This window comes from Aegilops tauschii, chromosome 7 (genome assembly GCF_002575655.3).
Source record: "Aegilops tauschii subsp. strangulata cultivar AL8/78 chromosome 7, Aet v6.0, whole genome shotgun sequence".
NCBI lineage: Eukaryota > Viridiplantae > Streptophyta > Magnoliopsida > Poales > Poaceae > Aegilops > Aegilops tauschii.
The window spans coordinates 268007298-268151476 of record NC_053041.3 but is presented as its reverse complement, the minus strand read 5'-3'; positions in this window follow the sequence as shown (position 1 = coordinate 268151476).

The following is a 144179-nucleotide window of genomic DNA, read 5'->3' as shown; positions in this document are numbered from 1 at the left end:
GAGACATATGCCCCCGTTGCTAGACTTGAGTCCATTCGCATCTTACTTGCTTATGCTAATCACCATGATATCACCTTGTACCAAATGGACATTAAAAGTGCTTTTCTAAATGGTGAAATTGAGGAGGAAGTTTATGTTGAGCAACCTCCCGGCTTTGTCAATCCTAAGAAACCTAATCATGTTTACAAACTTCACAAATCTCTTTATGGTCTTAAACAAGCTCCTAGAGCATGGTATAAATGCTTGACCAAGTTCCTTATTGAAAAAGGCTTTGAAATTGGAAAAATAGATTCTACTCTTTTTACTAAAAGGGTTAATGGAGAACTATTTGTGTGCCAAATTTATGTTGGATATTATATTTGTTTTGACTAACCCTTATTTTAGTGAGAAGTTTGGAAAGCTAATGTCGGAGAAGTTTGAGATGTCTATGATGAGTGAACTCAAATTCTTTCTTGGTTTGCAAATCAAGCAAACTAAGGAAGGTACCTTTGTTTCTCAAACAAAGTACACCAAGGACTTACTCAAGAAGTTCAATATGCAAGAATGCAAAGGTATGAATACACCCATGCCTACTAGTGGACATCTTAACTTGACTAAGGATGGTGAACCGGTTGATCAAAAAGTTTACTGCTCTATGATCGGTTCATTGTTATATCTATGTGCCTCTCGTCCCGATATTATGCTAAGTGTGTGCATGTGTGCATGATATCAAGCGGCCCCCAAATAATGTCATTGCTACCTCTTGAGCACTGCGTTGGTTTTCCCTTGAAGAGGAAAGGGTGATGCAGCAAAGTAGCGTAAGTATTTCCCTCAGTTTTTGAGAACCAAGGTATCAATCCAGTAGGAGGCCACGCTCAAGTCCCTCGTACCTACACAAACAAATAAGAACCTTGCAACCAACGCGATAAAGGGGTTGTCAATCCCTTCACGGCCACTTGCAAAAGTGAGATCTGATAGAGATGATAAGATAATGTTTTTGGTATTTTTATGATAAAGATAAAAAGTAAAGATTGCAAAATAAACGGCGACAGAAATAGCTAGTTGAAGGAAGATTAATATGATGGAAAATAGACCCGGGAGCCATAGGTTTCACTAGTGGCTTCTCTCAAGATAGCATAAGTATTACGGTGGGTGAACAAATTACTGTCGAGCAATTGATAGAATTGAGCATGGTTATGAGAATATCTAGGTATGATCATGTATATAGGCATCACGTCCGTGACAAGTAGAACGACTCCTGCCTGCATCTACTACTATTACTCCACACATCGACCGCTATCCAGCATGCATCTAGAGTATTAAGTTCATAAGAACGGAGTAACGCTTTAAGCAAGATGACATGATGTAGAGGGATAAACTCATGCAATATGATATAAACCCCATTTTTTTTCCTCGATGGCAACAATACAATACGTGTCGTTTCCCCTACTGTCACTGGGGTCGAGCACCACAAGATTGAACCCAAAGCTAAGCACTTCTCCCATTGCAAGAAAGATCAATCTAGTAGGCCAAACCAAACTAATAATTCGAAGAGACTTGCAAAGATAACCAATCATACATAAAAGAATTCAGAGAAGATTCCAATATTGTTCATAGATAATCTTGATCATAAACCCACAATTCATCGGATCTCGACAAACACACCGCAAAAGAAGATTACATCGAATAGATCTCCAAGAGAATCGAGGAGAACATTGTATTGAGATCCAAAGAGAGAGAAGAAGCCATCTAGCTAATAACTATGGACCCGAAGGTCTGAGGTAAACTACTCACACATCATCGGAGAGGCTATGGTGTTGATGTAGAAGCCCTCCATGATCAATGCCCCCTCCGAAGGAGCATCGAAAAAGGCCCCAAGATGGGATCTCATGGGTACAGAAGGTTGCGGCGGTGGAAATAGGGTTTTGGCTCCTTTACTGATGGTTTGGGGGTACGTAGGTATATATAGGAGGAAGAAGTAGGTCGGTGGAGCCACGAGGGGCCCACGAGGGTGGAGGGCGCGCCCCCTGCCTCGTGGCCTCCTCGTTGATTGCTTGACGTCCACTCCAAGTCCTCTGGATCACGTTTGTTCCGAAAATCACGTTCCCGATGGTTTCATTCCGTTTGGACTCCGTTTGATATTCTTTTTCTTCGAAACACTGAAATAGGCAAAAAAACAACAATTTGGGCTGGGCCTCCGGTTAATAGGTTAGTCCCAAAAATAATATAAAAGTCTATAATAAAGCCCATTGAACATCCAAAACAGAATATATAATAGCATGGAACAATCAAAGATTATAGATACGTTGGAGACGTATCAAGCATCCCCAAGCTTAATTCCAGCTCGTCCTCGAGTAGGTAATGATAAAAACAGAATTTTTGATGTGGAATGCTTCTTAGCATAATTCTCAATATAAAAACAATAATACTTCAAACATGCTAACTAAGCAATTATGTCTTATCAAAATAACATAGCCAAAGAAAGCTTATCCCTACAAAATCATATAGTTAGGCCATGCGTCAATTTCGTCACACAAAATGTTCTCATCATGCATAACCCCGATGACAAGCCGAGCAATTGGTTCATACTTTTTAACACGCTTCAGCCTTTTCAACCCTTACGCAATACATGAGCGTAAGCCATGGATATAGCACTATGGGTGGAATAAAGTATAATGATGGGGGTTATGTGAGAAGACAAAAAGGTAGAAAATCTCACATTGACGCGGCTAATCAATAGGCTATGGAGATGCCCATCAATTGATGTCAATGAGAGGAGTAGGGATTGCCATGCAACGGATGCACTAGAGCTATAAATATATGAAAGCTCAACAAAAGAAACTAAGTGGGTGTGCATCCAACTTGCTTGCTCACGAAGACCTAGGGCATTTTGAGGAAGCCCATCATTGGAATATACAAGCCAAGTTCTATAATGAAAAATTCCCACTAGTATATGAAAATGATAACATAGGAGACTCTCTATCATGAAGATCACGGTGCTACTTTGAAGCACAAGTGTGGAAAAGGGATAGTAACATTGTCCCTTCTCTCTTTTTCTCTCATTTTTTTATTTTTCTCTTTTTTTGGGCCTTCTCTTTTTTTTCTTTGGCCTGTTTTTTTCATTTAGTCCGGAATCTCATCCCGAATTGTGGGGGAATCATAGTCTCCATCATCCTTTCCTCACATGGGACAATGCTCTAATAATGATGACCATCACACTTTTATTACTTACAACTCAACACTCAGAACAAAAATATGACTCTATGTGAATGCCTCCGGCGGTGTACCGGGATATGCAATGAATCACGAGTGACATGTATGAAAAATTACGAATGGTGGCTTTGCCACAAATACGATGTCAACTACATGATCATGCAAAGCAATATGACAATGATGGAGCGTGTCATAATAAACGGAGCGGTGGAAAGTTGCATGGCAATATATCTCGGAATGGCTATGGAAATGCCATGATAGGTAGGTATGGTGTCTGTTTTGAGGAGGATATAAGGAGGTTTATGTGTGATAGAGGGTATCATATCACGGGGTTTGGATGCACCGGTGGAGTTTGCACCAACTCTCAAGGTGAGAAAGGGCAATGCACGGTACCGTAGGGGCTAGAAAATTGTGGAAGGTTAAGAGTGCGTATAATCCATAGACTCACATTAGTCATAAAGAACTCATATACTTATTGCAAAAGTTTATTAGCCCTCGAAGCAAAGTACTACTACGCATGCCCCTAGAGGGATATATTGGTAGGAAAAGACTATCGCTCGTCCCTGACCGCCACTCATAAGGGAAGCAATAAAAGAACACCTTGTGTGTCAAAATTGTCACACAACTTTTACCATACGTGCATGCTACGGGACTTGCCAACCTTAACACAAGTATTTCTCAATTTCACAATTACTCAACTAGAACACTCTAATATTACCACCTTTATATCTCAAAACACTTATCAAGTATCAAACTTCTCATGATATTCAATGAACTCAATATGGAAGTTTTTATTATGCTCATCTTGGATGCCTATCATATTCGGATTAATTTCACAATTAAAGCAAATTACCATGCTGTTTAAGACTCTCAAAATAATATAAGTGAAGCATGGGAGATCAATAATTTCTATAAAATAAAACCACCACCATGCTCTAAAAGATATAAGTGAAGCACTAGAGCAAAAACTATATAGCTCAAAAGATATAAATGAAGCACATAGAGTATTCCAACAAATTCCGAATCATGTATGTCTCTCTCAAAAGGTGTGTACAGCATGGATGATTGTGGTAAAATAAAAAGCAAAGACTCAAATCATACAAGACGCTCCAAGCAAAACACATATCATGTGGTGAATAAAAATATAGCCCCAAGTAAAGTTACCGATAGACGAAGACGAAACAGGGGATGCCTTCCGGGGCATCCCCAAGCCTAGGCTTTTGGTTGTCCTTGAATTTTACCTTGGGGTGCCTTGGGCATCCCCAAGCTTAGGATCTCGCCAATCCTTATTCCATAATCCATCAAATCTTTACCCAAAACTTGAAAACTTCACAGCACAAAACTTAACAGAAAATCTCGTGAGCTCCGTTAGCGAAAGAAAACAAAACACCACTTCAAGGTACTGTAATGAACTCATTCTTTATTTATATTGGTGTTAAACCTACTGTATTCCAACTTCTCTATGGTTTATAAACTCTTTTACTAGCCATAGATTCATCAAAATAAGAAAACAACACACGAAAAACAGAATCTGTCAAAAACAGAACAGTCTGTAGTAATCTGTAACTAACGCAAACTTCTGGAACTCCAAAAATTCTACCAAAATAGGAAGACCTAGATATTTTTTTTATTGATCTAATTCAATTGGAATCAGTATTTTATCACGTTCTGGTGATTTTTAACAATTGTTTTCGTGAACAGAAAGTTTCTGGAATTTTCAGGAAGATCAAATAACTATCATCCTAGAAGATCCTATAGGTTTAACTTGGCACAAGCACTAATTAAAACATAAAAACACATCTAACCAGAGGCTAGATCAAAGATTTATTACTAAATATAAATAAAAATCAAGAAAATAAAATAAAATTGGGTTGCCTCCCAACAAGCGCTATCGTTTAACGCCCCTAGCTAGGCATAAAAGCAAGGATAGATCTAAGTATTGTCATCTTTGGTAGGCAATCCATAAGTGTCTCTCATAATAGATTCATAAGGTAATTTAATCTTCTTTCTAGGAAAGTGTTCCATGCCTTTCCTTAACGGAAATTGGAATCCAATATTCCCTTCCTTCATATCAATAATTGCACCAATCATTCTAAGGAAAGGTCTACCAAGAATAATTGGACATGAAAGATTGCAATCTATATCAAGAACAATAAAATCTACGCGCACATAATTCCTATTTGCAACAATAAGAACATCATTAATTCTTCCCATAGGTTTCTTGATAGTGGAATCCGCAAGATGCAAGTTTAAAGAACAATCATCAAATTCACGGAAACCTAGCAAATCACACAAAGTTTTTGGGATCGTGGAAACACTAGCACCCAAATCACACAAAGCATAGCATTCATGATCTTTAATTTTAATTTTTATTGTAGGTTCCCACTCATCATAAAGTTTTCTAGGGATAGAAACTTCCAACTCAAGTTTTTCTTCGTAAGATTGCATCAAAGCGTCAACGATATGTTTAGTAAAGGCTTTATTTTGACTATAAGCATGAGGAGAATTTAGCAAGGATTGCAACAAGGAAATACAATCTATCAAAGAGCAATTATCATAATTAAATTCCTTGAAATCCAAAATAGTGGGTTCATTGCTATCTAAAGTTTTAACCTCTTCAATCCCACTTTTACCAATTTTTGCATCAAGATCTAAAAACTCCGAATTTTTGGGACGCCTTCTAACTAAAGTTGACTCATCTACAGTCCCATCATTATCAAGATTCGTATTGAAAAACAAAGATTTAATAGGGGACACATCAATAACTTTTAGATCTTCATCTTTATTCTCATAAAAACTAGAAGAACATGCCTTCACAAAACAATCTTTCTTAGCACACATCCTTGCGGTTCTTTCTTTGCACTCATCAATGGAAATTCTCATGGCTTTGAGAGACTCATTGATATCATGCTTAGGTGGAATAGATCTAAGATTCAAAGAATCAACATCAAGAGAAATTCTATCCACGTTCCTAACCAATTCGTCAACTTTAAGCAATTTTTCTTCAAGCAAAGTATTGAAATTCTTTTGCGAATGCATAAACTCTTTAACACTAGTCTCAAAATCAGAGGGCAACTTATTAAAATTTCCAAAAGAATTGTTGTAGGAATTGCCATAATTATTAGAGGAATTACTAGGATACGGCCTAGGATTAAAGTTTCCTCTATAAGCGTTGTTACCAAAATTGTTCCTACCAACAAAATTCACATCCATAGATTCATTATTTGTCACGCCCAATATGCGACCCTATCCGAGAGGAACTCGAAGGTCCCACCAAGGATAGACCCGCATATTGAAACGCTTTTGCAAGGTGGATATCATTACATAAACATTACATAAAAGATGGGGATACATACAAGGCATACAAATGCCGCAAGAATACATCAATATACATGAGAACAACATCCGACTACGGATGAAACACAAACAGAAGCTCAAACGACATCCACCCTGCTAGCCCAGGCTGCCGACCTGGAACCTATCCCCTGATCGAAGAAGAAGCAGAAGAAGAACTCCAAAACAAGTAACATCGCTCTCACGTCATGATCATCGCAAAACCTGTACCTGCAACTGGTGTTGTAGTAATCTGTGAGCCACGAGGACTCAGCAATCCCATTACCATGGGTATCAAGACTAGCAAAGCTTAATGGGTATGGAAAGGATAAGTGGTGAGGTTGCAGCAGCGACTAAGCAAGATATGGTGGCTAACATACGCAAATAAGAGCGAGAAGAGAAGCAACGGAACGGTCGCCAACTAGTAATGATCAAGAAGTGATCCTGAACTCCTACTTACGTCAAACATAACCCAAAAACCCGTGTTCTCCTCTCGAATAACCCTGAAAAGAGACAATCACGGTTACGCACGCGGTTGGTGTATTTTTAGAAGAGTTTACTTCAAGTTTACTACAACCGGATATTAACAAATTCCCATCGGCCACATAACCGCGGGCACGGCTCTCGAAAGTTTATACCCTGCAGGGGTGTCCCAACTTAGCCCATTATAAGCTCTCACGGTCAACGAAGGATATTCCTTCTCCCGGGAAGACCCGATCAGTCTCGGAATCCCGGTTTACAAGACATTACGACAATGGTAAAACAAGACCAGCAAAGCCGCCCGATGTGCTGACAATCCCGATAGGAGCTGCACATATCTCGTTCTCAGGGCAACACCGGATGAGACATCCTACGAGTAAAACCAGACCTCGAGTTTCCACGAGGGGGCCCCGCAGTCTACTCAGTTTGGACCAACACTTAGAGAAGCACTGGCCCCGGGGGGGGGGGGTTAAAATAAAGATGACCCTCAGGATGCGCGTCTCCCAAGGGAAAAAGGCTAGGTGAGGCAAATGTAAAACCAAGGTTGGGCCTTGCTGGAGGAGTTTTATTCAAAGCGAACTGTCAAGGGGGTCCCATAAATCACCCAACCGCGTTAGGAACGCAAAATCAAGGAACATAACATCGGTATGACGGAAACTAGGGCAGCAAGAGTGGAACAAAACACCAGGCATAAGGCTGAGCCTTCCACCCTTTACCAAGTATATAGATGCATTAATTAAATAATAGAATATTATGATATCCCAACATAAACATAATCCAACATGGAGCAATCTTCATCTTCACCTGCAACTAACAACGCTATAAGAGGGGCCGAGCAAAGCGGTAACATAGCCAAACAACGGTTTGCTAGGAAGGGTGGCAAAGGTTAGAGGTTCATGGCAATTTGGGAGGCTTGAAGAGCAAGTGATAGGTAGCGCAGCATAGCGATAGAACGAAGCAACTAGCATAGCAATGATAGTAGTGAGATCCAGGGTAACGGTCATCTTGCCTGAAATCCCGCTAGGAAGAAGAACGAGTCCATGAAGAAGATGAAGCCACGAAGACGAACCAAGCGTAGACGAACGAATCCTCACGATCGTAACGAAACAGAAACTATCGAGAAGAAGCACAACTGGAAAGAAGCAAACAACAAGGTAAACACACAACACATAGCCAAACATGATGCTCCACCAAGTATGATGCATGACAAGGCTATATGATGCTACTCATGGAAAGAGATGATGCATACAAGATCAACACATCAAAGCAAGTTTAAATGAGGCCGGAAACAACATATAACAAATCCGGTAAGTCCTCATATGCAAGTTTCGAAATTGGTCCAGATCTGAATAAGCCTTATGTTCAAGTTGTTAAACAGCAAGTTAAGATGTACCAAGATGATCTACACGAAATTCTAGTCAAGTTACATATAAAAGTTCATTAGATTCGGAGCTACGGCCTAGAAGATATGAGCAAAACAAGTTAAACATGGCATTGATGCAAAATGCATTCAAACATCAAGCAAACACCTCAAAACAAGGATGCAACAAAGTAACATGAAATTACATGCAAAACTAAGCAAGTTTCATATAGAGCATGCTCAAAACGGAGCAGCAGTGCTACACATATACTCCAAACAAGATATAACAACAATCTGTCCAAAACAGCAATTAGGCATGTTGCAAGCATCAAAGCAATATGCTACAGCACCCCAACATGAAAACAAAATGCATGGACATGATGTACAGGTAAATCATTACCAAACATGAACACCGAGCTATCCCCATAAATCACTAGAACATGCTCAAAAGGACATGACAAGATTGCAAGTAATAACAGTTTCACAGACTCAGCGGAAATCACTGGACATGGCAGAAATATCATCAGGTTGCTAAGTTTAGAGCTATCAAACAACATGCTACAGGAATAGATCATAGCAAAAAAAGGCATGACATGAATCTACTAATTTCATAGAACAAAAGTACCTTACTGATCACGCGCCAAAAAGGCACAGAAGATATGATGGCACCCATGTAAACATAGCAAGTAATATGACAGATTCAGACTTGGCAGAAAAACTGAGCATGTCATAAACAAAATTATGAAGGCATCTTTGCGAGCTCAAATCACTCATCACAAAACATTTCATGGCATGAAAAGGTAACTCACAGTAAGAAGACATGTTCATGAAGCTAAGCATGGCAATAGAATAATAATAGGGTGCATGGATCACTAGCAAAACACATGGCAAAACTGAACTTAATGATAACAGGCTGACAGCAACATTATTTAACAATTTGAGAGCAAGTTTGTAATAAGCTACAGCATGCTATAAATGCAACCAAGGGCATGGATGGATACACCATAACATGTATAACAAAACACACTTACTGAACATCTCCAGATTATGCACAGAACTCATGGTGACAGCAGGTTTACATGGCATCACAATTTTACAGCTACAGACTTGGCAGAAATGACCAAGTCACAGAAATCAGCAACATCATGGAGGCTACTTTGCATGCTTGTGCTAGTCACTACATAGATCATAAAAATACAAGACAACAACCCCTATAAAGATGGCATGATGCAGTTCAAAACACATGTACAACTCATACTCATAGGATGCACCCACAAAATGAAATGAAAAAGACAAATCACCAAGTTATAACAGTTTCAGCAGATTAACATCATATATCACTCTTGCAACGATGAATAGGGCATAAAGATGATGTCAAACAAGCATGGCACAATGGAACAAAATGAAGAGCATCTCATGGTGAACATTGTGACGTATTATATGCACAAATCGGTGCACCGAGCATGAAGTTATGGCATGATCAACAGCGCAACATGAAGTAGAAATCCAGGGACTTGGAAGAAATCGACCTCGAGGGGGGGAAAAGTCAACGCGCCGGATCTCGCCGGAATCTCGCCGGAGAGGAGGGAGATGGCCGGAGACGGGCGGATCCGGGGCCGGAGAGACCTCCTCCGGCCGGATCTCGCCGGATCCGGCGCGGGAACGGCGAGGAGACGCGGGGCCGGGGCAGGAGCTCGGGGTGGCCGGCTGAGGACGACAACGGCGAGGCGCGCCAGAGGCGTGGCGACGGGACGCCGGCGGCGGGGACGGGACCCGACGGCGGGGACGGCGGGGCCGGCGAGCGACGCCGGAGCTGGTGCGGGGCGCGCGAACGGCGGCGGGGAGGCGAGCAGGAGGCGGCGGGGCACCGGACTCCGGCGACGGCGGGCCTGGGCGGCGGCGCGCGGGCTTCGCCGGCGGCAGTTCGGGCCCGTGCGGGCCCGTGATGGGCTCCGCGGGCCGGCGGCACGGAGGAGAGAGAGAAGGCCGGCGGTGGCGACGTGGCGGCTCAGGATTGGCTGCATGCGGCGGCGGACGCGTCCTGCGACGAGATGGACATGTCCGGCGGCGCGGAGGAAGGTGGAACTAGGGTTAGGGTGGTTTCATCCGTGATTTGAAGAGGGGGGTGTTTATATAGGCAGAGGGAGCTAGGAGAGTCCAAATGAAGTGTGGTTTTCGCCCACACGATCGTGATCGAACGACCGAGAGCATGGAGGGGGTTCGGATGGGCTAGTGGGCTGTGGTGGAGGGGTGCTGGGCTGCAAAGAGAGAGGGGTTTCGGGCTACGCGGTTAACCGTTGGGGCGTCAAACGACCTCCAAATGGAACGAAATTTGACGGGCGGTTTACCGGAGATATACCAAGGCCACTCGGCAAATCTCGGTCCATTCCGAGAACGTTTTTCTCCCGCTCATGAAACAAGGTCTGAGAAGGGCGACGGGCGCGTGCGAGAGTGCCGGATCGCGAAACGGACAACGGGGAAAAAGGCCGGATGCATGTTTTGAAAGACATGCAGATGAAATGCAGATGATGACATGGCAAAATGCAACACACAAGCAATGACATGGCAACACGACGAATAACTGAAAGACACCTGGCGCATCGGATCCGGGGCGTTACATTATTATTCTCAATCAAAGTAGACAAAGGCATATCATTAGGATCAAAATAAACACTCTTATTAGCAAACAATTTCATAAGTTCATCCATCTTTCCACTCAAAACATTAATTTCTTCAATCACATGAACCTTTTTATTAGTAGATCTTTAAGTGTGCCATTGAGAATATTAACCATAATATTATCTAGGAGTTTAGTAGCTTCTCCTAAAGTGATTTCCATAAAAGTGCCTCCCGCGGCCGAATCTAAAATATTTCTAGAAGCAAAATTCAATCCGGCATAAATTTTTTGTATAATCATCCACAAATTCAAACCATGAGTAGGGCAATTACGTATCATTAATTTCATCCTCTCCCAAGCTTGTGCAACATGTTCATGATCAAGTTGCTTAAAATTCATAATATCGTTTCTAAGAGAGATGATCTTAGCGGGAGGAAAATACTTAGAGATAAAAGCATCTTTGCACTTATTCCATGAATCAATACTATTTTTAGGCAAAGATGAAAACCAAGTTTTAGCACGATCTCTAAGAGAAAACGAAAATAGCTTTAATTTAACAATATCATTGTCCACATCTTTCTTCTTTTGCATATCACACAAATCAAAAAAGCTATTTAGATGGGTAGCGGCATCTTCACTAGGAAGGCCGGCGAATTGATCTTTCATGACAAGATTCAATAAAGCAGCATTAATTTCACAAGATTCAGCTTCGGTAAGCGGAGCAATCGGAGTGCTAAGAAAATCATTGTTGTTGGTATTGGCAAAGTCACACAATTTAGTATTGTCTTGAGCCATCGTGATAAGCAAGCAATCCAACACACAAGCAAACAATAAGTAAGCGAAAAAGAGGCGAACGGAAAGAGTGGGCGAATAAAATGGCAAGGGTGAAGTGGGGGAGAGGAAAACGAGAGGCAAATGGCAAATAATGTAATGCGAGGGATAAGAGTTTGTGATGGGTACTTGGTATGTCTTGACTCGTGCGTAGACTCCCCGGCAACGACGCCAGAAATCCTTCTTGCTACCTCTTGAGCACTGCGTTGGTTTTCCCTTGAAGAGGAAAGGGTGATGCAGCAAAGTAGCGTAAGTATTTCCCTCAGTTTTTGAGATCCAAGGTATCAATCCAGTATGAGGCCACGCTCAAGTCCCTCGTACCTACACAAATAAATAAGAACCTTTCAACCAACGCGATAAAGGGGTTGTCAATCCCTTCACGGCCACTTGCAAAAGTGAGATCTGATAGAGATGATAAGATAATATTTTTGGTATTTTTATGATAAAGGTAAAAAGTAAAGATTGCAAAATAAACGGTGACAGAAATAGCTAGTTGACGGAAGATTAATATGATGGAAAATAGACCCGGGGGCCATAGGTTTCACTAGTGGCTTCTCTCAAGATAGCATAAATATTACGGTGGGTGAACAAATTACTGTCGAGCAATTGATAGAATTGAGCATAGTTATGAGAATATTTAGGTATGATCATGTATATCGGCATCACGTCCGTGACAAGTAGACCGACTCCTGCCTGCATCTACTACTATTACTCCACACATCGACCGCTATCCAGCATGCATCTAGAGTATTAAGTTCATAAGAACGGAGTAACGCTTTAAGAAAGATGACATGATGTAGAGGGATAAGCTCATGCAATATGATATAAACCCCATCTTTTTATCCTCGATGGCAACAATACAATACGTGTCGTTTCCCCTACTGTCACTGGGATCGAGCACCGCAAGATTGAACCCAAAGCTAAGCACTTCTCCCATTGCAAGAAAGATCAATCTAGTAGGCCAACCAAACTGATAATTCGAAGAGACTTGCAAAGATAACCAATCATACATAAAAGAATTCGGAGAAGATTAAAATATTGTTCATAGATAATCTTGATCATAAACCCACAATTCATCGGATCTCGACAAACACACTGCAAAAGAAGATTACATCGAATAGATCTCCAAGAGAATCGAGGAGAAATTTGTATTGAGATCCAAAGAGAGAGAAGAAGCCATCTAGCTAATAACTATGGACCCGAAGGTCTGAGGTAAACTACTCAAACATCATCGGAGAGGCTATGGTGTTGATGTAGAAGCCCTCCGTGATCAATGCCCCCTCCGGCGGAGCGCCGGAAAAGGCCCCAAGATGGGATCTCAAGGGTACAGAAGGTTGCGGTGGTGGAAATAGGGTTTTGGCTCCTCTACTGATGGTTTGGGGGTACGTAGGTATATATAGGAGGAAAAGTAGGTCGGTGGAGCCACGAGGGGCCCATGAGGGTGGAGGGTGTGCCCAGGGGGGTAGGCGCGCCCCCTGCCTCGTGGCCTCCTTGTTGATTGCTTGACGTCCACTCAAAGTCCTCTGGATCACGTTTGTTCCGAAAATCACATTCCCGAAGGTTTCATTCCGTTTGGACTCCGTTTGATATTCGTTTTCTTCAAAACACTGAAATAGGCAAAAAAAGCAATTTGGGCTGGGCCTCCGGTTAATAGGTTAGTCCCAAAAACAATATAGAAGTGTATAATAAAGCCCATTAAACATCCAAAACAGAATATATAATAGCATGGAACAATCAAAAATTATAGATACATTGGAGACGTTGGAGACGTATCAGTCATCTTAAGGCTGTGAAAATGATAGTGAGATACTTAATACATACACCAAATTTTGGCATTTGGTATCCTAAGAGGTCTTCTTTTGATCTTGTTGGCTATTCCGACTCGGACTATGCCGGAGACAAGGTTGATAGAAAGTCCACTTCGGGTACTTGTCAATTTCTTGGTAGATCCCTTGTGTCTTGGTCCTCCAAGAAACAAAACTCGGTATCCTTATCCACCGCCGAAGCGGAATACATTGCCGCTGGTTCATGTTGTGCTCAATTACTTTGGATGACCCAAACTCTTAAAGATTATGGGATATATGTGAAACATGTTCCATTGCTTTGTGACAATGAAAGTGCTATTAAGATTGCTCACAATCCCGTGCAACATTATCGAACTAAGCATATTGAAGTTCGTCATCATTTCATTCGAGATCATGTTGCTAAAGGGGACACTGATCTTAAGCATGCTCGTACCGATAAGCAATTGGAGGATATATTCACCAAACGGCTTGATGAGAAAGTCTTTTTCCGTTTGAGAGGTGAATTGAACATCATTGATGCTTCAAACTTGGAGTAGGGAATCCATTTGGATACATGCAAGGCATGAATCTATAACTAATCATTGATATTTCCTTCATGATGCTATTTACATGTCTTGGATATATTTGCACCCTTGCATGTTATCTAACCCTTGTAGGTACTTGGATGAATCTAAATCTATGAGATTGCAACTCTCTCACATCTTGAGCAATCTCTACATCACCAAGTCTCTAAAATACGGCGGTTGATGACAAGGAAGCACGAAACCCTTCAACATATCCTTCGACAAATTATATGTATAAAATTTCATGATTGTCATTTTGGATACACAAGTGCTATTCCTTGCAAAACTAACCCATGTAGGTAGATGTACTCAAATTACAAGTGGTGCTCCCAAGTCTTGATGAACTACATCAACCTTGAGCAACCCACACAAGTTCAACTACATGATCAAGATCAACACCACCACCCAAGGTATGTTATTCTATCTTGGAGAAGCTTTACTCCAAGTCATGGGTCAAAGCAACTCAACAAGATGTGAATACATCAAGATGCTTAAACGAAAAATGGTAACCCCATTTTGAGCTTAAACGATGAGTATGACTTATGATCAAGTGCTCTCACTTGACTCCTTAGTCAATATACTCTAACATAGGTGACTTTGTCACTGCCCAATTCTAGATGAAGTTCTCTAGTGTTTCTTTGAGTTTTTGCATTTTGTCCTTTGCATATTTATTCCCTTGTCTTTATTATTAAAAAAAACTTCATCTAGATTTTCTTTTCTTTGTTCTGTTTTGCATTCCCTGCATCCAATTCATTGCAAATCCTTCATCTAATTCCTTGCAAATCCTTGTGAGATCTTACTTGACTAGTGAGCTGAGGTGACAAGTGTTTTCTTTGTGATGAACTCGGTCACACTGGTTTGTTGTTTTCGGTCCAACCGAACCCTTTCAGTGCAACCGAAGCACACAACTCGGTGCCACCGATTTCACTACAGGAAAGACAATTTGCCACTTGTTCCTGCATTCTTTTTGCTCCAGCTCTACTCAATGATTCTTGTCCTCTACCAGCATCACATTCGACTTGCTGCTTTGCTTTGTGACTCAAGGACCAAACCAATTTGTAACAAACATCCAGAAGAGCCCTTCTTGGAAATTGATGTCAAAGGGGGAGAGAGAGATCACATCAGCTTAATCATTTCTATAGGGGGAGAGAGAATACTCAGGGGGAGAGAGTTCTTCACAATGAGAAAGAAGTATCACATCAAAGACCCCAGATGCTTGGTGTTCAAGAGGAGAGAAGTCACATGTCTTTAAGAGGGGAAAGACATGTTCATATTTGATTGTTTGCATTTGCTCTGTTTTTTTCTTTCTTTGCTCTGATTTTCTGTTCCCTATCTTCTCCCAGTATCCCATGCAAGATTCAGGGGGAGCAAGACATCTAAGGGAAGGAAATCCTTGAATTCTTTGCATATCTTTACCTTTGGGGACATGTCTATATCCAATAGAGTACTCAGTACTCACTCTCTACATGTCATCCCAATCTTGGTACTCTTGTGGTTTCTTTTGTTTGCTCTGGCTAGTAGATGTATCTGTGTTATCTAACCTTGTTTACTCTGGTTCATTCCTTCCTAAGCCAACTCAAGACCACAAGGTAAGTATATGCATCACATTCATGTGCATGAGGATTTCTTGCTGATGTACATACTGTTTGCAAGAAGGACTCATGAGCATGAAGGTACATTTCCTATACTCACATCATTTGCTCTGATGCATATAGCCAAGATACATGTAACACATTGCTTACTCTGTCATGCTTATGCATTCACATGCTCCTATATTCCATACTTACATTTTTTCATACATGTAGGGGAAGCCTATGCATGTTACATGTCTTTCCAAAGCTTTACTTGTTATTCTCTATATCTTTATCTAAAGCTTTGATGTATGTTGTCATCAATTACCAAAAAGGGGGAGATTGAAAGCACAAGTGTTCCCTGAGTGATTTTGGTAATTAATGTCAACATATCTCTTGTTGGACTAATGTTTTCACCTAGCATATTTCAGATAAGTTCAACAATGGAGTGGCGTGGACAAGAAGATGTGGAACCCCTTCAAGATGATAAGGACAAAGGATTGGCTCAAGCTCAAAGCTGAAGACTCTGCATTTTCTATTTTAGTGATCCAAGATCACATTGAGTCCATAGGAAAGCCAATACTATTAAGAGGGGGTGAGGTGTTGCTTAATGGCTTGCTTGCTCAAATTGCTTAGTGATATGCTCCAAAAACCCTCAAATACTTTCTCACATCCAAATATGTCCCAAACCAAAAGTCAAACTCGGCCCCACCGATTTGATCTATCCGGCGCCACCGAGTTCTCTTGACATAGCCACTGCCAGAAACCCTAATAAATTCGGTCTCACCGATAGGGATCTCGGTATCACCGAGATGGGATTGCAAACTCTCTGTTGCCTATTGCAATAATCTTGGTCTCACCGAGATATGCGATCGGTCCCACCGAGTTCGCAATGCAAACTCTCTGTCTCCCTTTCGTAAGGTTTCGGTCCAACCAAGATGAGCGAATCGGTCCCACCGAGTTTGCCTGACCAACTCTCTGGTTAGTCTATTACCAAAATCGGTCCAACCGAGTTTGTGTAATCGGTCTCACCGAGATTACGTTATGCCCTAACCCTAATGACATTTGTCCCACCGAGTTGACATGTCGGTCGCACGGAAAATCCCAACGTTCACATTTTGAACTAAATCGGTCTGACCGAGTTCTCTAAATCGGTCCCACCGAGTTTGGTAAATTGTGTGTAACGGTTAGATTTTGTGTGGAGGCTATATATACCCCTCCACCCACTCTTCATTCGTGGAGAGAGCCATCAGAATATGCCTACACTTTCGACATACATTTTCTGAGAGAGAACCACCTACACTTGTGTTGAGGTCAAGATATTCCATTCCAACCACATAAATCTTGATCTCTAGCCTTCCCCAAGTTGCTTTCCACTCAAATCATCTTTCCACCAAATCCAATCCTATGAGAGAGAGTTGAGTGTTGGGGAGACTATCATTTGAAGAACAAGAGCAAGGAGTTCATCATCAACACATCATCTATTACCTCTTGGAGAGTTTGTGTCTCCTAGATTGGTTAGGTGTCACTTGGGAGCCTCCGTCAAGATTGTGGAGTTGAACCAAGGAGTTTGTAAGGGCAAGGAGATCGCCTACTTCGTGAAGATCTACCCGAGTGAGGCAAGTCCTTCGTGGGCGACGGCCATGGTGGGATAGACAAGGTTGCTTCTTCGTGGACCCTTCGTGGGTGGAGCCCTCCGTGGACTCGTGCAACCGTTACCCTTCGTGGGTTGAAGTCTCCATCAACGTGGATGTACGATAGCACCACCTATCGGAACCACGGATAAAAAATCTTCGTGTCTCCAAATTGCGTTTGCACACTCCAATCCCATCCCTTTACATTCTTGCAACTTGCATGCTTTACTTTCCGCTGCTCATATACTCTTATCATGCTTGCTTGATATGTATTGTGAATGTGTGAACTTGTGCTAAAACTCCACTTCAACTTAAAGAACTTAAAAACTGCAACTTTTATTGCTAGGAGTCTATTCACCCCCCTCTAGACACTTCTTCTCGATCCTTTCAACATTCTACAATCATGAAGGCATTTTTTATCTTTATCAGCAGGGAAAATTAGTCAATAGATTCTACAAGGAAAAGAACAACGAAAAGAGAACAAGAAGACTGTGCTTTTGGTCCCTGAGATTCATCATCGTCCTCATGGATTCGACGATCGATGCTTGAAGAAGCCATGGGGAACAAGATGCCTCTTTCCTTCAGCCCATAGGCCGCCTTGCTTCTGCCCGATTGTTGCACCTTAGGCTTGTGAATTTCCTTCTTCCACCTGATATTGAACTTGTTTGATGTGCTTCTGCCAAGGATCTTGTTCCTGATTGATGTTGGTGATGGTGAGATTTGCGTGTTTCATATATGGATAATCAGGAATATGTGTGTTTTCGTCTGGATTAACAAAGGTCTAAGAGGTTTGGTGCCCAAACCTCTTTGTTCTCTATGTTGGCGGCAAAAATTGAGATTAGCCTCATTTTCCCTCTAGATTAGTGCAGCGGGAGTCTTGCCAGGTATTACGAACAGATAACAGAGAGAGAGAGAATACGAGTTTTTTTAATGTTTTTTCTTTTGCTGGAAAAGGGACGTGGGTGGAGGTAAGTTGTGCCAAGTATTAAGGGACAGATAATAACAGAGAGATAATACGAGTTTTTTAATGGGTTTTCTTTCGCTGGAAAAGGGGCGTGGGTAGAGATAAGCTTCGCAGCCGTCGGATGGAAAATAAGTCGCTGGGAGCACGGATGGGAGCAGGGGACGGGAGCAGGCAAGCCCCGTCCCTCCTTCGGGAGCCTCGCAACGACTAGCATCACTTGTCGCGCTCTCAGTCATTTGCCACATGTCGCGCTCTGGGCGCTCCCTCCGGACTTTTTTTTCGCACGCGTTTTCGGCTATTTAAACGGATTTTTTTTGTTTTTTCGACGTTTTGGTTTTCTACCGTTCTTCCTGAGCTTTTTGACCAAGAAACAATTTCGAAAAAAATTGCACGAAAAAACGTGTTTTCTTTTTTTCCCTTTTCACGAGTCACGGGTTTTCTTGCGTGAGAGGTACGGTTTTGCTTTCGCGAGAGTCACGGTCGTGCCTCTCGGAAACGAAAAAATAACGCGTTTTCTGTTTTTTTCTTTCGCGAGTCAAGGTTTTGCTTCCGCGAGAGGCACGGTTGTGCTTTCGCGAGAGTCACAGCCGTGCCTCTCGGAAACGTAAAAAAACGCGTTTTATGTTTTTTTTTTTCGCGGGAGTCACGGTTTTGCTTCCGCGAGAGGCACAGTTGTGCTTTCGCGAGAGTCACGGCCGTGCCTTTCGGAAACGAAAAAAACGTGTTTTCTATTTTTCTTTTCTTTCGCGAGAGTCACGGTTTTGCTTCCGCGAGAGGCATAGGTGTGCTTTCGCGTGAGTCACGGCCGTGCCTCCTCGGAAACCAAAAAAAAACACGTTTTCTCTATTTTTTCCTTCCGCGAGAGTCACGGTTTTGCTTCCGCGAGAGGCATGGTTGTGATTTCGTAAGAGGCACGGGCATGCCTCTTTCGGAAAGGGAAAAAACCCGTGCTCCTGGTTCGGTTTTTTCGTCCGGTGTTTTCGGCCGTTTTTCGTGAAAAAAAAGTTCGTCAAAACCTATCAACACTGGATCTAGTTTTTAAAATCTCGACGCGAGGAATCCAACGGTGAAAGCGGTTTGAGATTTGGACGCACGGTTTGAGAGATAAAACATTTTGAATAAACGGATCTACGAAAAAAGGGAAAACTCATAGGTTGCGACAAGTGACGCGCTGCATGTGCGCCACTTGTCGCAACCTGGGGAGTTTGAGTGATCTTTGTAACGAGTACTCCTCAACTAGTGATTTCGGTAACTTAAGCATCTCCCACAGCTCCCTAATCCGTAAAAAAAAACTGCCATTTACGGGGAATTGGGTTAGAAAAAAATGGATTAGAGAGAACATCAACTTCAAGGACACTTATAACACTTTACCTACCTTTTGGAGAAGTTCTCACAAAACTGTAACTTTTGGTCTAACGATTAACACACAATCCAAATTTTTAGTGCTCAAACTAACGATCACCTACGTCAACCGAGTTGAATCAGACCAAGTCCTCTGTGTACATGCGGTCATCTCCCGAGCCAGAGTCAAGCCGCCGCCAGCTCGCTTGTCCCCGACAGCTCGCCGTCTCCTCCCCCTCAGCGCTGGCTGGTCCTCAGTTTTGTAATCCTTCTATACTAGTATATATATATATTATATATTATATATACTATATACTGTAGCAGTTGTAAACTTTTAAACTTGAAGGCCATAAATCAACATTAGCCGTTGATAAAGTCCATCCATGGTTCAAAATACTGGGATTCGCATCTACAGTACACGCTACAGTACCAGCAAAGAAGATACTGCTGTGTTCCAGAACCATCAACAGATTACCCATGCGGCCATGCAGGAATAGTTGGCAAATTTGACAAATTTGACCTGTGGACGAAATCAAATCACAGAATGAACTGCCCGTGAAACTATTTCACGTGGCTGACCTTTTTGTGTGACGCCCGACATGAAGGCGCCACACTACATTGTGCAACGTCTCACAGATAGGCGCTACACGCCTGGCCAGCGTTGCACCCTAGACTGCCTAAAAATTGCTAAGTCATTGTGCAGAGCCTACGAGCCACGCGCTGCACTGTATAGTGTGGGGCCTAGCTCCCAGGCGCTGCACTAGTGGTTGCACTACAAAATAAAGCAACCACTAGTGCAACGCCTATAAGCTAGGCGCTACACTGTATAGTGTGACGCCTAGCTCTCAGGCGCTGCACACTGACTTAGTAATTTTCGGATCACACGGGTGCGACGCTGGTCAGGCGTATAGCGCCTATCTGTGAGGCGTTGCACAGTGTAGTGTGGCGCCTTCGTGTCGGGCGTCACACAAAAAGGTCAGCCGCGTAAAATAGTTTCACGGGCAATTCATTCTGTGATTTGATTTCGTCCATAGGTCAAATTTGTCAATTTTGCCGGAATAGTTCACCTGCTTACTGCTGCTGCCCACTCCATCCGTGTGCGTAGCTTGCCGGGCCAACCGTACGTGCCATGGCATGCGGCCATGCGCACTGGCATCCAATCCGTGAGGGCCGGCAGCACGCGTGGTAATCGCGTTGGTTCTGTATTCTGAGTATTTTTAATGGAGGAATGGGAGCGATCTGTAGTGCAAGATATTGATCCAGGGATGGCGTGAGAAGTAGCCAACAGACAAAGGTAGTTGGAAGATTTCATGGGGCGATTATAAAGATTCTTTTATGGATAAAACACTGAGATAAACTTTTTTAGGGAAAGATATTGAACGGATGCGAAAATATGAAAATAAAAACTTTACTGTATATGGCAAGAAAATTCATACAGCAAATCGATTCGTGCAGTAATGTATGTTTTCTTATATCCCAGTTTATATACCCTTCTCCAAAAATATCCCAGTTTATATACAGAGGACTTAGCTAGACGGTCCATTGTGGATTGAGCAAAGAAATGTAGTGGAACAGACAATTTTGGAAACTGATATGTCCAGAATCAGTAGATGCATACCCGTTTATGAATCATTCTTTTAACTCAAATGTGTCATTTTAAAATATAATTTATAGTCCGAAAATAATTCTTACATCATAGTAGTTCATGGATATTACATCATGTAACCAACTTTTATGTTGTTTGCACAAACAACGTGTATCATTAAGTCAGAGTGAAAGAACCAGTAGGAGACAGCGGCACTGATGATGTTCATGTTGGCGCTCCCGCTGAGCTGAGCTGAGCTGCTAGGAGGCGCGTGCACTCCCGCCGCCCGCCGATCCGGCGCCGGCGGCCACAGAATATGCTGTGCTCCGCGTGGACACGGCGTCCACCTTCCTGCCATGCGATGTTCCAAACCACGACAGCCACCTCCCGCCGAGTGCTCCGCCGTGCTGCCATTAGGTTTTGACTCGCGAACTGTCTGAAGTTGTCTTCTCGCCGGACTTGTTCGACGCTCCTTTGTAAGTCCTTCCTGGTGTAAGTCTGAGCTGCAACCCCTCTCCCCTAGTTTGATGCATGCCTTTCTCTCCCTCCTTGATGCATGCCTCGCTCGCCATTAGTCCGCTCTAGCTATGCTTGCTGCTGGTTGTGTCCGTTGGTGCTCCTTCGGCTCCATGGTTGGTCTTAGCTTCGAGGATGCCATGCTAGCCAAGTATGGCTATGGCAGCGTTGAGGCGGTGGCGGGCCGCTGTCGCCCCGCCGGAGTGCTGGCCGCCGTTCTCAACGAAGGGGCTTCGTTCTCCCTAGCTTTCTTTGCCTCGGTCCTGGTCAGCTGGTTCGGGGGCCACGCCAACGGCTACCGGGTCCGCCTTCGTCAGCGCGGTCTTTTTCTTTTCCAAGTCGCGCATGAGAGCATCGCCAAGGAGATCGTGCTCTGCGATTGCTGGAGGTCTGGCATCATTGTTGTCAGGATGTCGCTTTCCAGCTCGGCTCCGTCTGCACGTCCGCTTGCCATGCACGTGCATGTACCTGTGTCCTGTTCTCGTCGTTCTACTTGGCTAGCCAACTCCCTGCTGCCGTCCCTGCTTGGGCCCTGCCCTTGCTCGTCGCCTCGGCCTCAGGATTGTGATCAATCGATTGCTCCCCCCACATGCCCAGGTTTTAAGGGGATGCAACACTGGTCTTCCTGCCAAACGCCCTGCTGCATGCAACACCGCGCCCGAGTGCAATCAATTGATTGCCTGCGATAGCTCCTTAACTCCGCTGACGCCGCCGCCCTGTAGTCTATCCGTGGTTGATCGCGTTCTTGATCTTGCCGGTCCGGATGGCAACGCTTCGGCTGACCAAGACGGCGCCCAGCAATCTCCTCTGGCCGTGCGTAGCCCCACGCCCTATAGGGACGCCTTGCTCTCTGTTGCTGCCACGGGCGCCTCTGCGCCTGCCTCGAGAGCGGCACCGAATCTGCTTTTAGATACAGGAAGCCCAGAGACCTACACCGCCGTTGCTTCCGGTGCCTCTCATACTGTCACCGTAGGTGGGATTGCCGAGATCCGGCTGTCTGTTGGCTATGTCGTGTTATCGGTCACCTCAGTTTCCAGTGCCCTTTGTGTGCCTTGCGCTCTGCTTCTTCCTCTCCTGCGGCCTTAAGTACCACACCCTCTACCGTTTCCCCCGTCATCACCACTTCCACCACTGCCTCGCTCGAGTTGTGTCCTCTCCGCCTAACTCCTCCCAGCTCTCGCTTCCTTCCCGTCCGTCCCGCCATGGAGCCCGTTGTGCTTGGCCGCCTCACTTCGCTCGACGTCCACTACCCCATGGCCTCCAACCAAAACTCCCTGGTCTGCTTGGTCAACATCTCCCTCCTAAAGCTGCCTACCTGCCTTGGCTCCGGCGCGTTTTCCGTCAGCTGCTTGGCATTTCGGCGGTTCGCTTCACCGGCTCTGCTGTGGGCACCGTCTTCGTGGTGTTCCAGCGTGTGTCTGAGCAGGCCCACGCCATGCGTGCTAGCCCGCATGAGGATGGGAACCGCTTGGTCCATATCCTGCCTCATAATGCGGGCGACAACGCCTTCTCTTTCTCCTTCTGCCATGTAGTGAACCTGTCATTGGAGAAGCTGCCTCTCGAGTAATGGAACAGGCGAGGTGTAGCGGCCAGCATCGCCGGCTTCACCAGCCTCTTCAGGGTGGAGCACGCCTGCTTGCATGGCAGTGAGTTCTCGAGCATTTTCGTGCTGGTCAAGGTGGAGGCCCTCCAGCACATCCCGCACCACTTGACTTTCCACCGCATCGATGGCGCTGGCATCTACGCCGACGTCGTCATCAATGAGGTCTGGGACGTCGCTCGCTCGCTTGGTGCTTCCTCAGCTCCGCCTCGTCCCGCCGGCCGGCTGGACGGTGAAGTCAGCGCCCCACGTCATTTTGCTCCTCTGCGCCAAGGCCATGCCCACCCTAGGGCGTCCACATCCGGCCTTGGGCAGGCTGCAGATGGCCTCGGTATGGCGGACAGGGCCTTCAGGGCCTTCCTGCACCCTCATCTCGCCTCTGTTGGCGACTGCATGGCGATGCTGAAGATTTCAGTCAAGCCCAAGCTCACTAAGGGCGCGGCCTTCTCCCTTCCCACGGCGGCGCAGATCGGGCATGAGGACGAGGTCCGTCACCGCCTGCTCTCGTCTCTGTTGGCGGCGGACGTGCGCAAGCCGCACGCTACGGTATCCTTCGACCCGGAAGAGTTGACTTTCTCCTTTCAGTTAGAGCTCAGCAACTGCCGCTTCGCCTCCGGCGTCGTGCCGGTGAATCCGATGGCGATGGACGATGGCTATTTCCCGTGCTTCGACTACCTCACGGGGTTGCTCGCGCGGGAAAGCTTTTGCTCTCTTCTTTTCAAGTTCTGGCCCAAAGTGGTGGACGGGGGGCTCTGCGCCCGCACGCTACCGCTGCTTCCTGTGGTCGAGTCCAGGTACCCACCCAAGCCCAACGTGCCAGCAGGCCTGCTGCCTACTATTGGGCCCCCGCTCTCTCTGGTTGGTGGTGACGTCCCTCCTATGGAGACTCTCTTCCCGGGCCACGACCACATGCGAGCCCGCCAAATTCTCACTTCGAGGCCGGTGTGCACGCGGCCTTCGGCCCATGTGCCGCGGCCGGAGCCGGGTGTGCTGCCCATCGGATACCTGTCTCCGGTGGCGGCCACAGATCTCATGCACGGGGCTTGCGCTGCACTCCCCTCCCATGTCACGGTGGCGTTCTGCAGCTGTCGTGGGCCGCCGCGCGGGCCTGCCACCGGCGACATCAGCTTCTCCACGCCAACGCTCCAGCTTTTCCCCTCGCCTGCACCTTCTGTCGGTTTTTCGTTCAGGTCGGCCGCGGATGTGGAGGCGCAGGCTCTCGACCTCAACCTAGGGTCTGCCTCTGAGCCAACGGTGCAGGAGGCCCGCTCCAACCCTGCTGGGCCTCTCCTGGGTGGCCAGCCCACTCTTGCCCCGCTGGTAGCTTCTTCACCCCCCCGTCGCAGCCCCCGCATCTGCGCCGCATACGACGGGGTGCGCTTGGAATCGGTGGAGCGCGCCTCCAAGCGGAAGGCTGCGGCCTCCGCCTCAAGCTCTAGCGGCAGTTCTTCTGGCAGCCGCTCTGGTGCTTCTTCTTCGAGACACAAGAAGGCCAAGGCGGCAGCGGTGGCTGGTCTCCTGGAGCTGCCTCTGCTGTCCATGCCTGCCCCCCTGACCAGGGGCAAGCTTAAGCAAATCGCTCTGCACTGTGACCTCAATGCTCAAGCCATCCTGGACGAAGCCCAAGCGCATGCCTCTGTTGTCGCTCCGCCTGGAGCAGCAAATGCCTTGACTGCCAGGAGCTCCACTTCAGCCAGCTTGTGCGTCCACAACCTTCCTGATGTGTAGTTCATGCGTTGCTAGTTGCCTTTGCATGCTTCCGCTGTTAGTCCTGCTCTCTGTTAAGTTAGCTCGTTGCTCTTTCAGCAATCGAGTGCTAGTTCTTATCTTGCGGTTCGGTCTAGTCCAGTTTAGTTTGTTGCTACTACTGTGTCCGTCTGTCGGTCTGCATCAAGTCTGTTATCGAGTCTGTCATCAAGTCTGCTATCCCCCCTTATGGGATCCATGTTATCTGTATTTTGCTTTTATTGAACATGCATTTGGCTTTTCCTGTGTCTTTCTTGGGTGGTATGCTCTCACTTATATTATGAAGATGCTTAACTGGAATGTTCGTGGTCTTGGTGACGATGACAAATTCTCTTTAGTTCGTGATGTTCTAACCTCTTGCCGCCCTAGCATTGTATGTTTACAGGAGACCAAGCTGCAACTACTCGATCGGTCCAAGTTACGCAGTTTTCTGTCTGCCAATCTCTGTAATCACGTGGCTTTTCCCTCTGATGGTGCTTCTGGGGGTATTCTTGTTGCCTGGGATCCGAGTGTGGTGATTGGCCAGCCAGTTTCAACACACAAGTATCATGTCACTGTCAATTTCTCCTCCACAACCACCAATGTTTCCTTTGTGCTCACATCAGTGTACGCTCCTTGTCTGAGTTATGAAGACCTTCTTTTTTTTTGAGACCATGAGCAATATTGTTGTGCCGGCTGAAACCCCTTGGATGGTTGTGGGTGATTTCAATATGTATCGGTTTGCATCTGAAAAATCCCGTGGTAAAGTTAACTGGAGGGTCATGGAAACCTTCAACTCGTGGATCAGGGATAATGGTCTGGATGATGTTCAGTTGGATAACAGGAAATTCACCTGGACCAACAAGAGGAGTACTCCTACACTGGCTCAATTGGATAGAGTTTTGGTCAATGCTTTTTGGAATCTTGGTTTTATGCAGACCACTGCCACTGTTGTGCCAGCCACTACATCTGATCATACACCCATCTTGGTTCAATTCTCTACGGATGTTACGAGAAGCAACTAGTTTAGGATGGAAAACCATTGGCTAGAGATGGAGGAGACAAGGAACATCATCATTGACAGTTGGACAAGGGGGCACAGAACCTTGCAATCTTCTGCTTCTGTTTTCAGCTTCAAAATGAGAAGAGTTCGAGATGCCCTCCGCGCTTGGAGCCGAAAAAATCGAGCCTCAGAATCTACATTGACAATAACAAGCATGTGGTAAACTTCCTAAATGCGGTGGAAGAAAGGCGCTCCCTCTCTGTCCTTGAAGCTGTGCTTTGAGAAACTGCCTCTGCTAAGGCCGAGCAACTGATTTTGTGGCAAACTGCCCTCTGGCGACGTCGCGCCAAAGTACTGTGGTGTGTGTCTGGGGACGAGAATTGCAAGTTTTTCCACGCTGCTGCAAATTGTCAGGCTCGTAGAAATAAAGTCAAGGTTCTTGTCCAGGATGGGGTAGAGCTTTATCAGAACAACTTGAAACTGGCACTGGCCACTCGCTACTTCAAGAATTTGCTGGGACAGCCTGCTGTGTCGTTGCCTACGATGCAGCCCAGCTCCTTATATGGGCCTACAGACTTGTCTGAACTTGCGGTTGATTTTTCTTGGGCAGAAATTGTGTCTGCCATTAACAAGGCTCCAAATAACAAGAGCCCTAGCCCGGATGGGTTTGTGAATGAATTCTACAAGGCCTTTAAACACTTGCTCAAGGATGACTTCCTCAAGTTCTTTGCTGATTTTCATGCAAACAATGTCTCGCTTGAGGGCATCAACATGGCCCACATCACCTTGCTACCTAAAAAAGATACACCGCTTCAGATGGGGGATTTCAGGCCTATTTCCCTGGTTCACAGTCTGCCCAAGTTTGCTTCTAAGGTGTTAACCAACAGGTTTCAACGCAGAATTCCAGAGCTAGTGCACCCTTTGCAGTCTGGTTTTTTGAAAGGGCGTTCGATCGTCGAAAACTTCGCTCTAGCCATTGAACTGGTTCAAACTGCTCACAAAAGAAAGCCGCCGGTTATTGTGTTAAAGTTAGACTTTCGAAAAGCTTTTGATAGTGTGAGTTGGAGCTGTCTTTTCCAGATCTTTGAAGCTAGAGGTTTTCCGCATAGGTGGATTCATTGGATTTCCTCCTTGCTATCCACTGGTAAATCGCGTGTGCTAATGAATGGAGAGCTCGGTGATGTTTTCTCTGCTAAGAAGGGCTTTCATCAAGGGGACTCTTCATCTCCGTACCTTTTCATCCTGGTTGCTGATGTGCTTCAGCGCTTATGCTGCATGCATTTCCAGGATGGCAGTTTGCTGCACCCCCTTGGCTCGGATGTTTTGTTCCCAGTTTTGCAATACGCAGACGACACTCTGCTTATCTTCCAGGGGGTTTTGCAACAAGCACAGGTTATCAAAACCATCTTATCTGCTTTCTTGGATTTCTCTGGCCTGCAGATAACTTTTCACAAGAGTACGTTGGTCCCGGTTTCAGTTGATGTTGACACTGCTCTGGATATTGCCCGTGTCCTTGGCTGCCCTGTCTCCTCCTTCCCGTGCACTTACCTCAGCCTGCCTCTATCTCTGCATAAGATTACACATGGTATGCTACTACCTATTATACACAGAGTTGACAAGAGGCTGTCGGGTTGGTTAGCAACTTTCCTTTCATGGGGAGGCAGACTTACTTTGCTCAACTCTGTGCTTGCCGGCATTCCCAGCTACTTCATGGCTTGCTTCCTGTGGCCAAAGGAGCCCATTAATAAGTTGGAGGGACTCTTGCACGCTTTCTTCTGGCAAGGCAAGAGAAAAATCTCGGGTGGCCACTGCCTTGTAGCTTGGGACAAAGTCATCTTGCCACGGTATGCGGGTGTCTTGGGAATCAGGGATCTTTCAGCACACAACCAAGCTATGCTTTGCAAGTTCATGGCCAAAGTTCTTCCATTTTCAGATATACCTTGTTATTAATGGCTGGCAAAGCAGTACTGTAGAAATAACGTACCCAGTGGCAATCATACAAGAGACACAGCTTTCTGGAAAGGACTCAAAACTTGCATCCCGCTGGTCATGTTTTCCTCTCATTGCTCGGTAGGTTCAGGGGCTCTGGTCTCCTTTTGGCAAGATCAGTGGCTAGAGGTTGGGAGGCTAATGTTTGTGCTGCCAGTCCTATACTCTTTTGCCAAGGATAAATTCTGTTCAGTTCAGTCGCAAATATCCTCAGGTGGTTGGGATATCCAGCTGTATCCAAACCTTTCGCGTACAGCTTTACAAGAGTTGCACGTCCTGCATGGCCTCATTGCACATGTCACCTGGAGTGCTGCCAACGTGGATCATCGGTTCTCCTCTTTGTCTGGAAAGGAACTTGCTACGAGTTACTTCGACAAACTGATCACGTTCCGGCGAAGGATGTGTGTTTTTGAGCAGTGGATATGGGATGCGATCATTCCAAACAGACACAAGGTCTTCCTATAGCTGGCCTTCTATGGACGTCTAAATACCAAGGATAATATGTTCAAAAAGGCTGGTCTGCGCTTGTCTCGCACTCAGATTGTGATATCTGTCCTGCTGAGGAGTCACTTGCCCACATCGCTCTGCGGTGCCGGCCCGTCCAACATCTCTGGGGCAAGCTGCAGTGGGACGCACTGGCGGGTGCTTCCCCTAATTTGCTGTCTTTCTTTGAACGTGCTGCTCAACAGCTCACTCTGAAAAAGAAATGGAATGTCACTTTCGCAGCTTGCGTCGTCACTTTATGGCATGCTCAGAATGATCGAGTTTTCAAGAATAAGATTTGGTCTGGTCCATACACAAGGTTCTATGTTGCGGATTTGCTTCGTCTTTGGCTACACAGAGCTACACGACAACAAGACAGGGATGATTTGATGGCCTGGGTGCTTTGTTTGACAAGTTAATAATGCTGGGTTCTTGATGCTCTCCATCTTTCCCCTCCTTTCCTTCTTCTTTTTTGTCTTTTCGCACTTTTGGTGCGGCTCATGTAATGGATTTTGTGCCCCCCAGGCTACGGCCTGTTTGAAATATATAAGTTAGAACGATCTCTACCTTTTATTAAAAAAAAAATAAGTCAGAGTAAATGAACGACTTATTGGATTGCTTTATTGCTTGCCATATAGAAAATATATAATTTTGCAACATTGTGATAATCAACATTAAGGTTTTGAAATTTTCTAAAATTTTAATTTGAGATGAGACTGCTTCTAACCATGCAAAGCACGTGCTACTTACTAATACTCCTAAAGGGGGAGTTGGTAGGCCGGTACCCATGATTTTTTTCACCTCACCTCCCACCACCCACTCCCACTCGATTTTCCCTCCCTCCCGCTAAAAAAAATCCCATTAAAAACCATACGTCGTCACTCTTCCAAATTTACGCGTTAATTCATCGCCATAGAAAAGGGAGGTGCCTTGATTTGGCTTCCAAAAACAAGAACGCGCCTTGATTTGGCTTCAAAAAACAAGGAAACACATTAATTTGCTCACAAAAAATGAGTCACCTTGATTTGGCTTCAAAAACAAGAAAACAAGGGAACATCGTGCTCGCTCCTCCTCCCTACCTCTCCACCACCGCCGCCTGCGTCCCTGCCACGCATATCTTGCACCCGCCTGAGCCGCGATGGGCTGGGCTAGACGTCCCCCAAGCACCGCCACCTCTTCACCCTACGTCGCCCAACCGCCGCGCCTTGATTTGGCTTCCAGAAATAAGGACGCTCCTTGATTTGGCTTTAAAAAACAAGGAAACGCCTTAATCTGTCTTCCAAAATAATAATAATAATAATAATAATAATAAGAAAACACCTTAATTTCTCTCACAAAAAAGGGAGTCGCCTTGATTTGGCTTCAAAAAACAAGAAAACCTCTTGATTGTCTATAAAAAGCAAGGGAACGTCGTGCTTGCTCTCCTCCCTACCTCTCCACCATCGCCGACTGCGTCCCTGCCGCACACATCTTGCGCCCGCCCGAGCCGCGATGGACTGGGCTAGACGTACCCCAAGCACCGTCACCTCTTCACCCTACTGTGACGCCCTCGATTTAATCGTACATTAATCATACACGCAAATATGCACAATCAAGATCAAGGACTCATGGGAAGATATCACAACACAACTCTAGACACAAATAAAATAATACAAGATTTATATTACAAGTCAGAGGCCTCGAAGGCTCGAATACAAATGCTCGAAGACACAGGAGTCAGCGAAAGCAATAATACCTGAGTACAAACATAAGTTAAACAAGTTTGCCTTAAGAAGGCTAGCACAAAAGTAGCAATGATTGAAAATGCAAGGCCTCCTGCCTGGGACCTCCTAACTACTCCTCGTCGCCGTCGGTGGCTTGCAAGTAGTAGTAGGCACTCGCGGTGTAGTAGGAGTCATTGTCGACGGTGGCGTCTGGCTCCTGCGCTCCAGCATCTGGTTGTGACAACTAAGAAGAATGAAAAGGGGAAAAAGAGGAAGCAAAACAACCATGAGTACTCATCCAAAGTACTCGCAAGGAAGGATCTACACTACATATGCATTGGTATCAATGAAAGGGGTAGTATCTATGGACTGAACTGCAAAATGCCAGAATAAGAGGGGGATAGCTAGCCCTATCGAAGACTACACTTCTGGCAGCCTCCATCTTGCAGCATATAGAAGAGAGTAGCTGGTAAGTTCACCAAGTATCATCGTATAGCATAATCCTACCCCGACAATCCTCTCCTCGTCGCCCTGTGAGAGAGCGATCACCGAGTTGTATCTGGCACTTGGAAGGGTGTGTTTTATTAAGTATCCGGTTCTAGTTGTCATAAGGTCGAGGTACAACTCTGGGTCGTCCTTCTACTGAGGGACACGGCTATTCGAATAGATAAACTTCCCTGTAGGGGTGCACCACATTACCCAACACGCTCGATCCCTCTGGCCGAACACACTTTCCTGGGTCATGCCCGGCCTTGGAAGATCAACACGTCGCAGCCCTACCTAGGCTCAACAAAGAGGTCAGCATGCCGGTCTAAATCCTAACTACAATTTTCGTAGCAACGCGTGGGGTATCCTCTAGTATTCATAATATTGATGCCAAAAGATGCAAGGTTAATGATGATAGTACCACATACTTGTGGCACTGCCGCTTAGGTCATATTGGTGTAAAATGAATGAAGAAACTCCATACTGATGGACTTTTGGAATCACCTGATTATGAATCATTTGAAGCATGTGGACCATGCCTTATGGGCAAGATGACCAAAACCCTATTTTTCGGAACAATGGAGTGGAGAAGTGACTTATTGGGAATAATATATACCGATGTATGTGGTCCGATGAGTGTTGAAGCACGTAGTGGATATCTTTATTTTCTTACCTTCACAGATGATTTGAGTAGAAATGAGTATATTTACTTAATGAAGCACAAGTCTAAAACATTTGAAAAGTTCAAGGAATTTTGAAAGTGCAACTATCCCTGGGTGGTTTTGGTAATTCCTAACAACATATAGCTCATTGAACTAATGCTCTTTCAAGATGATCATTTCAGAAAGTTCAATGACTGGAATGGCATGGACTAGGAATGTGGACCCACCAAAATTCTAAGGACACATATTGGCTCAAGCTCAAGACTCTACATTTTCATTTTAGTGATCCAAGATCACATTGAGTCCATAGGAAAAGCCAATACTATTAAAAGGGGATGAGGTGTTGCTTAATGGCTTGCTTGCTCAAAATGCTTCGTGATATGCTCCAAAAGCCCTCAACACTTTCTCATATCCACATATGTCCCAAACCAAAAGTCAAACTCGGCCCCACCAAAATGATCTATCCGGCGCCACCGAGTTCATTTGACATAGCCACTGCCAGAAACCCTAGTCAGTTCGATCTCACCGATAGGGATCTTGGTCTCACGGAGATGGGATTGCAAACTCTCGGTTTCCCTTCGTAACGTTTCGGTCCAACCGAGACGAGTGATCGGTCCCACCGAGTTCGCAATGCAAACTCTCTGTTTCCCTTTCGTAACGTTTGGGTCCCACCGAAATGAGCGATTCGGTCCCACCGAGTTTGCTTGACCAACTCTCTGTTTTCCTATTACAGAAGTCGGTCCTATGGAGTTTATGTGATCGGTCTCACCGAGATTACTTTATGCCCTAACCCTAATGAAATTGGTCCCACCGAGTTGACATGTCGTTCCCACCAAAAATCCTAACGCTCACATTTTGAACTAAATCAGTCTGACCGAGTTTCATGATTCGGTCCCACCGAGTTTGGCAAATTGTGTGTAACGGTTAGATTTTGTGTGGAGCCTATATATACCCCTCCACCCACTCTTCATTCATGGAGAGAGCCATCAGAACGTACCTACACTTCTAGCATACATTTTCTGAGAGAGAACCACCTACTCATGTGTTGAGACCAAGATATTCCATTCCAACCACAAGAATCTTGATCTCTAGCCTTCCCCAAGTTGCTTTCCACTCAAATCATCTTTCCACCAAATCCAAATCTGTGTGAGAGAGTTCGGTGTTGGGGAGACTATCATTTGAAGAAAAAGAGCAAGGAGTTCATCATCAACACACCATCTATTACCTTTTGGAGAGTGGTGTCTCCTAGATTGGTTACGTGTCACTTGGGAGCCTCCGACAAGATTGTGGAGTTGAACCAAGGAGTTTTTATGGGCAAGGAGATCACCTACTTCATGAAGATCTACCCTAGTGAGGCAAGTCCTTCATGGGCGATGGCCATAGTGGGATAGACAATGTCGAGGATATACCCCGCGGTATGAGCCGACCGGAGATATGACCCGGCCGGGACTTGGTGTTTCATTGATGAAAAGGCAGATTATAAGCCAGATTGTAAGCCAACAGACAGTTATAAGTCAGATTGTAAGCCGGCACATTGTAAGCCGGCAGACAGTTATAAGCCAGATTGTAAGCCGACAAACAGTTATAAGTCAGATTGTAAGCCGACACATTGTAAGCCGGCAGACAGTTATAAATCAGATTGTAAGCCGGCAGACAATTATAAGCCAGATGGTAAGCCGGTGGACAGATTATAAGCCAGATTATAAGTCCGATTGTAAGCCAGATGGTAAGCCGGCAGATAGTCATAACCTAGCAGACAGAGTCGCCTGGGGTTAATAAACCCGAGACGTTAAGAAGCCCAAGACGTTAAGAAGCCCATGGAAAGAAGCTCGTGATGAGAAGTCAGAATAGGTTAAGTCCCAATCCGAGTTAGACTCTACATGTAACCCGCCCCTTCAACTTATATAAATAGGGGCAGGGCACCCCAAGAGGTAGAGATAATCTTAAGGCTAGACACAACTAAAGGGGAGCCGGCTTATGCGGCGACTCCCTCATGAACATAATGAGACCTAGCCACAAACAGCATGTAGGGCTATTACAGGATGATGTTTCCCGGGGCCCGAAGCTGTCTAAACCCTTGTCTTGTGTGTTAATCCGCCTCGCGTCTCTCGATTCCGATCAACCCCTCGCAAGCTACCACATAGATGCGTTGGCCTCACGACTAAGTGCTCACACTAGGACATCTTCCGTGACAATTCCACGACAGTTGGCGCCCACCGTGGGGCTTACGCACGGTGGTGTTGAGTTCTTGGAGGGAATTCCTCAAGAGTCGAGAGGTTCGCAATTCGTCAGATGGAAAAGAGCCGTCATAGAAGGTTCTGCATCAACTCCGGTTTCATCAGATCGCTATTGAAAAAGTTTTAATATCAGATCAAAGTCGAAAAACAACTTCGACAGCGATGGCACACACGCCCGTCCTCTGTGCAAGCGAGTGAAGGATCGCCCAAATGTCAAACAGGGATGGCTACAATGGAAAATTTGAGGTGACACACATGGTGAAAACAAGATCCACGATGCCCTGGAACTCATGCTTACTTTTCTTGCGTTATGGGATGATGAGGATCATGAGTCGCCAAGACTCTTCAAAAGTTCTGTCGTCGGCCGGTCGGGTAATTCTACTGACTACGAGTCTAAGTCAGATTGAGCCTGGCTTAGAACAAAGTTCACGCAAGGTGCTGAAAAAAAAACGGACTCGCTGGACCACCCACAAGTCAGAAGCAGATTCTCCACGGGTTCAGACTCCTCTGTTGACCCGCTCCGTGGACCTGCCCTGTTGACTACCGTGGTGAGCCGCCGCCGACGCCTCTGTCCTCTGGCCGCAACCAGAGCTGCTGCTATCGTCCACCTCCTGCTGCTATCGGCCCTTCGACGCGCCGACCGTTCACCGGCAGGCCCCCATGGCCAAATACTCGAGTTGAGCCGCCTGCTGCGATTGTTAGGTGTCACTTGGGATCCTCCAACAAGATTGTGGAGTTGAACCAAGGAGTTTGTACGGGCAAGGAGATCGCCTACTTCGTGAAGAAGTACCCTAGTGAGGCAAGTCCTTCGTGGGCGATGGCCATGGTGGGATGGGCAAGGTTGCTTCTTCATGGACCCTTCATGGGTGGAGCCCTCTGTGGACTCGCGCAACCATTACCCTTCGTGGGTTGAAGTCTCCATCAACATGGATGTACGATAGCACCACCTATCGGAACCACGCCAAAAATCTCCGTGTCTACATTGTGTTTGCTCCCTCCAAACTCCTCCCTTTACCTTCATATGCAAATGTTTTACATTCCGCTGCTATACTCTTAGACTTGCATGTGTAGGTTGATTGCCTGACTTGTGCTAAGTTGCTAAAATCTGCCAAGACTTCAAATTGATAAAAGGCTAGATTTTATTTGGTCAAGTAGTCTAATCACCCCCTCTAGACATACTTCCGATCCTACAAATTTCATAATTAAGTGGAGAATCATCGTAAGAAGAAAATAAAGTTTCTACGATCTGCTCGTGGAGGTGAATATTTGAGTTATGAGTTTGGCACGTATTTAAGGCAATGTGGAATTGTTTCACAACTCACGCCGCCTGGAACAGCACAGCATAATGGTGTGTTTGAACATCATAATCATACTTTATTGGATATGGTGCGTTCTATGATGTCTCTTACCAATTTGCCACTATCATTTTGGGGTTATGCATTAGAGACAGCCACATTCACTTTAAATAGGGCACCATCTAAATCCTTTGAGATAACACCGTACGAATTATGGTTTGCAAAGAAACCTAAGCTATTGTTTCTTAAAGTTTGGGGATGCGACGCTTATGTCAAGAGGCTTCAGCCCGATAAGCTCGAACCCAAAGTGGAGAAGTGTGTCTTCATAGGATACCCTAAAGAGACCATTGGGTATACCTTGTATCACATATCTAATGGCAAGATCTTTGTTGCCAAGAACGGGTCCTTTCTAGAGAAGGAGTTTCTCTCAAAAGAAGTGAGTGGGAGGAAAGTAGAACTTGATGAGGTAATTGTACCTTCTCTCGAATTGGAAAGTAGCTCATCACAGTTCCCGTGATGCCTGCACCAACTAGTGAGGAAGCTAATGATAATGATCATGAAACTTCGGATCAAGTTACTACCAAACCTCGTAGGTCAACCAGAGCACGTTCCGCACCAGAGTGGTACGGTAATCTTGTTCTGGAAGTCATGTTACTGGACCATGAAAAACCTACGAACTATGACGAAGCGATGATGAGCCCAGACTTCGATAAATGGCTTGAGGCCATGAAATCTGACATAAGATCCATGTATGAGAACAAAGTATGGACTTTGATTCGAAAAAATGGCTTGAGGCCATGAAGTATGAGATATGATCCATGTATGAGAACCAAGTGTGGACTTTGGTAGACTTACCTGATGACCGGTAGACCATTGAGAACAAATGGATCTTCAAGAAGAAGACATACACTGATGGTAATGTCACCATCTATAAAGCTCGACTTGTTGCAAAGGGTTTCCGACAAGTTCAAGGGGTTGACTACGATGAGACTTTCTCACCCGTGGCGATGCTGAAGTCTATTGGAATTATGTTAGCAATTGCCGCATATCACGACTATGAAATTTGGCAGATGGACGTCAGAACAGTGTTCCTTAATGGTTCCCTTAAGGAACTATTGTATATGATGCAACCAAAAGGTTTTGCCGATCCTAAGGATGCTAACAAGGTATGCAAGCTCCAGCGATCCATCTATGGACTGGTGCAAGCATCTCGGAGTTGGAATATACGCTTTGATGAGGTGATCAAAGCTTTTGGTTTTATACAAACTTATCGAAAATCTTGTATTTACAAGAAACTGAGTGGGAGCTCTATAGCTTTTCTAATACTATATGTGGATGACATATTATTTATTGCAAATGATATAGAATTTCTGCAAAGCATAAAGGGTTATTTGAACAAGAGTTTTCAATGAAAGACCTTGGTTAAGCTGCTTACATATTAGGCATCAAGATCTATACAGCTAGATCGAGACGTGTGATAGGACTTTCACAAAGCACATACCTTGACAAGATTTTGAAGAAGTTCAAAATGGACCAGTCAAAGAAGGGTTCTTGCCTGTGTTGCAAGGTATGAAGTTGAGTCAGACTCAAAGTCCAACCAGGACAGAAGAAAGAGAAAGGATGAAGGTCATCCCTGAAGGAAATATGCCCTAGAGGTAATAATAAAGTTGTTATTTTATATTTCCTTATATCATGATAAATTTTTATTATTCATGCTAGAATTGTATTAACCGGAAACTTGATACATGTGTGGATACATAGACAAAACACCATGTCCCTAGTAAGCCTCTACTAGACAAGCTCGTTAATCAAAGATGGTTAAGTTTCCTAACAATAGACATGTGTTGTCATTTGATGGACGAGATCACATCGTTAGGAGAATGATGTGATGGACAAGACCCATCCGTTAGCTTAGCATGTTGATCGTTCAGTTTTATTGCTATTTCTTTCTTCATGTCATATACATATTCCTTTGACTATGAGATTATGCAACTCCCGGATACCGGAGGAATACCTTGTGTGCTATCAAACGTCACAACGTAACTGGGTGATTATAAAGATGCTATAAAGGTATCTCCAAAGGTGTTTGTTGGGTTGGCATAGATCGAGATTAGGATTTTTCACTCCGAGTATCGGAGAGGTATCTCTGGGCCCTCTCGGTAATGCACATCATGATAAGCCTTGCAAGCAATGTGACTAATGAGTTAGTTGCAGGATGATGCATTACAGAACGATTAAAGAGACTTGCCGGTAATGAGATTGAACTAGGTATGAAGTTACCGACGATCGAATCTCGGGCAAGTAACATACCGATGACAAAGGGAATAACGTATGTTGTCATTTCAGTTTGACCGATAAAGATCTTCATAGAATATGTAGAAACCAATATGAACATCCAGGTTCCGCTATTTTTTATTGATCGGAGAGGTGTCTCGGTCATGTGTACATAGTTCTCGAACCCGTAGGGTCCGCACGCTTAACGTTCGATGACGATTTTGTATTATATGAGTTATGTGATTTGGTGAACAAATGTTGTTTGGAGTCCCGGATGAGATCACGGACATGACGAGGAGTCTCAAAATGGTCGAGAGGTAAAGATTCATGTATAGGACAATAGTATTCGGACACCGGAAGTGTTTTGGGGGTACCGGGTACGTACCGGGTCACCGGAAGGGGTTCCGGGCAACCCCCGGCAAGCTATATGGGCCTAATGAGCCAAGAGGGGAAACACACCAGCCACGAAGGGGCTGGTGCGCCCCATATGGGCTGGCCAAATTGAGAAGGAAAGGGGAAAAAGGAAAGGAAAAAGGGAATAGGATTCCCCCTTCCCCCTCTTCCCTTCCTACTCCGAATAGAATAGGAAAGGGGGGAGGCCGAATTGGGAGGACCCCAAGTAGGATTCCTCCTACTTGGGGAGCCCCCTTGGCTGCCTCTCCTCCCCTCCAACCTATATATATATGAGGGGGGGGGGGCACCGCTAGAACACAGAACAAACATTGTTAGCCGTGTGCAGCGCCCCCTCCACAGTTTACGCCTCCGGTCATATTCACGTAGTGCTTAGGCGAAGCCCTGCGTGGATCACTTCACCATCACCGTCACCACGCCGTCGTGCTGACGGAACTCTCCCTCGACACTTTGCTGGATCAAGAGTTCGAGGGACGTCATTGGGCTGAACTTGTGTAGAACTCGGAGGTGCCGTATGTTCGGTGCTTGATCGTCCAGAACGAGAAGATGTTTGACTACATCAACCACATTGTCAAACGCTTCCGCTTTTGGTCTACGAGGGTATGTGGACACACTCTCACCCTCTTGTTGCTATGCATCTCCTAGATAGATCTTGCATGAGGGTAGGATTTTTTTTTGAAATTGCATGCTACGTTCCCCATTAGTGGCATCCGAGCCAAGTCTATGCGTAGATGATATGCACGAGTAGAACACAAAGAGTTGTGGGCGATGATCGTCATACTGCTTACCACCAATGTCTTATTTTGATTCGGCGGTATTGTTGGATGAAGCGGCCCGGACCAACCTTACATGACCACGTTCATGAGACCGGTTCCACCGACAGACGTGCAACTAGTTTTGCATAAAGGTGGCTGGCGGGTGTCTGTTTCTCCAAATTTAGTTGAATCAAATTTGACTGCGGCCGGCCCTTGTTGAAGGTTAAAACAGAAAACTTGATAAATCACCGTTGTGATTTTGATACGTAGGTAAGAACGGTTCTTACTAGAAGCCCGTAGCAGCCACGTAAAACTTGCAACAACAAAGTAGATGACGTCTAACTTGTTTTTGCAGGGCATGTTGTGATGTGATATGGTCAAGACATGATGTGATATACGTTATTGTATGAGATGATCATGTTTTGTAAAAGTTATCGGCAACTGGCAGGAGCCTTATGGTTGTCGCTTTATTGTATGAAATGCAATCGCCATGCAATTGCTTTACTTTATCACTATGCGTTAGCGATAGTTGTAGAAGCAATAGTTGGCGAGACGACAACGACGCTACGATGGAGATCAAAGTGTCAAACCGGTGACGATGGAAATCATGACGGTGCTTTGGAGATGGAGATCAAAGGCACAAGATGATGATGGCCATATCATGTCACATATTTTGTTTGCATGTGATGTTTATCTTTTATGAATCTTATTTTGCTTAGTACGGCGGTAGCATTATAAGATGATCCCTTACTAAAATTTCAAGGTATAAGTGTTCTCCATGAGTATGCACCGTTGCGACAGTTCGTCGTGCCGAGACACCACGTGATGATCGGGTGTGATAAGCTCTACGTTCACATACAACGGGTGCAAGACAACTTTGCACATGCGGAATAATCGGGTTAAACTTGAGGAGCCTAGCATGTACAGACATGGCCTCGGAACACTGGAGACCGAAGGTCAAACGCGAATCATATAGTAGATATGATCAACATAGAGATGTTCACCGTTGAAGACTACTCCATCTCACGTGATGATCGGACATGGTTTAGTTGATATGGATCACATGATCATTTAGATGACTTGAGGGATGTCTATCTAAGTGGGCGTTCTTAAGTAATATGATTAATTGAACTTAATTTATCATGAACTTAGTCCTGATAGTATTTGCATATGTATGTTATAGATCAATAGCTCGCGTATAGCTCCCCTGTTTTATTTTTGATATGTTCCTAGAGAAAACTAAGTTGAAAGATGATGGTAGCAATGATGTGGACTAGATCCATGATCTGAGGATTATCCTCGTTGCTGCACAGAAGAATTATGTCCTTGATGCACCGCTAGGTGACAGACCTATTGCAGGAGCAGATGCAGACGTTATGAACGTTTGACAATCTCGGTATGATGACAACTTGATAGTTAGTGCACCATGCTTTACGGCTTAGAACCGGGACTTCAAAAACGTTTTGAACGCCACAGAGCATATGAGATGTTCCAAGAGCTGAAATTGGTATTTCAGAGTCATTCCTGTGTCGAGAGGTATGAGACCTCTAACAAGTACTTTGCCTACAAGATGGAGGAGAATAGCTCAGCTAGTGAGCATGTGCTCCGAATGACTGGGTACTACGATCGCTTGAATCAAGTGGGAGTTAATCTTCCAGATAAGATAGTGATTGACAGAGTTCTCTAATCACTATCACCAAGTTACTACAACTTCGTGATGAACTATAATATGCAAGGGGTGACAAAAACGATTCCCAAGATCTTCGCGATGCTGAAATCAGTGAAGGTAGAAATCAAGAAAGAGCATCAAGTATTGAGGGTTAACAAGACCACTAGTTTCAAGAAAAGAGGGCAAGGGAAAGATAGGGAACTTCAAGAAGAATGGCAAGAAAGTTGCCACTCATGTGAAGAAGCCCAAAGCTGGACCTAAGCCTGAAACTGAGTGCTTCTACTGCAAAGGGAATGTCACTGGAAACGGAACTGCCCCAAATGCTTGGCGGATAAGAAGGATGGCAAAGTGAACAAAGGTATATTTGATATACATGTTATTGATGTGTACTTTACTATTGTTCGTAGTAGCCCCTGGGTATTTGATACCGGTTCAGTTGCCAAGATTAGTAACTCGAAACAAGAGTTACAAAATGAACAAAGACTAGTTGAGGGCGAAGTGATGATGTGTGTTGGAAGTGATTCCAAGATTGATAAGATCACCATGGCACACTCCCTCTACCTTCGAGACTAGTGGTGGACCTAAATAAATGTTATTTGGTATTTGCGTTGAGCATGAATATGATTGGATCATGTTTATTGCAATACGGTTACTCATTTAAGTCAAAGAATAATTGTTATTCTATTTACATGAATAAAACCTTCTATGGTCATACACTCAATACAAATGATTTATTGAATCTCGATCGTAGTGATACACATATTCATAATATTGATGCCAAAAGATGCAAAGTTGGTAATGATAGTGCAACATATTTATGGCACTACCGTTTAGGTCATATTGGTGTAAAGTGCATGAAGAAACTTCATGCGGATGGACTTTTGGAATCACTTGATTATGAATCATTTGATGCTTGCGAACCGTGCCTCATGGGCAAGATGACTAAGCCTCCGTTCTCCAGAACAATGGAGCGAGCCACTGACTTATTGGAAATAACACATACCGATGTATGCAGTCCGATGAGTGTTGAGGCTCGTGGCAGGTATCGTTGTTTTCTGACCTTCACAGATGATTTGAGCAGATATGGGTATATCTACTTAATGAAACACAAGTTTGAAACATTTTAAAAGTTCAAAGAATTTCAGAGTGAAGTTGAGGATCATCGTAACAAGAAAATAAAGTTTCTACGATCTGATCGCGGAGGCGAATATTTGAGTTATGAGTTTGGCCTTCATTTAAAACAATGTGGAATAGTTTCACAACTCACGCCACCTGGAACACCAGAGCGTAATGGTGTGTCCGAACTTCGTAATCGTACTTTATTAGATATGGTGCGATCTATGATGTCTCTTACCGATTTGCCACTATCATTTTGGGGTTATGCATTAGAGACAGCCGCATTCACGTTAAATAGGGCACCATCTAAATCCGTTGAGACGACACCGTATGAACTGTGGTTTGGCAAGAAACCTAAGCTGTCGTTTCTTAAAATTTGGGGTTGCTATGCTTATGTGAAAAAGCTTCAGTCTGATAAGCTCGAACCCAAATCGGAGAAGTGTGTCTTCATAGGATACCCAAAAGAAACTATTGGGTACACCTTCTATCACACATCCGAAGGCAAGATCATTGTTGCTAAGAATGAATCCTTTCTAGAGAAGGAGTTTCTCTCGAAAGAAGTGAGTGGGAGGAAAGCAGAACTTGATGTGGTAATTGTACCTTCTCTCGAATTGGAAAGTAGCCCATCACAGAAAACCGTTCCCGTGATTCCTACACCAACTAGTGAGGAAGCTAATGATGATGATCATGAAACTTCAGATCAAGTTACTATCGAACCTCGTAGGTCAACCAGAGTATGTTCCGCACCAGAGTGGCACGGTAATCCTGTTCTTGAAGTCATGTTACTAGACCATGATGAACCTACGAACTATGAGGAAGTGATGATGAGCCCAGGTTCCGCAAAATGGCTTGAGGCCATGAAATCTGAGATGGGATCCATGTATGAGAACAAAGTGTGGACTTTGGTTGACTTGCCCGATGATTGCCAAGCCATAGAGAATAAATGTATCTTCAAGAAGAAGACTGACGCTGATGGTAATGTTACTATCTACAAAGTTCGACTTGTTGCAAAAGGTTTTTGACAAGTTCAAGGAGTTGACTATGATGAGACCTTCTCACTCATGTCGATGCGTAAAGTCTGTCCAAATCATGTTAGCAATTGCCACATTTTATGAAATCTGGCAAATGGATGTCAAAACTGCATTCCTTAATGGATTTATTAAAGAAGAGTTGTATATGATGCAACCAGAAGGTTTTCTCAATCCTAAAGGTGCTAACAAAGTGTGCAAGCTCCAGCGATCCATCTATGGACTGGTGCAAGCATCTCGGAGTTAGAATATACGCTTTGATGAGTTGATCAAAGCATATAGTTTTATACAGACTTGTGGTGAAGCCTGTATTTACAAGAAAGTGAGTGGGAGCACTACAGCCTTTCTGATAAGTATATGTGAATGACATATTGTTGATCGGAAATGATGTAGAATTTTCTAGAAAGCATAAAGGAGTGTTTGAAAGCATTTTTTTCAAAGAAAGACCTCAGTGAAGCTACTTACATATTGGGCATCAAGATCTATAAAGATAGATCAAGACGCTTGATAAGACTTTCGATGAGTACATACCTTGATAAGATTTTGAAGGAGTTCAAAATGGATCAGTCAAAGAAGGAGTTCTTGCCTGAGTTGTAAGGTATGAAGTTGAGTAAGACTCAAAACCCGACCATGGCAGAAGATAGAGAGAAAATGAAAGGCATTCCCTATGCCTCAACTATAGGTTCTATAAAGTATGCCATGCTGTATACCAGATCAAACGTGTACCTGCCATGAGTTTGGCAAAGGAGTACAATAGTGATCCAGTAGTAGATCACTGGACAGCGGTCAGAATTGTCCTTAGAGGAGTAAGGAAATATTTCTCGGTTATGGAGGTGATAAAGAGTTCATCGTAAAGAGTTACTTCGATGCAAGCTTTAACACCGATCTGGATGAGTCTCAATCTGGATACATATTAAAAGTCGGAGAACGGGACCACATCATTAGGAGAATGATGTGATGGACAAGACCTATCTGTTAGCTTAGCATGTTGATCGTTCAGTTTTATTCCTATTGCTTTCTTCTTGTCATATACATATTCCTTTGACTATGAGATTATGCAACTCCCGGATACCGAAGGAATACCTTGTGTGCTATCAAACGTCACAACGTAACTGGGTGATATAAAGATGCTCCACAGGTATCTTCAAAGGTGTTTGTTGGGTTGGCACAGATCGAGATTAGGATTTTTCACTCCGAGTAGAGGTATCTCTGGGCCCTCTCGGTAATGCACATCATGATAAGCCTTGCAAGCAATGTGACTAATGAGTTGTTGCGGGATGATGCATTACAGAATGAGTAAAGAGACTTGCCGGTAATGATATTGAACTAGGTATGAAGTTACCGACGATCGAATCTCGGGCAAGTAACATACCGATGACAAACGGAATAACGTATGTTGTCATTACGGTTTGACCAATAAAGATCTTCATAGAATATGTAGGAACCAATATGAGCATCCAGGTTCCGCTATTGGTTATTGATCGGAGAGGTGTCTCGGTCATGTCAACATAGTTCTCGAACCCGTAGGGTCCGCACGCTTAACGTTCGATGATGATTTTGCATTATATGAGTTATGTGATTTGGTGAACGAATGTTGTTCGGAGTCCCGGATGAAATCACAGACATGACGAGGAGTTTCAAAATGGTCGAGGGGTAAAGATTTATATATAGGACGATAGTATTCGGACACCGGAATTATTCTGGGGGTACCGGGTCACCGGAAGGGGTTCCGGGCAACCCCCGGCAAGCTATATGGGCCTAATGGGCCAAGAGGGGAAACACACCAGCCACAAAGGGGCCGATGCGCCCCCCCATATGGGCTGGCCAAATTAGAGAAGGAAAGTGGAGAAAGGAAAGGAAAAAGGGAATAGGATTCCCCCTTGCCGCTCTTCCCTTCCTACTCCGAATAGGAACAGGAAAGGGGGGAGGACGAATTGGGAGGACCCCAAGTGGGATTCCTCCTACTTGGGGTGCCCCCTTGGCTGTCCTCCCCTCCAACCTATATATATGAGGGGGGTGTTGGTGTCAAAACCGGCGGATCTCGGGTAGGGGGTCCCGAACTGTGCGTCTAAGGCGGATGGTAACAGGAGGCAGGGGACACAATGTTTACCCAGGTCCGGGCCCTCTCGATGGAGGTAATACCCTACTTCCTGCTTGATTGATCTTGATGATATGAGTATTACAAGAGTTGATCTACCACGAGATCGTAGAGGCTAAAACCTAGAAGCTAGACTATGGTATGATTGTTGTTGTCCTACGGACTAAACCCTCCGGTTTATATAGACATCGGAGGGGGCTAGGGTTACACAGAGTCGGTTACAAGGGAGGAGATCTACATATCCGTATTGCCAAGCTTGCCTTCCACGCCAAGGAGAGTCCCATCCGGACACGGGTCGAAGTCTTCAATCTTGTATCTTCATAGTCCAACAGTCCGGCCAAAGGATATAGTCCGGCTGTCCGAGGACCCCCTAATCCAGGACTCCCTCAGTAGCCCCTGAACCAGGCTTCAATGACGATGAGCCTGGCACGCAGATTGTCTTCGGCATTGCAAGGCGGGTTCCTCCTCCAAATTCTGAATACCTGTTGAGTAGTGTCTGGCTTCCCATAAATGTTGCACTCCTTGGCTTCCGCGTCTAATAATGGATATCCTCCACGCGTCGAGCGAATGCGAGAAGTCATGGAATTTTTACAATTGCCACCCTAGCCATGTGGGTAAATCATCTATTAAAGAGACGGGGATTCTCAGATCCAGATCACACCATCCTCCCACAGCGAGTATCCATCGGAGCGCGCCCGGAAAAAATCCATTCCAACATGGCCGGTCGTCGCAGCTCCTCCTCTCGCTCCTGTAGCTCTAAGCCCGGCAATTGGAAGAAGTGTTCCGTCCCCCATAGCCAACTAGTAGAGTTACAGACCCAGGGGTTTCTCCCTCCAGCGTATATGGTCCCCGTTCGAGCTGGGCTCGCCACCTATAACGGCGGGGAGCAAGCGGAGATCTTTCCCAGCCCATCCATGGGGGAGCGGGTATGCCTTGTCTCTTACTTATTAAGAGGGCTTGGATTTCCAATTCATCTGTTCCTCCGCGGGCTCCTGGAGTTCTATGGCCTCCAGCTGCATAATTTCACTCCCGCCTCCATATTACACATTGCTGGCTATGTCGCCCTTTGCGAGCTGTTTCTGGGCTGCGAAGCTCATTTTGAGCTATGGAAGAGGCTATTCTGCCTCGTACCCCGTACACAGGAGGGGTCACTGTACCAAGTGGGCGGAGCCGAAATATGGCGCATCGCCGGGACCGGATACCTGTCCGGTACTCCGAAGAAGACATCCGAGGACTGGCCTTCGGAGTGGTTTTATATGGAGGACGTCCCCCTTCCGGACCCTATTCGGATGGGCCTCCCTGAGTTCGACAACGCTCCCCTGAAGAAACGCCGCAGCTGGCGCCCTCGGAGCCCTCAGGAGGAAGATAACGGAGAAGTCCTTTACCTGATGGGCCGGATAAAAATGCTGGCTCAATCAGGACTGACAATAATCGAGGTTATGTAAATATGTATAATGCGGGGGGTACAACCACTTCAATATCGAGGGCATCCCATGTGGCACTTTAACGGGGAAGATGATGCCACCCGCTGCGGTCGTACTGGACCGGACTCAGTTGCTGCTCTAGCAAAAATCCTGTCCGATTTGTACAAGGGAGAGGAAGAGGATTTCATCCGCATTAAGCCACGGGATGGATTCTCCATGTACAACCCTCCAAGCTGGGTGAGCTGTCACTTTTACTCCCAACCTTCCCGCATTCTTCGTCATAAGTACTTACCTTGCCGTTTCATGGCAGGAACTGCGAAAAGCTGTAAGGGAGGTCCACAGCCCGCCTCCACAACTGGAGGACCCTGACCGGGCCCTCGATACCGGACTCGAAGAGGATCCGGACATATTTGTGGAGCTGATCGACAGGACATTCTATCAATTGAGCTGCGATGATGCCATGGTGGCCATCATAGCCGACTATCCTGGGCTACTCCCTGCATTGCATGTAAGTAAAACCGGAGTCCCAACTTCCGAGAAGGATCCCCTTTTCTGCACTTCACCTACCGTACACATATGGTGTCTTACAGGGAAGGCCCTCGGGACGCCATGCCGAACCCGCAGTGACTCGCCAACAAGGGGCACCGAAGCCGGGTAGGCTAAAAAGGAAGGCGGTCAGGACTGAGATGCCGTCGCAGAGGTATGATACAGAACCTCGCTCCGTGGTTGTCGTCTTTTAAAATATAATAACGTCCACGTTTCCTAGTAGGAAAAACGCTCGCCGGACTATATCCGGAGAGGTTGCCGATCACGCCTCCACCAGTCGGGCTCCAGGGCTGGACATAGGGGCGGAAGCTAACACGGGGCGAACACCGGATGTTCCTCCTACAGAGGATGCGGACAGGCTATCCGCTACAAATTCCGAAGTGGAGAGCGCTATGAATCACAGGCGTCGCCGGGCCGTACTCCGTGACGCTTGTTTCTCCCAAGAGGCGTTTGATGCCTTCAACTCAGGAGACGCGTACATCCGTGCTGCTCAAAATGGTCTTGCCAGAGCCACTGACCAGTATGTAAAGGATATACGGGTAAGAAAATCTGATAATTATATATATCAGTAGCCCCTGAGACTTGAAACAGTTGACACAACTGATTTAAGGATCATTATTTGTGCATGTTCTTACAGAGAAGAATACCCAATTGTCTCAAGAGCTGGAAGAGTGCAAAGCCCAGCTACGGGCCGCAGTTGCCGCGCTGAAGGAGTCCGAGAAGGCCCCCTCTGGTAACACTTGTCTCTATTGCAAAGAATGACAGGTACCAGATAGTATGCGGCATGCATGCAAATCTAACAATAGATTCTGCAGATGACTCCGGAGTGAATCCGGAGGTCGTGATAGGGAACGAGCCGCATGCCCAACGACAGCTAAAGGCTGGTGAGCGCGTACTTAAAAAGGTTAGGCAGGAGAAAAACAATCTCCAAGATGCCAATATCCAGCTGGGCGTGGAACTGAAGGATGTTCGGGCCCAGCTTGCTGACTTCGTAAAGGAGAATAAGAGGCTACGACGCGGCATTTTCAGTAAGTGCTTGAACGAACTTTTAAAGAGTTCGGCAAAGAAACCGGCTAACAGACTTATATCTGCAGGTATGCTGACGGGTCGTCCTGAGGAGGAGATGCCCGGGTCCGCGGGTGATCTTCTGCCAGAGCTCTCACAACTGCACGAACAAGTTCGGCAGGTGATGCAGGGCATTGCCCAAGCCTTGTGGCCATCCGTCTCTCTGCCAGGAGGCATGGGGGAGCTTGTAGAGAAGCTCAAGGGAGCGTGGCGGCACTTCCGATTATGGAAGATATCAGCCTGCCGACAAGGTGCGAGGGAAGCCTGGGCCATGGTGAAGACGCGGTATACCAAGGCTGACCCTAACCACATGGCCGAGGTCGGACCTGTGGGGCCTGACGGGAAGGAGATCCCCGTCAGTTTGGTGTATGACCAAGTAGAATTAGCCGCAAAGTATTCCCAACAGGACTGTAGGCTAGACAACCTGTTGGATGGTATAGAAGAAGAATTTAGTCAGTCTAAGTGACTGTGTACTTCAAGTGACATATATTGTCCCTAGCCGGATTGTAAATCATTTGTCATGGCGGACCTTTTCTCTTCGACCTCTGGACCCGATAGTCCGGAGTGTATCCGAATACCCGCTCAGTTATGTAAAAACCGGGGTACGCGTGGAAACCAGGCGTAGGGGTCATAAGTGCTTGAACAGACAAGTACCCAACTAGCTATGTTATATTACATGGATAGTAAGAAACATCTTCCAGGGAGAATAGTTTCGTTAAGGGTTCCTTTCCCTGGGTACGCATGCCCTAATGTGCATGTCCGAACTGCGAAAAGAGACGCAGGCTATAAATATCTGGGGGCATGTATTAAAATAAATAAAATTCATCTTTTGTTCGCCGACCGAGTATTCCCTTAAGAACGCTAGCTTTCGGCTTCACCCAGTCTGAGGTACACATCTGGCTGACCCGACAATAACAATCGCAGAGGTGCTCCCCTTATGCCCTAGCCGAATTAACGGGAACGTAGGGCATAAACACAAGAGCCAGGCAACCCAGCTTGGCCAAAACTTAAGTCATATCGATGCATATAATGGCGAAAAAGGTACATGTGGAAGAATAACACATGTGTGGGGCATAGAGCCCGGAAAATAGTTATATTAAGCTTCTGTATAAGAAGCCCCCAGGTATAACGAACGTGGTTAGCGCGTCAAGATTGTGTAGTCAAGACATAATTTAGCCTTTTAAGGCCTTGAAGAAAAGGAAAAAGGAAAGAGATAAAAGACAGATAACGGATATTTAAAAAATTGACGGAGGTAAGGAGACGAACATAGAGTCCGGCACTAGGCGTAGAACCTTCGGAGTCTGGCTGCGTTCCATGGGTTTGGCTCGAGTCGATTGTCCGATGCATCCCGCAGACGGTACGCTCCACCGGTCGGAACTTGATCAATAATGAAGGGACCTTCCCATTTGGGCTTGAGCTTGTTCTTTTTCTTCTCCGGTAGGCGTAGAACGAGTTCGCCAACGTTATAGGTTTTGGTCCGTACTTCTCTGCTTTGATACCTTTGAGCCTGTTGCTAATAGAATGCAGAACAGGCTTTTGCCACGTGACGCTCCTCCTCCAGGGCGTCCAAACTGTCCTGCCGATCAAGCTCGGCTTCTTTCTCTTCATACATGCGCACTCGAGGTGAGTCATGGATTATGTCGCAGGGCAGTACCGCCTCTGCGCCGTACACCATAAAAAACGGTGTGTATCCGGTAGTGCGATTCGGCGTGGTCTGCAGCCTCCATAGTACGGAGTCGAGCTCCTCTACCCAGTGCGTGTTTGATTCCTTTAAGGAACACACTAATCTGGGTTTAATGCCGCTCATGATAAGACCATTTGCTCGCTCGACTTGACCGTTAGTTTGCGGGTGATAGACAGAAGCATAATCGAGCTTGATGCCCATGTTGTTGCACCAAAGTTTTACCTCGTCGGCTGTAAAGTTCGAGCCGTTATCGGTGATGATGCTGTGGGGGACGCCATAACGGTGTACAACCCCAGATATGAAGTCCATCACTGGTCCGGATTCGGCCGTTTTAACTGGTTTGGCTTCTATCCATTTGGTGAATTTATCCACCATGACCAATAAGTATTTTTTCTTGTGGCTTCCCCCTTTGAGGGGTCCGACCATATCAAGCCCCCAGACCGCAAAGGGCCAAGTAATGGGGATTGTTTGGAGAGCGGTAGGCGGCATATGGCTTTGGTTTGCAAAAAGTTGGCAACCGACGGAACGTTGCACAAGGTCCTGTGCGTCTGCTCGGGCCATCAGCTAGTAGAAACCTGTACGGAAGGCCTTGCTTACAAGCGCCCGAGCTGCGGCGTGGTGGCCGCCAAGTCCAGCATGAATTTCTGCCAAAAGTTTCCGCCCTTCCTCTTCGGAGATGCACCTTTGAAGGACTCCAGTGGCGCTTTTCTTATAAAGCTCTCCCTCGTGGACCTTGTAGGCTTTAGACCGCCGCACAATGCAACGTGCCTCGTTTGGGTCCTCCGGTAGTTCCTGCCTAGTTAGGTAGGCCAGGAAGGGTTCTGTCCACGGGCGATGACAGCCATAATCACATGGGCGGAAGGTGTTATTTCGGTGGCGGAGCCTCCGATTACGTCAGAGTGTTCGGTATCTGTCTCTCCTTCCCATACCACGGATGGCTTAAACAGCCTTTCCAAGAAGATATTGGGTGGGACAGGGTCGCGCTTAGCGCCGATGCGGGCGAGGATGTCCGCCGCTTGATTGTTTTCTCGGACCACATGGTGGAATTCGAGCCCCTCGAACCGAGCTGACATTTTGAGGACGGCGTTGCCGTAAGCCGCCATTTTTGGATCCTTGGCGTCAAAGTCTCCATTCATCTGAGATATTGCGAGGTTCGAGTCCCCCCGCACCTCCAGGCGTTGAATGCCCATGGAGACTGCCATCCGGAGACCGTGTAACAGGGCCTCATATTCTGCCGCATTGTTGGAGTCTGTGTATAGTATTTGGAGTACGTACTGGACTGTATCTCCGGTGGGGGATGTCAGGACGACACCAGCCCCCAGACCCGCCAGCATTTTAGAGCCGCCGAAGTGCATGATCCAATTGGAGTATGCGCCGTATTCTTTAGGGAGTTCGGCTTCTGTCCACTCGGCGACAAAATCGGCCAGTACTTGCGACTTAATGGCTCGCCGTGGTTTATATGTTATGTCGAACGAGAGGAGCTTGATAGCCCATTTAGCAATCCGGCCTGTGGCATCGCGGTTGTTTATTATGTCGTTGAGTGGTACTTCCGAGGCCACCGTAATTGAACACTCTTGAAAGTAGTGTCGTAATTTCCGGGATGCCATGAATACCGCGTATGCTATCTTTTGATAATGTGGGTACCGTGATTTGCATGGAGTGAGGACAGTGGATACATAGTATACCGGCTTTTGAAGTGGGAATTTATGTCCATCTGTCTCTCGTTCGACGACGAGCACTGCGCTTACAACTTGGTGAGTTGCCGCTATATATAACAACATTGGTTCGCCGACATATGGCGCGGCCAGGATTGGGTTGGTGGCCAGGATGGCTTTTATTTATTACAATCCGGCCGTGGCCGCATTCGTCCACTCGAAGTGTTCCGTGCGCCGAAGAAGGCGATAAAGGGGTAGTGCCTTTTCTCCTAATCGGGAGATAAAGCGGCTTAAGGCCGCCACACATCCAGTTAGTTTCTGAATTTGCTTGAGGTCTGTTGGGATAGCCAACTGTGACAGAGCTCGGATTTTAGCCGGATTTGCTTCGATTCCTCTACTGGAGACGATGAAGCCCAGGAGCTTTCTGGCGGGCACGCTGAAAACGCATTTTTCCGGATTGAGCTTGATGTCGTATGTTCGGAGATTGTCGAACGTGAGCCTCAAGTCGTCTATTAAAGATTCGACGTGTCTGGTTTTAACGACCACATCGTCTACGTATGCCTCCACTGTTTTGCCGATCTGTTTTTCCAGGCATGTCTGAATCATGCGTTGATACATTGCACCGGCGTTCTTGAGCCCGAAGGGCATGGTGTTAAAACAGAAGGGGCCGTATGGGGTGATAAATGCTGTTGCGGCTTGGTCGGACTCCGCCATCTTGATTTGATGGTATCCGGAGTATGCGTCGAGGAAACACAATGAGTCGTGTCCTGCAGTAGCATCTATAATTTGATCGATGCGGGGGAGGGGGAAGGGATCCTTGGGGCAAGCCTTGTTAAGGTCCTTGAAATCGACACATAGGCGCCAGGATTTATCCTTCTTTGGTACCATCACCAGGTTTGCTAGCCAGTCTGGATGTTTTATTTCTCTAATGAATCCGGCCTCCAGTAACTTGGCTAGCTCCTCTCCCATGGCTTGTCGCTTAGGTTCAGAGAAACACCGAAGAGTCTGCTTGACCGGCTTGAATCCCTTTAGAATGTTAAGGCTATGCTCGGCCAGCCTACGTGGGATTCCTGGCATGTCTGAAGGATGCCATGCGAATATGTCCCAATTCTCGCGCAGGAACTCCCGTAGTGCGGCATCTACAGTGGGGTTTAACTGTGCCCCGATGGATGCTGTTTTTGTAGGGTCCGTTGGGTGGACTTGGAATTTGACTATTTCATCCGCTGGTTTCAAAAAGTGGTGGACTTGGATCTTTCGTCGAGTATCACGTCGTCCCTGTCCACTGTGGAGCGCAGCGCAGTTAATTCCTCGGCCGCGAGGGCTTCGGATAATGCCTCGAGGGCCAGTGCGGCTGTTTTGTTTTCGGCGCGGAGTGCTATTTCCGGATCACTAGCTAGAGTGATGATTCCATTGGGCCCTGGAATTTTGAGCTTCATGTACCCGTAATGGGGTATGGCTTGGAAGATCGTGAATGCCTCCCGCCCTAGAAGGGCGTGGTATCCGCTACTGAACGGGGCCACTTGGAATGTGATTTCTTCGGACCTATAATTCTCCCGCGTGCCGAATACCACATCTAGTGTGATTTTCCCAGCGCATCGTGCCTCCCGACTAGGGATGATTCCTCTGAAGGTCGTGCTGCTTTGCTCAATGTGGTTTTAGTCTATTTCCATTTTTTGAAGAGTCTCCTCATAGATGAGGTTTAATCCGCTGCCGCCGTCCATGAGCACTTTAGTAAGCCGGAAGCCATCCACAATTGGACTAAGGACCAAGGCGGCTGGTGCTCGGGCTGTTCGGAATTTAGGTTCGTCACTAGCATTGAAGGTGATAGCCGTGTCGCTCCTTGGATTTATTGCTGCCACGTGGCAGACTTCGGCAAGGCTGCGGAGTGCTCGTTTATGCCTATTATTTGAGGCGAAGGTCTCGAAGACTGTCAATACTGTATTGTTGTTCTCCATGGGATGGTGTTCTGCGGTATTGTTAATGAGGAGATCCTCACCGCTCTTGGCCACCTACCGGAGTACCCAACATGCTCTAAGGCTGTGTTTTGGTATGGTATCCGCTGTACTGTGAATTTTTCATGGCCCATTAAGCCATCCCTCCAATACGGTTCTACGCCCTGTAGTGGGCTTTTGCTTCTTTGTAATTGGGTCGGGTGACTTACGAGAGTGCACGCTTTTAGTTCGGACTGGGGGTTTTGTCAGAGCCGGATTATCACAAAATTTTGTTTGGGTTTTCCAGGCGCTTTCCATCGCACAGTACTTCCGTACTATGGCCGCCAAGTCAGGGAAGTGTGCTATGTCACGGCGACTTATGGCGTTAAGGATTCCCTTGTCCGTGCAATTATTGTAAAAGAATGAAATTGCGTCTTCCTCGCGACAGTCCTTGACCTTGTTCATTACAAGGAGGAATCTGGCCCAATAGTGATGTACTGTCTCCTGGGGCTCTTGTCTAATGTGGGAAAGATCGTTTATATCTGGGTGGGCGGGTGGATTTAAGTCCGAACCTTGACCCGATCTGAGACCCAGGGGCTCTGGGATGTTGCCCAATAGGTCTGGCCCGCTGCCTGATTCTAGGTTCAGGGTTTGGGCGATGTCCTCCCGTAGACGGGTATCCGGCTCAGAGAGCTCAGGAATCCAGACATAGTTTGCCCTCAAGATAGAGGAAGAATCGCCGCATTGCTCCTCCATCACCGCCATCTGATGGGTGACCGACTGGGAGTCAATCTCCCTTTGGTCGGGTTTAAGCCCGATCTGATCATAGTCCGTAGCAACTCCCAAAGCGGCGATGCGATCCAAGAGCTCGTTCAAAGAGGAGAGCTCTATTGGATCCAACTGCTCGGCGAGTCCCGAGCTGACGTGGAGGCTGTTTTTGATGACTCGAGAAGTCATCGTCGACGCAGCGGCCGAACAGGCGGTCATGACGAAACCGCCTAGTCGGAGAGTTTGGCCTATAGCCAAGGCTCCCCCAGAGGTGATGTTGTCCTTGACAACGAGGCGAGCCATCCAGCCTTATGATGACGGCACAGTGGAACTCTCATTGAAAGCACCAATGTCGGTGTCAAAACCGGCGGATCTCGGGTAGGGGGTCCCGAACTGTGCGTCTAAGGCGGATAGTAATAGGAGGCAGGGGACACAATGTTTACCCAGGTTCGGGCCCTCTCGATGGAGGTAATACCCTACTTCCTGCTTGATTAATCTTGATGATATGAGTATTACAAGAGTTGATCTACCACGAGATCGTAGAGGCTAAACCCTAGAAGCTAGCCTATGGTATGATTGTTGTTGTCCTACGGACTAAACCCTCCGGTTTATATAGACACCGGAGGGGGCTAGGGTTACATAGAGTCGGTTACAAGGGAGGAGATCTACATATCCGTATTGCCAAGCTTGCCTTCCACACCAAGGAGAGTCCCATCCGGACACGGGTCGAAGTCTTCAATCTTGTATCTTCATAGTCCAACAGTCCGGCCAAAGGATATAGTCCGGCTGTCCGAGGACCCCCTAATCTAGGACTCCCTCAAGGGGGGGGGACGCTAGAACACACAACAAACATTGTTATCCGTGTGCAGCGCCCCCTCCACAGTTTACGCCTCTGGTCATATTCACGTAGTGCTTAGGTGAAGCCCTACGCAGATCACTTCACCACCACCGTCAGCAGGCCGTCGTGCTGACAGAACTCTCCCTCAACACTTTGCTGGATCAAGAGTTCGAGGGACATTATCGAGCTAAACGTGTGCAGAACTCTGAGGTGCCGTACGTTCGGTGCTTGATCGGTCGAAACGAGAAGAAGTTCGACTACATCAACTGCGTGTTCAAACGCTTCCGCTTTCCGTCTATGAGGGTACGTGGACACACTCTCCCCCTCTCGTTGCTATGCATCTCCTAGATAGATCTTGCGTGAGCGTAGGATTTTTTTGAAATTGCATGCTACGTTCCCCATCAATCCCCTATGCCTCAGCCATAGGGTCTATAATGTATGCCATGCTATGTACCAGACCTGATGTGTGCCTTGCCATAAGTCTAGCAGGGAGGTACCAAAGTAATCCAGGAGTGGATCACTAGACAATGGTCAAAAATATCCTGAAGTACCTGAAGAGGGATAATGATATGTTTCTCGTTTATGGAGGTGACGACGAGCTCGTCGTAAGGGGTTACGTTGATGCTAGCTTTGACACTGATCTTGATGACTTAGAGTCACAACCCGGATACATATTTATTTTATATGATGGAGCAGTCATTTGGTGTAGTTCCAATCAAAGCGTCGTAGCATGATCTACATGCACTACAAAAAATACACTTTTGTGATGATACATTTTCTATCATGCATGTACATCCATGACGATTTTATGACAGAATCAAGATAGTCATACCTGTGCTGTAGTAGAAGTGTTCCATGACAATATCAAAATTATCATCACGGAAGTGTCCACTTCCATGACGATAAATGGCGCGTCAAGGGTAACCGACATGTGGCATCCGCCATAACGGGTCGCCGTTAAGCTATCGAGTTCCGGTTTGGATCCGATAACCCGTTAACAACCCAGACCAATGATCTTCGGATCTAACTGACGAGGCTTGGTCATGGCTCCCTCTCCTCCCTCTCCTGCCCTCTCCCACCTGCTTCCCACCACCAATGGCGATCTTTAGTGTAATCCTTCATGGAAGGCCTTCTGCATTGGGACTTTGCCCTGGGCTTGGCATTGGCAAACTAGGTGAGAAGAAGATTTGGGTCTACAGTTCATTTCTCTCCCTCCCGAGACACCAAGGAGTTCTTCGTGGTGGTCTCCTTCTCGTCGGCATCCTTTCCCCTCACAACTGATTCTGTGGGGGTTTCCCTTCAATGCTGTCTTGGAGGGCTATGCTCGGGCTTCAATGTGATTTCACTCACCCCTCGATTGTTTCGTTTTTCTGTGGCCAACAACAAAGTGGGACATTTCATCTATGGGCTTAAAGATCGTGTTTGGCCTGACTTTGTGTGTCATTTCCACCTGTTCAATGGTCGTTTTGCTAAGTTCTATTCTGATTCCCATTGGCATGCTGATCAAGAGTTGGGTGATATTCGTGATTGTAAGCCTATAGCTTTATCATCATCTTTGGATTTCTTAAAGAAGGATAAGTCTATGGATCATTCATCTGTTATGGAGCTGAGCAAATTTGAACTTGTCAATGTGAAACATTGGAATTTCACAAACTCCCACGATCATGAAGCTTCCACTTCGATTGCTCCCAAGCAAAATATTCAAATTCATTTTGGTTCATTTCCACGTCCTTTACAGCAGTGCGTGGTTTCCGCTCCACCAACGGATCGTTTGGCATTAATGAATCATTTTTTATCCCTTGCGAAGTCTGAGGAAGATATGGCCATTGAGTGCCTTTTAATTGGACAATTCAAATGTCCGGTGAATTTGCCTTACCCCCCGCTACCGAACTGTTATCTACGTTCTGCTTTCACTTATGCCCCACCCCATGACATGTGGCCCCCATCCTCAGTGCAAGACATAAAGCTGACTTAGCGCAAGCTGATTATCCGTGGCATGAAATCAATTCTCTTGCCACTAATTGGGCCAACCTTTGCTCTAGATGCCTTCACTAGGGCCACGGTAAGATTGTCTGCCACGCACGCCTAATCTGCATTAACTGCTCTGCTCCGGATCATAAAACTACAGATTGCCCCAAACATGCCACCGTTGTTCACCGAGCTCCGTCCGAGTCAAAAATGGCGAGTGTGATCAATTCATCCGGATTTTTGGGTCCTCACTCATCACACTGCCTCGAAACCAATAATGCGAGGAAGACCGTCAGATGCAGTGCCTGTGGATTCTATGGACACGTGGCTAAATCGTGCCGCAAGTTGAAATATCAACAAAAATGGAAATGGGTTTTGAAGGCATCTTTGCCTCCCACCGCCCCCATTCAGGCTCCAGCTTCCTTCTTGGAAACCCAACCGGCATCCCTCTGCCCCGTCCCATCACCACAGCCGCCACCTCCATTGCAGTATGCTCCGCCTGCGCCCCCTTCCCCACACTCACCTGCAATGGCGAACTACCCGTTCAATCCAGTGCCCTTCCTCCCTCCGGGGTTCGCCGTCGAGCCGGGCCCGGAGGACCGCCTGGTGCGCAGCGGTATGGTCGTCGGCCCTATTGCGCCGCTGAACCATGACTTCCTGGCCATTGCAGAGGTGAGCCACTACGTTCCTCTGCATTGTTGCGCAATCATCTGTAACCAGATCGTCGCCCTTCTCCATGAATCGCAGCTGTTTACTACTGAGGTCAGTGATCACCCTTTGGGTATTGGGGTTTTTGGATTCGTGGATTCCTTTCAGAGAGACACTGCTGTGAACACCCTGCTAGAACTTGAAGATGAGGATTTGCTGATCACTTTCGTTCCGCATAATGAAGCGCTGAATAGACAGACCACCTCATTTGGCCCTGAGGTCTGGCTCATGATGTTTGGTTTTCCGTATGATTATAAGACGGATTACTATATCAACAAAGCTCTGGGTGGGTATGGTTCTTTAGTTTCTTGGTACAATCCGCGTCAAGATCGTCGTTTTATTGTCCTCAAAGCCAGAGTTATCCGTCTCCGTTTAATCCCCAAGAGTTTCGTTGTTTGGCAATTGGGAGGCGCCCGTGACTGCTGGACAGTTCAGATCACCATTCTCCGCAGCAATGATTGGAACGGATTACTCCCTGAGGTTCCTGAGGCTGGCGAGGAGCAGCCGCCTCCTGATGGTAATCCTCACCCTCAATTTGGCCCTGAACTTACAGCCGAGCAGCTCTATCAGCAACAAGTGCACAACTGGCTGGTTCAGAATGGTGCCCCGGGCGCTGGCAACAATGGAGATGCAGCTAATGGAGCTCCTGAACATTTGGGCAATGCCAATGCGGCTTGGGGAGCATGGCCTGCACCTGCTGTCCCTCCCCTTCCGCAGATGCCACCACACCTTGTCAATTATCAAGCCTGGTTGGCTGCTCAAGGTTTGACCGTGCAGCATGGTTTGGTTCCTGAAGATAACATCACTGACAACGCATTTCAGGCCTAGAACGACTCAATCACTGCATCTGACAGTTCAAGCTCCACTCAGTCTGATCATCACTCTCTTCCTGACCTACAGATGGTTGTGATTGACACCTCTATGGGCTCCGAAGCTTTGGCGATCTCTCTAGAGGTGCATGACCAAGGTATTAGATTTGGCCTATCTTCTCAAGGAAATGAAGTTTTGTCCAGACTGCTGCATGACCTAATCCCTAGGCAGAACCTGAACATGTACATCTTCCAAGCTGTCAGCCCGCTTCTTGCTTCGTTTGGTCCTTGGAGAGATGGATTGGGCCTGCGTAGCAATTCTGTGCATCTCTCAGTTTTGGTCAGGCATGACTCTGCTGGTTTCAACTTCTCTCACCAGTCAAGCATTCACTCCCAGTCGGCACCATCTTCAGTGATAATAGAGGAGATTTTTGATGATGCTATTCAGGGCGACACTTCTGAACCTCAACCTGAACCTGAGGCTGCTCTGCTTGTACCTATGGCCCCCACTGTTAATGCTTATCCCGGACATGTTCTCACTGAAGTTGTGACTCCTACTGTCAACACTAATCCTGGGAATGTTCTGTCTGTAGATGTGCCTCCTAATGTTAACACTATAACTGGGAATACTCTGCCTGTGTCTATGATCCTTACAGACAACACTGCTTCTGGATCTGCTCTGACTGGGACCATGGCTCCTACTGTCACTACTAGGACTCGCACCAAATAGACTAGATCTGCTGCTCCTGTCTCCACAACTGAAGTTCGTCGCAGTCTCCGTTCAAACACATATGATGGATTCAAAGTCCCCCTCCCCACTGATACTCGCAAGACTAACTCCAAAGTGAAGCCTCGGATCTTTCCCTCTGTTGGATCCACCAGCACTGCAGCTCCTTCCACAGGTGACATTCCGCCCCCAACTCCTATTACTACTCTGCAGTCAATTGGGATCAACAAGTGTGCCATACCTGCTTCTGAGGTCTCTACCGAAGCTCTGTCTGCTGAACCTGCTGTCCTGCCTGCATGTCCTGTTATTGATCCCTCCATGGAGAATCAGGGTGATGCCCTCCCTCAAGAAGCGACCTCATCGTCATGCCGCACCTAAGCTGCTGGAATGTGCTTTCATGGAACATCCGAGGACTCAATTCAGAGAAGAAGCAGCTGGCTCTTAATAATGCGATTAAAACTAGTGGTTCTGCTGTGGTTTGTCTTCAGGAGACTAAAATGTCGGAGGTCTCTTTTGCATTTATTAAAACTTGTTGCCCTAGACAATTCGATCGCTTTGCTTTTGTCCCTTCGCGTCGTTCCTCGGGTGGGTTCTCATGATTTGGAAAAGCGCTGTTTTCTCGGGCACGATTGTCTCGTCTGATCCCTTTGCGCTAGTTATTAACTTCGTCAGCACGCAATCCTCTCAAAACTGGACGCTAGCTAATATTTATGGGCCGTGTGCTGGGGACGATCGACAGGTGTCCACGCAATGGCTTTATGATGTTAACATTCCTAGCGGGCAGGACTGGCTTCTTCTCGGGGATTTTAACTACATGCGCGCCCTTGATAATCGTAATACGCCAGGGGGTAACATACAGGACATGCTTACGTTCAACGATATCATTCATAAACAACAACTCATTGAGATCCCTGTGCAAGGTAGAACGTACACCTGGAGTAACATGCAGCTTGATCCTCTACTTGAACAGATTGACTGGTTTTTTACTTCACTCCATTGGACCAATATATACCCCAAAACTCTTGTTAAACCGCTTGGCAAGCTAGTGTCTGACCACATCCCCTGTGTTGTCTCTATTGAGACAAAAATTCCAAAGAGCAAACTCTTCCGTTTTGAACCATACTGGATCCTTCACCCAGGTTTCGCAGATGTAGTGCAGCAAGTTTGGGATCGGCCAATCCAATCTACCAATGCAGCCACCATCCTTTGCCGCAAGTTTAAAGCTCTTAGGCATGGTCTCAAATCCTGGAGTAAACATATCTCACGCCTTTCTATCGCAATCACCAACTGCAACGCGGTTCTGGCTGAACTGGATGAGCTTGAAAATAAACGGCGATTAACTACACCTGAAGCAAACTTCAGATGCATACTCAAGTCTCACCTGCTGCGACTTCTCAAATATCAGAAGCTATATTGGAAAAAGCGCTGTACTATTCGTTGGATTATGTTCGGTGATGAAAACACCAAGTTTTTCCAAGCTGTGGCCACAGAAAGATACCGCAAGAACAATATTGCTTGCTTCCGTTCTGAAGATGGCATGTTAGTTGAGGATCACCCTGCTAAAGAGGCCCTTTTATTCCACACTTACAAGACCCGCCTAGGGACAGTTTCTCCTTCTGACATGAAATTTGACTTAGCAGCTCTTATCCCACAATCCACCAACCTTGAGCATCTGACTGCCCCTTTCACTCATGATGAAATTGATCGTGTAGTCAAAGACATGCCGTCTGATCGTGCTCCTGGTCCTGACGGCTTCAGTGGGGCTTTTCTGAAAGCTTGTTGGCCCATTATTCGTCATGACTTCTATGCTCTTTGCTCACAGTTTTATGAAGGTACACTGGGTATCACCAGCATCAATGATGGGTTGATTACACTCATACCAAAAATTAATGCCCCATAGTCGGTCAATGATTACAGACCCATTACTTTGCTAAACTGCTATCTGAAACTGCTCACCAAGTAATTGGCCCATCGGTTACAAGGTACCATTCTGAACTTAGTCCATCGCAACCAATATGGGTTCATAAAAGGCCGGACCATACAGGACTGTCTTGCTTGGACGTATCTATACCTTCATCATTGCCAGAGTTTGGGCAGAGAGATCATCCTTCTCAAACTTGACTTCGCCAAGGCATTTGATACCATAGCGCATGAACCAATGATAAACATCATGCAGCATATGGGGTTCCCTGACAGATGGATCTCTTGGATCCGATGCCTCTTTTCCTCTGGTCGATCCTCAGTGCTTCTCAACGGCGTACCCGGCCGACAATTTCAATGCCTGTGTGGGGTGCGACAAGGGGACCCCCTGTCCCCACTCATTTTTGTTCTTGCTGCCGAGCTTCTTCAAGCAGCAGTTAATGCAGCGTTCAGACAAGGGGAGTTGCTCTTACCTTTTCCTTGCAATGGGCAAACTGATTATCCAGTTATTCAATATGCGGACGATACCCTCCTCGTTTTGCCGGCCTGCCCTATTCAAGCTGCTAGGGTTAAACAGATCCTCTCTGATTATGCCGCTTCCATCGGCCTCAAGATCAATTTTCTTAAGTCCACCCTTATTCCCATTAATCTTGATGCCAATGCCATTGGAATGTTAGCCAGCATTTTTGGTTGTACTATTGGATCGATGCCGTTCACTTATCTCGGTCTCCCCCTTGGCACTTCTTGACCAACTATCCAGGAATTCATGCCCTTGGTCTGCAGATTGGAGCGTCATCTCTCCTCCACCATCGCCATGATGTCTTACGGGGGCAGGCTTTTGTGGCTTAATGCATCTGTCACCTCTCTTCTGATATTTTCCATGTGCACCCTAAAATTCCCTCCGAAACTTATTGAGATCCTGGATAGAATAAGACGTCGCTGCCTTTGGACGAAGAAAACCGAGCAAGGAGACAAGTGTAATTCCCTGGCAGCTTGGGATTTTGTGTGTCGACCAAAAAACAAGGGTGGTCTCGGGGTGATTAATATCAAAATTCATAATGAGGCCCTTCTCCTGAAGTTTCTGCATAAAGTTTTCAACAAATGAGACGTGCCTTGGGTTAACATGACCTGGGATACTCACTATACCGATCAAGTCCCACATGCTGCGAATCCGGTGGGCTCCTTCTGGTGGAGAGACATTCTCAAGCTTACACCAATCTATAGAGGGATGTCGAGGGTGCAACTTGTGGACGGCTCAACTGTGCTGCTCTGGAAAGATCTCTGGTCCCATGGTGTATTGGAAACCTCGCATCCTCGTGCCTTCTCCTTTGCCACACATGAAGATATGACTGTCGCTGACTTCTGGGCCTCCACAGCTCTGCATGAAACCTTTCAACTCCCGGTTTCCCCTCAGGCTCTTCAAGAGATACGAGATATACAGGAGGAATCAGCCAGGGTTTCCCCCTCCGCGTCTCTCACTGATATATGGCACTACATCTGGGGTGTGGCTGAGTTCCGACCTAAAGATTACTACACCAACTATTTCCGTGATGCAAACACACACCCTGCTTTTCGGCATCTCTGGAAATCCAGTTGTACTATGAAGATCCAAGTTTTTGGATGGTTGCTGTTCCATGACAGGCTCAACACACGTAACATGCTCCGTAGAAGGCACTACAACATCGGTAATGACTTCACTTGTCTCCTCTGCGGACAGAACATTGAAGAAACCGTGGATCAAATGGTGTTTACGTGCCAGTTCAGCAAGAGATGTTGGGACACACTACATATTCAGTGGCCGGGCTTTGGTGACAGATTGAATGCTCTACAAAATGCACGAACAGCCTGGCCTAACCCTTTCTTCATTGAAGTTTTCTTGACGGCTGCCTGGAGTTTGTGGAAAGAAAGAAACAACAAGCACTTTAGAGGGATCAATCCCACTTTTGGGTCCTGGCGCGCACGCTTCAAAGAGGATTTGGGACTGCTACAACATAGGACCAAAGCTGCTCACAGGGCGGCCTTCCTCCCATACTGGGCCACACTTTGACCTGACCACGCGGGTTTTGGCTTTGCTTACTTGTAAACACGGTTCTACGTGAACACATCGTCCCAAAAAAGTTGAGTAGGTGTTGAGTTTTCACACCCCCTCTAGTGGTGAGGCCAGTGGGTGGTTGCCCTTGAGTTTGTAACCTTGTATGTCTATGCAAACACCCCATTTATATAGATATATGAAAAAACAGTAGGAGTTCTCTCCTACTGTCAATTCCCTAAAAAAACCCAGACCAATGGGGAATTTCCACATGTAAAATCATCATTGGCTGGAGGAAACACGTGTCGGCTCCTCGGTGGGCCAAATGTCGTCTGTGCAATGGAGGAGACATGCCTATGATACATCAACATGTGGCAGGGCCCAACAGAGGCCCATATAGGTTAAAAAGGCTGTCCCACTAAAAGGCTTGTAGTATTTACTCAGGTACTAGTGGGCCAGCCCACTAACGGCCTGTTTAAACCTGGCCCATTTATGGCCTGAAGCAAGATCAGGCCCGTCAATTGTTCGCCGAATATTTGGGCCCAGTGACATTTTAGCCTGTTAGAGGCCCGATGTAGACATGGGCCCATTTCAGCCCGATTTGTCTTTCGGCCTAGGAATGGCCCGTGCTGCCCGTGGGCCATATATGGTCCGATATGACATCCGGCCCACTAACGGCCCATGATCAAGGTGGCAACAGTCCAGCCGAACGTGACTTTGGGCCTGTTATAGGCATGTCGTATAATTCGGCCCGTTGATGCCTCTACTAAGTTTTCGCCCTCTTAAAGGCCCACGATATCAGTGCGCCAACTAAGGCCCGAGATATGTTTTAGCCTGGTAATGGCCCGTCATATAACTGGGCCAATAATGGCCCGATCTACATTTCAGCCTGCTGAGGGCCCATCGATAACTAGTGAAAATTGAGGCCCAACATGCATTTTGGCCTGCTAAAGGCCCATGGTTTCTTCTCGGTCATAACAGGCGAGCAGAATATTCATCCTGTTAATGGCCGAAACTACATGGGCCCAACTAAGTGTTGGGTCCACTAAAGGCCCAACTAAACTTTGGGCCAAATATAGGCCCGTGTAAGTTGTGGGCCTGGCGCGAAGTGTGAAGGCCCCAATAGCATTTCAGGCCCAAAAAAGATGCAGGCCGGCCCAATTGTGGCCCGCTAAAATGCAGGCCAGTTAGAGGCGAATGTTTCGGACCGGTCGACTACCGTAGATTTTCGCTGTTTTTTTTCAGATAGTGAATGATGTCATATACGGTAACTAGTAGGAATTAAGAACAAACCTACTTTATACAATAAAGAAATTACGACATAGTAACTTAGAATAAACCTACACTATACAATAAAGGATTTATGGTATATTACATCCATTGGGCATCGAAGTTCACCACCAGTGATCATAAAGCGCAACGAAGAAGCAGATTATAAAAACTGGGCGCCATTGCATCGTAACAAATAATACTGAACCAAGACAACTTCAAAGATAGTTGAAGAAAGGTTAGCCTTGTGATGGAACTGCTACTCAAGCTGTTGACCAAGGCTGTGAGACTGGCCTAGCATGTCGGTCATAGCTTCCAGGTGTAGCTATTTAGCAATGAGATTCTCATTGGTGTTCTCCGCGATCTTTCTTAGAGATAGGACTTCAAGTCGAAGTTGAGTTGCAGAATGCCTTTCTGCTATAACTTGGGACTGAAGAAGTCGAACTGATTCAGATAGCGAATTATGTGAGCTTGTCTGACTGCTAGTCTCAAGTAACTTTAACACTGCATCAAGACATGACTTTGGGGTTGTCTCGCTATCTTCAAGATCTTTTGCCTTCTTTGCTGCAATATATGTTGGGTTTGTCTCACAGCCTTCAGCAGACTTGTGCATGCCATCAGGCATATCACCCTGAAACAAGCAGAGAGATGACTTTTTTGCACGTGTATAAACAAAGATGGTAACAGTGTTGTCAATTCCATCCAATTTCAAATTATAAAATGAAGAGTTAGTTCAAAATATTAGTAGCATAATCTGGCATTGTTCATAATGCGGGGAGCTTTACCACACTACTGGATTACCATGTCAACAAAACAAGCAAAGATGAAGGGCAAAGACAATCATTGTACCTAATTTGGTTAATGTGCATGGCATGTTGCTCATATCATCAGCCACATCAATAAGATAACACAGGAGATGACAAGGTGCAAACGTGGGCTGCTTCACCACACACTGGATTATAGATCCACAAAACCAAGCATACATATAGGGAGTATTGATTAATGTGCATGGTATGAATAAGGAATTTGGATTTACAACTAAAAATTGGAACTTATAGTTGTTGCGAACGTGCATTTTGATAGAAACAGCAAACTAAACAGCAGTTGGCGATAGGGAGTATGAGCAAATTAAACAGCAGTTGAGGATAAAGGCTTTAGAAGGACTGACTTACATTGACAGTTAACACCGGCTTTATAATGCCCTTCTCCATGTCAAGGGAAGGATAACTCAAGAATTTCAGCACATAATCTTCTTCATAAGCATTGCATGTACTCTATATTTTGTAGAGTAATTATAGATATGATAATACTGGAAGGGATAGAGGATAATGAAGATAAGATGCAGATTGATGCTACATAATCAACTACCAATCCCTGGAAGTACAAGCGTTACAGGACAAAATGTACTGACAAGAGCAATGGGCTACACTTCTCCACTGGCATTGTCTGTGTATTCAACTTTTTGGTAAGTTTAAATATAGATCTGATATTTTTTTAGTAAATGGTGGGCGAGGGGGATAAGATGTTGAATGCTACACAATGAACCAATCCCTCTTCCCATAATATAAGAGTGTTTTGAACACTAGTGTACTATACAAAATGCTCTTATATTATGGGACGGAGGGAGTAGCTGTTAATGCAAGTACAGTGATATACGACGTTTAGTCCTTACAAGAGGACTGAAGAGCTAAACCTCTTCAAAAGCATTGGGTTGATTCTAAATTTATGTAAGAGTCGATACAGATCTTATAATATTCACCAAATGGAGGATAACAAGGCTAACATGTGCAGTGATGCTACATAATCAACCAGCAATGAAAGTAAGTATGGTCATACAAGGCAAGAGGTACTCACAAGAGCAATGCAGTGTGCAGTATAGTTGGGAGATTATGTGCCCCCTTGAGAATGAATGTTCTTCAGCAAACAGTTTTCGTACAAGTGAGACGTTAAGGCACATGCAGAAATGTAGTTCAAATTGTGATGTGATATCATAGACAGTACGTACGCTGCAGACGAGACCAATGTATAACAAGATTATTCCAGTCACTGTCTGATAAATGTAGCACCGGAGACTTTACAGAAATTTTGTTCAGAGGCTTTCCATCGAAGTGCGCTTGCCTTAGGTAGGAACGATACTTCACCAACAAGTGCTTGAAAAGCGCAACCAACCCCTTGCTTGTCTTGACTATCCAGTTTGGTCTTCGCCTATTTAAAAGAATGAAATCTTATGTCTTCTATTAGCAGAAACATATACAGTAATTACCATGAATAACATTAGTACATTACTTATGCATAAGTTACTGAGGAAGATTGGAAATTGTTCTTTGTCTGTGGTATAATCTTTCCATGAAGGAAAGATGCGCACAAATTTCCTGACAACAATATAAGCTTCATCTTCTAAACTAGGAAGAAGTGGAACATGAGTCCTATTTGCTGCAATTGGGGCTCTCTCTCATTCAAAAAGGGATTGGGCAACTAGATTTGGTGTACACTACTGCAGGATGCTGCTAACGTGACACTACGATCAGAGACCCTTCGACGAAACTGTGTGCGATGCAATAATCACAAACGATGGTGTAAAAAGCCATCAAAAAAGGTGCAAAATGTTTGCGATGGCGGATGCATCAAACATAGTTCAGATTTTAGTTGTGTGTGCGTTGCAGGGCATACAGTTCAGTTCAATTAACTATTTGCGATGAGGAGAAACAAAAGAAATGGGCAATCAGATGAAGGTGTGTGCGATATACAGCATACGGTTCACTCGGATGAACTGTTTGTGATTAGGCAACACAAAAGAAACGGTCAGCCAGATCAAGGTGTGTGCGATATACGGCATGCGTTTCACTCGGATGAACTGTTTGCTTTGAGCCAATAGAACAGAAACGGTTCAATATAACAAGATGTGTGTGATACGCGGCAAACAGGTATGTAATCAGAAATGTGTGCAAAGACTGATAATAACACAGACGATTGCTGCTAATAAGCCATGTGTGTTGTGGGCAAACACTTGGTGGTATACAATTGTCAGCGATTGATGAAATCGTCACCGACGGGTTCCCCAGTATGGTCCGTGTGCAATGTCATTGCACACAGAACAACAACATATGTACTTATAACTTATAAGGACTTGATTCCATAAACAGATTGAAGAACCAATTACATATGTGGCTAGTACACACATGACCTTTGCACACACCAAAGTATGTTCCAAAATGCCTAGGAAACTCAAATAATGTATAAAAAGGCAAAACAAACCGTGAATAATTTCATATTTTTAGGACGACGCTACTATTGTTGCATCTTGCCGCTGTAAAATAAATCAAGGCGGGGAGAGACAGTGTATGTCGTTTCGCACACATAGGTGACAAGGTCCCTCTCGGAACCATGAGCCTTTTTGAGAGAAGCTCCAGTTGGTAAGAAGTTTGTACCAAAACTTGTCCCAAATTGGACTAATTTTTTACCATAGCATGTTGGTGCTATGTCATAACACCATGCCAACTTTCATGATTTTGAGGCGAGTTTTGGATTTATAGTAATTTTAAAACCAGGTTTCTCAATGTTTACTATCGAGTCGGCACCGCCCTGGATAGGCTTTTTCCTCGTGGGTCCCACATGACAAATCCAAATCTGTCACTACCATGCAAATTTTCTTATTAAGAATTACAACCCATTTGGTGTGCTAGCTGAAAATAAGTTTGTGGGTGCTGGTGGGTGCTAAGAACTTGCTGGTTCTGTAATGAACAAAGATCTCAAGGATCCCGCGAGAGTGATGTTCTTTCCCTATGTTGTGAATGCTTATAATATTTATGTCTTAATTAAAGAAATGGCATGCCATTGGCCCAGTATGAAAGAAAATATGGGTCAAAACCGAGTTGAAAAGGGAAACAATATCTAACTCCAGCTTACAAACAGTACAAAAGCACGAGGATTAATTGCTCATCACGCTTAGACAAAATCCAGATTGAACAAGACAATGACATCTAACTCAACCAAAGTTTTCGGCAGTCACAATCAAATGGATCGGTCCGATCCATAACATCAAGATCCCCGACCTACCGGTACATGATGACAAGCTGTTGTAAATAGAAGCCGAGCACGATCTATAGCCCTTAGGTCCACCTGAAACTTCTTCTTATGTTGTTCAACACTTGCAGCCGTAAGAAATTTCTTTTCGAAAAACTTAATCCTCACGGACAATAGTGCCCTCGCATTCAACATGAAGAATGTGACAAAGCTAGTGTTTGCATTGTTGGATGCATATCCTTCCAGTGTGACTGTCTTCAAATGAATGTCATGAGATCTGAGAAAATCCCGATGCTTCTTGAACCATCGATTGGTTATACCTTTTTCTCCATGTGTTAGTGCCTAAATAGAGATGAAGATTGAAAATAGTTAATGTCTAAAAAAGATTATGTTGAAAGAGTGATAGCTGAATGATTAATTATAGTATGTTATATATGGGCTTTCAATGTGCGTGAAATCATCACCTTTATATACAAATTCTCCAGATATGGAAAGCATTGCAGCAAGCCGATAATCATGTTCAGATCAAAACACCACATACTGATATGTAAGGTCTTGACAGAATCCACCACCACTGATAGGATGGACAAGCTCTTCGTTGAGCATAGAACATAATATTAGTACCAAAAGTGTACTCCAAGATGATACTTAACTTATGCGCACAAATGAAAAAGGCAGATTACAAAAGTTTACGAGAATAATATACAGTACCTCAATAGGTGTGGAGCCAAACACCATCTTGAACCATCTAAAAGGATCACGAATTGCACCCAAGGTCTCCAGTTTAGGCGCAGAGACTACAGTTATTTGTGAAGGTACTATACCAGAATCAAGGAGCAACTTTTGAAGTGAAGGGGCATCTTTGATGATGAGATCATGTCCAAAAAAATAAATTCCCATTCTTACAAGGTGGGGCGGCTTTATTTTGAGACAACATATATGAATTTCCATTTCAAAAACAAGTAGCAAGCGCTCCAGGGCAGGGCAGCTGGAGTGGATGATGCTGTGCAGTGGAGCCTCTGACAGATCAACCACTACAAGTGTAAGTTTTTTTAGCAGTGGGAGTCGAAGCATTTGTACCAGATTGTCTACTAGATGGCACAGGGCGAAGGTGGTGGTGTGGAGAGAGGAGGAAAACCATGAGATGGACATTGATGGTGAGGGCACAGATACATCGGTTCGTGGTATGTTACATACATAGTCATGGTAGAACTCAAGCTGGTGGAGTTTATCGAATTGACGGGATGTCAGCCAGGCGGCCACCATGCTGGGTATGTCCAGCAGGTAGCATGCTGGGATGCAAATGCGTTGAATGGAGCCCTGGTGGGAGGAGATGATGGCTCTGGGGAGTTCAGAATCATCATCAAGAGATAGCTGACGACAGTCGAGATTAAGAGGCGCGGTGCGCCACAAAGTGCGCCACCGAGATGCAAGGACTTGTGTGCGGAAGCCATCCTTGGTGGGGAGAAGGGGGATGATCTCCCCAAGGATGCCATTCGGAAGATCGCTGATGTGGTCCACCATAGATTCTATTGGTTCCTCAGGTCCAGGGGGGCACTTCTGGCTGCACAGCTGGGTCCAAGATCTACATCCGGAGCCTCATCTGTGTACATAGTAATCTGAAAGAAAAAATGGCATAACATGTAGGACATTCGAAATCAATTCTCAAGACCAGGAAGAAAAAAGGCACAAACATATATGTAGGACATTCAAAATCAAATCTCAAGATCTGGCCACGAATTATTAGCATGCAAGCTAACCCTAGTCGGATTATTAGCAAAAATCATTTGTACAGAACAAACAATTAATCACTAACTCTATACGGATAACATGCAAACAATCAATACACTACGTGCATCTAACGGATCTTAATTACTCTAATTTCATGGACTAAGAGAACATAACCATAGGATTTGTATTCCAGAAAACACATGATATGTTTGCCGCACAAATGGGTATATAGATGACTAACCGGTTTTCCGACGGAGTCGCGGTCGTTGCTGTTGATCTCCGGCTCCGGTTGGGGAGGTGGCACGAGGGCGCCAACGAAGTCAAGGTCGTGCTGCTGTCAGCGGCGACGGAAACCTCTATGCCCAGCTTCACACGTTTCGCGGGTGCTTCACCAGCCTCGGCGTCGCCACTCCCTCCGATGGTGCGCTTCGGCGGCATCCTCATACACTCCAGAGTCCAGACGTTGGTGACCACTGTGGACTGGGGGTGCGGCTGCCTATTATGGCCGGCGGCTCGGGCACGCAATTAATACGGACCAGTGGGAGTGAGGCAGGTTGCGGTCAAAAGCTATCTCGCCTCCCGGTGAGCCTGCGCGGCGGAATTCTGCCATTCCTACCATCATTTCACACAGCTACTCGAACGCCTCCCCGTCAATACGCATGCCTCGCGGTATGCCTGCGCGGCGGCTGCTCGCATGTGTCCCATCAACTCACGCTTGCTCGCACGGCACACGGGGCATGTGGCAGCATGTATATTTTTTGGTTTGTTTTCTGCCGCTTTACTGCTTAACTGAAGCATGGAACGGTCTAACACACACGGTCCAAAGAAATAATCCGTGGCAAACAGCTGACTCAGATGAACTGTTTGTGATGATAAATTACAACACAGACGGTTAATATAGTTAGTTCGTGTGCGATTCTGTGTGTACAAAAAACTTTGAAAAATGCAAACTAGTTGCTTGCGGTGGCTAGGAGTATCGCACACGATTCGTCTGCAAGTACTCGTGTGCGATGATTAGTAAGTTACACATACATTTCCTTATGATAACATGTGTGTGAATTTGCAATATGGACAGTTAATATGCAAATGCCTTCTGGACATCGGGCACACGCTTAAACTCAATGAACTGTTACAGCGGGCAATTTCTGTTGACATGTAGAATAAAAACCAACTGTAACATATCGTTGAAGATATATATAGTTTATGAGCATCAACATTAAAATAAGACTTTTTACCAGCGTTTTGTGCACACAATTGGTCTTGTTCAATGTGTGCACCATAGGTCTAATTAATCCCATCCAAAATCCAGCGTTCATACGTTGTGCTATCTCTATCAGATTATCAATAAAGTTTATGACATGCTTCCAGTCCTTCCAGCGAAATATGGTATGCTTAGTAACATACAGATCGTTCACTATGCATCCAACATATCCTGCTTAAAAGGTGGAAAGGTATTATTTATTCAGAACATGGCAGAAGAATATATAGTGCGCATAAATTGGTAAATAGAATTTGTTACTGCCTAGGAACGGAGTCAGAATATGAAATCACAATTGGTTGCTTAAATAGTGATCAATTAGTCAGAACAAATACCCCAATTTTGCTAAGTAATATGACAGCATGGAGAAAGTTGAAAGGACACTAACCTCGATCATACTTTGATCGGCTGATGACGTTGGGGAAGTAAACATCCATGTTAATTAGACCAGGCTGTGGTGCATTTACTAGAATTTTATTGCCAGCTTTCAGTTCATAACAGTTAGACATTTTTCTCCAAATGTCCGCATTAAAATAGGAGTGACCATCTTTATCAAGTTTTACGCTAACCGTCATTTTAAATCCATGCTGCGTTGTCAATATGACATCCTGGGAGTCATCAACAAAGTAAAGCCCAAGCTTTCCTTCTACTCCTGTTATTGCAAAGCAAGATTCATGTCGCTAGCATCCATATGACAGAGAACCCGGGCCGACATGACTAGTCGTGAACCCAAAGTGGCACTAACTTACGGGGACAGGCATATATGAATCAACATCGAGCATGTCGGTCAGCAGCGTGCGAATCCGGGCTGTAGCACTGGGCTAACAGGACTCCGGTGAACCGGGCTGTAGCAGGCTAGGCAGGACTCCGGATGTCACCGCGTGACATTTCCCCGAAGGGACAGACATAGGAACGAAGTGAATCACATGCCGGCCAGTCAAGTGTTCCGGAGCAGTAGTGCTGGGCTAGCAGGACTCCGGTGAACCGGGCTGTAGCGGACTACTATGGCTCATGGGAACGAAGTGAATCACATGCCGGCCAGTCAAGTGTTCCGGAGCAGTAGTGCTGGGCTAGCAGGACTCCGGTGAACCGGGCTGTAGCGGACTACTATGGCTCATGGAAGCACAAGACTACATTTCCCCATAAGAGAGGCTACCAAGGATAAACAACTAGGTTGTCGGATCCCACACATACCAAGCATTTCAATCATACACACAATATGCTCGATGTGTGCAAATACAACATGGCATCACAACAAGACTCTATGACTCGGAGTATTTATTCATTAGGCTCCGAGGAGCGAGATATTACAAACATGGGTCTCATGACCCAACATTCAGAGCATACAAGTCAAACACATGCGGAAGCTTAACATGTCTGAGTACAGACATCTACAAAAGAAAAAGGCTGCGAAGCCTGACTATCTACCAGATCCTACCGAGGGCACAAGATCGTAGCTGAGGTATCAAGCTAAACGTCGGAGTCCACACGGAACTACTAGTGAGACTGACGTCTCTCTGCAAAACATAGAATAGGCAAACGTGAGTACAAATGTACCCAGCAAGACTTACATCAGGACTATCTACATATGCATCGGTATCAACAAAGGGGGTGGTGGAGTTTGACTGCAGCAAGCCAGCTTTGACTCGGTGGCTATCCTAAACTATGACTGCAAGTAACTCTTTTGAGGTGGCGCACACGAGTCCACATATTCACCATATCAATACACCACTATGGATCCGCTCCCGTCTCCCTACGAGAACGCTATCCATAGCACTCACGCTTATCTTGCGCATTTTAGAGTATCCACTTTCACTTGTCTATGAACTGTACAGGCAACCCAGAAGTCCTTCACCGCGGACACGGCTATTCGAATAGATGATGTTAACCCTGTAGGGGTGTACTTCGTCACACACGCTCTCGCCACTTACCACCATGTACACGTCGTGTACCTCGGCAACCTTCAAGCGGAAGCCTGGCGAGGGAGTCGGCCACGACCTGACTAACCACACAAGTCTCTCGTCCAGGTTTATCGCCTATTCGGGTTCCATCCGCAAGGAGATCCGGCCGGGGTGTTGCTCACGACCCCAAACGATGTGTGCAGGGTTCCCAAGCCCACCTCGACGGATGGATCTACGCTTGGTACACCGTGCCACGGTGCCTAGTCTGTCCCAAGCCCACCTATACCGGGTACCACTTGGTAGACTACTAACACAACCTACAAACACCAGAAACTAGTTGCAACTCCTGGACAGCGATCGAGGCGGTTAATAAGCCGAGAGGGGTCGAGTTACCGGAACCCAATGTGTGGTAGTAACTGTTCATGGATCATAAACACAGAACTCAGTTCCTGAGGATGGCTTCAATGAGACAACCCACCATGTACTCCTACATGGCCTCTCACCGCTACCTTTACCAAATCGTGTTCACACACTTAGCTCTCACACAGTAGGACATGTTCACAACTTTCCAATTCATTCCCGATGAATCAGACCTGACACAACTCTAAGCAATAGCAGGCATGAAAAACAAGCATGAATGAGTAGGCACATCAGGGCTCAAACAACTCCTACTCATGCTAGTGGGTTTCATCTATTTACTGTGACAATGACAGGTCATGCAGAGGAAAGGGGTTCAACTACCGCAGCAAGTAATAGATGAAACGTTGTTGTCCTAATGCAGTAAAAGAGAGCAGGAGCGAGAGAGTGGGATTGTATCGGAATGAACAAGGGGGTTTTGCTTGCCTGACACTTCCGAAGATAGTATAGCTCTTCATCGGTGTCATCGATCGCATCGTCGAAGCAATGTCTACTGGGGGGGGGACAATTACCGGCAACAGAGAAGAAATACAATCAATGCAATGCAACAATATGATGCATGAATGTGACATGGCAATATGCTGTTGATTGGGTTAATGCAACTAGCAGCAAGTTAGATGGAGTTGGTTTGAACACTAGGTTCAAATTCAAACTCCATATGTGCTTTCTTAAATGCCACTTATATGATTTGTCCTAAACAGCAGCTGTAAGTTGTTCTAACATGCATGAAAATGCCATATTCAGATTCTTTGGATTTTTCTGATCATTTTTCATATATAATTTATTTCATTCTGAGTTACAGTTGATTTTCTATGATTTTTAGAAGTTTTAAACATTTTCTGGAATTTCTGAATTGTTTTTAATCCAGAAAATGATTTTCTGCGTCAGCCTGACGTCAGTGTGACGTCAGCAGGTCAACTGACCCTGTCTAGGTCAAACCTCAGGTGGGGGTCCTACCTGTCATTGACACGGTGGCTAAACAGTGATTAATTAAACCTAACAAAACTAATTAGCAGGCACTAGGGCCCACTGTCAGTGACTCTAGGTGATTAATTAGGCGCTAATGACGGTGGCACGTCATCATCGCCGGACTCTGGCCGGCGGCGACCATTCCGCATGGCGGAGCTAAATCTAGGCGGCGCTAGGGGCTGCGGTTAGGTGCGGTGCGACCACCAGGAGGGAGCCCATGCTCGTCCGCATCCAACGGAGTAGGCAGCAGCGGGTGGGGTGCACTATACTCGCCGGAGACGAGCTCGCGGCGGCGGTCGAAGCTCGGGTGAGCTCGGGCGGTGGCTGTAGGGCACATGGGAAGGATCTGGTGGTGGCTACGGCTCCTGGAGAGGTGAGGAGGATGACGACGTGTGCGGGAGCGGCTGGTTCGGGCTCTGGCCACGGCGGCGCCATGGCCGGCGACACGGAGCTCTCGGCTCGGGTGGCTAGGCTGGCTAGAGGAGGGGATTGACTGCGGGGAGAGGGGGGGAACGCTCGGGGGCTCACAGCGGTGCCGTAGGGATGTCCAGCGTGCTCGGGGAAGCCCTGTGGACGATGAATCGGCGGCAACGATCTCCGGTGCCCGACGGTGAACACGACGATGCCGGCGACGTTTTCGGGGCTTCTTGCGTTGGGAGGCTCGGTGAGGAGGAAGAGAGGAACGAGGCGGAGCTCGTGGGCAGCTCCAGGGGGCGTGGGAGAGGTGGTGGCCATGGCTACGGCGAGCGGCGGCGGCGAACGCGCTCGGTGGTGCTGCGGGAGAGAGCAGGGGAGGGGGAGGGGGTCCAGGGAGAGAGCGAGGGTGTCGAGAGGGAGTGCGTGGCACTCGGGGCTGGCTCTAGAAGCGGCGGAAGCAGGAGGTGGCTCGGGCGTGTGCCCGCGCGCGGTGGCCACATGCCTCGCGTCCTTCTGGCGCGAGGTGGGAGACGGTGGCAGCTCTGGTGGGCTGGGCCAGGTAAGTGGGCCGCCAGGTAGGTTTCATGTTGCCTTTATTTTTCTTTCTATTTTCTATTTCTTTTGCTCTGTTTTGATTTAGTAATAATACTAAACCATTTCATAAAATCCTGGAAATAATTAGGGGTGACTTCTGAATTATTCCAGTGACCCTTAACAATTTCCAACATTTTTGGAGCATCTGAAATATATATAGCATTCAAATAGCTCCAATTCAAATATGTTCGAATTAATTCAAAGACCATAAGTGCCTTGGAAAAATGTGCATGACCTCTGGTAAAGGTTTTAACCTTTTTCTATAAATAATGAACATTTTTTAAGGGCATTTTGGGTTTAATGAAAATATTTTTATTTTGAACCTAGTTGAATTCATTTGGTGCTAGGGTTTGGTCATCCCCAATTCAAATTCATTTGAATTAAACATGATGACATGAATGCTTTCATGCAATTAACTACAAGCAATTCTAGGGCTGTGACAACTCACCACCACTAAACAAGAATCTCGTCCCGAGATTCGAGACGTGAGGTAAGAAGACAGAGGGGACACAAGGCTAACACGATCTTCATAGTCCAACTTCCCTTCTCGAAGATGTTGATTCGTTGCATCATCTTGATCTTGACATCTTGCTTGAGAACTCCACTCAACATGACCACGAGAAGAAATGGAAACTCTAGAAGAATCGATCTTCTCGAGGATCGAGCAACTGACGATCAACTCACGGAATGTGGCATAGAACACCTCTTTAGCTGAGATGTTCAAACACACTTCGGGAGGGATGGAAGAACAGATGACGGGGTTCAATTTGGTAGGCAACAATTCCACGCTTGAGGAGATGGTGAATGGTTTCAAGATCGCGATGAAATAATTGCCATGATTCCATAAACGGGCACCTTAGGGAAGGTGGCTCGTAGAAATATTCCCTTAAGTGGCAAAAGAATTACTTTTGATTCAGAGATCATTGAAAATCTTTATACCAGCCTAAGGCAATCACAAACGATCGTGTGAACGAATTCGAAAGAATGGCATACTCCTACTAGAAGGAATGATGTGGACTACCTTGTTGAAGACAACACCATGGATGATTTTGCTTATAATTGGGGATGGATGGGACCCATAGTAGGACCACTTTTGAAGATGATCCTAAACAGTAATTACTGAGGTGCAAGCTGGGAACAAAATGCAAATGCTGGGTATGATTCTGGTAACTGGGGATAACTCAACGAGAGTGATTCCACCGTTGAATGGTTCTAGCATAATCGAGGAAACCGAGAGCACAAGGACCCCTGAGGATCAACTTCTAGAATAAGTTGCACTAAATCCTCATGGAGAAGATGGTTAAATAGCTCAATCAAGATACTACAATGATAGATCTTCCGGCTAGGTGTGTCGGCCAGAACATCAACCTTGTCGGGACCTACATCATAATCTTGGAAAAGTTCCAACCGTCATATCTGCCTGAGATTCAGATCTAGTTGGTAACAGGATATTCCAGACTCATCGAGTCTAGAAGAAAATGAAGGTTTGCAACACAAATCGACGAGATGACGTTGCGAGATTCTCGGGAAATGAGCTACGGTAGCAAGCTCCAAAACATGAGCTGGTTCTGCTACATACATGTGAGCACGCTGTCCCAGACAAGCATGACCACATAGTAGTCTTACAATGAAACACTACCGAGTTTCGGTGGGGAACCCTCATCAAGGATATCGAAGTCTTTACGCAAGTCCATGGATTAGATCCCAAGCATAGACTCCTCTTCCTTGAACAAGTCAATCAGGGGCTTGGTGTGCTACGGAATGCATATGGAGTGGAGGTAATTAATCTACCAAACCATGGTATACTTTGCACATGCATGACTGACTTGGGATGATTCTGAAGGAAGCAAAAACAATCTTTCTCGAACTCACGGCGACAACTTGCACCAAATGCACATGAATTCGAGGAAGTCACTACTTTCATCCAAACATATACTTCATGAATAGAGCATGAAGAAAATGCTTACACAATTTCCCAACACTAGCTGGATGTTCAACACGAATCATGGAGGAGACAAAATGCTGCTGATGGGCTCAACAGCAACTCATCGGAATTTCCATATCACTGGACTTCCACCAACATGTGAACACGGTGATAGCATTGATCAGACCAAAGGATGTAATGGTGTATGCTCAAAGGATCAACCACGAGTAAGACAACATTACGAACATCACTGGTTCTGATTTGATTTGATGATAGCCCATACTCAAATCAAAGTTTGGACAAGACAATAGATCCAACAATTGATCACGAGGATCAATCAATGAATATAACATCTTTCTTCAACACACATACAAGATATCCTTAAGATGAGCTAAGCCAGGCAAGCTTTTATCTTCCAACTCTCCAAGTTGTTGTTTGGCTTAACCAACTAGCTCAAGGTATCCAACACAGATTCTTGGAGAAAGAGTGGTTTATAGGAAAACCATTTAATCACGAGCTCAACATAGCGGTCAGGTGGCAACCTGGTGATACTTCTGAGAAGATATTCGGAAAATCACGAACCACCGATATGTTACTAAGCTCGAGAACAATCTTGCTTTTCAGGGCAAGACGATATGATCAACTGAGCAAGGGTTTGACAAAATCCTAACTCATTGATTGAAGAGTGCACCAAAAATAAGGACTAGGTAGCACGATCAATCGTAGGATGATGATTCAATAACCAGCACGCTAAGAATGAGAGTATTGCCATTAACTACCAAGCAACGAGTTGCTCAGAGTATTAATTTCACACATCACGGTTCACTTGTCGGTATTCCGGTTGTGACAACACGGGACCGAGGAATGAATAATGGTGGCGAGAAGTATCACTGCGTCAAGAATTCATAAGAGGTGGTGCAATTCTCATGACACTCTTGACATAAAGATGGTAACGCTCCAAGGTAGAGCAGAGCAAAAGCTGGATTGGCATTTTGGTCTGCGGAATACAATTGCCTTGACCCAATCCTCGAAATGGATGAGGTACTGGAATTTGTTTCTCCTAGTCATTCCGGAATAGAATGGCTTGACGGACCACAAGAATAATAGGCATCGATAACACAGATGCACAACTAGTCCTGACTATCAATTGATAGACGAAGGCCAGAAAATAACTAAAGAGGGACAACCCAAAGGAACATATGTTTTTCTAAGTTGTGGATGCATGGGTTAGTATGTCGAACAAATTTAACATATTTCTTCCGGATAACCCATGCAGAGGAGGAAGGACTGGCAGAGTGACAATATGAATGGAGTACTCCTCAAGAGCGCCCTGGTTGTGATCTTTTGGTTCAAAAGAACTCCTGCCAATAATGGTTCATGGTATTTGGAAGAACGATATACCACGGACCTCGAAGACTATCACAAAGGTTACTAATATCCTTAAAGGAACAAGCAAACACTAGCTACACGAATTAAGTAGAGTGAATCTTGGGTTCAAGAACCCAGAAATAGAATGCCTACTAACTAAATGGCATCACGGGATGCTTTCGAGAATAATGGCCAGAATCATCACACTGGGGATGCAAGCATTGCTAGATTACTAAGTGGTCCTCTAAGACACCTAGGGTCATAAATAACTCCAACATATATGTCAAGGCAACAGAGTACCTCAACCCAACGATTAGTGTGGTTAACCTGGCCCAAAGGAACATCGAGAACAGAAAGAAGGGATTTGCAAATGCATCAGATTATTTAGAAGCCTGGGATGACTCGGACAACATAACGGCTGTAAAAGCTCAAAAGGATTTGAGATATCCTGCAAAATGGTGGCATAACCACTCAACATCATAATATCAAGGTTCCGAGATCAGCTATCAACACACGGAAGTAGTAGAAACTGAACTGAGGCTTCAGACCAACAATCCTACGAGTCTACGGATTAGTAACACGTGATCCTGATAGAAAGATGAGAAGCCTAGTTCTTAATCCCCGTAGAAGAGAAGAGGGTGACTCAGATCAGAAGGGCATAAGGTAAAGGACTAAAAAGAGCCTTACGTTCCCTTCCACAATCAATTCCCTTATATAACTAAAGCATTTCTAGACTCAACTTCGACCAGTTTGGCTTGGTAATCCTACAGGCAATTAGGCTCTGATACCAAAGCTGTCGGGACCCCGATTCCAAGTCACATCGATCTAGCCGGTAACACCTCATATCACTTTGCGGCCTCACGCACGGTATTCCCACGGATGTCGCCTTACCATGGCCCGGGACCATTTGCGTCTTTTGGCTCACGTATATGATAGTGTCGCTAGCATCCATATGACAGAGAACCGGGGCCGACATGACTAGTCGTGAACCCAAAGTGGCACTAACTTACGGGGACAGGCATACATGAATCAACATCGAGCATGTCGGTCAGCAGCGTGCGAATCCGGGCTGTAGCACTGGGCTAACAGGACTCCGGTGAACCGGGCTGTAGCAGGCTAGGCAGGACTCCGGATGTCACCGCGTGACATTTCCCCGAAGGGACTGACACAGGAACGAAGTGAATCACATGCCGGCCAGTCAAGTGTTCCGGAGCAGGACTCCGGTGAACCGGGCTGTAGCGGACTACTATGGCTCATGGAAGCACAAGACTACATTTCCCCATAAGAGAGGCTACCAAGGATAAAAAACTAGGTTGTCGGATCCCACACATACCAAGCATTTCAATCATACACACAATATGCTCGATGTGTGCAAATACAACATGGCATCACAACAAGACTCTATGACTCAGAGTATTTATTCATTAGGCTCTGAGGAGCGAGATATTACAAACATGGGTCTCATGACCCAACATTCAGAGCATACAAGTCAAACACATGCGGAAGCTTAACATGTCTGAGTACAGACATCTACAAAAGAAAAAGGCTGCGAAGCCTGACTATCTACCAGATCCTACCGAGGGCACAAGATCGTAGCTGAGGTATCAAGCTAAACGTCGGAGTCCACACGGAACTACTAGCGAGACTGACGTCTCTCTGCAAAACATAGAATAGGCAAACGTGAGTACAAATGTACCCAGCAAGACTTACATCAGGACTATCTACATATGCATCGGTATCAACAAAGGGGGTGGTGGAGTTTGACTGCAGCAAGCCAGCTTTGACTCGGTGGCTATCCTAAACTATGACTGCAAGTAACTCTTTTGAGGTGGCGCACACGAGTCCACATATTCACCATATCAATACACCACTATGGATCCGCTCCCGTCTCCCTACGAGAACGCTATCCATAGCACTCACGCTTATCTTGCGCATTTTAGAGTATCCACTTTCACTTGTCTATGAACTGTACAGGCAACCCAGAAGTCCTTCACCGCGGACACGGCTATTCGAATAGATGATGTTAACCCTGTAGGGGTGTACTTCGTCACACACGCTCTCGCCACTTACCACCATGTACACGTCGTGTACCTCGGCAACCTTCAAGCGGAAGCCTGGCGAGGGAGTCGGCCACGACCTGACTAACCACACAAGTCTCTCGTCCAGGTTTATCGCCTATTCGGGTTCCATCCGCAAGGAGATCCGGCCGGGGTGTTGCTCACGACCCCAAACGATGTGTGCAGGGTTCCCAAGCCCACCTCGACGGATGGATCTACGCTTGGTACACCGTGCCACGGTGCCTAGTCTGTCCCAAGCCCACCTATACCGGGTACCACTTGGTAGACTACTAACACAACCTACAAACACCAGAAACTAGTTGCAACTCCTGGACAGCGATCGAGGCGGTTAATAAGCCGAGAGGGGTCGAGTTACCGGAACCCAATGTGTGGTAGTAACTGTTCATGGATCATAAACACAGAACTCAGTTCCTGAGGATGGCTTCAATGAGACAACCCACCATGTACTCCTACATGGCCTCTCACCGCTACCTTTACCAAATCGTGTTCACACACTTAGCTCTCACACAGTAGGACATGTTCACAACTTTCCAATTCATTCCCGATGAATCAGACCTGACACAACTCTAAGCAATAGCAGGCATGAAAAACAAGCATGAATGAGTAGGCACATCAGGGCTCAAACAACTCCTACTCATGCTAGTGGGTTTCATCTATTTACTGTGACAATGACAGGTCATGCAGAGGAAAGGGGTTCAACTACCGCAGCAAGTAAGAGATGAAACGTTGTTGTCCTAATGCAGTAAAAGAGAGCAGGAGCGAGAGAGTGGGATTGTATCGGAATGAACAAGGGGGTTTTGCTTGCCTGACACTTCCGAAGATAGTATAGCTCTTCATCGGTGTCATCGATCGCATCGTCGAAGCAATGTCTACTGGGGGGGGGGGGACAATTACCGGCAACAGAGAAGAAATACAATCAATGCAATGCAACAATATGATGCATGAATGTGACATGGCAATATGCTGTTGATTGGGTTAATGCAACTAGCAGCAAGTTAGATGGAGTTGGTTTGAACACTAGGTTCAAATTCAAACTCCATATGTGCTTTCTTAAATGCCACTTATATGATTTGTCCTAAACAGCAGCTGTAAGTTGTTCTAACATGCATGAAAATGCCATATTCAGATTCTTTGGATTTTTCTGATCATTTTTCATATATAATTTATTTCATTCTGAGTTACAGTTGATTTTCTATGATTTTTAGAAGTTTTAAACATTTTCTGGAATTTCTGAATTGTTTTTAATCCAGAAAATGATTTTCTGCGTCAGCCTGACGTCAGTGTGACGTCAGCAGGTCAACTGACCCTGTCTAGGTCAAACCTGAGGTGGGGGTCCTACCTGTCATTGACACGGTGGCTAAACAGTGATTAATTAAACCTAACAAAACTAATTAGCACGCACTAGGGCCCACTGTCAGTGACTCTAGGTGATTAATTAGGCGCTAATGACGGTGGCACGTCATCATCGCCGGACTCTGGCCGGCGGCGACCATTCCGCACGGCGGAGCTGCAGCTAGGCGGCGCTAGGGTCTGCGGTTAGGTGCGGTGCGACCACCAGGAGGGAGCCCATGCTCGTCCGCATCCAACGGAGTAGGCAGCAGCGGGTGGGGTGCACTATACTCGCCGGAGACGAGCTCGCGGAGGCGGCCGAAGCTCGGGTGAGCTCGGGCGGTGGCTGTAGGGCACATGGGAAGGATCTGGTGGTGGCTACAGCTCCTGGAGAGGTGAGGAGGATGACGACGTGTGCGGGAGCGGCTGGTTCGGGCTCTGGCCACGGCGGTGCCATGGCCGGCGACACGGAGCTCTCGGCTCGGGTGGCTAGGCTGGCTAGAGGAGGGGATTGACAGCGGGGAGAGGGGGGGGGAAACGCTCGGGGGCTCACAGCGGTGCCGTAGGGATGTCCAGCGTGCTCGGGGAAGCCCTGTGGACGACGAATCGGCGGCGACGATCTCCGGTGCCCGACGGTGAACACCACGATGCCGGTGACATTTTCGGGGCTTCTGGCGTTGGGAGGCTCGGTGAGGAGGAAGAGAGGAATGAGGCGGAGCTCGTGGGCAGCTCCGGGGGCGTGGGAGAGGTGGTGGCCATGGCTACGGCGAGCGGCGGCGGCGAACGCGCTCGGTGGTGCTGCGGGAGAGAGCAGGGGAGGGGGAGGGGGTCCAGGGAGAGAGCGAGGGTGTCGAGAGGGAGTGCGTGGCACTCAGGGCTGGCTCCAGAAGCGGCGGAAGCAGGAGGTGGCTCGGGCGCGTGCCCGCGCGCGGTGGCCACACGCCTCGCGTCCTTCTGGCGCGAGGTGGGAGACGGTGGCAGCTCTGGTGGGCTGAGCCAGGTAAGTGGGCCGCCAGGTAGGTTTCCTATTGCCTTTATTTTTCTTTCTATTTTCTATTTCTTTTGCTCTGTTTTGATTTAGTAATAATACTAAACCATTTCATAAAATCCTGGAAATAATTATGGGTGACTTCTGAATTATTCCAGTGACCCTTAACAATTTCCAACATTTTTGGAGCATCTGAAATATATATAGCATTCAAATAGCTCCAATTCAAATATGTTCGAATTAATTCAAAGACCATAAATGCCTTGGAAAAATGTGCATGACCTTTGGTAAAGGTTTTAACCTTTTTCCATAAATAATGAACATTTTTGAAGGGCATTTTGGGTTTAATGAAAATATTTTTATTTTCAACCTAGTTGAATTCATTTGGTGCTAGGGTTTGGTCATCCCCAATTCAAATTCATTTGAATTAAACATGATGACATGAATGCTTTAATGCAATTAACTACAAGCAATTCTAGGGCTGTGACAGTTGATTACCTTCTCCATGAGAAAAATCCTTGGCCCAATCCCGCAGAAAACCCCAGTCGACCAGATTCTAGAATGTCGGTGCAGATAGGCGGCGGAAAGCGATAAGGGCAAAATCTTGTGCCGTTTGGAGCGCGACCTACGCCCGCCGACAACAGCCGTCAATCTTATGGTGGATGCCGCGATAGAAGTTGATGAGGTGCAGAGTTGCGGAGGAGTCCGCGGCGAGTGGGTGGGGACGAAGTGGGCGAGGGTTTTCTTTTTTCCTTTTGCATGTGTGAGTGAACACGCACGGTTTGCAGAGGCGACGGAGAAGAATCGTGTGTGATAGTAAATCACCGAGATTGAATGGGAATCCAAATTCCCTTTGTCCTTCATCCATGAGTTTTTTTCTATGATGAACATAAACCCTGCTAATCACCGTGTTCAAATTTGACACTTTTCCGGGTTCATTTACAATATTTAGGGGATTATGTGCATTTTGTAGGCATTAATGCACATAATTCATATTCAAACAATCGGTGCATGAAAGGGTGCACAAGTACGGCCTGGAAAATTACCATGCTCGTGCCATTTAGTAAATTCTCATGCCTTTTACAAGGAATGGACATATATTTCCATGAAACGTGTGGCAATAGTCAACCACAAACGTTTGTTTATTGGGTTTTCAACTATAGAAAAATTGAAATAAATGCTTGAAAAACATGACGCCTGGCATGGTGTGCCATGGTATGACCTCACCATGCCCTGGTAAAAATTGAGAAGGTTTGACTTATGTCATCATGCACGCCCTGCATAAATCGAACCATCACCAAAGGAGTTCCATGCTTTCGAGAGGGAAATCACCAAGATTGAAGGGGAATCCAAATTTCCATCCTAGTTTGTCATTCAATTTTTTCCAACGATCAACATACCGCCACTGGTACAACGACGTGCTAAACAAACAGTTTTTAGCCCCTTTCCGCGATGGCATTTGGAACCGTCGCCAAGTGAGTGTGGGCTTTAGGGGGGTCCTTCCCACACGACCCAGAAATCATCAGGGATAGGCCCTCCTGGGACCCAGGCTGGGGCCGTGTGCGATCGGGCGAGGCATCGAAACCCAATCATTTCCGTAGGTATGTACATCCCACACGGTGAATCCCAGAAAATCATTTCCGTAGGTATGTACATCTCACACGGTGAATCCCAGAAAATCATTTCCGTAGGTATGTACATCCCACACGGTGAATCCCAGAAAATCATTTCTGTAGGTATGTACATCCCACACGATGAATCCTAGAAAAACATTTTCTGTAGGTATGTATATCACACCCAGTTCTTTGTGTGGAAACGTTTGTGCAAGGTGGCCTAACGCAAATAGTTCGCTGCCGGAAGCCATGTGTGATTGTTAGTTGATCGAACACACCTACTTTCTAGAAACCGTGCGGGTTGTTTGAGTTCATCGCCCACGGTGCTGTCTGAGTAACCGTCTGCAATAGAGAACCCCAATAAACAGGGTAATTAGCCTATTATTGATAATCCATGTACTAATCAAACTGATATTTCTTATAAAACACGCCAGATATTTCATATCTGTATAAAAGCAACCATGATTTCATAATCGAATTACATCAGATAGATTCGGCACTCAGTTACGCCATTACACAACAGCACCAAGTTTCACATGTAGCATCAAAAACCTTTGGAAAGTAGCATCATACACGGTAAATAGACATATGAATCTCATCTGGGAAACTGCAGAAGCGGAAGGCAAATATTGAGCCTTCAGTGATGTTGAATGTCCTTGCAACTTTAGGTCAGTGGCTATGGATAATTGCCCGCCCAACCTTCGTCCTCTTCAGCAAGACTTCAATATTGTACCATGGGTGTTGAGTGAATAGCTTCCTCGCCTCTTGACCATGCAGGTGGTTTGAGAGGTAATCATCGGTGAACTGCTTTGAAAAGTACTGAAAACAAAGCTATGCATAAATCGTTGTTGTAAATTTTGAAATGGCGCAAGGGGTAAAAACAAGGTAAAAGAGTTGGTACCATCCTATAGTTGACCGATGTCTTCTTCATTGTGCAAACAAAGATCTTGCTGTTATTCGTCGCAAGTTTCTTCATCCTAACAATCTTTCTGAGTTTCTTGACTTGACTGATATTCATGGACATCTCATTTCCCCATATGCAAAATGGGTCGAACAGTGGGTCTAAGCCTCTGACAGCAGGACCTACATGTGCAAGACAAAATTGTAAGAAACCTAAATGTTAGAATGATTCCTGCAAGTGCACAATAATGTGCTATTAGCCAAAGGACCCTGCTTGAACAAACCTCGATGGTAAACCACAGTGTCTCCCATTGTTTCCCTACAACACACATAAGGAAGATCTTGATCAGGTTAACTCAGAGTTGCCATACTATAAGTAGAATATGTATTGAGTACAGCCAAATTCAATTGGTGTCACGTGCATAACAATACAAAATTGTACCCACAGCAAATGAAAATCAAATTGCAGAACTGAACCAGACAGTTAAATGGACAACAGACCAAATGAACAAAAATAGTTAACTGAGCACGACATTGCATAATAGAAACATGTACTAGAAGATAAGATAGTTAACAAAACAAAGAATGCTTGAGAACAGTACTATGAAATGTAGCAATTGTTGGACCAAAGTGCTAACTGAACATTACATTTCAGAGGACCAAACTGTTAACTGAACATCAGATTGCATATTAACATTACAGAGGACAAATCACTAGAAGGCACTGGCGGTGACCTTTAGAAAACATCACGAACTGTATTTTAAAGTAAACAACCGTGTGGCGGTGTCGATGGTGGCCTCGAAGACGAGGTGCTCCTCCAAGATCTGGCGGTCGACACGCATGGCAGCCATAGCGACCTCGTTCGCACATGCGGCCGCATGCTACTAAGCTCCACGTTATACCGCGTGTAAAATGGCTATGGGCGGCGCTTAATTGGAGAAGGGGGCAGTGATTTCGATGGAAGGTGTCGCTCCGTCGGTCGAGGCATGTGGGACGGGAAAGGAGGAGGATGGTGTGGGTGGGGTGTGGATTACCTGACCATATCGACGAGGCCGCGCAGTAAGAAGAAGGGTCAGCGGCGAGGAGGCCGCGCAACAAGAAGAAGGGTCGCCGGCGAGGAGGCCGCCCTGCAAGAACAAGGGTCACCGGTGAGGAGGCGGCGCTGCAAGAAGAAGGGTAGCCGGCGAGGAGGCGGAGCTGCAAGAAGAAGGGTCACCAGCGAGGAGGCTGAGCTACCAGTAAGCAACAGTGAATGTTTGAACTTGGAAAGCAAGGAGGAACAGTGGAAATGTGGCTTTTGGTAGGAGGGCGGGGGCGGGGAGATAGTTATTTCCGCGGTGGCAAAAAAATTTCGCTTGGTGCCGCGAGAAACTAGCGCGCAAGTGTGGTTCAAGCGGGGGCGGTGGACTGTAGACGATGAAGCTTCCTACGTAAGCCAGACAAGACGGTGCGCCATGATATTTTATATTGCATCCCACACGATTCTTTCTAGTAAACTGTTTGTGGTATACCTGATTTTTTCATTATGTTTTGAAAGACAAAATGGTGTTACGGAGGGAAAGGATGGTGTTTGAATTGCTAGAACATTTACATACAGTGAACATGCAACTAGTACATGTGTGTCGTGTTTAAATTTGGAATTGTTCCGGGTTCATTTGGCATTTTTATGCATTAATTGAGTTTCTGGGCATTTAATGTGCATAATTCAAATTTGAACTACAAGCACATGCTCCAATGCACCAAAGTTTGTTGAAAAATCACATGTGTGTCTTTGGGTGAATTTATAGGTCCCATGCAAGAAATGGGAATGAAATTCAAACATCTGGGTGTCGTGGCTTGGCCGAAATGATTGAGGAACTTGGTTTTTTAATTCCTGTAAATCCAAAACATGGCTGTAAATCATGAAACTTGGTATGGTGTCATGACATGGCACCAACATGCTGCAGTAATTTTTTTGGCCGAATTGGGACAAGCTTTGGTGTAAGCTTCTTGCAAACCGGAGCTTCCCTCAAGAAGGCTCTTGGTTCCGAGAGGGAACGTGTCACCTCTGTGTGCGAAACGACATACGTACACTGCGTTCTCCCGCCTTAGTTTTTGTACACTGGCATATTAGACCAAATAGAAGTATCGTGATAAATTTTGGAACTATTCCGGGTTCGTTTGGCCTTTTTTATACATTAATTGAGTTTCTGGGCATTTGATGTGCATAATTCAAATTTGAACTACAAGCACATGCTCCAGTGCACCAAAGTTGGTTGAAAAATCACATGTGTCTCTTTGGGAGAATTTATAGGTCCCATGCAAGAAATGGGAATGAAATTCAAACATCTGGGCGTCGTGGCTCGGCCGGAATGATTGAGAAACTGGGTTTTTTAATTCAAAATCATGAAACTTGGCATGGTGTCATGACATGGCACCAACATGCTGCAGTAAATTTTTTGGCCGAATTGGGACAAGCTTTGGTGTAAGCTTCTTGCAAATTGGAGCTTCCCTCAAGAAGGCGCTTGGTTCCGAGAGGGAACATGTCACCTCCGTGTGCGAAATGACATACATACACTGCCTTCTCCCGCCTTAATTTTTGTACACTGGCAGATTAGACCAAATAGAAGTATCGTGCTAAATTTTGGAATTATTCCGGGTTCGTTTGGCCTTTTTTATACATTAATTGAGTTTCTGGGCATTTAATGTGCATAATTCAAATTTGAACTACAAGCACATGCTCCAGTGCACCAAAGTTGGTTAAAAAATCACATGTGCGTCCTTGGGTGAATTTATAGGTCCCATGCAAGAAATGAGAATGAAATTCAAACATCTGGGCGTCGTGGCTTGGCCGGAAAGATTGAGAAACCTAGTTTTTTAATTCCTGTAAATGCAAAACACGCCTGAAAATCATGAAACTTGGCATGGTGTCATGACATGGCACCAACATGCTGCAGTAAATTTTTTGGCCGAATTGGGACAAGCTTTGGTGTAAGCTTCTTGCAAACTGGAGCTTCCCTCAAGAAGGCTCGTGGTTCCGAGAGGAAACGTGTCATCTCCATGTGCGAAACGACATACGTACACTGCCTTCTCCCGCCTTAATTTTTTTACACAGGAAGATGAGACCAAATAGAAGTATCGTGCTAATTTTTGGAATTATTCCGGGTTCGTTTGGCCTTTTTTGTACATTAATGGAGTTTCTGCGCATTTAATATGACAAATTCAAATTTGAACTACAAGCACAAGCTCCAGTGCACCAAAGTTGGTTGAAAAATCACATGTGTGTCCTTGGGTGAATTTCTAGGTCCCATGCGAGAAATGGGAGTGAAATTCAAACATCTAGGCGTCGTGGCTCGGCCGGAATGATTGAGAAACTTGGTTTTTTAATTCCTGTAAATCTAAAACACGCCTGAAAATCATGAAACTTGCATGGTGTCATGACATGGCACCAACATGCTGCGGTAATTTTTTTTGGCCGAATTGGGACAAGCTTTGGTGTAAGCTTCTTGCGAACCGGTGCTTCCCTCAAGAAGGCTCGTAGTTCCGAGAGAGAACGTGTCACCTCCGTGTGCCAAACGACATACGTACACTGCCTTCTCCCGCCTTAATTTTTTTACACATGCAGATTAGACCAAATAGAAGTATCCTGCTAAATTTTGGAATTATTCCGGGTTCGTTTTGCCTTTTTTATACATTAATTGAGTTTCTGCGCATTTAATGTGCATAATTCAAATTTGAACTACAAGCACAGGCTCCAGTGCACCAAATGATATGAACTAGGGTGCCCCGATCTTCCGAAAGGTTCTGATAACTCTCGATTTGGTGGAAACTTGACACAACTCGATCCGGCTTCCAAACAACACGTTCTGAACCCTGCAATCGCAGTACCATGTCTCCTCTGGTTATCGACCGGCGATACTCGGTCGACCTCGCCAAGAAGGCTAATCCTTGCCTGCGAATTGAAGAACACAAGCAAGAACGAGAAAGAATGCAACCAAATTGCAGATGTATGATTAATCTCACGAAGTTGCGGTCTAACAAACCGATGAACGGTGAAACTGTTCTTGACAGAATATTCTAAGTAAAACCCAAACCCTAATGGTGGGATGACGGCTATATATGAAGACTCTAGGGTCGTGCAGGGACCCCTGGACACACCCCTAATGGGCTCCAACATGATACACGGCCCAAAGGCCAAAATATGATGGCGTAGCACCGAGACAGATTCTGGACGTCTTTTGTTTTGATGATTCCTGTTGATTCAGGAGGAATTTGACCACGTGACCAGTGCCATTGGAATGGTTATCTTCTCTGCTATCCGTGCATATATAAAACGTCCAAAACTGTGCCCGTATGCGACCTGGACAACCTCTTTAGTGAAGACTCTGGACTCCGAAACAGATTCGAAGTCAACTTTGTTTGGGCCTCCACCTTGACTTGGACGCCCTTGCTGGTCCTCTCCACCTCCAAGCCCCTCTGCAAGTATCTCCTGGTGCTCTCCATGGTTCGTAATCATAATATAATCATTAGGTAGCAATCTATTCTCAGGAACATATAAAGAAGTGCTTAGGAACGAGCTCACCTCTAAATTCAATTGTCGCGCTCGAGCTCTAGTGATCGGTCCTTGTATATCCAGCGGAGTTTTGTGTGTATCCGAAAGAGTGATGTCCTCATCATCCTCCCCCTCTTGAATTGGAGTCGTCCTCGACTCAAACTCATCCTCTTCTCCCAAATATGGCCTCAAATCTGAAATGTTAAAGGTGGGACTAACCCCAAACTCGGGAGGCAACTCAAGTTTATATGCGTTATCATTTTTCTTGGCAAGTATTTTGAAAGGACCATCTGCTCTAGGCATCAACTTAGACTTTCTTAAATCTGGAAACCTATCCTTTCTCAAGTGCAACCAAACTAAATCACCCAGTTCTAGTTTGACTTCTTGTCTACCTTTACTACTAGCAATTCTATACTTTTCATTCATTTTTTCAATATTGTGCTTTGTTGTCTCATGCATTTTCAAGACAAAATCAGCATGTTCCTTGGCATCATTGTGAATCCTCTCACTTGTAGGTAAAGGCAAGATATCAGTAGGAGCACGGGGATTGAAACCATACACTACCTGAAAAGGACTTACCTTGGTGGTAGAATGTGTTGCCTGGTTGTAAGAAAACTCCACATGAGGCAAACATTCTTCCCACATCTTCAAATTTTTCTTCAAAACATCCCTCAACATGGTGCCCAAAGTGCGATTCACCACCTTAGTTTTCCCATCAATTTGTTGGTGACAAGTCGTAGAAAACAACAATTTTGTACCCAACTTGTTCCATAGGGTGCGCCAAAAATGACTCAAGAATTTTGCATCACGATATGAAACAATAGTAGTAGGCATACCATGCAAACGAACAATCTCTTTGAAAAAGAGGTCAGCAATATAAACAGCACCATCACTCTTATGACATGGTATAAAGTGTGTCATCTTAGAAAAATGATCCACCACAACAAAAATACTATCCCTTCCCTTCTTAGTCCTAGGCAATCCTAACACAAAATCCATAGAAATATCTGCCCAAGGAATAGAAGAACAGGAAGAGGCATGTATAAGCCATGTGGATTCAAGCGAGATTTAGCTTTTTTACATGTGGTGCAGTGAGCCACGAACCTCTCAACATCTCTCCTCATCTTTGGCGAAAAGAAATGTGTGGCCAGAACGTCCTCCGTCTTCTTCGCACCGAAATGACCCATCAATCCTCCTCCATGCGCCTCCTGTAACAACAAAAGACGAACAGAACCAACTGGAATGCATAGACGGTTAGCTCGAAACAAAAACCAATCATTATTTCCATGTACATCCCTCTCGACATTGCAGCAAAACATCTTTAAAGTCAGAATCAAGCGCATATTGTTCTTTTATTGACTCAAGTCCAAAAATCTGACAATCAAGTTGAGACAACAAAGTATATCGTCTAGACAAAGCATCAGCAATCACATTATCCTTCCCTTTCTTGTGTTTGATGATATAAGGAAAAGATTCAATAAATTCAACCCACTCAGCATGCCTACGATTCAAATTATTTTGTGAGTGAAGATACTTAAGCGATTCATGATCAGAATGAATAACAAATTCTTTAGGCCACAAATAATGACTCCACATTTCTAAAGAACGCACAAGTGCATACAATTCCTTATCTTATGTGGAATAATTCAGAACAGGACTATGCAATTTTTCGCTAAAGTATGCAACGGGTTTACCATCTTGCATCAAAACACCACCAATGCCGACTCCACTAGCATCACATTCTAGCTCAAAAGTCTTACCAAAGTTAGGAAGTTGCAGCAATGGTGCATGCGTAAGCTTGTCCTTCAAAGTTCCAAAGGACTCCTCTTGTGCCTTCCCCCAATGGAATGCCACATCCTTCTTCGTCAACTCATGCAGTGGTGCAGCAATGGTGCTAAAATCCTTGACGAAGCGGCCGTAGAAACCTGCAAGACCAAGAAAACTCCTCACCTGTGTGATAGCTTGGGGTAGCGGCCTGCTCTGGATGGCGTCACTCTTCGTCTCATCCACCTCAATTCCCTGTGGAGTAACAATGTAACCAAGAAAAGAGACTCGATCCGTGCAAAAAATGCACTTCTCAAGGTTACCGAACAAATGTGCATCCCTTAAAGCATTAAAAATAGCACATAGATGGTCCATATGTTCATCCAAAGACTTGCTATAAATAAAGATATCATCAAAGTAAACCACCACAAATCTACCAATAAAAGCTCTTAAAACCTCATTCACTAAACGCATGAAAGTGCTAGGGGCATTTGTCAAGCCAAAAGGCATCACCAGCCACTCATACAACCCAAATTTAGTTTTGAAAGCTGTTTTCCATTCATCTCCAAGTTTCATTCTAATTTGGTGGTAGCCACTACACAAGTCAATCTTTGTGAAAATTATAGAACCACACAGCTCATCAAGCATGTCGTCTAATCTAGGAATAGGATGACGATACCAAATAGTAATATTATTGATGGCTCTACAATCAGCACACAGACGCCAAGTACCATCTTTCTTAGGATCCAAAAGTATAGGAACGGCACAAGGACTAAGGCTTTCACGTACATACCCGCCGTCCAAAAGGTCTTGGACTTGTCGCTGAATTTCCTTGGTCTCCTCGGGGTTGGTTCGATAGGCAGCACGATTTGGCAAAGTTGCACCCGGAATCAAATCAATTTGATGCTCTATCCCTCTCATAGGTGGCAGCCCTGGGGGTATCTGAGCTGGGAAAATGTCCTCAAACTCCTACAAAAGGTTAGTGACAGCAGGAGACAACGAACTAGCAATATCATCAAGCGAAAACAAAGCTCGTTTGCATATCAAAGCATAGAAAATATCATCATCAGAAATGTCAGCAAGGTCACATTTTGTTGCAAGCATAACACCACCCTTCAATTTAACTCCCTCGGCCTTAGAAATAGGTGCAGGCTTATCCTTCTTAGGTGGAAAAACAGAATTAGCAACTTGCTGATTTTCAGATTTAGCACCACTCAAACTAGCAGCTCTCTCTCTATTAGCTTGTACAATTTCAGCGGGGGTCAAAGGTACCAAAGTAATTTTCTGCCCTTTATGCTCAAAAGTGTATATATTACTTCTTCCATGGTGTGTAGCATCATTATCATGTTCCCAAGGCCGACCCAACAAAAGTGAACAAGCTTGCATAGGTACGACATCGCAATCAACAGAATCAGCATAGAAACCAATGGAAAAAGGAACTCTGCATGTTTGTGTTACCTTAGCTTTTCCAGAGTCATTTAACCACTGAATATGGTATGGATGTAGATGTGGCTGTGTGGTCAAACCAAGCTTCTGGACTAGATCAGAACTCACCAAATTGTTGCAGCTTCCTCCATCAATGATAACACGTGCTCGTCGGTTCTTTATAACGAAGAAAATCTGAAACAAGTTGTGGCGTTGTAGCTTCTCAGGTTGCTGAATTTGTGTGTTGAGCACACGCTGAACAATAATGTTCATGTAGCCTGAAGTATCGGCGCCCCCAAGGACATGGCCCTCATCACTGTCGTCGTCGGCGACATCATCATCATTAGCATCATCCTCCACATCGGAGATGCTGATATAACCTCCATCTTCGGTTGCCACATATGCCCGCTGACTTGGGCAATCCTTCTGCATATGGCCACGTCCTTGGTAGCGGTGGCACTGAATGCTGGAAGTGCGTCCCGTCGAGGCGACGGAGAAGCACTATTGGCGGGAACCTGCAAAGAATTTTTACCTGTATATGTAGGACATGCAGCAGGTGGTGTAGGTGCTGTAGTAACACGACTGGCTGAGGCAGAAGCTTGCTGGCCCACTGTTAGGGGCATCCGAAAAGGGGATGGCTTAGGCAGCCCCGAAGGAGCCGTCATGCGTGGCGTGTAGGAGGCGTGGATGTTGCTCCTGTTCCGCTGCTCACGTCCCTGCAATTCCTTCTCTGCAAGCATAGCAAACTGGAACAACTGGTTGACCGTATGAAATTCTTTATAATCAACAATGTCCTGAATCTCACGCCTCAAACCCGAATAAAAATGACAAATGGAATCCTCAAGCCCCTCCACTATACCACAACACATCAAACCCTTTTGAAGCTCAGCATAGTAATCTTGTACAGATTTTTCTCCTTGTTCTAAACACTGCAGTTTGTTATGCAAATCTCTATGATACGAAGGAGGGACAAAACGATCATGCATAGCTACCTTAAGTCGTTCCCATGTATCAGGTAAAGCACCCTGTCCAGCTAGCCCATTCCACCAAATAATAGCAAAGTCCTTAAACTCACTAGTAGCTAGTCGAACTCTATATTGCTCAGGAACAAGGTGGGAATTAAACTTCTGTTCTAACGTCATCTCCCATCAAGGTAGCCCTCGGCATCATAACGACCCGAAAAATTTGGTATTGTTAACTTAATCTTAGCATAAGGATCATCAAGAGCATGATTATTATTACCTTGATGACGATGTTGATTAACTGTACTACCCATACCTTGAGTGTTACGGCGAAGACATTGGCGCAATCTTGCTTGTCGTGTAGCTGCTTGATCTATGTTCCCATTAGCATCATACACCGTGTCTTCTGGCATTTGTCCACTGGTGTTGCTGTCGGACACGTCGTCATTGTTGGTTGTTAAACGGGTTTCCAACTCGGTAACCCTGTCAGTTAACGTGGATATCCGTTTGTCCAACCGTTCGATGCTGTTACCGAGGTTGAGTTCAATGAGCGCATCAGTAACAGCCTTCTTGATTGCCTCGTTCATCCCTTCATGAACCTTCTCTACGGTAGCTTGGAGTTGCTCTTGGCTGACACATTCCTTGAAATCCTTGGGAGTGCTATTGCCGTTTTCGCCGATAACTGCCATTGTAAACACGAAAACAGGAACACATTGAAGGTTACCCCTATCAACTACTATGCAGTTGTAGTGGTGCCTCTCAACATAGCAAATGGAAGCATCTTACCAAGCTCTTACAAGGTTCTTACTAGCAAAGCAAAGGATACCTGGAAGGCGTAATCCGGCGATTGCGAGGGTCAAAAACTTGTGCCTTTTCAGAAGGTTGTGTGTGGAGCTTGGAAGGCACTATATGTGAGTGGAACACAATTCAAAAACAGATAGTAATGCTGAATAAATGTCCAAAAAGCTTGTCCTAGTTGCTGGCCTACTCGTGTTCTAAACCAAGTGTGACATGGCAGACAAGGTAGAAACATGTATGAAGGTAAAAACAACAACGGACATGAACAAAGGCAAGGACAGTAGCTCGGCACAACACTCAAAGCTTGAAAATTCGTGCTCCTTCACTTTCTTTTGATATGTCGCTCACAACCAGGGGCACAAAATTAGGAAATGAGGAAGGTTCAGGGCAAGCTGATAGATGATGCAGCCTGTACACAATCAGAACCGTGCTGCAAAATTCTTGCTGAAACTGTATCGCTCAACACCCAATTTTCTGAGCAGAAATTCGCCAATCTAAATTAGCTAACCCGGAAAATCTGGGCACCAACAGATGTGATTTTGCTTTCCTTTGTTTTTCTCCATTTCTCTTTTTTTTCTTTCTGTAATGTACTTTTTTGCTTGATTCAGAGTCCGTAAGCGAAACTTATGGTTGTTTCAAGGGAAGTGCTCCAACGTATGCTTTTGGTGGCGGCCGAATTAAAATCGATGGTGAGACAACGGGTATGGTGGCAGCAGATTCTGGACTGGACTTATGTCGGTGTGTGGTGATCACAGGATGTGTAGTGACGAAAATAGAACAGGATAGGAGGCGACTTGTAGCACAAGATGAAGGAACAAGAGGAAAAACACTACTCAGACTAAAACATGAACTAAACCAGCAACAAAAACAATACTAGGACACAAACTCAACACTACGGACTCTGAAAAGGAATTATGCAAAACGCAAAACGTGGTTCCGGGACGGGAAAGAGCTATAGCTAATTTGGTCTTGGCTTTTTTTGTGGACAATAGGATGAAAGCTAAATCAAACAAACCAGGGTAAGGGCAAACCTGACGGTAACACCTGAACCTCTGATTACCACTTGATATGAACTAGGGTGTCCCGATCTTCCGAAAGGTTCTGATAACTCTCGATTTGGTGGAAACTTGACACAAGTCGATCCGGCTTCCAAACAACACGTTCTGAACCCCGCAATGGCAGCACCACGTCTCCTCTGGTTATTGACCGGTGATGCTCGGTCGACCTTGCCAAGAAGGCCAATCCTTGCCTGCGAATCGAAGAACACAAGCAAGAACGAGAAAGAATGCAACCAAATTGCAGATGTATGATTAATCTCACGAAGTTGGGGTCTCACAAGCCGATGAACGGTGAAACTGTTCTTGACAGAATATTCTAAGCAAAACCCAAACCCTAATGGTGGGGTGACGGCTGTATATGAAGACTCTAGGGTCGTGCAGGGACCCCTGGACGCACCCCTAATGGGCTCCAACATGATACACGGCCCAAAGGCCAAAATATGATGGCGCAGCACCGAGACAGATTCTGGACGTCTTTTGTTTCAATGATTCCCGTTGATTCAGGAGGAACTTGACCACATGACCAGCGCCATTGGAAAGGTTATCTTCTCAGCTATCCGTGCATATATAAAACGTCCAAAACCGAGCCCGTATGCGACCCGGACAACCGTTTTAGTGCAGATTGCTCCTGGACTCCGAAACAGATTCGAAGTCAAGTTTGTTTGGGCCTCCACCTTGACTTGGACGCCCTTGCTGGTCCTCTCCACCTCCAAGCCCCTCTGCAAGTATCTCCTGGTTCTCTCCATGGTTCCTAATCATAATATAATTATTAGGTAGCAATCTATTCTCAGGAACATATAAGAAAGTGCTTAGGAACGAGCTCACCTCTAAATTCAATTGTCGCGCTCGAGCTCTAGTGATCGGTCCTTGTATATCCAGCGGAGTTTTGTGTGTATCAGAAAGAGTGATGTCCTCATCACCAAAGTTGTTTGAAAAATCACATGTGTGTCCTTTGGTGAATTTCTAGGTCCTATGCAAGTGATGAGAATGAAATTCAAACATCTGGGCATCGTGGCTCGGCCGGAAAGATTGTGAAACTTGGTTTTTTAATTCCTGTAAATCCAAAGCACGCCTTAAAATCATGAAACTTGGCATGGTGTCATGACATGGCACCAACATGCTGTGGTAATTTTTCTATCCGATTTGCGAAGGCCCACACATTAACAATCAACAAAGTCATTTTGGAACAAGTGCTGTCACGTTACAAATCGGAAACACAAGTATTATTGAAACCATGGGCGTTCTACTTACCAATTATGGGAGGCGTGCGATCAGACCCCTGCGCGTGCTCATTGGGAGGAGAGTCCTTTGACCGCTACCCGAGCACCTGTTCTACGGCGTGGCTATATGTCTCACTGGACTGAGATTTGAGAGAGAAAAATGAAAATCTGAAAAGAAAGTTTTGCACGGATCTTGATGTAAGATCCGACGAACCTATATAGCATCGACTGCGACTTATAGCAAGCATGATGAATATAAGGACGATGATAGTGGATAATAATTGTCTTGCATATTTAGGAACATAATTAAAAAAAGCCACATGCGGCAACGCCCCAAATACACAAGGGCAAAAGAAGAACGAAGACAACGATTTGGCTCGCTGATCTCTACTTTCTTGATGCTTTGCTGCAGGCCGCGGGAACTAGTCTCCGCGATGAGCGGCGATGAGCTCTTTCTTGTCCTCAAGATGCTGCTTGAGAGCATCCACAGATTCCTCCACTAGCCTTCTGCGCTCGATGCGCAGCATGGCATTCTCGTCCATAAGTTTCTCGACAATGACGCCGGCCCTCTTCAACAAGGCAGTGGTCTGCTCTTGCTACTCCGCACTTCTGACGATCTTCGCCCTCAGCAGGTCGCGCTCGGCCTGGAGTTTCGCATTGCTCTCATTTAGTTGTCGTATGATGTCGGTAGACTGTTCAAATGATGCTTTCAGGTCATCCTGCAACCTCGCCCACCTGGAGATCTGATCCATCTACCTAAGGACGACGGCACGCATGCGCCCATAAGAGTCCTCACCTACCCGCAAGACATTTTCCCAGGCTGCCGCGGCGCGGGAGGACATCTCTGCTGCATTCGCGGAGCGGTGGGACATCTCTTCTGCGTCCGCGGCGCGGCCGGACAAGTCTGCTGCATCGACGGCGCGGCGGAACCTTCGTACTGCTTCGGCGGCACGGCGGGACCTCTCCGCTGCTACGGCCGGACGGCGGGACATGTTGGCTGCTTTTGCGGTGAGGCGGGACATCTCTCGTGCTTCCGCTGCCAGGCTCGCCTCTCCCTGGTGGCAATCTCTCGACCCAGAACTCACGCTGCCATGGCAGACGCAAGGGAACGATGATGAATGAGTTGTTTGTTTTTGTGGATGAGGAGTTGAGGAGGAATGTGCAGTCATCCTGGAGTAGTAGTATTTATAACGAGTAGTAATACACTCCTAAGTGGGAAACCGTTTAGGTTTTGATCGGTGTGAACAGGTTTGCAATTTGCGATGTGACGGGACGTGGCCTCCCTGTTCTTCTAAAAAAAATTGTGACGGGATGCACGCTCAAAATTTACTGACGGTTATAAGTGCGGCACTATTCCAGGAAGGTGTAACGTGGGCACGTACGCCTTCTCGGCCACGTATGTGGCGTTTGCACCATAGGGTGCACCGTAATAGGCAATGTCAGCACACGTTTGGTTCCAACAACCATGCGCGCTGGTTATTACCATCGCGCACGCTTCCTTTAATTAGAATGTGTGTGCCCGTCTAGGGCACACACGTTGATCTATCTAAATGTTTTAGTTTGTTGTGGCTAATCGCAAACAGTTCATCCATGTGAAGTGTATGCCATCAATCGCAGACACTTTGATCTGGCTGACCCGTTTCTGTTCTGTTGCCTAATCGCAAACAGTTAATCCTTCTGAAGCGTATGCCCTCAATCACACACACCTTGATCTGGCTGACCGTTTCTTTTGTGTTGCCTAATCACAAACAGTTCATCCGAGTGAACTGTATGCTCTACATCGCACACGCCTTCATCAGGCTGCCCGTTTCTTTTGTTCCGCCTCATCGCAAACAGTTCATTGGACTGAACCGTATGCCCTGGATCGCACATGCAACTAAAATCTGAACCATGTTTGATGGATCCACCATCGCAAATGTTTTGCACCTTTTTTGACGGTTCTTTTACACCACCGTTTGCGATTATTGCATCGCACACAATTTTGTCAAAGGGTCTCTGATCATAGTGTCGCGTTAGCAGCATCCTGCAGTAGTGCGCCTCAAATGCAATGTGTTCAAATTTGACATTTTTTCAGGCTCATTTACCATATTTAGGGGATCATGTGCATTTTCTAGGCATTAATTATGCACATAATTCAAATTCGAACAATCGGTGCATGAAAAGGTGCACAAGAATGGTCTGGAAAACCATGCGTGCTATAGTACATTCTCATGCCTTTTACAAGGAATGGGCAGATATTTCAAGGAAATGTGTGGCAATAGTCAACCATAAACGCGTCGTTTACTGGGTTAACAATTATACAAAAATGAAATACATTCTTGGAAAACATGACGCCTGGTGTGGTGCCATGGTATGGCCTCACCGTGCCCTGGTAAAAAGTTGAGAATGTTTTCCTTATGTCGTCATGCACGTCTTTCATAAATCGAACCATCACCAAGGAAGTTTCATGGTTTCGAGGGGGAAATCACCAAGATTGAATGGGGGGGTCCAAATTTCCTTTCTCCTTTGTCCATGAGTTTTTTCTATCATGAACATACACCTTGCAAATTAGCGTGTTCAAATTTGGCACTTTTCCAGGTTCATTTGCCATATTTAGGGGATTATGTGCATTTCCTAGGCATTAATGCACATAATTCAAGTTCAAACAATTGGTGCATGAAAGGGTGCACAAGAATGGCCTGGAAAATTTCCATGCTCGTGCCATTTAGTAAATTCTCATGCCTTTTACAAGGAATGGACAGATATTTCGATGAAATGTGTGGCAATAGTCAACCACAAATGTTTGTTTATTGGGTTTTCAACTATAGAAAAAATAAAATAAATGCTTGAAAAACATGACGGCTGGCATGGTGTGCCATGGTATGACCTCACCATGCCCTGGTAAAAATTTGAGAAGGTTTGGCTTATGTCGTCATGTACGCCCTTCATAAATCGAACCATCACCAAAGAAGTTCCATGCTTTCGTGAGGGAAACCACCAAGATTGAAGGGGAATCCAATTTTTTTCGTTCTTTGTCCTGGAGTTTTTTTTCTACGACGAACATACACCTTGCAAATCGCTGTGTTCAAATTTGGCATTTTTCCGGGCTCATTTACCATACTTAGGGGATTATGTGCATTTTCTAGGCATTTAGCGCATATAAATCCAATCCAGCTACAGCTGCATGGGTTTGATGTGAGGGATGTGGATTGCCGTTCGATCGTGACACATCCTACAGTGCACACACGCGATCCGCGTGGCTAGGGTTCTAGCCAATCATAACGCAACACACAATAGGCTCAGCGCACACTGTTTCCGGAAGCGACGGAGATGAACCGTGTGCGATAATGAACGAGCTTAATTGTAAGGGAAGCCAAATTGCTGTTGTCATTTGTCGTTGAGCTCTTGAATACCACTGCACTGTACGGTTGCCAGGCCCCTCCGTCCCAGAGCTCTCTCCAGGCGTCATCCATGGCACCGCGTCGCACAGTAACTGGTAAGGAAGCAATGGCATCCCGCCGCACCGCGTTCCTCGCCGCCCGTGACCGCACACATGGTAAGGAAGCGATGGCATCTCGCCGCGCCGAGTTCATCGCCGCCGTCGGCCACACAGTTACATGGGCAGACTTTGAGGCTGCCATGGATGAATGGGTGGTGGATCTAGAGGCGGCGAAAGCCGCACAGAAGGAGTGGAAAAGGCAGAAAGCAGTCAAGAAAAGAGAGTCCCGCCGGTGCAAGAAAGAAGAGGCCGCACGCCATTGTGAGGAGAGCTTGACGGAGATCGAAGCATGGTGGGCTGCCGCCTACAAGGCGGGAAGGAGAACGCCGGCGTCTGGCCAGCATGCCCCGATGGCAGCATGTGAGAAGTAGTTTAAGTTTGTAGTATTAGAGCAGATTACTAGTAGTACTTTCATTTTGTAGTATTAATGTACAATGTCGATAAGAGCATCCTTTGAGGGCTTTGAGCGTTGATTAGCATGTGTGCCGGTGTGTTTTTTTTTGCGTTAATCATTAGAAGATCACAGAACAAACGGTTTTTATGCCGTACCCGTCTACGTTTTTTTGCGTTAATAATCCATAAGTCGGTTATCTGTGCGATGTGTCCTAATAAACTAGGCATACCATCGACCAAAAAAATTAACTACATGTCTACATTTTTTTGGAGGCGGGATCTGCCAATATATAGTTTTCTTGCACACGAGTATTTTACGCGCTTCGTCTGTGTTGTGTGTCTCCCCCACCCAAGTTTCAAGTTTCGCAGCGAAATTTTCATTAGGCGCGCGATTTCAAAATTTGTTTGTCCAACCACATCCCCACAGTTCTAAAAAAACCACATCCCCACGCATCAAATTGCCTCAGTATCCCCCCTGCCGCGCCTCACCCTACCGGCATCTCGAACCACCCCCGCCACAACCATAGTTTCAAGAACATTTACGTTCTGCTCAGATCCAGTCAGGTAACTCAACGATCTCTATCACGACCCCGGCATGATTGCTTAAATGGCGCCTATGAAACATCCTCATGCCTCCAAATGCCCACCGCCAAGAGCTGATGGCGGTCCATGGCGCGATGGCCGCTGTGCGTGTTGACCCGGAGGAACACCTCGCCTCCGCCGCCGCCAACATGGTGCAGGCTCTGGACCAAATGAATGTCCTAGTGACTACCCCCCAGGACTTAACAGGTAAGATTTGACCAGCTAAATCTTACCAATACCACTTGCAACGGCTATGATTTGTACGGTTGATGTATTAAGCATGTTCGTGCCTTATTTATTTCAGTATTGCACACTGTGTGATGTTCAAATATTACCGTGTCCAGCTCAATTTCACCAATACCAGCAACAAACTGACAATACATGACTCAGGATATCACTAGAGATGCTGCCCATTTGCTATTTTTAGTGGATGCTAACCCTGTTGTACTTAACATGCCTCTCCATGTACTTACGCAGGGTCATAACGGCCGATGCTGTTGTTTGCCATTGAGGTTAGCTGCATCCCATGTCTTACAGTATTTCACATCATTTGTGCAATTGCAGTTTAACTTCTACCATTTACTGGTTGCCTGTAGGTATACATGTCAGTGGCACTGATCCACCCTTCGACCCGGAGGAACAGCTCGCCTCCGCCGCCGTTGACTTTTGGCGGGCTCGTGCCAAGATGAAGTGCCCCAGCAACTACGTCTCAGGACTTACCAAGTATGTACTCACCAGTTCAATCTTACCAATACCAGTTGTAATTAATGGCTATGTTCTGTACGGTCGATGTATTAAGCATGTTCTAGTAAACATGCCTAACACGTTTTAGCTACTTTCCCTACCTTTTTATAGACAACTGGGCCATTCTTTGCTCTGGCAGCACCTGCCTTGTGATGTTTAACTCTGCCAATTGCATTTTTATCAGTACCGGTTTCAATGGCCATTAAGCCTGTTGTAATTAAATGTTGTATCCATTTTTAAAGAGTTGTATTTCAATGGCTACAAACTTACAAAACATGAATTAGTATGCTGTTAAGCCTGTTGCAATTAACAGTCGTATCCATTTTTTAATCCGTCCCTTTGCTACCATGCTACTCTTTCGCAATGAAGATATCACTACAGATGCTGCCGTTTTATTACCATTTGCTATTTTTGGTGGATGTTAACCCTGTTGTAGTTAACATTGGCTTTCCATGTACTTACACAGGGCTACAATGGGTGATGTTGTTGTTTGCCGTCGAGATTAGCTGCATCCCATGTCTTATACACCATCTGTTCCTAATTATAAGTATTTTTAGGATTCCAATATAGACTACATAAGGAGCAAAATGAGTGAATCTAGATTCTAATCTAAACTATATCTATAATTCTATATACATCCGTATGTAGTTCATATTGAAATCTCTAAAAAAATACTTGTACTTAGGAACATAGGTAGTTGTATTTTGTTGGATTATGGGTTCCGCAGACCCTTGAGAGGTTCGAACTCTGGGGTGCGCACGAAGAACACTCTCTCCTCAGCTCGCTCGCTCAACGATCCCACGGCCTAGCTCGACGAACCGGAAGAACAGAGAGACACAGGGGTTTATACTGGTTCGGGCCACCTTGCGATGTAAAACCCTACTCCAGTGTGTGGTGGATTGCCTCGAGGGGCTGAGGATGAACTAGTATAGTGGATGAACAACCTGAGGAGGTGAGGTGTTCTTGGGCTCAATGAGCTGGTGGGTGTGAGGATGGTCTGAATGATCCTCCGACCTCCTTGCTACAGTGGTGGCTAGGTCCTATTTATAGTGGCCTTGGTCCTCATCCCAAATGTTTAGGCGGGAAGGGATTCCACAACGGCCAAGTTTGAAGGGGGGCAACTAGTACAAGCTATCCTGACAAAAGTAGTCTTCGCCTGCCAAAGGCTCTAGTGGTGACGCTGATGTGGGCTCCGCGATGACCTCCATCCTGCCGTCCAGCTGGTCTTGGTCTTGTTGCATCATTGTCGAAACCTTTGCCTGATGCCACGGGACCCCGCGCCTGCGCTTGCCTCCTTAGCACCAAAGAGGAAACTGGTACACTGCGCCCGCTGGCACCCGCCTGGCCTTGGTCGTCATGGCTTACGTCACGTGAACCTCACGAGGTGCACCTTGCATAGATATCTCCGCTCCTCGGGAGACAACCTAGTGAGGCTACCCCAAGGGAGGTCTTGGCGTCATCGGTCTCACGAGGTTTGGCCCCTCGCGCGGGTCTTGATATGTTGCTGCCGAAGCTAGGCCGTACCAGGCCATTAACGGAGCCATGCTCACAGGCCGCAGGCAGGCAAGTCTGGGCACCCCCGGTCCCAGAACACCGACAGTAGCCCCCGGGCCCAAGGCGCGCTCGAACTTGGCTTCGAGGTGAAGCCAATGGGAAAGTGCGGAGCGCCGTGGGCCCCAACCGCTTGCGTCCTTGATCGACGCATGGCGATTGATGGGATATGGGCACCTCCGCTTCCCCACACTGCCACGGCAACCGTTCGACTTGACGAGACCCTGCTGCATGCAGAAGAAAACCATCATTAGCTACGATCCTAGAGGCCGGTGGTTGGCTTTCTTCTGGCTATAAATGAGGGGAGGGGCAAGGCCCCCGTTGCTCATCTCCTCCTTCACGCCGCCTGCTTCTTCTTCTTCCTCCTCGCCTTGCTGCCTTGCTGTAGTCCCATGGCGCCAACGAAGGGGTCCTCGGCCGCGGAGAAGGGGAAGGCTCACCAGGAGGGGCCCGGCTTGCCACTGCCCAAAAGGGGGCGAGGCCGTCCCCGTAAGCATGCCGCGACCCCCGCTCTGGCTCCTCGCGGGCGCGGTCGCACTCCTTCTGGGACCGGCGTCGTCATCGGCGGCCGCAGCGGTGTCTCCTCCCATGCCAGGGGACGCTCTAGGCGGAGCAACCCTTGCACCGAAGGGAGGCGTGCCATGATCGCCCGGCCTCCTTGGCCGTGCATCCATTCGCCGGAGGGGCTCCCGGAGTTTGTCGTGTGGTCGGAGAGTCCGGCTAGCACCTGGCTCCAGCTTCGGCGTTCCATTGTCGGTGAGCTGCCGGCCGGGGGTCTTGACAGCCTCTGGCTACAGGCCGACGGTTGCTGCAGCAAGGCCTCGTGGGTTGCGGTGGAGGTCTCCATCGTGGGCAACGTGGCCCTGGCTCGCGGCTGGTAGACGTTTGCCCGCACGCGTGGTCTGAGCAGGAGGCGGACCCTCCACTTCAAGTACGATGGCACCGCGACCCTCTTCATGAGGGTGTTTGGGGAAGACGGTCACCGTGCAGGGTGCTGCCCCGAAGATAGCGGCGGCGACGATGAGCTCGGCCTGGGCGACGGCCATGACGAGGCTGAGGGCGAACCTGCCCTTGGCGACGGCCACGGTTCGCCCAGCGGCGACAGCTTCTCTGCCACCGAGAGCACAAGCAGCGGCGGCTACTACTAGCCGCCGCGCCACCGGGCTCGCTTCGAAGACGGCGGCAGGTCGTCCCGCCGCCATGCGGCGGTGAAGCGCGAGAGGGGTTCAGACTGAGCTGAGTCCGGGAGGCCTTCGGGGCCGGGCCTCATGAGCCGCCCCGGTCGTGCGAGCTGCTTTTGTTTGGCTTTTCCTTTCTTCCTGCATTTTGAAAAAAGTAGATGGCCCTGCTGGGGCGTGTAATGAACTGTGGCCTTTATGCTATTATGTTATGCTTATTACTCCGACGTTGTTCGTGCTCCACGTAGATGTAAAAGGGGTGACTTAGCTTTATACGCTCGTGGTAGTTTCCCGTCTCGTGAGGACGAGCCTTCTGGCATCTGGTGAGGCCCCCTTGTTGCCGACTCGGGAGCCGCAGACCTCGGGAGGCGTTGCAAAATTGCAAAATTTGATAGGACATCTGTCGGGTGCCTTGTTCCTCCTTGCGCGAGCCCTCGGGCGTGGGCTAATCATGGCTTAGTGCACCGCGTCGCGGTACCCGTGGGGCACGGACTTAGGAGGGTGCACCAAGCATGAGCTCATTCAAGGTCGCCTCATGAAGATCAAGGGAGCTGAAGCTTTGGGGCGGCAGGGCTTTGGCGAGGTGTGTCCGTGGTTTAGGCTAACCCAGTGCACGCACACACCTGCCCAGCCCCCGTGCGAGGTGCACGAGGGAGAGTGTCGGGCAACTGCCATCCTCCCTGGCGCAAGACAAAGAAGCGAGCGACGAAGTAAAAGAGAGGGGAACTCAACCAAGCAATCGAGAAACGCCAGAACTCCAAATTTCATTAAAAGGTTGCAAACCAGCTACGGAAAGCAAATGAACAGCCGCGTCCGGCACCTAGTCTAGTCTTCTCACCAGCGCGGAGCTAAGTGCTGCCACTAGGACGTGGGAGGGAGCCCCTGAGGCCCGAGGGCGGCACTCCGGAGACTCCGGGGCGTGTACAACCCCACCCATTATTACGTGAGAGTGTCACGAGCGGAGACCTTCACAGGAACTAGGCCTTGCTTCATGGGTAGAACTTCCGGAGGTGCTGGATGTTCCAGGCGTTCTGGATGGGATCCCGTCCTGCGTCTCGAGGTGCACAACGCCAGGACTGGAGATGCGGGTAATCCTAAATGGGCTCTCCCACATGGGTGAGATCTTATGCAACCCTTCCCTAGAGAGCACCTGCCTCAGGACGAGATCGCCCACCTCGAGCGTCCTGGAGCGGACGCTGCGGCAATGGTACCTTGCCGCATGGAGCGAGGCTTGGCGGCGGTGTTCCTCCCCCAGAACGAGGTCCATCCCCTGCATGGCGTCCTGACGTGCCTCGTCAAACGCCAGGACCCGCGCGGAGCGATGCTTGACCTCATGAGGGAGAAGCGCTTCGGCTCCGTAGACGAGGAAGAACGGAGTCTCACCCGTTGGCTTGGTGGCGGTGGTGCGGATGGACCACAACGCAGACTGGAGCTCGTCGTGCCGGCCCCTACCGCAGGCCTCGAGCTTCTTCTTGAAGGTTCTTGTCTTGAGGCCTCTCAAGACCTCCATGTTGGTGCGCTCAGCTTGGCCGTTGCTTCTGGGGTGTGCCATTGAGGCGTAGCATATCTGCATTCCAAGATTAACACAATATGTTTTGAAGAGATTGCTAGTGAACTGCGAGCCGTTGTTAGTGATGATGCAATTAGGGACTCCGAACCGGCTCATGAGGCCCTTGATGAACTTGATTGCGGAGCCGGCTGGGATGGTGCGGACGGCTTCCACCTCCGCCCACTTGGTGAACTTGTCGATTGCGATGTAGAGGTAGCGGTAGCCCCCTGGCGCTCGAGGGAATGGACCCAGGAAATCCAGCCCCCAGACCGCAAACGGCCATGAGAGTGGGATAGTCTGGAGGCCCTGAGCGGGCTGATGGATTTGCTTGGCATGGAACTAGCAGGCCTCGCAGTATCTCACGAGCTCGGTTGTGTCGTTGAGTGTCGTGGGCCAGTAGAATACGCTGCGGAATGCCTTGCCCACCAAGGTGTGCGACGATGAATGATGCCCGCAGTCTCCACCATGTATGTCAGCTAGCAGTTCACACCCCTGCTCCCTAGAGATGCATCGCAAGGAAACATCATTCGGTCGTTTTCGGTATAGCTCACCGTCCCGGAGGAAGTAGGCTGTAGCTTGCTGAGCCACGCGCTCCGCGTCCTCCTCCTTCTCCGGCAGGGTTCCTTGCAGCAGGTACGCCTTGAATTATTAGTCCAGCACCCCTCCTGGGGTTCGAGCGCGAGGAGCAGGCGCGCTCCTGAGGTCGGGCCATAGGCGGGGGCTCCTGAGGTTGGTGGCGGGGGAAGCTCCTCCTGAGGTGGCATGGGCTCCGCAGTCGGAGGGGCCGCTGAAGGCTTGAAGAGTCGCTCCTCGAAGACGTCGGGCTCTTGGAGCTGACGCCTTGACGCCCTTTTGGCGATATCGTCGGCTTCCTTGTTTGTGTTGCGGGGCACATGCTGCAGTTCCGGGCCCAAGAATTGCTTCTCCATTTTGCGTACCTCCGCGAGGTATGCCTCCATGCGCTCGTCATTTGGATCACACACCTTGTTGGAAAAGTTGACGAGGAGCTGAGAGTCGCCCTTAATGGTGAGGTGCTTCACCCCCAAGGCCGCCGTGGCCTTGAGGCCGCAATCAATCCTTTGTATTCCGTGACATTGTTGGAGACCTTCTCGCCCCGCTGGAAGCAGAGCTGCACGGCGTAGTAAAGCTTGTCCTGGGTGGGCGAGATGAGCACGGAGCCAGCCCCCGTGCCCTGGCATGCGAAAGCGCCGTCGAAGTACATGACCCAGCCGTCTGGTGCTTCGCTCCCTGGCGAGAGAGACAGGTCCTCACCCGCTTCAGGCCCTGGAGCGTCAGTCCACTCCGCCACGTAGTCGGCGAGTGCGGCCCCCTTGATGACCCTGGTGGTGCTGAACTCCCGCTGGAATGCCTGCAGCTTGATGTTCCACTCGGCGACACTCCCCGTAGCATTGGGGCTCCGAAGTACCCTCTCCAGTGGGTAAGCTGAGACAACCTTGATGGGGTGGCCTTGGAAGTAGTGGCATAACTTGCGTGAGGCCACGAGGGGCGCAAGCAGAAGCTTCTGCGGCATGGGGTAGCGCGCCCGCGCATCTCGTAATACCGTGCTGATGAAGTACACCGGGTGTTTGACGAGGGCGGAAGTGTTGGTGCAGTCCGAGATCTCCTGAGGCTGGGGAACCTCAGGATCTCGGTCGCCTATCGGGGCTACCGCAGCCTCAGGAGCGTCGTCTTGTGGAGCCCGGTCATCTGGAGGCGCTGCTGTGGATTCAGGGGCGCCTTCTTGGTGCTGCATCATCCCGAACGAATGCGCGGGGCCGGGTGGCAGGCTCCTGGCCTGGCGCTCCTCCAGGACGGCCACCAGTGTCGCGCTAGCAGAATGAGGCATGGCGGCCAGCTAAAGCACTAGGGGCTCGAGGGGATGCGGCGCCACCATCACTGGCGGCCTGGTTAGGTATCTCTTGAGGTCTTGAAATGCCATGTCGGCCTCCGGGGTCCACTCGAACGGGCCCTTGTTCTTCATCAGCTTGAAGAATAGGAGGGCGCGCTCCCCAGCTTGGAGATGAAGCACCCCAGCGAGGTCACGCATCCCGCGAGTTTTTGCATTTCCTTGAGAGTCTGCGGCGGGCTCATGTCTTCTATTGCTTTGACCTTCTCCGGGTTCGCCTCGATCCCCCTGTGCGACACGAGGAAACCCAGTAGCTTGCCGGAGGGGACGCCGAACACACATTTCTCCAGGTTGAGCCGTAGGTCCACCTTGCATAGGCTGGCGAAAGTCTCCTCCAGGTCCTGAATGAGGGTCCTTGCCTCCCGAGATTTCACCACAATGTTGTCGATGTAGGCCTCAGTGTTCCTCCCGAGCTGTTGGCCTAGAGCAATGTGCAGCAGCCACTGGAAGGTTGCCTTAGTGTTGCGCAGCTCGAACGACATGCAGGTGTAGCAGTACACCCCGCACGGGGTTAAGAAAGCCGTCTTCTCCACGTCCTCCACCGCCATCTTGATCTGGTGGTAACCTGAGAAAGCATCTAGGAAACACAACAGGTCACACTCGGCGATGGAGTCGACGATCTGATCAATGCGCGGGAGCGGGAATGGGTCCTGAGGGCAGGCCTTGTTGATGTTGGTGAAGTCGACACACATGCGTTTCTTCCCGCTCTTCTTGGGCATGCCGACGGGGTTCGCCAGCCACTCCGGGTACCGGACTTCGCAGATGACACCCGTTGCTTGCAGCTTGCGGGTCTCCTGGACAATGAAGGATTTCTTCTCTATGGACTATCGTCGCACCTTCTGCTTCACCGGGCGCACATTAGGGCACACCCTCAAGTGGTTCTCGATTACACCCTTGGGACCCCCACCAGCTGCTTGGGCTCCCAGGCGAATACCTCCTTATTCGCACGCAGGAATTTCACCAGTGCCTCTTCTTAGTCTGGGGCGAGGTCGACGCCTATGGTGAAGGTGGCTCCTGAGGCCCCATCCTCATCGACTGGTACTTGCTTCGTCTTGACCCGATCTTGTGAGAATAACTGCTTCTTCTTCGCCGGCGCAGCCCCCTAGGCCCTAGGCACTGCTTTGTCAGTGGGGTGTGCTGCCGCCACGGCCCTGAATGCGAGGCTGAGGGCCGTCAGGGCCTCCTTGGTGTCCCCGGCCACGGTGAGGACACCGCTGCTCCCCGGCATCTTCATGAGGTTGTAGGCGGGATGAGTTGCCACCATGAACTGAGCTAGGGCAGGGTACCCGAGGATGGCGTTGTACGGGAGGCCAATGCGAGCGATGTCGAAGTCGATAAGCTCGGTGCGGTAGTTGTCACAGGTACCGAAGGTGACAGGGAGGCGGATCTGCCCTAGGGGGCTGGTGGAACCACCACAAACTCTGGAGAAGGGCTTGGTGTGACGGAGCCGGCCGAGTGGCACGTGGAGCAAGCTGAAAGCTTCCACAGAGAACACGTTGAGGCCGGCTCCGTCGTCGATGAGGGTCTTGGTAACTGCCACATTGTAGATGGTGGGTGTGCAGCGCATCGGGAGCGTGCCCGAGCCTGCGGTGGTTGCCGGATGGTCCCCCAAGTCGAAGGTGAGGTCAGCATTGGGTGCCGCCCATCCCGGAGGAGCCCCCTACTTTACACGGGCGGCGCCCATCTGGCGGACGAACTGCTTGACGTGGCGATCCAAGGGCGGCGCCTGCGAACCACCAAGGAGGGCTGTGACGGCGAGGGGTGCCGGTGCCACGAAACGCGTGATGAAGAGATCGCGCAGCTCCTCCCAGGAGGCCATAGAGGACTTCGGCAGGTTGAGAAGCCAGGCATGTGGCATGCTAGCGAGGGTCATGGGGAACCAGTTGGCCATGACCTGGTCGTCGCCTCCGGCCACCCGAATGGCCTCCTCGTACGCCTGGAGGAATGCTGCTGGATCCGCCACGCCGAAGTAGTGAGGCGGCATCTCCAGCTTGAACTTGTGCGGCCACCACACCTGCCGCAAGGCGGGGGTGAAGGCTCGGAGCCCCACAGCGCTCCCGCATGGGCCGCCGCTCCGGCCGGAGGAGCAGCGCTCGCCATGGGTACTGAACGGAGAGGCGAAGCGGGTGAAGGAGCTTAGCGGACAGAGAGGTGAAGCGGGTGAAGGAGTGGAGCGGACAGAGAGGCGAAGCTTCAACGCACAACTACCTGGCGCGCCCAATGTTGGATTATGGGTTCCGCAGACCCTTGAGAGGTTCGAACTCTGGTGTGCACACGAAGAACACTCTCTCCTCAGCTCGCTCGCTCAACGATCCCACGGCCTAGCTCGACGAACCAGAAGAACAGAGAGACACAGGGGGTTATACTGGTTCAGGCCACCTTGCAGTGCAATACCCTACTCAAGTGTGTGATGGATTGCCTCGAGGGGCTGAGGATGAACTAGTACAGTGTATGAACAGCCTCAGGAGGTGAGGTGTTCTTGGGCTCGATGAGCTGGTGGGTGTGAGGATGGTCTAATTGATCCTCCGACCTCCTTGCTACGGTGGTGGCTAGGTCCTATTTATAGTGGCCTTGGTCCTCTTCCCAAATGTTTAGGCGGGAAGGGATTCCACAACGACCAAGTTTGAAGGGGGACAACTAGTACAAGCTATCCTGACCAAAGTAGTCTTCGCCTGCCAAAGGCTCTGGTGGTGACGCTACTGTGGGCTCCGCGATGACCTCTGTCCAGCCGTCCTGCTGGTCTTGGTCTTATTGCACCGATGTGGAAACCTTTGCCAGATGCCTCGGGACCCCGCTTCTGTGCTTGCCTCATTAGCACCAAAGAGGAAACTGGTACAATGCGCCCGCTGGCTCCCTCCTGGCCTTGGTCGTCATGGCTTACGTCACGTGAACCTCGCGTGGTGCACCTTGCATAGATATCTCCGCTCCTCGGGAGCCAGCCTAGTGAACCTGCCCCCAGGGAGGTCTTGGCGTCGTCCGCCTCGCGAGGCTTGGCCCCTCGCGCGGGTCTTGAGCTGTTGCTGCCGAAGCTTGGCCATACCAGGCCGTTAACAGAGCCATGCTCGGAGGCCGCAGGCAGGCAAGTCTGGGCACCCCCGGTCCCAGAACGCCGACATGTTTTACATCATTTGTGCAATCTCAGTTTAGCTTCTAACATTTACTGGTTTATTGTAAGTACATATATGAGTGGTACTGATCCACACTTCGATCCTTTTGCGTATGGAGCAATGAGATATTCATGAACAAGCATCAAGTGAGGAAACTAAGAAAGATTGTTAGGCAAAAGAAACGGGTGATTAGAATTAAGCTCCTTATTTACACTTTGTCCAAGGCAAAAGTGAACTTGACGATGGTAAGTAATGTGTTGCCTTTTCCCCCTGCCCACAACAAGTTACTCTATTAGACCTCAGTATCTGATATTTTTCTCTTTTCAGTGGTTTCCGAAGCTATTTACTGATGATTACCTTGCAAACTACATGACCGGAGTGGAGGCAACTAAGGTTAAAGTATATAATTCATGCTACCATGATAATGCTCTAGAAGTCTTCCGGAAGGTGGTGAAGGATGGGCGGGCGATCGTCACAAGGGGTTGGACAAAAGTGGTCCGTGCCTATGGCATGCAGGAAGGGACATTATGGGCATTCCGCTTCTTCAACACCATCAGAGGTCAATATGATTTACACTGGTCTCTTCACCTTTACCGCATTTAAATATTGTGGTTCATCATAGTTAATTGCTACAATCCTGTAATTACTGAACATATTATACTGACAATTTTATTTATGGATTCATTGTTGAACCATTGTGCTGAGAATTTAAATTGCACGTTTCATATTTCAAAATTTCCAATTCGAATAATAAATTACAGGCAAAAATAAAAATATACAGGAGCTAATAAAATAATGTGCACATGGTTAGAAAGAAAACAACGTGTGCGATGTAAAAAGAGAACAGACAGTCAAGGAACTTTGCAAACGGTTCTTGCAGTAAAAGCGCTTGTGATGGATAGCCCAATGCCACATAGTTTCTTCATCAAATCGTGTGTGATGTAGTTGAAAAAAGCAAACAGTTAACCAAGGCAGAGCGTGTGTGATAGTCACACCTTTCACACATGAGCCCATACATAAAACTATGTGGGATGTACATACGAACGGAAACGTTTTCCCTGGATTGACTGTGTGGGATGTACATAAGAACTGAAACGTATTCCTTGGATTGACTGTGTGTGATATACATACGAACGGAAACATTTTCCCTGGATTGACTGTGTGGGATGTACATAAGAACGGAAACGTATTCCTTGGATTGACTGTGTGTGATATACATAAGAACGGAAATGTTTTTCTGGGATTCGCCATGTGGGATGTACATACGAATGGAAACGATTGGGTTTCGATGCCTCGCCAGATCGCACACGAGCTCATTTTGTGTGCCAGGAGGGCCTATCCCCGACGGTTTCTGGGTTGTGTGGGAAGGACCCCCTTGTCGGTGTCAAAACCGGCGGATCTCGGGTAGGGGCTCCCGAACTATGCGTCAGAGGATCGAAGGTAACAGGAGACAGGGACACGGTGTTTACCCAGGTTCGGGCCCTCTTGATGGTGGTAATACCCTACTTCCTGCTTGATTATGTTGGATGAATATGGGGTTTACAAGAGTTGATCTACCTCGAGATCGTAATGGCTAAACCATAGATGTCTAGCCTGTATGATTATGATTGCCTCTATGGACTAAACCCTCTGGTTTATATAGACACCAAAGGGACCTAGTGTTGTACAGAGTCGGTTTACAGAGAAAGGAATCTTCATATCCGAACGCCAAGCTTGCCTTCCATGCAAAGGAGAGTCCCATCCGGACACGGGAGGAAGTCTTCTGTCTTGTATCTTCACGGCCCATTAATCCCGCCCACATCACATAGCCCGGACGCCCGAGGACCCCTTAATCCAGGACTCCCTTAGTAGCCCCTGAACAAGGCTTGAATGATGATGTGTCCGGCGCGTAGATTATCTTGGGCATTGCATGGCGGGTTCCTCCTCCGAATACTTCAAAGTAGCCTTCGAACACAGAAAACGTGTCTGGCTCTGCAAAACAGGCACCACACACAGCCGCAAAGAGTATAATATTTCACAAGTCCCATCTACTGACAACTTTTGTAGCGAGACGTTACGTCCCTGCCCGGTCATTATTTCGAACCGTTTTAGCCTCCCACTCCATGATCCAAGATGCGGTTTTCATGGGCACATCTTGTCGAAGCAGAGATCGCGCGTGTCCCCTTATCACGGGATTCTCATTAATACGGGTGTGGGTAATCCAACCGCGCCGTCAGCACGACCCTTGGGGAATATGCGAGTTTTAAAGCGAGTGGGGAGGCGCTTGATATTCGCTACCTTTATAAGAGGATAAGGATTCACTTTTTCACACACACCTTCTTCCTCTCTGCCCATCCGTTCTCGAGCTCCAGCGCCCAAGCTCCATCTTTTCCGCCCCCAAAAAGCACTCCCACCATGTCCAGATCGGGAGCACAGGGCAAGTGGATGGCCTCCTCCATCACGGAGGAGAACATCAGGGAGCTCCGAGAAGCGGGGTACTTGGCCCAGGAAATCGCCCACCGGCTTCCGACCAAGGGGCAGATCGTCCCCACCCTAGGGCCCAACGAGAGGGTGGTATTCATCCCCCACTTCACCCGGGGGTGAGGATTTCCCCTCCACTCCTTCGTCCGCGGACTCATGTTCTACTACGGGCTAGATTTCCATGATCTAGCCCCAAACTCTTTCCTCAACATCTCGGCATTCATTGTTGTGTGCGAGGCCTTCCTCCGCATCCCACCCGACTTCGGATTATGGCTAAAGATCTTCAATGTAAAGACGAAAGTGGTGGATGGTCAACATGCAGAGTGCGGAGGCGCCATGGTGAGCAAACTGTCAAACGTCACATGGCCCACAGGTACCTTTGTGGAGACCGTCAAAGGGTGGCAACAACAGTGGTTCTACGTCACAGAGCCCCGCGGCACCACCTGGGCCGCGGCCCCTGAATTCAAGTCCGGGCCCCCAATGCGGCTTACCTCCTGGGTAAAAAAAGGCCTGGACTGGGCGTCGTCGGACGAAGTGTCAGTGCTACAAACGCGCATCAAGAGCATGGTGGACAAGAACATCAAGCTTGTCAATGTGATCGAGGTGATGCTTTTTCGCCGGATCCTTCCTTGCCAAAGCCGGACTTTCCATTTGTGGGAGTTCAATCCGGCCAAGAACCAGACCTTGCAACGATTCTTCAGCTCCACGCACGAAGGTATCTGGACGGTGCTTTTCAAGGCCAATCAGACTTGGCCGAAGACGACCGAGAACTGCGGCTATAACCTGACTTATCCCGCCAGTTCGGTAAGTTCCTTATATTTCAAGGTGTATCCTCTACCTATGCATTCAAGGAGGATGTCTAAGCTTCTCCATTTGTCTTTTCAGGGCTGGATAAAGAAGGTGGAGCGGATCCAGTGTCCTGCTCCGCTACCTGAAAACCCAACTATCCCACTTCTGACGAAGATGCTGGTTCCCGCGCCTGCTCCGCTACCTGAAAACCCAACTATGCCAAGAAGAAGGGCCAGGACGCGAGAAGCGGCCTCCGCCGTAAAGGCACTTCGGACGCAATGTCCAAAGACGCCGAAACCCACTCCTCCCCCGCTAAGAACGACGAGGAGGAGGAGGAAAGCAATTCTGCCCCCGAGGGGGAAGGAAGAAAAGTGCGGCCTCCATGGATGTGGAGGCGGAGGCGTCCAAGAGAGGGAGGGTCTCCCTTGCAGACAATTCCGAACCGGACACCGATAGCAGCTCTGAGTGGCGTCCCAGGGAGAAGCCCCTAGCCGAATCATAAGTACTCGAAGGCACTTACGCACGCATATATCCAGCTCCTTTACTTCGTGGTTTTAACATGTTGAATCATGAGCTACAGTCAGGCTCATTCCCACCTCCATCGATCCTCATCTTTGGGGAATTCGCTGGATCCAAATGTGATGGACAGCGAGTCGCCTCCTCCGGCCTCCTCCCCCAAGGCTAGAGACGACGCCGAGGTGTTGTCCTGAAGGACCCTCCCAGGACAGGGAGAGGTACATGAGGCTGTCAAGGTGGCGCCAGAGGGTGATACCTCGGCCGCCGGACACATGGGGGAGCAGACCCCCATGGAAACCGGAGATGGGGGCCATACCGAATTTTCCCCCCCCAGCCGAATACTATTCTGGAGGCCCATACGGCTCCGGAATCAGGTAAGCAGCCTCCTTCAAAAGAAGAAGGTGCACCTATTCCGCAGGTGACCTCTGTCCATCCAGAGGCACCGGATACTCTACTGGAAGCACTTCAAGGTGCTTCCAATTTAGAAGAACACCGTATCCTTATGGGTACGGTGGTTGAGAGGGTTCAGTCTGCTAAGAGCGGACAGACCGAAGCCTGCGCGAGCCTTCTAACAGGCTTTGAGGTATGTGACGTAATTATGCAAAAAGAATGCCGTAGTATAGACAGTAGCCCCTGAGACTCTGTCCGGTGTTCGAAAAGAAAGGCTGGACAGAGGATCAAATGATTTTCGTAGGAGACTAATCATTTATGTCTATGTGAATAAGAAGGCGTCGATGCTGGCTGCGACCTCCCATTCCGCCGAAGTCTCCAAACTGAAGCAGAGTCTGGAGCAGGCCGATGAAGAACTTGGCCATGTCAAAAAACAGCTAGAGGACAAGAAAGGTATGCAATGGCCTGTTTAGATCTAAAATGATATGAGTTGTTTGTGTTGATCATGTTATTACGATGTTTCATAGGAGCTGCGGCCGAGGTGGAGTCCCTCAAGAACCCACTGGCCGAGGCCCAGAAGAAAGCGGAGAAGGAACAAGCTGCCCGCAAAAAACACGAGTCAAGGGTCGGGGAGGTTCAGCAGGAGTTCAAGGACGCCATAAAGAAATGCGAGTCCTTGGAGCGCAAGATTACGGACCAAGAGTCTGAACTTGCTAAGGCCCGCCAAAGCGCACAAGAGGCCCAGGTTGAGGCCCAGGGCGCCCTCCGGGAAATCCAGGAGGCCAAGCAGATTGCGGCGGGTAAAGCCTTTATTATGCAGAGCAAATTTGTGCAGAAAAGGTACCTCTTACTGACCCGGATTTGGAGTTCTCCAGGAGCGTTTGCGGATCTGTCTCGCAGTGTTGCTGATGCTGCGGAGTTCTTCCGAGCCGAAGAGGGGAGCTCAACAAAGAAGCTATTCTGGTCACAATACCTTGCGCCAGAGCATCCAGTGCCCCTTAGCGATCAGCTGAAACAGCTGACCGAACTGCATAGGGTGGCCGGATTGGCCATGAAGGATTTGATAATCCGTCTGTGGCTTGTCGAAGCCATACCCAGCAGCCACTTCGGGCTTGTGAAGCGGCTGGTCGATGCCTGCCCTCGGCTTGATGCCGCGGTCGGTCTGCATTGAAGGTGCGCGGATGACCTTCGCTCGTGTCAAGGTACAGTGGGCGAAGATGAACGCCCTTAAGCTTGCGACCGAGGGACTGCCCTGTGGGCAAAGAGCACCGCACACCCGAGCTGTATTTTGATGATGTCCTGAAAGGATCCCGCATTGTAGAGGGCCAGTGTGCGAAGGAAATTATCTTTGAATGAATGTATTCGTGTTATCCGGTCCTGCATTATGGAACAAAGCCTATATGTAATATATTGCTTGTTGTTTTGTGAAAATATTTCCTCCTGTGCGGCCGTTTATTAAATCTGAGAGTTGACCAGTCGTCGGCTTCTGCCCCCACGTAGGTAGTACGGGGGTGTTCGGGTTGGAACCTAAACACACTTGACCCAGGAGTTTGGTCCTTGAAGGAGGTGTTTAGTGCGTCGAACCAGGCAATCGGACTATGTGGCTTTATCACCCTCACTTAGCCATAGGAGTTTGACAATAGGAGTGTAGGTGCAACTCCTAGTTAGTATTTTCTTAATCGGACTAGGGCGCTGTACACACCTGATCGGGTGGAGGCCGATCCGTCGCATAATGCGGAAAAAATCGCAAGAGATTTTAGCCGCCGAATAGCCGACCAGCTCTTGCCGCATCATGACAGTCAGTTTTCGGCTTTCTCTACTGAGGTGTTTATCCGGATGAACCAGAAACACAATCGCAGTAGTTCTCCCTTTACTACCCTAGCCGGTAAAACGGAACGTAAGGTAACAAGCACAGGAGCCGGGCAACCCAACTATTGACCAAAGACATGATTCAGAGCCGATGCATATAATGCTATATTCGGGGCACTGAATTATACTGTAAAAAGTGTTCGGACTTGTTTGCAAATGTATGGAGCGCAATGGAGCCCCTGGCGATTTAAGTCGGACCAATGTGTACGAGTGCAATCGATAAAAATAGTGAAATATAATGAAGGAGTAGGCCAGTGCCACATATGTTGGGCTGGAAACTATTTCCATTGTAATCTGATTGATACGTCAAAGCGTATTTTGTACAGGTAATGCGATAAGCAATAGGGCTATTTAACATTTCGAGACCAAGGGGAAGCTGTGTGTGGGTCCTGAAAACAGGTAAAGTGATCGTCAAGAAGATCATCTAGGTATTCTGCCACATGTCTATGCTACTTGCCTCCTTGGTATGTTCATCCTTCAAAAGGATTGACGATCAGGGCGTCGTGAGGGGGTCGTGGAAAAGAAACCTGAAAAGGATAGAGAAAAAAGGGAAAGTATGAGCGCCCAGATGAGGTCGAGCCATATAGTGGACCATGATCGAGTTATGCCTCCGTCTTTGCCCATGGCATTTTTAGTGCGTAATCATGTACGCATTGTACGTAAGTCGTAGGCCAGTCGGGACTCAGACGGAGGCAGAATTGCTAGTTGAACTCCTGACGAGCTGGACTGTCATGCTACGGAGTAGTCCGGACTCGTTTAATAGTGTCCGGGGGCTTGGCCGCCGAATTGATGTTCTGCTTGATAAGGCCGCGCTGTACTTCCGCTGCCAGGGCCGCGGTGTGCTCCTCGGTACGGCGGGAGCGTTCCGTGTTTCCGTTGACTGTTATGACACCGCGTGGTCCGGGCATCTTAAGTTTGAGATAGGCATAGTGTGGCACCGCATTGAAGCAAGCACATGCGGTTCATCCGAGCAGTGCGTGATAGCCACAGTGGAAGGGGACGATGTCGAATATCAAGTCTTCACTTCGGAAGTTGTCCGGCGATCCGAAGACGACTTCCAATGTGATTGAGCCCGTGCAACGGGCCTCTAGACCTGGTATTACTCCTTTGAAGGTAGTTTTTGTGGGCTTGATCCTTGACGGATCGATGCCCATCTTGCGGACTGTGTCCTGATAGAGCAGGTTAAGGTTGCTGCCACCGTCCATGAGGACTCGCGTGAGGTGGAATCGATCAATGATTGGGTCGAGGACCAGTGCGGCCGAGCCACTGTGATGGATACTGGTCGGATGGTCCCTGTGATCGAAAGTGATCGGGCAGGATGACCATGGATTGAATTTTAGGGCGACTGGCTTTATTGCATAGACGTTCCTGAGCGCGTGTTTGCGCTCCCTCTTGGGAATATGAGTAACATATATCATGTTCACCGTTTTGACTTGGGGGGGGGGACTTTCTTCTGTCCCCCTGTGTTCGGTGGACGGGGCTCCTCGTCATTGTCCTCACCTGGCAACCCCTTCTCCTTATTCTCGGTATTTAACCTACCGGCTTGTTTAAAGACTCAACAGCTTCTGTTGGTATGATTGGCAGATTTATCGGGGGTCCCGTGGATCTGACATGGTCGATCGAGGATTCGGTCCAAGTTGGATGAGCCCGGATTGCTTCTTTTAAATGGCTTCTTCCACTGACCGGACTTGGAGCCACTAAATCCAGCGTTGATCGCCGTGTCGTCGGTATTATCACCGTTATTCCGACGCTTGTGCCTGTGGTGTCGGGGTTTGCCACTGCTATTTCTGGCTTCAGAGGTGCCAGGTTCGCTTGCATTGTTGCAACTACGGGCTAGCCAACTATCTTCGCCCATGCAAAAGCGGGTCATAAGTGTCGTGAGGGCTGCCATGGACTTCGGCTTTTCTTGTCCGAGGTGCCGGGCGAGCCATTCATTGCGGATGCTATGTTTAAAGGCCGCTAGGGCTTCGGCATCCGGATAGTCGATGATCTGGTTCTTTTTAGTTAGGAACCTAGTCCAGAATTTACTGGACGACTCTCCGGGATGTTGAACTATGTGACTTAGGTCATCGGCATCCGGAGGTCAGACGTATGTACCCTGGAAGTTGTCGCGGAAGGCGTCTTCCAAGTCCTCCCAGCTGCCAATGGAGTTTTCTGACAGGCTGTTTAACCAGTGCCGAGCTGGTCCTTTGAGCTTTAGCGTGAGGTATTTGATGGCATGAAGATCATCACCGCGAGCCATATGAATATGGAGAAGAAAGTCTTCAATCCATACTGCGGGATCTGTTGTTCCATCATATGATTCGATATTCACGGGTTTATACCCTTCTGGGAATTCGTGCTCCATTACTTCGTCGGTGAAGCAGAGGGGGTGTGTGGCGCCTCTATATCGGGCCAAGTCACAACGCAGCTCAGATGGAGTCCGTCTGCGGTTTTCAGCCCGGGGATGGTTATGCTTGTCGCGCCCGGCTAGATAGCCATCCTCGCGCGTCGGGGCACGCCCCCGCGATCCATAGATCGATCTGGTCTGACCTGCACTATTTTCCAAGTCCTGCCATAGGTCGTACGTGTATCCTCGAGCTGTTGTGTTTCTACCTTTTCGGCAAGGTAGTACGGGCTGGTTTTCGGCTTGAGTTGCTGTTTTGTCACGGCCACGTGGTGGTCGGTCGGCCGCGTTATGCGCTGATGGTACGGGCTCTAGCGTCTCATCGTCGAATTGAGGTAGCAGCTTACACTTCGGGTAACTCTTGGTTGGGCGCCTGAGGCCTTATTCCTCGGCTGCCAGGACATTAGTCCATCTGTCGTTGAGCAGATCTTGGTCATCTTGAAGCCGCTGCTACTTCTTTTTCAGGCTCCTTGCAGTGGCTATTAGCTGGCGCTTAAAGCGTTCCTGCTCAAGGGGTTCCTCAGGCACGATAAAGTCTTTGTCGCCGAGGCTCACCTCATCCTCGGAGAGTGGAAGATAATTACTATCCTTTGAGTCTTCGTTTACAGCCTGTTCATCACGGCCAATTTGCTCGTCTTCCCGATCGTCCTGTTCGGAGGTTGGCTCGATGGGGTCTTCTTGGTCTTCAGCGTCGTCCGGAGTGTTGTTATACCCGGTGCCGGTATTGCTGTCTTTTCCACGGTGCGATTCAGAGCGGCGCCGCTGACGTCGGTGCTTTGGTTGTGTCTCAGGAGGTTTATCCTCAACTGGGTTTTTCTCGTTATCGATGTTACCCTCTTTGGGTGTATCCACCATGTACACGTCATACGAAGAGGTGGTCGTCCAGCGTCCGGTAAACGGCGGGTTTTGGGCCTGTTCTTCTCTAGCATCATCGTCCATACTGTCGATGTCTTCGGAGCCGTAATCGAGCATGTCGGTTAAGTCCTTGACTATGGCTATGAACTGTGTGGTGGGTGGGACGTAAAATTCCCCGCTCTCAGCCCCTAGTCCGGGCTAGGCATAGTTCGTACATTGCCCCTCTGTAATGACGAGGGATTGCATTAAGTCTAGAGCCTCGCTTAAATGCGAGGTTTGTCTAGGGAGAAAAGAGTCCGTGGAGTACGGCGGGAAGAAAAATCCTTGGCCGAGCTCACACGATGCTGACTCCGAGGGTTCGGAGCCAGTGTTCGGAGAAGAGTCCGGCTTCATGATGATAGCCGGTGGCGCTGCTTCCTCCGGCTCTCCCGTACCAGGCTCGATAGCCGCAGAGAGTCTGGCGGGCTTGGGAGTCCCGTCTTTGGACCTGGTGACGCGCTCCGGATCTAAGGCCAGAGCGGAGGTTGGGGTCACGAACCCTTGGAAGATCAAGTCTCCTCGGATATCAGCGATATAATCCAGATTTCCAAAACTGATCTGGTGACCTGGGGCATAGCTGTCGATCTGCTCTAGATGGCCAAGCGAGTTGGCCCGCAGTGCGAAGCCGCCAAACACAAAGATCTGGCCGGGGAGAAATATCTCCCTCACGTCAGCATTGTTGTAGATGACTGATGGAGCCATCGAACCTTCTGGCGACTACACAGTGGAACTCTCAATGAAAGCACCAATGTCGGTGTCAAAACCGGCGGATCTCAGGTAGGGGGTCCCGAACTGTGCGTCAGAGGATCGAAGGTAACAGGAGACAGGGACACGATGTTTACCCAGGTTCGGGCCCTCTTGATGGAGGTAATACCCAACTTCCTGCTTGATTATCTTGGATGAATACGGGGTTTACAAGAGTTGATCTACCTTGAGATCGTAATGGCTAAACCCTAGATGTCTAGGATGTATGATTATGATTGCCTCTACGAACTAAACCCTCCGGTTTATATAGACACTGGAGGGACCTAGGGTTTTACAGAGTCGGTTTACAGAGAAAGGAATCTTCATATCCAAATGCCGAGCTTGCCTTCCACGCAAAGGAGAGTCCCATCCGGACATGGGAGGAAGTCTTCTGTCTTGTATCTTCATGACCCATTAATCCGGCCCACATCACATAGCCCGGACGCCCGAGGACCCCTTAATCCAGGACTCCCTCACCCCTATCGCCCACACTCACTTGGCGATGGCTCCAAATGCCGTCGCGGAAAGGGGTTAAAAACTGTTTGTATAGCACCGACGCGTACCAGTGGTACTCTTTGCTGGAATGGGGGTTTTGCGTCGTAGAGCTGGTGCTATGTCAACTGGCATCATCATACTGTTTGCTGCAGTTGGGGTCTACTGAGTTGGGGCATCAGTGATGGCCAGTGTAGTAGGGCTAGATTCTGCTAGAGTTGTGGCCGTGTTGTCAGGGTCTGGTGATATTGCAACTACACCTAATTGGCTATTTGATTTATCAGGTGTAGGGGATACCTAGCGACATATGCCAGGGGGTGGCCTATCATGGAGGGGGACAAGAGTACGTCGCCAGGTCCTAAAAGAGGGAGTGAGCGAGACCTCGAACGCCTACGAGGTTTACCCAGGTTCGGGGCTCTCCGTGGAGATAACACCCCTAGTCCTGCTCTGCGGGGTCTCCGCATGATGACTATCGTCGATAGAGTAGCTACAAGTGTGCTCCTTGAGCCATTTCGGCTAGAGGAGGAAGAAGGGCAAGGCTAGCTCTATCTTCTCCTTCTATGGGTGTGTATATGATGGCTAGGGTTCTGAACCCTTTGCATGGGTGAGCCTGGGGGTTTATATAGGCCTACCCCCAGGGGTACAATGGTAATCCGACCGGGTGTAGGACCCGACCGTCATAGTCTCTAGGCGCCGGCTTCTCCGCCGGTTGCTGGGGCCCGCCGCTTTGTGAGTCCCGCCGACTGCCGTGATCTCGGCCGATAGGTAGGGCCCGTCGCCTGCAGGCCATGTTGACCGCTTTATACTATAGCCTCTCCCTTGATGACGGAGGCTTTGTTGGAGGGCGCATGGCTATAGTCCCACCGCCTGGCGGGCGCTCACTATAGCCACACTCCATCTCATCAGATTAATGGTGCGTAGTCTTCGAGGGAGGGAGGGCCGCCTATTAGGAGTCAGCCCGCCCTTGACACCGCCTACTGGTGGCTCGCGGACAGGTAGGGCCCGCTGCCTGCGGGTTGTACCGACCGCCCATCGTGGGAGCATGGCTCCCTCTGACGTAGGTGATGTCACAGGCTGCATGGTAACAGTGCCGCGCTGGGTGAGGGGTGTCCGCTTGGTACACCTGCACTGTGGCCACGTTCCGCCCTGGATTCAGGGGTGGCAGGTTGTACTGTAGCCACGTCCCGTCTCGTCACAGTGAATGGGTGGAAACTTTGAGGGGGGCGCCGGGCCGCCTGCTATTGTCGGCCTTCCGAGGCCGCCTGTTGGGAGCACGCCGCCTTCTGGCAGCCGGCCAGCTGGACCTGGGAGTCGGCCTTTCATCCGGTGGTTTGAGGGGTGCAGCTAGCCCCGATGTCTTGAAATACCATGGGGGGCTGATGGGGCTACCCGTTGTCAATTCCTCCGACAGCAGTCCCCGAAGCTGGTGGGGCGCCGCGGCTGAAATCGAGGAGCCTCAGTAGCTTCCTACTCCGAGTGATCTGGTAATCTTGCTTTGTCCGTCTTCTGGTGTTGCCGACTGTTAGGAGCCGGCCAAGGAGTGGCCAGCCGACTCGTGAATTCGAATCGTCGGGGAAGTGGCCGGGTGGCGAGCCAGCCGGATGATAGGCTTGCCGCCCGTTGCTCGCTTGCCATGCGGCGCCAGCAGACTAGGACGGATTGCCAGCCCACGCACGCGACGAGACATCACCACAGGCCCGGGCCCGCCACTACGAGGCCTCGACATGCGCGCGGATCCATTGCGGCCGAGGCGAACGGTTGCACTTCCGAGGTGCTTTAATCACGCGCCATTATGGCACGGAAGGCGCGGGGTCGTGCGGGGTGTGGGCATAGTTAATCCCATGCCCCCAACGTCTTGCCTCCTTGGCTCTGCCTCCACTTCCGCCGGCCTATAAATAGGGGGAGGAGGGCGAGGCAGAATGCACGCGCGCCCTCCATCTTCTTCCTCTGTCTTCCTCTTTTGCTACTGTCATGATGTCGTTCGCCGCCGGAGCTTCGCTGCAACCCGCCGTCACCGGACCTGTCCAACTTGCCGTGGCCTCGCCGTCGCGTGACCGCTCTGCGTCGCCACCGAGCAATCACGTCCATGGCGTGCGGCAGATGCTGCGGGGATTGGGACGGCTCCAACGTCCACGAAGATCATCTGGAGTTCCTCCGCCAGATGCGGTGGCTGCCCTGCGCGGCACACGTGAAGGTGTGTGTTCCTCCCGAAAGGGAGATCTCGCCGGTGCCGGAGGACGGCGAGCACGTCATCTTCCGGTCGCATTTCCTCCGCGGCTTCGGCCTGCCAGCGAGCGGTTTTCTCCGTTCCTTCCTCGACTTCTACTGACTCCAGCCCCACCACCTCATGCTGAACACGGGGGTGCTGCTTGCCGCCTTCGTCACCCTCTGCGAGGGGTACCTCGGCGTCTTGCCGTCGCTCGAGCTGTGGGGGGAGCTCTTCTACCTCAAGCTCGGCACCGCCGCCAAGGACGAGGCAGCTCAGTGCGGGGCCTGCGTCGTGGTGCGGCGCACTAGCTCCGGGGTCCGCTTCCCAGCCCTCGCACTGCTATAGTCGGCCAAGTTGTGGCAGAAGTTGTACTTCTATGTCCAGAACATCCAAGCGAAGCGGGACTATGTCAACCTGTCGGCTTTCGTAGCCGGCCCGCCTGCTGAGCCTTGCACCAATTGGAAGTTCTGCCAAAGATGCGGTTGGCCAGCGCCTCCACCGCTCTCACCCGGCTCCAGGAGATGACGGAGTCGGAGGGCCTCAAGGCCTCGGATCTGCTGGCCGCCTTCGTGGAGCGCCGGCGCTGCCTCTCCAAGCCCGGCCCCACTTGATCAGCAACATGAGTGGGCGCCGGGACCCGTGCCGGATGTCCACAAAGGTGCTACCCGACACGGAGGTGGTCCGGCTGGTCAACTTCTTCTCCGACTGCAAACTCGTCGAGGGGAGCTGGCGGTTCGGCAAGGAGCCGTACAGCCGCGCTAACCCGCCGCGTGCTGTAAGTTTCTGATTCTCTTTCTTTTACTTGCCCAAAATTCTTCTTGCCGCCTGACCATCCGGCCGTGATGCAGCGGTTCCTGGGCTAGACGGCAACCAGCGCGCCGGCCCCAAGCCATCAGTACCTGGCCGACCGCGTGGAAAGCGACGTGGATGACCCCGAGCTGGGGGCGGCCGCCGGGGAGGAGGACGACGCCGCAGGAGGCGGCGGCGAGGGAGCAGGCGTGTCTGTAACGCCCACGATGCGGCTATATCTCCCACGTGTCGAGGCACGACTTAGAGGCATAACCGCATAGTGGTTTTGTCGCAAGAAGGGTCATCTTCACACAATCCCATGTAATGAACAAGAATGGGATAAAGAGTTGGCTTACAATCGCCACTTCACACAATACATAAATATATCTCATACATCATCCAAAATACAAACATATAGACCGACTACGGTCAAAATCCAGATGAAAATAAGATAACCCCAAATGCTAGATCCCCGATCGTCCCAACTGGGCTCCACTACTGATTATCAGGAAACGACACATAATAACGACCACGTTCCTCGTCGAAGTCCCACTTGAGATCGACCCAATCATCTGCACTGGCATCGTCGGCACCTGCAACTGTTTTGGTAGCATCTGTGAGTCACGAGGACTCAGCAATCTCACACCCGCGAGATCAAGACTATTTAAGCTTATAGGAAAGGATGGTGTAATGAGGTGGAGCTGCAGCGGCAATAAGCATATATGGTGGCTAACTTGCGCAAAAGAGAGCGAGAAGAGAAGCAACGGAACGGTCGTCATCTAGCAATGACCAAGAAGTGATCCTGAACACCTACTTACGTCATACATAACTCAGACCGTGTTCACTTCCCGGGCTCTGCCGAGAAGAGACCATCACGGCTACACACGCAGTTGATGTATTTTAATTTGGGTCAAGTGACAAGTTATCTACAACCGGTCATTAACAAATTCCCATCTGCCTCATAACCACGGGCACGGCTTTCGAAAGATAATACCCTGCAGGGGTGTCCCAACTTAGCCCATCATAAGCTCTCACGGTCAACGAAGGATAAACCTTCTCCCGGAAAGACCCGATCAGTCTCGGAATCCCGGTTTACAAGACATTTCGACAATGGTAAAACAAGACCAGCAAAGCCGCCCGAATGTGCCGACAAATCCCGATAGGAGCTGTACATATCTCGTTCTCAGGGCACACCGGATTGTCCAAGCTTCCGATAGGCCAGCCCAGAGTTGCCCCTGGTGGCCACCGGTGACTGACAGTTTGGACCAATACTCAGAGGAGCACTGGCCCGGGGGTTTAAAATAAAGATGACCCTCGGGCTCTAGAAAACCCGGGGGGAAAAGGCTTAGGTGGCAAATGGTAAAACCAAGGTTGGGCCTTGCTGGAGGAGTTTTATTCAAGGCGAACTGTCAAGGGTGTCCCATAAATCACCCGACCGCGTAAGGAACGCAAACTCAAGGAACATAATCCCGGTATATCAGTAACTAGGGCGGCAAGAGTGGAACAAAACACCAGGCATAAGGCCGAGCCTTCCACCCTTTACCAAATATATATAGATGCATTAATTAAATAAGAGATATTGTGATATCCCAACATATCCATGTTCCAACATGGAACAAACTTCAACTTCACCTGCAACTAGCAACGCTATAAGAGGGGCTGAGCAAAAGCGGTAACTTAGCCAATCAACGGTTTGCTAGGAAAGGATGGTTAGAGGCTGACATGGCAAAATGGGAGACATGATATAGCAAGTGATAGGTAGCGCAGCATGGAAATAGAACGAACAACTAGCATAGCAAAGATAGAAGTGATTTCGAGTGGTGGTCATCTTGCCTGCAAGGTTCTCAGAGTTGTCGAAAGCTTGATCCTCTATGCGTACTCAATAGGTTCCTCGTTCACGAACTCGTCTCCTGGCTCTACCCAAGACAAGAACACAAACAAACGGAACCACAATCAACCACGAGAAATGCACAAGCAACATGATGCAAAACATGTATGATATGCAAGATATGATATGTGATGCATATGCGTGCTCCGGAAGGAAAATGATGAACATGGCAGTAACTTGGCAAACCAAGCATGCCACTGGAAAGATGAGATGATTTCGGTCGAAATCGATATAAAGATCAACGGAAACGGATGCACGGTTTGCAAATGGCAAGCAAAACAAGAATGACACGGATCTGCGATTAACAGCATGATAGCACTTAAAATGCAACAAGCAACAATGCTACAGCACTCAAACATAGCAACAAAGCATATGACAGTAATATACAGGACATGCTTGACAAAATATGAACAGTGATCTACGGCTAGTTCACAACATATCAAGCTCAAACAAGCATGGCAAAAGTGTAAAAGATAACAGGTTCACAGACTTGGTGAAAAACTGGACATGGCAGAAAACAGCATCAGGTAGCAATGTTCAGAGCACGAAATCAACATGCTACAGGAACTTAACATAGCAAAGCAAGGCATGGTAGTGTTCTACTAAATACATATGACAAAAGTCCCTTACTGACCATAAGCCAAAAAGGACCAGAAGATATGATGGCAAGCATGTAAACATAGCAAGTTTCGTTATCAGGTTTCAGACTTGGCAGAAAACAGAGCATGGCAGAAATAATAATATGTAGGCCTCTTTGTGAGCTTGATGCACTCACTACAGAGCAATGCATGACAAAAAAAGCATACCTACAGCAAGATGGCAAGTTTATGAAGCTACCATGGCAAGAACAAAAGCATATCATGTATGGATCAACTACAATAAGCTTGGCAAAATTACATATCATCCTAAGAATCTGCCAGAAATATTTTATAGCAAAAGTAGAGCAAGATTGAGTCATGCTATGGCACTCCATAATTGCAAAAAAGGGTAGGAATGGATCAACTACAACTATATCTACAAAACATCCTTACTGAACATCTCCAAAATATGTATGGATCTCTCTGTAGCATCAAGTTTACATGGAAACAAAATAACAGCAGGCAAATACTTAGAGAAATCACTAAGTCTCTGAAATCAGAAACATTACGGAGCCTACTTTGCATGCTTGTGCTAGTCACCACAGAGATCACAAAAATACATGGACTACACCAATGGAAAGATGGCATGGCATACTTCAAAACATATGTAGAGCTCATGCCCATAAGATGCACAGATTTAAAGATACAAAAATGACAAATCTCCAAGTTCTGATAAGAACCAGAAAATAACAGCAACTAGCCCTCTTCCAACAGAGATTTGGGCATCAAGATGACCTCTAATGAACATGGTGCAATTGAACAAAATGTATAAAATCACGAGACGAACAATTTGACATATTACACACGCGAATCGGAGCTACATGCAAGAAGTTATGGAGCTGTGAACAGAGGCATATGCTGGAAAATTTAAGGACAAAATTAGGGGGGGGGCGAGAAGTCAACGCTACAGTGATTCGGGATCCAGATCGGGAGCTCCTCGAGCTCGGGCTCGGCTCGTACTCCGGTGGCGCTGCTCGCCGGCGGGGAGGAAGGAGGGCGGCGGCGAGGTAGGCCGGAGGAGGAGAGGAGGGGCCGGACGGAGAGGGCCCCGGCGGCGCCGGCGGGCACGGTGGCGCGGACGGGCTCCGCGGCGGCGGCAGGTCGGCGGCGGGCGGCCGCGGCGGCGGTGACGGCGGTGGAGAGCGCGGCGGCGCCGGCGGCGGCGACCGGAGGCGCGCGGCCTCGGGCGCGAGGAGGAGGGTGGCGGCGGATGCGCGGGCCGCGCGGGCCAGCTGCGGGCTGGGCGGGCCGTGGCGTACGGCGCGGGCGACGGCGACACGTGGCGGCGGCGGTGCAGGAGTTTCGTCCGGCGCCGGGCGGACGTGTCCGGCGCGCGGAGGGACGAAGGTAGGGTTTGGACTGAGATTCGTTTCGGGAGGGGATGGAGTTTTATAGGTAGAGGGAGCTAGGCGACTCCAAATGAGGTGCGGTTTTCGCCCACACGATCGTGATCGAACGACCTAGAGCATGGAAGAGAGTTTGGTGGGTTTTGGGCTGGTTTTGAGCGGGGTTTTGGCTGGACAATCAAATGGACTTTGCGGATGCCCGGTTAACCGTTTGAGTACCAAACGACCTCCAAATGGAACGAAACTTGACCGGTGGTCTCCGGGTGGTATAATAAGGCCACTTGACAAGCCTCGGTCCATTCCGAGAAAGTTTGACACCCGCTCACGAAAGAAAACGAGAGGGATGCGCCGGAGGAGATAGGAGCGCCGGATTGCAAAATGGACAACGGGGAAAATGCTCGGATGCATGAGACGAACGCGTATGCAAATGCAATGCACATGATGACAAGATATGAAAATGCATGACATGACAAAATGCAAAACGAAAGACAAAACCCGACCACGGAGGGAATATCATAACACGTAGCCGAAAATGGCAAGAGTCGGAGTTACAAATATGGCAAGTTACATGCGGGGTGTTACAACACTCCACCACTACGAGAGGATCTCGTCCCGAGATCTAGGACTGAAAGAACTCCGGATATTCGGAACGGAGGTGGTCCTCGCGTTCCCAAGTGGCTTCCCGGTCGGAATGGTGCGACCACTTCACTTTCAGGAATTTGATTGACTTGTTGCGAGTCTTGCGCTCAGTTTCTTCAAGAATAGCAACAGGGTGCTCATGATAAGACAAATCTTCTTGGAGGTCAATCTCTTTGAAGTTGATAGTGCGCTCAGGCGTCTTGAAGCACTTGCGGAGCTGTGACACGTGGAACACATGGTGCACGTTCGCGAAGTTGGAAGGAAGCTCAAGTTGATAGGCGAGGTCGCCTCTTTTGCCAATGATCTTGAAAGGACCCACGTATCTAGGGGCAAGCTTCCCTTTGATACCGAAGCGACGAGTGCCTTTCATTGAAGAGACGCGGAGATAGACATGGTCTCCGATCTCGAAAGCCAAATCACGGTGCTTACTATCATAGTAACTCTTCTGGCGCGATTGCGCGGCTTTGAGATTATCACGGATGACTTTACACATTTCTTCAGCTTCAGTGATTAAGTCATTGCCAAGAAGTTGGCGTTCACCAGTCTCTGACCAATTGAGAGGAGTATGACACTTTTTGCCATAGAGAATCTCGAATGGGGCCTTGCCCGAACTCGCTTGGAAACTGTTGTTGTAGGAGAATTCAGCATATGGAAGACAATCTTCCCATTTCATGCCAAAGGAAATGACACAAGTCCTGAGCATATCTTCAAGAATTTGATTGACTCGCTCGACTTGGCCACTAGTTTGAGGATGGAAAGCTGTGCTGAAGCGAATGTTAGTGCCCATGGCCTTCTGGAAGGAGTCCCAGAACTTAGAGGTGAAGATGCTTCCACGATCTGAAGAAATCAATTGTGGAATGTCGTGCAAGGAGACAATTCTGGAGGTGTAAAGCTCTGCCAGCTGAGCTGCTGTGATGGATTCCTTGATTGGCAGGAAATGAGCCACTTTAGAAAGCTTGTCGATGACAACGAAGATAGCATCATTTCCGCGCTTGGACTTTGGAAAACCAGTCACGAAGTCCATTTCGATATGATCAAACTTCCATTCTGGGATAGCAAGAGGTTGGAGGAGACCAGCTGGTCGTTGGTGTTCTGCTTTCACTCTTCGACAGACATCACATTCATTCACGAATTGAGCAATTTCTCGCTTCATTCGATTCCACCAATACGACTGCTTGAGGTCATGGTACATCTTCGTACTTCCAGGATGAATGGAAAGGAGAGAATTGTGCGCTTCGTTCATTATGACTTTCCGTAGATCACCTTTAGGAACCACAATCCGGTCCTCGAAGAACAAAGTGTCTCTGTCATCAATGCGATAGCACTTGTATTTGGAAAGACCCTTGTCGATACCACGTTTCACCTTCTTCACCATGGCATCAAGGAGTTGTGCCTCACGAATTTGATCTTCCAAAGTAGGAGAGACTATGAGGTTGGAAAGAAAGCCTTGAGGAACAACTTGGAGATTGAGCTTGCAGAAAGCTTCACAAAGATCCGGTTGGAATGGTTTGAGGATTAAGCTGTTGCAATAAGCCTTCCTGCTTAAAGCATCTGCAATGATATTGGCCTTGCCTGGAGTATACTCAATACTCGGATTGTACTCTTGAATCATTTCGACCCATCGAGTCTGTCTGAGGTTGAGGTTGGGCTGAGTGAAGATATACTTGAGACTCTTGTGATCGGTGAATATGTCCACTTGTCTTCCCAACAAGAGATGTCTCCATGTTATCAATGCATGGACAACTGCCGCCAACTCAAGATCGTGAGTGGGGTAGTTCTTCTCATTGGGCTTAAACTGACGAGAAGTATAGGCCACAACTTTCTTCTCTTGCATTAACACAGCACCGAGACCTTGGAGAGAAGCATCACAGAAAACTTCAAACGGCTTGGATTCATCAGGAGGAGTCAAGACAGGAGCGGTGACGAGTTTCTATTTGAGAGTGTTGAAAGCAACGTCACACTCAGGAGACCAGACATACTTCACATGCTTCTAGAGGAGGTTGGAAAGAGGCTTTGCAATCTTGGAGAAATTCTCAACGAATCTTTGGCAATAGCTTGCAAGACCCAGAAAACTGCGGAGCTGCTTGACATTTTGAGGAGGTTCCCAATTCACAATTGCGGACACCTTCTCGGGGTTAACAGCTATGCCCTTGGCAGAGATGATGTGACCAAGGAAAAGAACTTCATCAAGCCAAAACTCACATTTTGAGAACTTCGCATAGAATTGATACTCTTTGAGCTTATCGAGCACCAATCGCAAATGTTTGGCATGATCCTACTTATTCTTGGAGAAGACCAAGATATCATCGAGATACACCAGGACGAATTCATTGGTATAGGGGTTGAAGATGAAATTCATCATCCGAGAGAACACTGGAGGAGCATTGACAAGGCCGAAAGACACGACAGTATATTCATAAGAACCAAAGCTTGTTCTGAATGCTATCTTGGGCATATCTTCTTCACGAATGTGAATCTGATGATAACCCATACGAAGGTCAAGCTTGGAGAAAACTTTAGCACCTTTGAGTTGCTCAAAAAGCTCATTGATGTTGGGAAGTGGATACTTGTTCTTGATTGTCTTCTTGTTCAATGGACGGTAGTCGACACAAAGTCGGTCCGTGCCATCCTTCTTCTTGACAAAAAGAACACCACAACCCCATGGAGAAGAACTCGGTCTGATCAAACCCAGACGCTCTTGTTCATCGAGCTGTTTCTTCAATTCCTTTAGCTCGTTGGGTCCAAGCTTATATGGACGCTTGCAAACGGGTTCAGTGCCAGGCTCTAGTTCGATAACGAACTCAACTGGCCGATGAGGAGGCATACCCGGAAGCTCTTCTGGAAAGACATCTTGATACTCACAAACGACTGGAATTTGAGAGATGGCATTCAATTCGGCCTTCTCATTGAGAGAGAAAAACCGAATGGTTTCATCACGAGCGGCATAAATAATGACATCCTCAGAAGAATGTGTCAATTGAATTTCCCTGGCGGCACAATCAAGTTGAGCTTTGTGCTTAGAAAGCCAGTCCATCCCGAGAATAAGATCAATATCCGAGTCACCAAGAACAATTGGAGAAGACAGAAATTTATAGTCGCCCATCTTGATGGTAACATTCGGAACCATGGAACTTGGATTCATGCATTTGCCCGGAGAGACAACTGCTAACAGTCTAGGCAATCCTTGGAAATGCAATTCATGCTTGGATGCAAAAGGTCTTGATATGAAAGAAAGCGATGCACCAGTATCAACTTTTGCAGGAATATCATTAACAGGAAGATTACCCATTATCACATCAGTAGATTCCTCCACTTGAGCTGCATTCATCATGTTCACCTTTGCAAACTTTGGATTATGCTTGACCACTGCATTGCTGGAAGATCTGACAGGAGGAGGAGGAGGTAGGCGCCTTTGGTTGAAGCACTTGTTAGCATAGTGACCTTTCTGCTGACATTTGTTGCAAGTCACCTCTGAGAGTGGACGGTGATAAGGAGCATTGGACTTTGGAGCTTGATTCTGAGACTTGTTCTGATAGCCAGAGTTGGAAGAGTTGGAAGAACCATGGCCACCTTTGTTCTTCTGCTGATAAGGCTGACGAAACGGAGGAGGAGGAGGCAACCAGAACTTCTGTTGCTTAGCTGTCACAAGTGAGGAAGAAGAAGACTGAACTGCGTCTCTGACTCTCTTCTTAGAAGCCTCACACTTGAGCTGAGCAGCCTCTTGCTTCAGTGCCATATTATAGAATTGATCAAACTGAGTAGGCTCGACAAGAACGAGGGCTAACTGCAGATCCTCTTTAAGGCCACCTCTGAAGTGATAGATCATGCTCTTTTCATCAGGAACGTCTTGTTTAGCGAAGCGAGCAAGTTTCTGAAACTGGATGTTGTATTGATACACAGACATGTTGCCTTGCTTGAGATTGCGGAACTCCTCACGCTTGCTCTCAACAACATTTTGTGGAATGTGGTGCGCTTTGAAGTCCCGACAGAAGTCAGTCCAAGTGATCACACGACCTCCTCTGGAATCTTTGTATTGTTGATACCAATCAGCAGCTTGGTCCTTGAGCTAGAAAGAAGCGAACTTGACATAGTCCTCAGGCCTGACATTGCTACATTCAAAATGCTTGTTGATGTCCACGAGCCAATCATCGGCATCCGTGGCCTCGGCACAGTAGCTGAAAGACTTGGGCTGATTTGCGAGAAACTGGTTGAGTGTAGCGAAGTGAAACTGATTGTTGCCTTGACCTTGATTGCCTTGATTGCCTTGCCCTTGAGTACGTTCTTGCAAGAGTTGCAGAATCATCTGAGCATTGGTGTTGGTGGCTGCCATGATAGCTTGCCATGCCTCCGGAGGCGGAGGTGGTGGCGGAGGGTTCGCTTGACTCCCTTCATTGCGATCCGGATTCTGACGCGTTGGCAGAGCCATCCTGAAGAGGGTGACATCCGTTAGCATCTTGATAGACAAATAGATAAGTAGAATCAACGGATAGAAATTGCAACATATAGTCTTCACAATAAACATTCGAACGAAGATGAACGAATGAATTCCGTAGTAAATCATCACACTTCCATAAGTTGAGAAGCCACTTAGAAAAAGATATGGAATCGACATATGATTTCGAAGTAACTCGAAAACCACAATACAAAACAAAACAAAGTATTGGCTTGCAGAATAAGCCAGAACAAACATATGATAGAGGTTTCGTCCGAAGTTTTCGTGGTGGGGCCCACACGGGCTCAATCGTACAGCACCATCATGTACAAGGTATTGCACATGACATACGAAGCGTCCCCGAGTCGGCATAGCCATGGACTCTTTAAGACACTACGAGACCACTGTAAAATCAACCGTGTACAGGCGGACCACTAGACGTCGAACCCCAATCTCATATCATGCGTCTGTCGGAAAGATATCCTAAGGCTACTTGAATTCCCACTTATAAACTCCCGAAACATTCTGGTTATGCAATCTGGTGTAGGGGATACAGGGGACACAAAATATATCACCCAAACTAGCAATCCCTAGATCCAGCTGTATCCATTCGTCAACACATAACCAAGAAACCCTCGGAAATCGTTTACCTCAACCTTCGAAAAACATCCGTTATACAAGTTATGGCAATACTCCCGAACTCCCACCCCAGTACTGGGTGGCGTCGAGGTGATCTCACCAACAACTGCATAAAGGAGATTTCGATGTCGGCGAAACTCAGGTATTCCAGAACTGCAACGATAAAATTGTGACGACAACACCTCGGAGCTCAACTCCCCGGGACACTGCCACAACCCCTAAATGTCAGGAGGCACCAAGAACAATGTTCTCGTCACAAAACCATCGGAATGATTCCAAGATACCCGGGTGATCCTAATTTTTTTTTGTGAAATTTGAGGAGAGAATAGTCAAAACTTCAACATCAGGAGACCTCACCAGAGCGACGAAGGGACTGAGGAGTAAAAAGAATCCTACTCTTCGATATATATAATCCTAAGACTCAAAACATTTTTGTTCTAGACTCAACAATGCCAGCGATTCGATCAAGCAGGGGGCTCCTAAGTCGGGGATGGCTCTGATTACCAACTTGTAACGCCCACGATGCGGCTATATCTCCCACGTGTCGAGGCACGACTTAGAGGCATAACCGCATAGTGGTTTTGTCGCAAGAAGGGTCATCTTCACACAATCCCATGTAATGAACAAGAATGGGATAAAGAGTTGGCTTACAATCGCCACATCACACAATACATAAATATTATATCTCATACATCATCCAAAATACAAACATATAGACCGACTACGGTCAAAATCCAGATGAAAATAAGATAACCCCAAATGGTAGATCCCCAATCGTCCCAACTGGGCTCCACTACTGATCATCAGGAAACGACACATAATAACGACCACGTTCCTCGTCGAACTCCCACTTGAGATCGACCCCATCATCTGCACTGGCATCGTCGGCACCTGCAACTGTTTTGGTAGAATCTGTGAGTCACGAGGACTCAGCAATCTCACACCCGTGAGATCAAGACTATTTAAGCTTATAGGAAAGGATGGTGTAATGAGGTGGAGCTGCAGCGGCAATAAGCATATATGGTGGCTAACTTGCGCAAAAGAGAGCGAGAAGAGAAGCAACGGAACGGTCGTCATCTAGCAATGACCAAGAAGTGATCCTGAACACCTACTTACATCATACATAACTCAGACCGTGTTCACTTCCCGGGCTCCGCCGAGAAGAGACCATCACGGCTACACACGCAGTTGATGTATTTTAATTTGGGTCAAGTGACAAGTTATCTACAACCGGTCATTAACAAATTCCCATCTGCCTCATAATCGCGGGCACGGCTTTCGAAAGATAATACCCTGCAGGGGTGTCCCAACTTAGCCCATCATAAGCTCTCACGGTCAACGAAGGATAAACCTTCTCCCGGAAAGACCCGATCAGTCTCGGAATCCCGGTTTACAAGACATTTCGACAATGGTAAAACAAGACCAGCAAAGCCGCCCGAATGTGCCGACGAATCCCAATAGGAGCTGCACATATCTCGTTCTCAGGGCACACCGGATTGTCCAAGCTTCCGATAGGCCAGCCCAGAGTTGCCCCTGGTGGCCACCGGCGACTGACAGTTTGGACCAATACTCAGAGGAGCACTGGCCCGGGGGTTTAAAATAAAGATGACCCTCGGGCTCTAGAAAACCCGGGGGAAAAAGGCTTAGGTGGCAAATGGTAAAACCAAGGTTGGGCCTTGCTGGAGGAGTTTTATTCAAGGCGAACTGTCAAGGGGGTCCCATAAATCACCCGACCGCGTAAGGAACGGAAACTCAAGGAACATAATCCCGGTATATCAGTAACTAGGGCGGCAAGAGTGGAACAAAACACCAGGCATAAGGCCGAGCCTTCCACCATTTACCAAATATATATAGATGCATTAATTAAATAAGAGATATTGTGATATCCCAACATATCCATGTTCCAACATGGAACAAACTTCAACTTCACCTGCAACTAGCAACGCTATAAGAGGGGCTGAGTAAAAGCGGTAACTTAGCCAATCAACGGTTTGCTAGGAAAGGATGGTTAGAGGCTGACATGGCAAAATGGGAGACATGATATAGCAAGTGATAGGTAGCGCAGCATGGAAATAGAACGAACAACTAGCATAGCAAAGATAGAAGTGATTTCGAGTGGTGGTCATCTTGCCTGCAAGGTTCTCAGAGTTGTCGAAAGCTTGATCCTCGTAAGCGTACTCAACAGGTTCCTCGTTCACGAACTCGTCTCCCGGCTCTACCCAAGACAAGAACACAAACAAACAGAACCACAATCAACCACGAGAAATGCACAAGCAACATGATGCAAAACATGTATGATATGCAAGATATAATATGTGATGCATATGCGTGCTCCGGAAGGAAAATGATGAACATGGCAGTAACTTGGCAAACCAAGCATGCCACTGGAAAGATGAGATGATTTCGGTCGAAATCGATATAAAGATCAACGGAAACGGATGCACGGTTTGCAAATGGCAAGCAAAACAAGAATGACACGGATCTGCGATTAACAGCATGATAGCACTTAAAATGCAACAAGCAACAATGCTACAGCACTCAAACATAGCAACAAAGCATATGACAGTAATATACAGGACATGCTTGACAAAATATGAACAGTGATCTACGGCTAGTTCACAACATATCAAGCTCAAACAAGCATGGCAAAAGTGCAAAAGATAACAGGTTCACAGACTTGGTGAAAAACTGGACATGGCAGAAAACAGCATCAGGTAGCAATGTTCAGAGCACAAAATCAACATGCTACAGGAACTTAACATAGCAAAGCAAGGCATGGTAGTGTTCTACTAAATACATATGACAAAAGTCCCTTACTGACCATAAGCCAAAAAGGACCAGAAGATATGATGGCAAGCATGTAAACATAGCAAGTTTCGTTATCAGGTTTCAGACTTGGCAGAAAACAGAGCATGGCAGAAATAATAATATGTAGGCCTCTTTGTGAGCTTGATGCACTCACTACAGAGCAATGCATGACAAAAGAAGCATACCTACAGCAAGATGGCAAGTTTATGAAGCTACCATGGTAAGAACAAAAGCATAGCATGTATGGATCAACTACAATAAGCTTGGCAAAATTACATATCATCCTAAGAATCTGCCAGAAATATTTTATAGCAAAAGTAGAGCAAGATTGAGTCATGCTATGGCACTCCATAATTGCAAACAAGGGCAGTAATGGATCTATTACAACTATATATACAAAACATCCTTACTGAACATCTCCAAAATATGCATGGATCTCTCTGTAGCATCAAGTTTACATGGCAACAAAATAATAGCAGGCAAAGACTTGGAGAAATCACCAAGTCCCTGAAATCAGAAACATTACGGAGCCTACTTTGCATGCTTGTGCTAGTTACGACAGAGATCACAAAAATACATGGGCTACACCACTGGAAAGATGGCATGGCATACTTCAAAACACATGTAGAGCTCATGCCAATAAGGTGCACAAATTTAAAGATACAAAAATGACAAATCTCCAAGTTCTGATAAGAACCAGAGAATAACAGCAACTAGCCCTCTTCCAACAGAGATTTGGGCATCAAGATGACCTCTAATGAACATGGTGCAATTGAACAAAATGTATAGAATCATGAGACGAACAATTTGACATATTACACGCGCGAATCGGAGCTACATGCAAGAAGTTATGGAGCTGTGAACAGAGGCATATGCTGGAAAATTTAAGGACTTGAAGAAATTAGGGGGGGCGAGAAGTCAACGCTACAGTGATTCGGGATCCAGATCGGGAGCTCCTCGAGCTCGGGCTCGGCTCGTGCTCCGGTGGCGCTGCTCGCCGGCGGGGAGGAAGGAGGGCGGCGGCGAGGTAGGCCGGAGGAGGAGAGGAGGGGCCGGACGGAGAGGGCCCCGGCGGCGACGGGCGGCGCCGGCGGGCACGGTGGCGCGGACGGGCTCCGCGGCGGCGGCAGGTCGGCGGCGGGCGGCCGCGGCGGCGGTGACGGCGGCGGAGAGCGCGGCGGCGCCGGCGGCGGCGACCGGAGGCGCGCGGCCTCGGGCGCGAGGAGGAGGGCGGCGGCGGGCGCGCTGGCCAGCTGCGGGCCGGGCGGGCCGCGGCGTACGGCGCGGGCGACGGCGACACGTGGCGGCGGCGGTGCAGGAGTTTCGTCCGGCGCCGGGCGGATGTGTCCGGCGCGCGGAGGGACGAAACTAGGGTTTGGACTGAGATTCGTTTCGGGAGGGGATGCAGTTTTATAGGTAGAGGGAGCTAGGAGACTCCAAATGAGGTGCGGTTTTCGCCCACACGATCGTGATCGAACGACCTAGAGCATGGAAGAGAGTTTGGTGGGTTTTGGGCTGGTTTTGAGGGGGGATTTTTCTGGACAATCAAATGGACTTTGCGGATGCCCGGTTAACCGTTGGAGTACCAAACGACCTGAACGAAACTTGACCGGTGGTCTCCGGGTGGTATAATAAGGCCACTTGACAAGCCTCGGTCCATTCCGAGAAAGTTTGACACCCGCTCACGAAAGAAAACGAGAGGGATGCGCCGGAGGAGATAGGAGCGCCGGATTGCAAAACGGACAACGGGGAAAATGCTCGGATGCATGAGACGAACGCGTATGCAAATGCAATGCACATGATGACAATATATGAAAATGCATGACATGACAAAATGCAAAACGAAAGACAAAACCCGACCACGGAGGGAATATCATAACACATAGCCGAAAATGGCAAGAGTCGGAGTTACAAATTTGGCAAGTTACATGCGGGGTGTTACAGTGTCACAGTCTGATTTTTGGCCCTTTGTTTTTCATTTGATTTTCTGAGGGTTTTGCTTGAGTTTTCTTTTTCCATGGCTATGTGGTCTGCAAATTGGAGAAGATGACCTCTTCTTTCTTTCCAAAGTGGCTTGTCATCCCCATATCCATCCCAAGGCTTTGCCATTTTCATCTTGGACCAACCCCAATATTCTTTTCCTTGGGAATATTCCTTTTCCATTAAAGGAATAACCCAATTTCCCATGGGTTGTGAAGCAACCTATATTTCCATCACTCCCAAAATTCCCAAATAATTCTCATAAATTGTTTGGGTCATATCTTCCTCAAATATGGCAGATATTTCATTTGCCATGTTCCTCATCATGCTCAATTAATTCCTTTCCTATTCCGTCCTGAATGGCAGTTTGTGAAGCAATTGCCATTTACCTTTGCCCAATTGACCCCAAACTTTTTGGACACCTTTTCATGTCCAAATAATTGCCTCATAACAAAATTCAGCCTAATTTGCCTAGTGAATATTCCTGAGCAATTTTTCAAAGTTAGTGAAGCAAGTATATTTTTTTATTGCTCCATTATTGATGAAATTTTTCCAGGAGCTTCTCCTACCCATAGAACCTATCTCCACAAGATTTGGGCTCATTTCATTTAGCTGTTTTCCCTTAGGAATTTTCCTAAGATTCTGTCCAGAGAGGTGCTGTATGAAGGAAGTACCATTTTGGCTTGGCCAAATGGCATGAAATTTTTATGGCACTCTCATATGGCCTAAACATAATTCCATGCCCATTTTTAGCTCAATACATCACTCTATGTGAGTGCTTCTTCCTGTACTTAATTCGGTACCAGATTATGCAGTTGAACAACAACTATATTAATTATTGGTTCAAACCATCTCAAACATACCATGATTGTAGTCCTTCCTAACCTAAACTCCCCAGACATTCTATTTGGCTCAAATATCACATATGTTGATCACTGCATCATGATTAAGTTTGATGCAGGAAACTTCAGAGCTTCATTCCAAGCCAAACGCAGTGCCACTTCTTAATCTATCACCTCAGTTGCAACCTACACTGGAGGGACTCCACCCCAGACACGTGTTGGCCGACCACCGTGCACCGTGTGTACCAGTGCACGCGGTGACCATCGTTTTGGCATGACATCTGCGTGCTCTAGCACCTCTGTCTTCTTCTCCCCGTCCGTGCACTCGTCCCCTCATAGCTTGGCCATGTCTAGCGCTTTCCCCGTGCCGTCGCCGTATCTCTAGAGCTCTTTCCCTCTCCGTCTTCTTCTCCGGTGAGCCGTCCCCGTCGCCGAACAATGAGCACCCATGAGCATCGTCGTTTCCTCGGCCGTCTCCTCTTCCTCCCCATGCCCCATTGGCCTCTTCTGCTCCATGACCCTCTATAGCCCTGCCCCGTCGTGTTCCCGCGCCCTCCCCGTGATCGCTGAGCTCAACAGACCCTCGGACGGATGTGCACAGCGGCAACCTGCTCGGCACCCCGCCCCCACCTCCATTGTTGTTTTGCTAGAGCTCTCTCGAGCCTTCCCGAGCTCGCTCGAGTTCTCTTACTCCTCCGTGAATGCCCTGGACTCGCCTCCCCTCCCTCCCCATGGCTTTGCTCGCTCCAGCGCGATGGCACACGCGTCACGGTGGCCGCGTTCGAGCACCGCGTCGCCCCGGCTATATATAGGCCCCCCAAGCCCTTCGAGCACATCACCAGCCTCACCACTCTCCTTATGGTCTCCCCGGCCTCTCAAACGAGCTCGAGGAGCTCTCTTTGCTCGCCTCTGCCGCCATGGCCCCCGGCCTCCTCCTCCTAAATTGGCCCGTTGCCGAGCTCCTGCCTTCCTTGCACCACCACCAGAGGTCTCCACCATCGTCCTAGACCCCTCCCTGAAGCTCCCCCCTCACCTACACCACCGGGGCGCCGTGTCCAGTTTTGGCTGACACCGCCGTCCACCGCGGCTGAGGTCGTGCCCGCTCTGGTGCATCTCAGCGAACGAGAGGAGGTCGAGCAGGAGCGCCTAGTCGTCCCGAATCATCCGGTGTGTTGAGCGTCGCCGGAGATGGCCCAGGGCACCGGAATGGCCGCCCACAGCATGCGACTGCTCTCTGCATTGTGAACTAAGGAAGGAGGAGGAAGAAGAACCTACCAGCAGGCCCCACCACCACGCAGGCCTCGCACGTAAGTCTCACACGCGTTGACCCGCCCAGCCACGTCACTTAAGTGGAGGCGTATTCTCGGGAATACTTCTTCCCAGCTGGAAAGCGTACTTTAGTTCTGTTTCATCTTAAAGTACATCTCTGTTCTGAAGGCGGAGTCTTCTAAATATGCTTTCTCTTTTTCAGCTCAACCGGCCGAAGTGGTTATTTTGTCAACGTTCACTGTTTAGCCCCTTTTCTTCCTAAAAAGTGAAAGGCCACAACTTTTCACTCGTAACTCCGATTGAGGTGAATCCGACGCCCACGTCTTCGTCTCATCGAGCCCGTTCTGTTCATATCATTTTCACTATGGTTTAACATACTGGAAATGACCTTATTGCCCTTGCCCCTAATCAGCCCCTCCGAGGGAGAAACTCTTCCGGTGAATCCTTCTGCGGTCTTTCTATGCTTCTCCCCAGTGTATCCTTCATCCCCAGGCGAGCCACAACACCCAGTTGCATGATTGCATGCAGTAGACATGGTTTGCAACTTGAATATTTAATAAATGTTTGCTTGTGTTAATACTGTTATCGTTGTTTCGGTGATGCTAATGGATTTGTGTTCACTTTCGTGCTATGTTTTTATGCACCTGCTTATCATGTACTAGTTGCTAGCATTTCGGTCGTATGTCATGCTTGGTAGTAGTACATGTTGGTGTTGGTCATGTTCTTCGGAGAAGGACTATCGTCTGTTCTGAGTACTGTTGCTATGCATGTTCCTTTGCATCTAGTTGGTTAAATGCTTGCATGGTAGTATTATCATTATGTTATTGATGGTATTTATTCTCGATGCTAGTGGTCATGATATGTTGCTGTGTAGTGTTATACTCCTGATGTTCATGCTAGTCAGTATGCCATGCTCATTCGGATATATGCTTTATTGTTGTTGATATGCTTGATGATTATGTTGTACCCCCATGCTTATGTTGATATCAGGCATTATAGTTGCATCATGTCAATTTCATATGGCTCAGCTTATTGCATTCAAGTTTAACCGGATAATAATGAACTTGAACAACTGTTGGCTGAGTCATGATGCCACCACATCGAGGTGACCAGTGCAACCACATTTGCCTTTTATGGGAAGGTCCTAACTGGGTCTGTTGTCATGCCTCTCGCCGGTGCCTCCAACAAGGGAAGGTTATGCGCGGGCGCTACCTTGGCCGGGTAGGACGGCATAAGCCTTGTGTGCCCGTTGTTGAGTATGGATCCATTGTCCCCGTTTGGGACCGTTTATGTTTTGCCACGACGGTGGTCGTTGATGCCTTTGGTAGGCACGGGGCCACCCATGACTTAGCCCAAAGGGGAGTTGGTCGGAGTTGCCGGGAGAGTGTCATGGGTAGTAGATCGGTTTTGTCAGAATACTGTTGGTCCACCCGAATGGGAGTGCGAGCCCATGGGTTCCGTGGTGTGGGTACAGTGTGCTAACCTCTGCAGAGTGTGTATTAAATCTATCGATAGCCGCGACCGCGGATATGGGCCCAGTTCGTAGTGGGTCACACTATGGGTCAACAGTAATAATAATAATAATGTGCTTAATAACAACCATGGTTCTATGATGAGAAAGAGGTTGATTGTGATCGCGAGATGATCGTCGTGGTATCGAGGATACCGAGTTGTTGGATATTTGTGGTGTTAGCGAGAGTCAAGGGTTAAGGTCAAGCTCCTTGTGCTCATTAATGATTACTATAGTATTGTAATACCAAGCTTGATTGGATCCTGAGATGATCGTATGATGTTTGTGATGGTAAGCTTATGCATGTGATGGTTATGAGGTAACCCAAGCAGAGTAAGTTGGTGCATGATAGAGTTATCATGTTGCATGCTAGTATCATCATGTTCATATGTTCATGTCATGCTCGTATTGTTAGCTATATCATGATGTACATGTCATGTTGTTCTAATAGTATGATGTTCATCATTGCTAAGAAACCTGTAAATGCCATGCTGTTGTTTGTCTTGATTGCTCTTGGTTGTTGTGAGCTTGCAAGTACATTCAATGTAATGACCTCGCGTGTCATGCCAGTTTGCAGGTCATGCCAGATTTGATTGCTTGTTTGTCGTGTATTCCTTGTTTGCGAGCTAGGATAAGAGTTCCAGCCAGAGTCCCTGTTGAGTGGAGTTCATCACCGTCATCGCTGTTCTGCTGCTAGAGTTATTCCGCTGCTTCGTGTTGTTTCGCTGCTGGCATAGAGCAACAGTGGCAGTCGTAGTGTCGCTGTGCCGATGTAAACCCCTTGTACCCATATAGACTGTAATAAAGAGCTGTTTTGTTCTATGCTAAGCAGTGTCGTATTCCAGAAGACTTCTCCTCGATCTCTGGGATGGAATACGGGCCGTTCCGGTTTCTCTGAGCCGGGGTGCCACAGGCTTGGTATCAGAGCAGGTCTGGATGTAGGACGCCCTAGCCCGCGCGAGCGTTAGAAAGTGGTAGTATAGAGCCCAGTTGGTTTGTTGCATTTGATTGCTGCATTTGTTTGTCGCATAGCATTCATATAGATTATTATCTGGTCATGTATAGTGATCTTGTGAGTGTAGGTGGTATTGGTTTCAACGCACTACCTGCACCCTTCCTCTCTGCATACCTGCTCTTCGGTATTTGGCGTCACCTCTGTCCCAGCAGAGTGATGCCCTGGTACCAAGTTTTTCAGACACCATTTGCAGGAGTTATGCTCAGATATCA